The sequence below is a fragment of the Ceratotherium simum genome, chromosome 27 (assembly GCF_057802395.1).
Source record: "Ceratotherium simum simum isolate JZ-2026a chromosome 27, ASM5780239v1, whole genome shotgun sequence".
Taxonomy (NCBI): domain Eukaryota; kingdom Metazoa; phylum Chordata; class Mammalia; order Perissodactyla; family Rhinocerotidae; genus Ceratotherium; species Ceratotherium simum.
The window spans coordinates 42,369,438-42,513,616 of record NC_141926.1 but is presented as its reverse complement, the minus strand read 5'-3'; the positions used below and the strand labels follow the sequence as shown (position 1 = coordinate 42,513,616).

At 36.5% G+C, this 144,179-nt stretch overlaps 1 protein-coding gene across 6 annotated transcripts; it reads right to left on the bottom strand.

The window, feature by feature from the left end:
- Window positions 1-33,060: 33,060 nt before the first annotated feature.
- On the bottom strand, window positions 33,061-96,839 carry LOC147913490 (uncharacterized). 6 transcript variants are annotated; one of them, XM_087418218.1, is made up of 4 exons: window positions 96,666-96,839; window positions 36,815-36,973; window positions 34,105-34,166; window positions 33,061-33,191 (listed from the first exon to the last, which is right to left on the bottom strand). In XM_087418218.1, exons 1-4 carry the CDS (start codon window positions 96,773-96,775, stop codon window positions 33,124-33,126), a joined length of 399 nt encoding a protein of 132 aa, XP_087274344.1. In that variant the 5' UTR covers window positions 96,776-96,839; the 3' UTR covers window positions 33,061-33,123. The 6 variants fall into 6 exon arrangements, 1 of the variants encoding a protein (XP_087274344.1); XR_015548762.1 differs by lacking the exons at window positions 33,061-33,191; window positions 34,105-34,166; window positions 36,815-36,973 and adding exons at window positions 66,143-66,886; window positions 86,662-86,711; window positions 86,853-87,088; XR_015548763.1 differs by lacking the exons at window positions 33,061-33,191; window positions 34,105-34,166; window positions 36,815-36,973 and adding exons at window positions 66,141-66,886; window positions 86,853-87,088.
- Window positions 96,840-144,179: the final 47,340 nt, after the last annotated feature.

The window sequence follows — 144,179 nt, the reverse complement described above, 5'->3', positions numbered from 1 at the left end:
TCTCTCTATTTCCAATGTTTTGTTTTATTTTTTTAGATTTATCCATGTTGTTGGGTGTATCAATAATCCATTCCTTTTTATTGCTGAGTAGTACTCCATTGTTTAGATATATCATAACTTGTTTATTTATTCTCCTGGTGGTGAGCATTTGAGTTATTTCTAAATTCAGCTATTACAAATTGAGTTGCTATAAACATTTCTGTATAAGTCTTTGTATGGGCATATGCCTTCATGTATCTTGTGTAAATGAGTGAAATGGCCGGTGAATATGGTTGGTACATATCTAGCTTTTTAAGAAAACACCAAATGGTTTTCCAAAGTGGTTGTACCATTTTACATACCCACCAGCAGTTTTTGAGATTTCCAGTTGCTACTCATCCTCGTAAAGACTTGATTTGTTGAGTCTTTATAATTTTAGATATTCTAAATAGGTGTAGAGTGGCATCTCATTGTGGCTTTAATATACATTTCCCTAATAATTAATGATCAGCATTTTTGTGTGTGCTTATTTGCCATCTATGTATCTTCTTTGGTGATACATGTTCAAATTTTTGGTCAATTTTTAAATTGGGTTATTTTCTTATTTTTGATTTCCAGGAGTTCTTTATATATTCTGGATACCAGTTCTTTACCAGATATGTTATTTAGCAAAAATATTCTCCCAGTATGTAGCCTGTCTTGTCATTCTCTTCATAGTGTCTTGGAAAGAGCAGAAGTTCTTGATTTTCATGAACACCAATTTATCAAATTTTTCATTTTATAGATCACACTTTTGGTGGTATATCTAAGAAATCCTTGCTGAACCCAAGGTCATGAATATTTTCTCCTAGAAATTTTGTAGTTTTAGATTTTATATTTGAGTCTATGATATGTTTTAAGTTAAGTTTGGTGGAGTGAGATGTAGATCTAAGTTCTCTTTTTGGATGTGTGTGTGTGCAGAACTGTTATTATTTCCTTAATTGTTTGGTAAAAATCAACAGTGAAGCCATCTGGGGCCTGGAGATGTCTTTGTAGGAAGGTTTTTAACTATAAATTCAATTTCATTATATCTATATAAGGGTATTAAGATGATATGTTTCTTTTTAAATGAGATTTGATAGTTGGCTTCCTTTAAGGAATTTGTTTATTTCATCTAAGTTGTCAAATTTATTGGCATAACGTTGTTCAAGATAACCACTTATACTTTAAATATCTGTAGAATCAGTAGTTATATCACCTCTTTCCTTCCTGATATTGAAAATTTATGTCTATTTCTTTCTGATTAGTCTGGCTATGGGTGCCTCAGTTTCATAGACTTTTACAAAGAACCATCTTTTGATTCATTTATTTTCTCTATTTTTCTTTTGATTTCTATTTCATTGATTGCCACTTTAATAGTTCTTATTTCCCTTTCTTTTCATATCTTACCCTCCCCTTCATATTTGAAGTTCATATTTACTTTGATTTGATTCATATTTACTTCGAGCTTCATTTACTCTTCTTATTCTAATTTTTTTTTTTTTTTTTTTTGGTGAAGAAGATCAACCCTGAGCTAACATCTGATGCCAATCCTCCTCTTTTTTGCTAAGGGAGATTGGCCCTGGGCTAACATCTGTGCCCATCTTCCTCTGCTTTATATTGGACGCTACCACAGCTGTCTTGATGAGCGGTGTGTCGGTGCACGCCCGGGATCCGAACCTGTGAACCCCGGGCCGCAGAAGTGGAGCGCGTGCACTTAACCACTGTGCCACCAGGCTGGCCCCATTCTTATTTGAATTTTTAGGGTGGAAGCTGAGGTCATTGATATGAGACCTTTCCTCTTTTCTAACACAGGAGTTTAAGGTTATAAATTCTCCTCTAAGTACTGTTTCTGTTGTATCTAACAAATTTTGATATGCTGTGTTTTCATTTTCATTCAGCTCAAAGTGATTTCCAATTTTATTTTTGGTTTCTTTTCAACTCATGGGTTATGTAGAGTGTGTTATTTAATTTCCAAATATTTGGAACTTTTCCAGAAAGCTTCCTATTATTCATTTCTAATTTAATTCCACAGTGAAAATACTTTATATGAAGAAATACTTTATGTGTTTGAAGCCTTTTAAATCTACTGAGATTTGTTTTATGGTGAAGAATATAGTCTCTCTTGGAATATGTTCCATGTGCACTTGAAATAATGTGTATTCTGCTGTTGTAAGGAATCCTCTATAAATGTCACTGAGGTCAAGTTGATTGATCATGTTTTTCAAGGTTTCTGTATTCTTTTTTTTGATTACTTTTTTGATGGAGGTAAGATTGGTATATAACATTATAAAAATTTCAGGTTTACACAATTTTTCAACTTCTCTGTAGAAAATATGGTGTTCACCACCAAAAGTCTAGTTAACATCTGTCACTGTACATATGTGCCCTTTAACCCCTTTCACCCACTCCCTCCCCGCTTCCCTTCTGGTAACCTCCAATCCATTCTCTGTGTTTATGTGTTTGTTTGTTATTCTTGTTGTTACTGATTTTTTATCTTCCAGATATGAGTTAAATCATATGGTATTTGCCTTTCTCTGTCTGACTTATTTCACTTAGCATAATACTCGTAAGATCCCCCATCCATGTTGTAGCAAATGCCATGTTCGTCTTTTTTTTATGGCTTAGTAGTATTCATACATATGTATCTCACATCTTCTTTATCCATTCATCCACTGATGGGCCCTTACGTTGCTTCTAAGTCTTGGCTATTGTGAATGATGCTGCAGTGAACATAAGGGTGCGTATATCTTTTTGAATTAGTGTTTTCATGTTCTTTGAATAAATACCCAGAAGTGAAATAGCTGGATCATATGATAGTTCTACCCTTAATTTTGTGACAAATCTCCATACTGTTTCCTACAGTGGCTGTACCAGTTTACATTTCCACCAGAAGTGTTTAAGGGTTCCCTTTCTCCATATCCTCTCCAATACTTGTTATTTCTTATCTTTTTAATAATAGCCATTCTGACAGGTGTGAGGTGATATCTCACTGTGGTTTTGATTTGCATTTCCCTAATAACTAGTGATGTTGAACATCTTGTCATTTGCTTGCTGGCCATCTGTATATCTTATTTGGAAAAATGTCTGTTCAGATCCTCTTCCCATTTTTTAATTGAGTCATTTTTGGGTTTTTTGTTGAGTTGTATGAGTTCTTTATAAATATTGGATATTAACCCCTTATCAGATATATGATTAGCAAATATCTTCTCCAAATTGTTAGATTGTCTTTTCGTTTTGTTGATGGTTTCCTTCACTGTGCAGAAGCTTTTTACTTGGATGTAGTCCCATTTGTTTATTCTTTCTTTTATTTCCCTTGTTGAGGAGAAAGCAACTGCCAAGACCAGTGTCAAAGAGCATATGGCCTATGTTTTCTTCTAGGAGTTTTATGGTTTCAGGTCTTACATTCCAGTCTTTAATCCAATTTGAGTTAATTTTTGTGTGTGGTATAAAATAATGGTCTACTTTCATTCTTTTGCATGTGGCTGTCCAGTTTTCCCAACACCATTTCTTTTTTTTTTTTTTTTTAAAGATTTTTTATTTATTTATTTTTCCCCCAAAGCCCCAGCAGATAGTTGTCTGTCATAGCTGCACATCCTTCTAGTTGCTGTATGTGGGACGCGGCCCCAGCATGGCCAGAGGAGCGGTGCGTCAGTGCGCACCCGGAATCCGAACCCGGGCCGCTGGCAGCACAGTGCGCGCACTTAACCGCCAAGCCACGGGGCCGGCCCCCAACACCATTTCTTGAAGAGACTTTCTTTTCTCCATTATATGTATTTGGCTCCTTTGTTGAAAATTAGCTATCCATAGATGACTGAGTTTATTTCTGGGCTTTCGATTTTGTTCCATTGATTTGTGTGTTTGTTCTTCTGCCAGTATCATGCTGTTTTGATTACTGTAGCTTTGTAGTATATTTTGTAATCAGGGAGTGTGGTACCTCCAGCTTTGCTCTTTTTTCTCAGGATTGCTTGGCCATTCAGGGTCTTTTGTTGTTCCACGTAAATTTTAGGATTCTTTGTTCTATTTCCATGAAAGATGTCATTGGGACTTTGTGATAGGGATTGCACTAATCTGTAGATTCCTTTAGGGACAATTTTAAGTATGTTAATTCTTCCGATCCATGAGCACAGAGTATTTTTCCATCTCTTTGTGTCTTCAACTTCTTTCAACAATGTTTTATAGTTTTCAGTGTATAGGTCTTTCACTTCCTTGGTTAAATTTATTCCTAGGTATTTTTTCTTTTTGTTGTGATTGCAAATGGGATTGTATTTTTGATTTCTCTTTCTGCTGTTTCATTGTCAGTGTGTAGAAATGCAAGTGATTTTTGTATGTTGATTTTGTACCCTGCAACTTTACTGTATTCATGAATTATTTCTAATAGATTTTAGGTGGATTCTTAAGAGTTTTCCATATATAAAATCATGTCATCTACAAATAGTGACAGTTTTACTTCTTCCTTTCCAATTTGGATATATTTTATTTCTTTTTCTTGCCTAATTGCTCTGGTCAGGACTTTCAATACTTTGTTGAATAACAGTAGCAAAGTGGGCATCCTTGTCTTGTTCCTGTTCATAGAAAGATAGCTTTCAGTTTTTCACTGTTGAGTATGATGTTGGCTGTGGGTTTGTCATATATGGCTTTTATTATGTTGAGGTACTTTTCTTCTTTACCCATTTTATTCAGAGTTTGTATTATAAATGGATGTTGAACATTTTCTCTGCATCTGTTGAGATGATCATGTGATTTTTATTCTTCATTTTGTCAATGTCATGTAGCATGTTAATTGATTTTCAGATGTTGAACCATCCCTGCATGCCTGGAATAAACCCACTTGACCATGGTGCATGATCCTTTTAACATATTGTTGTATTTGATTTGCTAATATTTTGTTGAGGATTTTTGCATCCATGTTCATCAGTGATCTTGACCTATAAATTTCTTTTTTTATGTTGTCCTTGCCTGATTTGGGTATCAGGGTAAGATTGGCCTCATAGAATGAGTTAGGAAGTATCCTCTCCTTTTCAATTTTTTTGAAGTGTTTGAGAAGGATGGGTATTAAGTCATCTTTGAATGTTTGGTGGAATTCACCAGGGAAGACATCTGGTCCTTGAATTTTGTTTTTGGGAGGTTTTTGATTACTCTTTCAATCTCCTTACTGGTGATACGATATTCAGGTTCTCTATCTCTTCTTGATTCAGATTTGGAAGGTGGTATAATTTTAAGAATTTATCCATTTCTTTAGATTATCCAATTTTTTGGCATTTAGCTTTTCATAACATTCTCTTATAACACTGCATTTCTGTGGTATCTGTTGTAAATTCTCCTCTTTTGCTTCTGATTATATGTATTTGAAACTCCTCTCTTTTTTTCTTAGTAAGTGTGGCTAAAGGTTTGTCAATTTAGTTTATCTTTCAAGAACCAGCTCTCAACTCCATTGATTTTTTTAATTGTCTATTTAGACTCTATTTCATTTATTTCTGCTCTGATTTGTATTATTTCCTTCCTTCTACTGATTTCGGGCTTCTTTTGTTCTTCTTTTCTCTAGTTCCTTTAGGTGTAATGTTAGATTGTTTATTTGAGATTTTTATTGTTTCTTGAGGTAGGCCTGTGTTGCTATAAACTTCCCTCTTAGAGCACTTTTGCTGTGTCTCAAAGATTTTGGTATGTTGTGTTCATTTTCATTTGTCCCCAGGTATTTTTGGATTCCTTCTTTGATATCTTTGTTGACCTAATCGTTGTTCAGTAGCATTTTGTTTAATTTCCACATATTTGTGACTTTTGCAGTTTTATTTTGTAATTTATTTCTGGTTTCATTCTGTTGTGTTCAGAAAAGATGCTTGATATTATTTCAATATTCTTAAATTTATTGAGACTTGTTTTGTGGCCTAATATGTGATCTATCCTGGAGAATGTTCCATGTGCATTCAAAAAGACTGTGTATGCTGAAGTTTTTGGATGGAATGTTCTGTATATATATATTAAGTCCATCTGGTCTAATGTGTCAGTTAAGGCCAATGTTTCTTTATCAATTTTCTGTCTGGATAATCTCTCCATTGACTTAAGTGGAGTGTTAAATTCCCCTACTTATTGTGTTACTGTCTATTTCTCCTTTTATGTCTGATAATATTTGCTTTATGTATGTAGTTGCTCCTATGTTGGGTACATAGATATTTACAAGTATTATGTTCTCGTGTTGGATTGTTTCCTTTATCATTATGTAATGCAGTTCTTTGTCTTGTTACAGTTTTTGTTTTAAAGTTTATTTTGTCTGATGTAAGTATTGCTACTTTTCATTTCCCATTTACGTGGAATATCTTTTCCCATCCACTTACTTTCAGTTTGTGAGTGCCTGAAGTGTGTCCCTTGTAAGCAGCATATATGTAGGTCTTGTTTTCTTCTTTATCTATTCAGCCACTCCATATCTTTTGATTGGCGCATTTAGTCCATTTACATGTAAAGTAACTATTGATATGTACTTTTGCCATTTTGTTACTTTTTTTCTGGATGTTTTTGTAGTTCCTCTCTGTTCCTTTCTTCTTCTCTAGCTCTCTTCCCTTGTAATTTGATGGCTTTCTTTAGTGTTACGTTGCGGTTCCTTTCTCTTTAATTTTTTGTGTATTTATTGTAGGTTTTTCGTTTGTGGTTACAATGAGGTTTATATATAACAACCCACATAAATAACAATCTATGTTAAGTTGATGTTCTCTTAAGTTCGACCTCTTACTAAAAGGCCTACACTTTTACCCTCCCCCACATTTTATGTTTTTGATATCATATTTTACTTCTTTATTTTTGTGTATCCCTTAAACTCTTATCATAGATATAGATGATTTTAATAATTTTGTCTTTTGACCTTCATGCTAGCTTTATAGGTGGTTGATTCACTACTTTTACTGTGTATTTGCCTTTACAGTGATATTTTTTCTTTGACAATTTTCTTATTCCTATTTTTGGTCTTTTTTTTTCTAGTTAAGTAAGTCCCAATAACATTTCTTGTAAGGCCAGTTTAGTGGTGATGAACTCCTTTAGTTTTGCTTGTCTGGAAACCTCTATCTCTCCTTCCATTCTGAATGATAGTACTTGTAGAGTATTCTTGTTTTTTTTTTTTTTTTGAGGAAGTTTGGCCCTAAGCTAACATCTGTTGCCAATCTTCCTCTTTTTCTTTTTTCTCCCCAAAGCCCCAGTACATAGTTGTATATCCTTCTAGTTCTTCTATGTGGGACGCCACCTCAGCATGGCTTGATGAGCGGTGAGTAGGTCCACACCCAGGATCTGAACTGGTGAACCTGGGCCTCCAAAGCAGAATGCACGAACTTAACTGCTATGCCACCAGGCCGGCCCCTAGAGTGTTCTTGGTTGTACGTTTTTTCCTTTCAGCACAATGAATATATCATGCCACTCCCTTCTAGCCTGTAAGGGTTCTGCTTAGAAGTCAGCTGGTAGCCTTATGGGGTTTCCTTTGTATGTAACTTGTTGCCTTCCTCTTACAGCTTTTAGGATTCTCTCTTTATCTTTAATTCTTGACATTTTAATTATAGTATGTCTTGGTATGGGCCTCTTTGGGTTCATCTTGTTTAGTACTCTCTCTGCTTTCTGTACATGGATGTCTCTTTCCTTCACCACATTAGGAAAGTTTTCAGCTACTATTTCTTAAAATAGATTCTCTGCCCCGTGTCTTTCTTCTCCTTCTGGGACACCTATAATGTTAATGTTAGTTTGCCTGATGTTGTCCCAGAAGTCCCTTAAACTTTCCTCAGTCTTTTTAATTCTTTTTTTTTCAGCTTGGGTGATTTCCTCTACTCTTTCATCCAGATCATTATTCATTTTTTTGTGTCATCTACTCTGCTATTGATTCTCTCTAGTGAATTTTTCTTTTCATTATTATATTCTTCAGCTCTTATTGGTTCTTTTTTATATTTTCTAATTCTTTGTTGAAGTTCTCACTGTGTTCTTCTCCCCAGTTCAGTGAGCATACTTATGACCATTAGTTTGTACTCTTTATTAGGTAGATTGTTTATCTCTGTTTTGTTTAGTTCTTTTTCTGAGGATTTGTCCTGTTCTTTTATTTGGAACATATTCCTTCATATCCTCACTTTGCCTACATCTCTGTGCTTAGAAATTTCTATGTATTAGGTAGAACAGTTATGTCTCCCAATCTTGGAAATGTGGCCTTATGTAGACAATGTCTTATAGGACCCAGCAGCATGCTCCCTTCTTGTCACCCATGCCAAATGCTCCAGGGGTGTCCTCTGTGTGGGCTGCAAGTGCCCTTATGTTGTGATAAGGTTGCTATTTCTAAAGGCACACAGGTAGGCTGAGTTGGCCCCTGGGCCTGCTGGTTGTGAGGTCTGGCCATACATGACTGCTATGGGCATCTTATTGGGTGGGATAAGCCCCCAGCATGGTTGTTTGTATGGTCTGGAAGTGCACAACTACTGTGGTTTTTCTGGTGAGCAAGTCAGGCCCCCACTGTGGCTGATTTCTAGGCCTGGGGCTGCACAACAGCTGCAGGCTCCCGGTGTCACTGGTTGCATGTCTCTGCTGCACTTGGCTGCTTTAGATACGTTAATGGGTGGGGCAGGCTTCCGGTGAACCTGGCTGCATGGCATGCAGCTATTGCCAGCTCGTTCTTGTGCAAGGCAGGCCTATGGCACAAACTGGCTACATGGCCCTGAGGTGCACAGCTGCCTCAAGAGTGCTGTTGGGTGGGGCAGGCCAGAGGTGAGGCACCTTGAAATTGTTTTAGGCATTGTTAGGCAGGGCAGATCCCTTGTGTGCCTGTTTGTAAGGTCTAGCAGTGGAAATCGGCTGCAGGCTCACTGGTGGGCAGTGCTGGTCCCTGGGGCAGGCTGCCTGCTGCCTGGCTGTGCTTGATTGCCTTGGCTGCTCTAGTGCACAGGGCAGACTGCTAACAGGCTAGAGGAAGGATTCCAATAGCACCTGCCATTGTCTATGTCAACACGAGTGAACTAGGTCATGGTAATGGCTGCTGCCAGTGTCTCACTCCCTGGGGAGTGGGTCCAGCCACCTCCTGCCTCTCTAGAATGCTCCCTGAGCTTAGTAAATGAGTCTCTTTTACCAATCGACTATGCACTTTTCTATGGTATTTTTGTGCTGGTTTTCAGGTTGAGTGAGTCTGTGTGTAGGCCTTTTAAGAGCAGGTTTTCCTTTCCCTGAAGTTCTGTAGTCTTCCTGGGCTTATTCCCCATTGGTTTTCAAAGCCAGGTATTTGGGGTCTTGTCTCTCTTTTGCTGGGTCTAAGGGCTAGGGTGCCTAAAATGGAGCTCAAATCCCCCACTCCTCCAGGAAAAGCTCCGTACCTTTGAGATGGCTCCTGACCGTGAAGATCCCTGGCTAAGGCGTGATTTTTTTCTTAGCAGGGCTGTATTTCTGCCTCTTCTGCCCCTTTCTGGCTGCCCTTTGTTTTGGAGGGATTTTAAATTCAGTTTCCAGATCTCTCTAAGAAGATTGTTCCACAGGTAGCTGTAGGTTTGTTGTGTCCGTGGGAGGTCGCGAGTTCAGAATGCTTATACGCAGCCATCTTCCAAACTTTCTCAAGGTTCCTGTATTCTTAAGGAATTTCTCTCTACTTGCTCTTTACATTACTGAGAGAGGGGTGTTGTATCTACTGTGTTTGTGGTTTTGTCTGTTTCTCCTTGCTGCTCTATCATTGTTTCCATGCTCTTGTTTTACACACAGAGACATTTAGGATTATTACGTCCTCCTGATGACCGATTCCTCTTTCATTATGTATTGACCTTCTGTATCCTTGTTCGTATTCTTTGTTTTGAACACTTATCTGTAGTTATTAGTATAGTCACTCCAGCTTTTTTTTGATTAGTGTTTACATGATATGTCTTTTAATTTATTTGTATTTTTATACTTAAAGTGAGTTGCTTGTAGTAAGAATTTAGGTAGGTCTTGCTTTTTTATCCAATCTCTGACTCTTAGTTGAGGTAGTTAGACCATTTTCATTTAATGTGAATATTGATATGGATGGATTAAATCTACCATCTTGCTATTTGTGTTCTATTTGTCCCATTTGTTCTTTGTTGTTTCCTCTGTTTCTGTTTTCTTTTTGATAAATTGATAATTTTTATGATAACATTTTCTCTCTTTTATTGGCTTATTTGTGTTAACATTTGTTGTGTTATTTTACTGATTGCTTCAGGGTTTATAGCGTACATCTTTCATTTATCACAGTCTACATTTAAGCAATATACCATTACTGCATTTATAGTATAAACTTGGCTTTTTACTGTTGAGAAATCTGCTGCTGTCTTTACATTCCTCTGAATGTAATGCCTCTTTATTCTGGCTACTTTTAAGATTTTCCCTTTGTCGCTGGTTTCAAGCAATCTGATTATGATGTGCTTTGGTGAAGTTTTCTTCATGTTTGGCATACTTGAGTTCATTGAGCTTCTTGGATCTCTGATTTATAGTATATGTATATAAAATTTGGAAAATTTTCTTCAAATAATTTTTCTGCTCCTCTTCTGTCTTCTCTCTTTTCTGGAACTCCAATTACATGTACATTAGGCCATTTGCAGTTATCCCAGAGTTCATGGGTGCTGTACTTTTTCTTTTTTTCAATTTTTTTCCCAGTGCTTCATTTTGTAAAGTTCCTGTTGTTATTTCTTCGAGTTCACTAATCTTTTTTCTTCCAGGTCTTATCTACCATGAATCCCATACAGTGTATTTTTCATCTCAGACATTGTCATTTTCATCTCCCATAAATCTTTTTTCTACCTTCTAGACATGTGAAATATTGTCATAACAACTGTGTGAATATCCTTGTCTACTAATTCTATTTCATTTCTGGATACTTTTGACATTGATTCCTCTCTTCATTGTGTTTTCCTGCTTCTTTGCCTGCCTTGTGGTTTTTGATTGGATGGCAGATATAAAATTTACCTTGTTGGGTTTTGGGTATTTTTGTATTCTTAAAAATATTCTTGAACTTCATCCTGAGACTCAGTCACATCACTTGGAACAAGTTTGATCTTCTTAGGTGATACTTTCAAGTTTTGTTAGGTGGGACCAGACAAGTGTTTGATCTAGTTCTAAATTTGCCCCATTACGTAGGAAAACCTGATGTCCCTTGAATTATGAAATCTCCCACTTTTTCTCCTGAGAATAGAAATGATTTCTTCCCTTTATTTCCTGGATGTTGTTGTCTTCAGTTCTTTTAGATTAGGGTCTTTGGCCTCGGGCAGGATACTCACATGCATGTGCTGATCAGTACCCAGCTGCGTCCTCAAAGGGGACACTGAAGATTCCAAGAATCCCCACCCTGTAAAGCTCTCTCATCTCTGGCACTCTTTCCTGTGTACTCTATTTGTCACCTTCACTTCCACAGACCTCCGATTCTTTCTCCGCAACTCAGGGAGACAGCAGACTCTGCCAGTTCCCATTCCCTGTACCACTGTGTTGTAACTTTCTTCAGGCAGTAAAAAGGAGAAACAAATCTTCTTTCTGTCTGCTAGAGATCAATGTCCTTTATTGCCTTCTGTCAAAGGTCTTGAGAGTCATTTATTCGTGTATTTTATCCAATTTTCATACTGTTTACTTTGGGAGGGTAAATCCTTTCTCTATTATTCCATCTTGACCAGAAGCAGAAGTGCTTCTCTTTGCATGTCTTTTAAACTTACTTCAATAAGGCTTTTGTCCCTACCACTTCAGTAAAGTGTACCAAAGTCACCATTGACCTCCATATTGATAAGTCTAATGGTCAGATTTTCCAGACTTGATTTCTGTCTTGAATATTTGGAAGACATTTCAAACTGAAGTTGTTCAGAAGTGATCCCTAATTTTTTTCCCTTCCACTCCTACTTTACCCCTAGTTTTCCATTGTATTTTTTTGTGTGTGTGTGAGGAAGATCAGCCCTGAGCTAACATCTGCCAATCCTCCTCTTTTTGCCGAGGAAGACTGGCCCTGGGCCATGCCCATCTTCCTCCACTTTATATGGGACGCCACCACAGCATGGCTTGACTAGTGGTGCATCGGTGCACACCCAGGATCTGAACCAGTGAACCCCAGGCCGCCGCAGCGGAGCGTGTGCACTTAACCGCTTGCACCACCAGGCCAGCCCCTCCATTGTATTTTTATGGATCTTACATTTAGTTCTTTGATCTATTTTGAGTTAATTTCATATATGGTGGAAGGGAAGAGTCCAACTTTATTCTTTTGCATTTCACGCTTTTTTTAGTCCATAGAGTTTTTTTTTACCTTCCACTGGACTATGTACATTTTACTGTCTTCCATCACTAGAAATTTAACTCTAAGAAGACGGAAGTTTTTGCTTTGTTTTGTGTGTTTACTGCTATAGTCCTCGCATGCAAAATAGTTTTGGTCACAGGGTAGGCAATGGTTAAATACATTATGTTAATACCAAGCACTTTGTGAAATAGGCAGCTATGGATCATAAAGTTAATGTATAACTCATGCTTTTAAAACTTTTTTTATATCAGGAGAGGAAAACCACAAAATAATTTGAATGGAGAATGTTTAATATAAAGAATTATTAACTATAACAGGGGATTGGATTAAACATATATTGCATAGTAAGAAGTAAAGAGAACTCTAAATAATAGATGAATATCGGATGTAAAAAGCAGTCTCTACCCCTAGTGCTGAGATAATGCACCCAAGAAAGAGACTACCAGGGATGAGATCTAGACCTTGCTGGAGAGGGTAGTGCTTTAGTTCGTTGAGCAGTAGAGAAGTCTCCATAGTACCCCACTGGCAGAACTTGCCAGAAGTTTGCTGAGGAAAGCTGTTCACAAGAGGTGCTTCACCAGGGCACTCTGCTACAAAACAATCTGAGGGAGAGGCAGGGAGGAGCTTCTGGCTGCTGAGTGCTGCTCGTCACCATGCACTGCAGGACTTGAGCACTGAAGAGGCTATGGGAGCTGTAGGACCCCGGCGTTGAAGAAGCTCTGCATGCTACAAGATTCTGCTAATTGAGCACACTGGAGACAGGAAGCAAACATCTCTTTTCCTCCTTCAATGTCTTTCTAGATTCAGCGCTAGTTAGTAAAGGGAAAAAAATATTTAAAGGGCCCATATCCATTTTTTTTCTTTTTCTTTTTCTTTTTTTTAAATTTTTTGTTTATTGCAGTAACATTGGTTTATAACATTGTATAAATTTCAGGTGTACATCATTATACTTCTATTTCTGCATAGATTACATCATGTTCACCACCCAAATACTAATTACAACCCATCACCACACACTTGTGCCGAATTATCCCTTTCACCCATTTTCACGGAAAATTCTAACAGGCTGAATTTGGAATTGAGAGGCAATAAATTGTTAAGTGTTATAGTTTTTGTGCAAATTGTATATATTTCCAGTTAGTATCTGAAATATTTTTATTTGTGGACTAACACCTGTATTGTTTGGTCCAGATTACAAGGCAGGAGATTTTGTGATTTTGCTTTTACAGGTTATGTTGTTCAAGAGTCAGCCGAGGTAACCGTCTAATAGCGGAGGGAAATCTGGGGGAGGAAACGGCTGAGTACTGTCTTTGGGTGTGCAGTTATATTGATCCAGAGAGTGAATTTGTTCAGTCATGGACCTAAAAGAGATTGGTGAGTTTCCACTTAAAAATTTGACTCTTCAAATATCTCACTTTGACCTATTTTTCCTAATTGACCAAAGGATCTTACAGATAATTAAGTTTTTACCTAAGTTTCTAAATTTTCAGGTTTTGTTCTTCAATGTATGTATGTTAATTCTTGAGATTTTTTCCTCTAGCTTTGCACTTTATATATAAAGGAACACACATTACACGTGCTTTTTTTAAAATTAATAGACTATATTTTAGAGCAGCTTTGGGTTCACAGCAAAACTGAGTGGAAAGTAGAGAGTTCTCACCTACTTCCTCCCCAGACACACACACAGCCTCCCCCACCATCAACATCCTGCACCAGTGTGGTATGTCTGTTACAATCTGATGAACCAACATTGACGCACTATTATCAACCAAAGTCCATAGTTTACATTAGGGTTCACTCTTTGCATTGTACATTCTTTGGGTTTTGACAAATGTATAATGACATGTATCCATACTATAATATCACACAGAGTAGTTTCACTGCCCTAAAAATCTCTTGTGCTTCACTTATTCATCCCTCTCTACTCCCCCACTCCCCAACCCCTGGCAACCACTGGTCTGTTTACTGTCGTCATTGTTTTGCCTCTTGCAGAATGTCATATAGTTGGAATCATGCAGCTTTGTGATTGGCTCCTTCCACTTAGTCATATGCATGTAAGATTCCTCTATGTCTTTTCCTGGCTTGATAGCTCATTCCTTTTTAGCTCTGAGTAATATATCCATTGTATGGATGTACCAGAGTTTATTTATCCATTCACCTAAGGACATATTGATTGCTTTAAAGTATTGGCAATTATGAGTAAAGCTGCTATGAACATTCCTGTGCAGGTTTTTGTGTGGGCATAAATTTTCAACTAATTTAGGTAAATACCAAGGAGCACAGTTGCTGGATTATACGTTGAGTGCATTTAGTTTTGTTAAAAAAACCGGCAAACTGTCTTCCAAAGTGGCTATATTTATTTTGCCTTCCCACTAGCAATGAATGAGAGTTCCTATTATTCAACATCCTTGTTAGCATTTAGTGTTGTCAGTTTTTTGGATTTTAGTCATTCTAACAGGTATATGTGGCCAGCCTGGTGGTCTAGTGGTTAAGATTCGGCGCTCTCACCACCAGGGCCCAGGTTTGTTTCCCAGTCAGGGAACTACACCACCCATCTGTTTGTCGTCATACTGTGGTGGCTGTGTGTTGCTGTGATGCTTAAAGCTGTGCCACTGGGATTTCAAATACCAGCAGGGTCACCCATGGTGGACAGATTTCAGCATAGCTTCCAGACACAGACAGACTGGGAAGAAGGACCTGACACCCACTTCCTAAAATATTGGCCATGAAAACTCTATGAGTAGCAGCAGAGCATTGTCTGATATAGCACTGGAAGGGGAGAGGATGGTGCAGAAAGGCTGGGCAGGGTTCTACTCTGCAGTACACAGGGTCGCTAGGAGTCAAAATCCACTGCATGGCACTAATAACAACAAAAAACAGACGTATAGTGGGTATATGTGTTTTTAATTGAGCAATTATTTTGTTTCTTTATTAGCTTATTAATTTACTACTTTTTATAGTTATAGACACAGATAAATAAGATTAAAAAGTATTTAAAAAACTTTTACGGAGAAAAATGAAAATCTTCTATTGTTTTCAAGTTTATCTGGGCAACTATTGTACAATGTTTTCATATTTAGCACTTATTTATTAGTTCCAGAGCAATACCTTCAACAAGAATGTCAAGACAGTTTGATTTTTATATGATATCAAATAAAATTTATTTTTCCAATACTTTTTACTCTGCCTTGAGATTTTCCTTGTGGTTTGTGAAATTCAGGGAATTTTTGACGGCTTTCACTTTGTTATTCTTTGGCGATCTGGGTCTTCAGATGGTCTCCCACACCAAAGGGAAGAATGAGGGATCAGGAGCCTCAGTCAGCCTTTGGACAGCTGATGTCAATTTCAAAGACATGCTCACTTCTTCCTAACTCAGATATAAGTTAGAGTCTCTTTTGCTTGAGTTACCATCTAAAAAGAGATGCATTATATGCATGCAATAATGCAATTATTATAGTACCTTTGGATACATCTGGTCTTATTTTATAACGTCATAATTTTCTTAATATTCAGGACTGAATTGAAGAATGAAATGAAGACATATTTTATAACGTCATAATTTTCTTAATATTCAGGACTGAACTGAAGATTATTGAATATCAATAATATTAGGCATCCAAACAATTCCTAGGGAGTGACCCACAGCTTCATGGAATTTTGCACCTTCTTAGTCTGAAGGTTAGAATCCTTCCATTTAGAAAAGATTTTCTATTGTGATATCAGTATGACAGTTTCATGTACTGAAAAAGATATACATTTTGTGGTCAAATACATCCAGGTTCAATTCCAGGTTGGGTCCTAACTAGTTAAGTGACTTTGGATGAGTTAGTTAAATTCTATGATCCCTAATTTCCTTATATGAAATATAGGTTTTTAATACACAATTGCTGTATAACTGAAAGCAGTGGACTCAATGTAAATACAGCCCTTTGGTTTACTTAATAATGTTAAGCATTCAACAAATATAGCTACTTTTTTTTAAAGAATGTATAAAGCTGAAATGATTAATATTAGATTGCTTGGGTTTAGTGGATGATGATTGAATAGATGCATTGATAAAATTGTTCCCTTTTTAGTGTGTCTATTACTTGACAGACATTAGTTATCTAAAATCATCAGGAAAGATAATGCCAATTCCTAAAAAGATGAAACTAAATTAACTGAATCATCAAATATAAAAATAATTAAAATATAAAAGCAACTAGAAATAAATGCATCAGCTAAATCATTTACTAGGTCACAGTAATCATAGCACAATAGAATTCTAGTGTAGAAAGGAATAAAGAATAAAATAAAATTCAAACAATTAAAAATAGAAATATAATCCTTAAGACACCAAAAAAAAAAAAACGCACTAAAATATTAACATATTGTTAACTAGCAACTAGTAATTTTTAAATAAGCATAAGAAAATGCAATTCTAATATGCTGGACTTGAGTTTGAGGTTGTAAAGTGGGGATGGCAGTATAGTAAAATGATTAAAAGCCTGGATTTGATGTCAGAAAGATCTGAGGTTGTATCTGGGTATTTTTGCTTTTGAACAGCGCACCCTTAATTAAATTATTCATACACTTTTTGACTTGGTTATGCCTGTTTCCTCCTACATAAAATGGAAATAATAACACCTATTGCACAGGTACATTATAAAAAATAAAATATATCTAGAGATCTTAGCATAGTATCTAACATATTACAATCATGCAGAATCATTTAATGGTAGTATTATTGTCTTTATTTCCTGTTTCAAATACTAAACTAATGTAGTCTACCCTACACTAGTCTGGCAGTGGTTAGTACCATTTCTCAGTGTCATATGCTACTAAAACAACTGAAAATACTAAAATTGGTGGGTATGAGGAAATTGGATTTCTAAACAAGTTTCATGAAAGGCAAAACCCTAGTCTGGAACATACAGGAACAACGCCCTTAGGCTAATTTGATTCTCTAGCATTTATTCCCGAGAGCAAATAGGGCAGGCAAGTCATGACAAAGATAACATGCCTAACAGCCGTAGGCCAAGCCCCAGTCAATCACATTCAGTAACCACTCATTCCCTTTGGTTGGATGGTAAGTAGAAGACAACAGGCACGTTGGGTGGTAATGAGAGATGAGCTTGGAAAAATACAGGAGCCAGTTGAGAGAAGGCCTTGGTCTTGATAAATGTGCATAGAAAGATTCCATTTCCTAACCAGATGTATGTTGCATATGGAAATAGTTATGTCTCTCTAAGAGAGGTTCATGTTCAACACTCCATCGTGTAACATTAGGAAAGAAATTGTTTTCAATATGAATTTAGAGGTGCAAATCGATTTCAGGGTTTGGCAGTCAATACAGAATATACCAACATTTTAGACATTCTTAATAAAGACTCTAAAGTATTGACCTTTCTTTGGTTCTACATTTATTTGAATCCTCACACAGGAAAAAATAAAGGACTGAGTAGTGGTATCAACAAACCTTTTAGCATTTGGTTACGTGAGAAATTCCAAACCATACCACCTTTCAGGCCATATTACTACCCTACTGGAATTTTTAATTCTATATCAGAAAATGGATTTGCAAATGGAAAATGAGGAATATAACAACAAACATAGGGTTTAACATCCAATAAGTGATGTTTACATAACAGGAATATTGAAGAATTAAACCTCCCCAGATCATATCTGCAATAGCAGAAATCAAGCTTTTTTCGCCTTACGTCTATAGAACTCTAAGGAGATAATACGTAGTTATATTTGAACAGTTGTCAGATGGCCATTAATTTCTCAGAATTTAGAAGACTTGAATAAGTAATATTTGTATGATAATAATTTTAATTTCCAAGTAAATGCTTAGTGAGCCGTTATTTTCAAAGGATGATGACTTCAGCAGTCAGTGAACAGGTACGTGGGATAGAAGGGCTGGCAAACAGCACATCTGGCAGTTCATATTTCCTGGAGACTTTAAACTTGTCCTTAGTCTTCATCTGTCAGATTCAGATTTATTGCAAGTAGGATTCTAGCAGAAAGCAGGTGCTGTTTATTGTATTCTTATGTAATATTTTATGTCTTTAGGGAGGAAAATAATAAAATACAGCATCTTGTTGAAATGCATACGGGACACGCTGCTGAGAGCCTTCAAGTTCCTTGTACCTGGTGTTCACAGAGCACCTCAGAGAGGTTCAAGGAACATGCTTAATCTTTGCTTCTGTTTTATTTTTCCCCTTCTTTATTGGCATATAATTGGCAAACAAAATTGTATAAATTTAAAGTGTACAACATGATGATTAGATATACTTGCTTTTATTTTTAAAAAGTGCCTTGGCAGCCAATTTAGTTTTGGCCAACTTTAGGCTAATCTAAATTATTTTCTTATCTCTGTAACTCTGAGATTTTGAAGACTACATTTTAAATAGATCTTTAGTTTAAATGATTAACTACTCAGTACAGTTATTACATTGTGCTGCTATTATCTCGTAAACTCTTTGAGGGCATAAATCTGGACCCTTAGCGCCATTTATGACACATACTATACATTTACAAATTAGTTCAATAGCTTTATTGACTTGCTCAATGAAATTGACAAGTTCTGTGTTAATTATTACTATAGAATCTATATTCAGAATATGTTAAAGTACATAATATATAACATGGATATATACCCGGAGATGTAATTGTGACATATTTTCCTGCACTTTAACTGTTTTCTGTTGAAAGCAATATTATAGAATTTTTTTAAATCCCTATAAATTTATCAGCAAATTTCTTTTTTATTTGTGATTTATAATTGTGACTCAGGCAAAGGCTGTAAAGAGTTCTGTTACAGGATTTCTTTTACATTTTACAGAAAAATGGAAAATAACTTACCTGTTATTTCTTTTATTGCAAATGTGGTACAATCAACCTATGATATATGATTATCTTTTATTGCTAAGTGTTCCAACCCTCCTTCGTTTTCCAAAGAATAGAACTCTTTCCAGAATTTTGTTCTTTTCTCATCCAAGTTACAAGTGATCACTTGTTTTATGGAATGATATCTTGTTTAGATTCTGAATTAGTATACCTGAAAAGTTTTTTCACCACCATTAGTAAATACAGAGGTATTCTTAAAAGAAATCAGCAAGTGCATTCTTTTCAACACTACTTTATATTAATTTTCCTTTATTCCTTCTACAATTAATCTTACTGCATCCATCATACTTTCTATGCAGTCTATATTTATAGCAAAATATTAAAGGAAATCACAAATTCAGTATAGCTGGCTGATCAGTTAAGTTTGTTAACATTAAAAAAATCCTGGCTAACAAACCAGAAAGTTGAACTTTTTCCATGCTATTTACATGACAGCAAATAAACATTTGGGAGGGAGATTAAATTTGATTATGTCTTGGGTCTCTGTCAGCTCTAAAATTTCCATGGTTCTCTGATTTTTGTCATTTCTCTTCAATTCGCTAAATATAAAATTTTAGAAAAAAAAATCCTATAAGCTATTTGGTTATGGGAAAAGAATTTTAGCCATTAAAGGACTGTTATGTTATGTGCTAATAAAAAAGACAAGAGACAAACAGCAATCTTTTATTGTCTTCTCATAAATTACTGTAGTAAAAAATAATGAGAACAAATTAACACAAGAAAATACTGAAGCACTGCCCCCCTTGCTGTCCCTAACAAATAGTGCTCAAAAGACTGTTATAATACACAAGAGTAAAGGAGTAATAGTTTCTGATTTTGCTTTGCTTTTCTCTTTTTCCCTTCTTATACATAAGACCTTCATCCTAGTACACTTGAGGTACCCATCTGCCAGAACAGGAACAGGGACTTGATAAAATAAATAGAGAAAAATAACTAGTAAAATAGGATTTTCATGTTCAAATTTGGATTATAAGATTGGAAAAGAGACTTTCAAGCTTGGGTATTATCTAAGGAAATTTCTCCTGCAATGTTTGTATCTCCCCGTGTGAGCTCTAAGAGACTTCAGGTATCTGACTGAAGGAGGATTTGTCGCCAGGGCACTAGGCTGCTCCGTGGGGTTGTGAAAGGAAAGGTGGGGGAGGCTGGACAACCATTTCCCACCCAAGATGGAAGAGCGGTGCCAGACAAGCGACGGCGACGCCAAAGACGCAGACAGGGCCTGTGCCCAACTCGAGTGGAAGAATTCCGAAAGGACGTGATCTCCAAGCCGGCCCCCCTATCAACTGGGATGTGAGGTTACCAACTTAATGGTGCACTGTGGATGGCAGACGGAGACCTTTGGAGTTTAGCAATCCCCTGCCTCCTTTCGTTCTTCGGTCAGACAAGATGTAGCAGACATTTGGCTAAGAAGTTTCCAAGTGAGGGGGTGAGGGTGGGGTGAGGTGGCTCTGTGCCTGGGCCGCAGGGCCAACCGTGTGAGCTGGGACGAAGGAGTCATAGCCGGATCCCAGAGGTCTAGAGCTAGCAACAGCTGGGTTCAGAGGAAGGCCACTTGGCTTTGATCGGCAAAGAACACAACCTGATCAGAGATAGAGCAGCTGCAGATTCAGGCGCGAGGAGCAGCTCAGATGGGCCAGGCCAGCAGGAGGAGGCGGGGAGGAGGAGGCCCCGTCTCTGCCACCGCAGCGAACGTTAACAAACCTCCTTTACTCTCTGCTTCCACCTCTTTTTCAGGGGACACAAGCAGGGCGTGAGGGAGGCTATGTAAGAGACTGAGCAACCGAACACTGATTTTCCGTAACACACTGAACAGTGCCTGTCAGAAAATTGTCAGTTACACGATTGGGCTAAATTTAAAACCTAAGATTAAAAGTCCTCCCCCACCTCCCGTAAATTATGGGCAGGAACTTTTGAAGATGATCAAATCAGCCACATGCAATAGGAGAAATTTATCTTTCTTTTTTTGCATCTCTGAATTGTTTGAGATTTGTACCAGTGCTTCACAGCATGAGATTAAAATGCAGGGTTTTATGCAAAGACGTGATCTTGTAGTTTAGACACATTTGCCACAAATATTATCTGCATATAGTTTCAGATACTGCTTTACTATTTTCAGGAAAAAGATTTTCTTGCTACAACTAGGTTTTAGAGTTTTAAATAGTTCTCATTCTTAGCAAGGCCTGAATACATGTTTTGAATCCACTTCTTGTCTGCTTACGTATGCAGCTTCTCTCACTGCTGTCTGCGTGAGATCCACCTGCCCGCTTACATCACGGTGACCTCAGGGCTGAGGGCAGATCTTTCTCTAGGTGGCTATTGCAATGAGGCTCCCAACTATATTTCTTTTTTGAACACTATTCAAGGACACATCTTACCCTGTATAACACACATACACACACGTGGACACACACACACATAGTCTATTTGTAAATTTGGATAAATTATTTTAAACCGTAATTATACTTTAGAGATAAACTATGTGAACATCAAAGGACAAAACATCATGCAATTTAAAAAATATTAAGATTAATCCAGAAAACATACTGGAATTATACTACAATTTATGAAAATACTTTTATTAATTCAAAAAATCCAGTTTTCTATATAATAGATAAATTTTTCAAAAAATGATTAGAGAAAAATTCAAGCTTTGGGTCTTGAATTCATTTGAAATACAATTTTGATAGCTTCCTTCTTTTCTGCTCTGACAATACATTGCAGGCTCATCTTGGGCGTTTCTTGACTCCAACCTGGCATCACACGGTTCTCCAAGGATCCTAATTCTTGTTATTGGGAAATGGTATCTAGACAGTATTTTCAGTAGTCTGAGCTACAAAATATGTATATTTTTACAGAAAATATATCATGAGTTCTTACTATTACTTCTTCCAATTCAAATTAAAGACTAGAGAGATATTATTAAACTCATCCATCTTACCTTTATATCTCCTTTCTTCCTGTTCTCAATGACATTAGCGCCATTTCTCATTTGGTTTATCCCACAGCACACACACGTGCACACCAAGCTCAGAATAAAACCAACATCACTATCATAAATAACAAACTACAGAGAAGAGTTTAATATTGTTTGAAGTTCTTTTTCTTCCTAGGGTATATCTAGTCAAATCTCTGTATTTTAGAGCCATTGTGTGATCATGCCACTAACTTGATGTGCATTTTGGTTCATTTATTTCATTTTGGTTTTAATGTTTATGGATAACCTATAAAAATGTAACTTTGTTTCGTATATGTTTAAGAATCCAGATCAAATCTGCGTGCGTAGTATATGCAGAGAATTCCAGCTTCTGCTCAGTCCTTTTTCCATTTCTCCACATACGCTCCCTCTCTCCCCCTATAACCATAGGTAACACTTTTTATTTTTGTGGTTTTTATGTCCATTTCTTAGAAATGTATAATTTGGAGCAATTTCAATTTACAAAATGTTTGCAGGAGTACCACAAAGAACTGCATTCCGCTCATTCAGAGAGCCCGGATTACGTTTTGTCAGTTGCCCTGTGAATGGATCCTGGATCATGCAATGCACACGAGTGTTATGTCTCTCTAGACTCCTGTTCTTCGTCATTCCTTGACTTTCATGACCTTGATATTTTTGAAGATATGAGCAATCATTTTGCTGACTATCCTCCAATTTATATTTGTCTGGTGTTTCCTCGTGCGTAGCTTCAGGTCATCCATTTTGGGCAAGAATAGCATAGAATTTGATGCTGTTTCTCTCATTACATCCTATCAGGTGGTGTAGAACGTAGATTTGATTAAAAAGTGATTGCCAAGTTTCTGCACTATAATGTAACTTTGTTTACATATTTGTTGTTTTTCTTCATTGTTATTAATAAATAATTTGTGGGTAATAGCTTGAGATTATGTAAATATTTCATTGAATTACTTTTTTGAATTTTTTGAATAAATTTTATTAAATTCACTTATTTCTTAATTTTATTGAAGATTCTGAAATAATTATCAATGTGGTAGTTGCCAAATGGTGATTATCTGATTTCACCCTTCCTTCTACACATATTTTATGGTATTCCACTATATGGAGGAGCTTTTCCTTCTCCCTTTCTTCTCTCTTTCTTGTTTCCTAGTTGTTTTATCTGTGTAAACACATGAAATCATTAAATTATAATACCTCACTGTCTATGTATATATCTACCGTCTGTCTATCTACCTACCTATTTTAAGTGTGTGGTTAGATGAAGTTTTGTAAATTTGTTGTGTTTTTTGATGGTCAGCTTTTTCCAGACTTGCCTGAGGAGTCCCTTCAAGCTGGCTTCTGTATTGTTTTGAAATGTTCCACTACCCTTTGAGCATTTCTTTAATTTTGAGGTTTATTATCAGGCGTTGGCTCACTGACTTGGAGACTGAGACGTCTCAAGTTCTACAGTTTCCATGCTAGAGACCCAGGAAGCCGGTTGCAGTTTGAAGGTGTGAGATCCAGAGAGCTGAGGGTGTAGATTCCAGTCCATGTTTGAAAGCTTGAGAACTGGGAGCTCTGAGGGCAGGAGACGGTGGATGTCCCAACTCAACATTCAGGCCGAGAGAATTCAACCTTCCTCCTCCTGCTGGGCTATGCAGGCCTTCAGTGGGTTGGATGTGCCCATCCGCACTGCAGAGAGGGCCATCTGCTTTACTCAGTTCACCAATTCAAATGCTAATATCTTCTGGAAATAATATCCCCACAGACACATCCAGAAATAATGTTTAACCAAATATCTGGGCATCGAGTGGCCTGGTCATGTTGACAGATAAAATTAACCCTCACAGGGCACCTGTTCAAAATTGCCCTACAGGATGTCATAAAATTTCATCAGTTGTTTGAAAAAATAAATATAGTACAAAGAGGTTATTATTTTTCAAAGCTGGAAATTTATATTTTGCATAGACTGGCTGCTGAATAAATACTAACTTAATCAATAAGGTCTTATTATCTTTATTATTTCATGTTTTAGAGAAAAGGAAATGTATCATCATCTTAGAAAGCAGGCAAAAATGATTGAGTTTATGATATTTTCTATTTGTAGAAAATTTTTACAAGTATAATTTACAGTATTTTTACAAGTATAAAGGCTTCAAACTTTCTCTAACAAAATGAAGTAGAAGTCAAATATATACACCAGTGAGAAATTGATGTTTCAGATTGCAATTAGATATCACTGATACCTCTTCTTTGATAAAAAAAAATTCATATGATGAGTAACAGACTTGATACTGCAAATTTAAAGAATTTTTATAATTCAGTGAAGATACTAATGTTTACTAAAGGTAAAGTATTCTCCACCTTTAAAATATATTTAATTCTTTATTTCTGACAACAGCCTTATGAGATAAGTATTATTATTTTTTCTGTTTAAACATAAGCAAACTGAAGCTGAGACAAGTGGAATAACATGCCCAGGGTGACACTGCTCCTAAGGGGCAGAGCCAGGATTTCCGTCGACAGTCCAGCCAGTCTGGCTGTGCTCTTACACACTCTGCGACAGAGCTCTACAAATTGTAGCTCAAGAAGTTATTGTCCACCAAATACCATTATAGAACAACATGACATTTTCTTTGAAAAATTCTTCCATGCAATGACCCAGAAAATACATTTTTAAAAAGTAAGAACCCTTCAGTGAAATATCAGAATTTTTTTTGTGGCTGAAGATCAGATATTATTTTAAAAATTTATCTAATGTTTCATAAACTTAATATGCTAAGTCACAAGAAATTCTGATTCACTTTTATATTATCTTTGTAAATATCCTGCTATTTTTTGCTATTTTAATAAGAAAGAAACCTGTTGCAAGTCAAAGGCGGGCAGCAACTCTGGATGTGCAAACAGCAGATGGGGAGGGGCTGCTGTGGTGGCTCAGGGTGACCCCTTCTGTCATTGTTCCAAGCATTAATACTCCCCGCACTGACGATGTGGTGGCTAAACACTTTGACCAAAGTGTGTTCTTTACAAAAAGTGATAATCTGAACGGTCAAATCTGTCTATACTGTCAAAGCTTTTGAATAGCCGCTTAGCTATTTCTTTTGTCTGAAGAGAAACAAATGAAGATGTGGCTAAAATCCTCCAAAATTAGTTTTAAAATTACCACCTATACTAGAGGCTGTGGTATTTAAAGATGAATGTTTTAAAGCAAAAAAATTGAAAATATGTGGCACAGGGTGTTATATATTTCTATTCTAAATGAGGGTGTGTTTTGAGGCTGACAAGGTATTAGTACAAGTAACACTAAAACATCGTGTCGCTGTTAACTTTGCTTGGGGCCGTGGCTCGCTGAGAGCTGAGGAAGGAAGGGTGCAGGACGTTTATAGATACACGCCATACAGGTAGAATAGAAGTCAACTAAGCACGTCCAGTTCAAATAACATTGTAATTCTTAAGGTTGTAAACCTCACTCCCACTGCAATTTTTTTTTAATATTAAAAAAGAAGATATAGCCATATTATAAAACAATCTAAACATTTCTGTGGACAAGCAACAAAAGAAAGCCTGCAGCAGGAATTGAAAAGTGCCTGGCTCTGGGCATAAATGGGTGGTTGTTGTCGAGATGCTCTCCTATGTGGTAACAGGGACTAGAGCTCATCCAATATGACGGGAGGCAAAAGCCAGACTCAGCACCTGAAACCAGGGTGTGAGGTCCCCTACACGGGCTGGGAGGCTAAAATCAACTACAGCCCCTACTGAGTGCTGGGACCCCCGTGCTCTGCCTCTAGGAATGGCATGAGGGAACAGAGAGATACATGGCCATATAATAGGAACTGGGCAAGGCCGCACGCCGGCCCTTGAGAGGACCTGCCCTGTTTCTGTGAATGAACATCCTCGGGCACAAGTGTTAGATCTGGATCTGAGCAGGGGATCCTGTTAGACCAGATGAAGGACAGTCAACCATCAAACTGGAAAGTGGGTGCACAGAGAGGGAAAAAGGAAACACACACGTGTGTACACCTGCCCACAGTTAAATAGAAGCACACTGCGGGAGGGGGAGCCTTGCAAACCAAAGTTCCAGAGCAGGTGGAAGAACATGATTTCATGAAGGATAGGCAACAACCGGAAGGACGTGCTTCTAAAGAAAATCCAAATGTTGCCAAAATATTCTGAAAAGTATATAGCAAAGTGTGTTTAAATCCTCTAAGAAAACAAAGAAATTAATAAGTAAAAGTAGGGGGATATAAATTAAAAGCAGTGGAAAAAATAATAACAATACAAATTTTAAATAAAAAAATTTAATGGATAATTGCTTTACAGGACTTAGTTGAAGAGATATGTAGCTAATAGATAATATTGAAGCATTGACATGGAAATCTGTACAGAAAATGCCAAAATAAACTCCTAAAAAAAATTGTCAATATCTGATAGAATAAACTTGAAAATGAAAATCATTTAAAAGATATTATGTAATGAAAAAAGTAACAAAAACCCCAAATGTCATACTTTTGGCTAAAAATCATGTATTTGTCAAATATAAGGAAAAATAGAAAAAATGTTACAAAGAAAATCAACCAAATCCAACATCATGTTGGGACATTTAGTATACTTACTTCAGAAATTGACCAGTTTGAGCTAATAAATATATAGAGACTTGCCTTGTCCACCAAAATACAGACTATACATATATACATAGAATTTTTATAAAAATTGATTCCATACTAATCTACAGGGAAATTTTAAGATTTGAAAGAATCAATGTAATACGGATTTTATTTTCTGAACAATAAGCAATTAGATTAGAAATCTATTGTAAAATGATGGTTAAAAATTCACACCAAGTACATTTGGAAACTAAAAAGCAAACTCACAAATAACAGAAGATGGCTTTTCCCTCTTAGAGACCTAAGTCTGCAGTCTTTAAGGACTTTCCAAACCCAAGGTAAGATTAAGGAATAAATCCATAGTCATTCCTAAATCCTGAGTATAAAGAGAATTTTTTTTTTTAATCTCCAACATTCTTCAAAGCCCCAATTTATTGGCTCACACAATGGTCATGTCAAGCCTTTGTGTGTGTGTGTGTGTGTGTGTGTGTGTGTGTGTGTGAGGAAGATCAGCCCTGAGCTAACATCCATGCCAATCCTCCTCTTTTTGCTGAGGAAGACTGACCCTGAGCTAACATCCGTGCTCATCTTCCTCCACTTTATGTGAGACGCCGCCATAGCATGGCCTGACAAGCAGTGCATCAGTGCATGCCCGGGATCCGAACCCGGCCGCCAGCAGTGGAGCGCGCACTTAACCGCTATGCCATGGGGCCGGCCCCTAAAGAGAATATTTTAAACAACACAGTGCAAAAAAGAATCAGTTTATAATCAGATTTAATTTATAAATGACTATCCTCCTACGAGCAAATGAAGACAGACCCTATTATACTGCATCTAATAACAAATTATGTATATATTGAAATAACTGAAATATTTCAATAAGTCTGAGACTAAAAAATATTACAGGAGAGAATTCTAAAAGAAGACCAGAAACTTAGAAGCCAGAAAAAAGATAAGATTATTTAACTATAGAAAGCATTTTTAAAATGTCATAAGTAGGGTCAACAGAAAAACAAGCTACATAGACATATTTTTGTAGCACAGAGGATTATTATCTTTAATATTGAACTGACAAATTACCAAAATCCAAGAGCAAAAAATCAGAGAAATGATACAAGTAGAGAAATCACAGAAAAGCAAACCTAAACAGTAAATATTAGTAGTCAAAATAATACAAATCAAAGTAAAATGAGACGGCAATTTTCTGTTAGACTGGTAAATTTGTAAAAAGCAATGACACTTATTTGGTAGGGCTGGATCAAAGGTGCTGACATAAATTTGACAGCCCATTGCTGGAAAATTAGCCTGTAATATTTTTATTATGGAATGTTAAGTATAATGTTACTCATAGTAATTATTTTTGCAAAAATGTGGAAACAACACGAATGTCCATGAATGGGTAGATGCTGAATACGTTACTGTGCATTCATAACGTGAAATATTTTGCATCATTTCAATTAATGAATTACAGTTGTTACAGAAGTTATGGAACAACTTCCATAAGGTAATATTAAAAGAGAAAAGCAAGATGCAGAAAAGTATGCATGATATAATTCCATTTTTGTAAAAGTAACAATAATAGAAAGTCCATTTCAAGTATATGCATATACATATATGATAAATAGCAGTTTTGAATATGGAGAAAAATGTGGATAATGCACACTGGTTTTAGCAACCTTGGGGAAGCCGAGTTCTGAGGTAGATACTAATTGGGAGATCAGCAAGTGCAGAGCCAAATACAAAAGAAAACGAAAAAATGTTGCAGCTAGGTTTGGAATACTGAGGGTTAGAACAGAACAGCCAATTTGTCACTACATGGAACCTAAGAGTTATTTTGTATATATACCAGTAGAGGGAAGAGGAAGCCACCCAGCTCGTGTCTTGTGTGACCCCTCGGGTAGCCTCTGTGGGTCCCAGGCCCTCACTAACTCCCCATAGTAGGAGTGCTCAATCCACCTGCAGCTGCTGAAGCTCAGACAGCTTTTGCTGTCTCCTGGGGCTGCTTTATCTGGTCCCACGCTGGCTTCAGGTGCTCCTGGGCTGCACAGTTGGTGATTCTCCCCTGCAGTGCGTGCATCTGTCTCCTCTGATGGGCCTGGTCTTTCAGAAAGTGGCTGAGGAGCTGCTTGTAACAACATCCTCACAGAGGGGAGGCTGCCCTCAGAACATGCTCACCTCTCCCTCCAGGTAGCTTCTAGCTCATCATGGGCATGGATACTTGGAACAGTCTAGATAGACTCCGAGGGACGGCAGCCTAGTAAGGGGAAAAGGGAAGCAGGAGACACGTACCCAGGCTGAGGCATTCTCTAAGACAGGATGTCCTCTAATTGCCAGAAGGTGAGGTAAAGCAGGAGTGTGTGATTTTGGATGGAACCACGAAAAGCAGAAGATATGAAAAAGTACAGTAATATGTAGAAGCCACTCTTCCTGGCATATACCTGGAACTTCTAGGTGTCTCAACCTGGATTGATGCCACAGCATGAAGCATAAAAATACATTCAGAGGGAAGGGGTCAAGGGGCCAGTAGGCCAGAGGGTCACTTTCACCATTGACCACAGTAAACACCATCTGTGGCCTAAATTGAGAGCATGTCTTAGGTTAAGTTCTTTATCTAGTCACCTGAGATATGCCAATGATGTATTATTAAGAGAGAAAAGCAAGTTGGAAAGTAATATCTATAGCATTCATACATTTTCTTAAAAAGACACATTAACAATAAAACCCTATAGGGCCTGCCTCATGATGTAGTGGCGAAGTCTAGTGCACTCCACTTCAGTGGCCCAGATTCACAGGTTCAGATCTCAGGCACGGACGTATATCACTTGTCAAGCCATGCTGTGGCAGTGACCCACATATAAAATAGGGGAAGATTGGCAGAGATGTTAGCTCAAGGCTAATCTTCCTCAAGCAAAAAGAGAAGAAGATTAACAACAGATGTTAGCTCAGAGTGAATCTTCCTCACCAAAAACAAAACAAAACAAAACACAATAAAATCCTATACATTGTGTGTAAATGTTTGCATATTTTTATAGTAGGGCAAGGACAACATTGTTTATCTGTCGGAGACAGGGATTTAAACGGAAAAGGTTTGGGGAGATCATATAGTAGCTTTCTTCACACACCACTGTAATTTTTTACCAGTTCTTGGGTGCAAGTTTTATTCTGATAATTTTGGAAAAGGAATTTAATAAAGAAAATTATAAAAAATTGGGGCATTTTATGCCTTTTCACACATAGAAGGCATAGCATTTTGACCAATGGTTGAAACAATGTTGAAAGGAGTCCCTTTCCTTTATCAAGAATATATGCTGGCAGGAACACGTAATAAACTAATAAAAACAAAATCAAACCCAACCTACTCATCAGTTTAGACTTCACCTTATGATTGCAGTTAAACTACCTGGATCTTGTTTCCCTTACCTGTCACAGGGAAACTTACCTCAATGACTCTAGGCTGAGGAACGAACAACATTCCATATCATTCTGAAAGTATTTTGTAAATGAAATATTACTACTATATTGATTTAAAGATGGTAAGAATCATTTCATTATTCTATCTTCAGCGTGGGTATGCAAAAAGACAGCAATAGTACGAGAGAAGGGGTTCGTTTCCAACACTAGAACCTAAAGGATGGATAAGCACCTTCTTAATAATCATATATTATCTAGCGCACGTATTTACCTAACAATGTAGACATGTAACTATAAAATTAAATCAAAATACTGTCATTGCAGAAAGCTTTTAGAGAAAAAATATTGATTAGTCTAAAAATGAAATATGTTAAAAATATGAAAAAAATTCTTAAAGATGATAAGTAGGTTTGTATATTTATTTCTATGGTACATGTGCATCTCGGGAGAAAGTTCTGCCTTTTAAGATCCTTGGAAATTACAGGAAACCGAAAAGAAGACGAAGGTGTTAGGCGCAATGTGGTGGTTCATTCCACCACCTCAGGCGCTGCTGCGGCGACTTGAATTAAACAAGCAGGCGCGTTTTACTCACTTTCCAAGAGCCACAGGTGCAAAGAAGCTGGAGGAAAAAGCATTCATTACGCGCAAGGTTAAAATTAGGTACTTAGAAGTCGTCATCTAATTTAGGTCATTTATCATTCTCCTCAAAGCCCCTTTTGTACAATTGAATGCTGAAGTGCTTAGCTTACTATTAGATCATCACAGCTGCGACAGTATCACTCAAAGCAGATGTTTCATAGACAGAAAGCCAGCTAATTTTAACAGAAACATGGTGACTGCAAGTCACTTTCTGGCAGCTCCAGCAGTGAATGTGAATGTACCACGCAGGTGCGACCGTTCGCGGTGAATTGTAGGAGACGTGCTTTGAGAATGGGAAAAGTGACATTGCTGAGAGATCCCGAAAGGGTTTACTCCTGCCGGGCTAGGAATCAGAGCCTGTGCATTGCGGTCTGCTGTGATGAGACTCAAGCTATTCCTTCCCGTTTGAAAGAAGAGAACAAAACATAAAATGGTTGGGTTAATCATAGTGCATTCTCGCAATCATTTTCCAAATCTATTTGCACTTGGAAATAGAATACTGAGGGGAATTTCTTACACTTAAATCATGAACCCACATAGGAATGTCTTCTCAACTTTCGCCCCTAGTGATATCAGTGTGTTTGTATTTCTGTATATTTAGGTAAATTTATATATGTATGCAGAAATCAGAACAAATCTGTGAAATTCACAGATGATGAACACATCCCATAAATTCCTGTCCAATTTGTTGTTATTACAATTCATGGCATGGCATTTCTGTGGAAGAGAAAAAGTCCCTTCCACTTACAAAAAATATGGTAGAGGTATTTGTGACAAGTGGCTAATTTAATTCTTAGTGTTTAGCAGACAATTAAATGTACTTGAACTAAATGAGAGAGTCCTTTGCTTGATTAATTATAAGAACTTTAAAAATTAAGAATTGCAACCCCATTAAATGTTAATTTCTTGTGAAATCACTGTCCTTGACAAATATATATATTTATATATGTATATATATATTTATGTTATATTCTCAAAAATATATTCTTAAAGAATGTATGTGATAACAGTTTTAGAAGTGTTAACTTCTAAATAACTTCTCAATAAAAAGCTACGGTATTGTGCTAGTTTCCTAGGCCTAGCGTAAAAAACTACCACAAATTGGGTGGCTTAAAACAATAGAAATTTTTTTTTTTTTTTTTTTTTTTTTTTTTGTGAGGAGATCAGCCCTGTGCTAACATCCGCCAATCCTCCTCTTTTTTTGCTGAGGAAGACGGCCCTGGGCTAACATCTGTGCCCATCTTCCTCCACTTTATATGGGACGCCGCCACAGCATGGCTTGCCAAGCAGTGCGTCGGTGCACGCCCGGGATCCGAACCAGCGAACCCCGGGCCGCCGCAGCGGAGCGCGCGCACCCAACCGCTTGCGTAGAAATTTATTTTTTCATAGTTCTGGAGGGCACACTCCCACTCAAGGCTCTAGGGGAGAATCCTTCCTTGCTTCTTCCAGCTTCTGATGGCTCCAGGTGTTCCTTGGCTTGTGACTGCATAACTCCAGTCTCTGCCTCTGTCTGTCTTCAGATGGTCTTCTCCAATTTCTCCCTGTGTCTTCTCCCTTGTAAGGACACTTGACATTGAACTTAGGGCTCACCTAGATGATCCAGCATGATCTCATCTCAAGATACTTAGTAACACCTGCAAAGATCCTTTTTCCAAATAAGGTCATGTTCACAGGTTCTGGGGGTTAGGATAGGGACATAATCTTGGGGGGCTACCATCCAACTCACAACAGGCATTACAGAGGTAAGTGAATATTTTAAGCAGTTTTACTCAAAATCTAGTCCTCAGATGGCTGCCAAGTTTGTGAAGTACTTGCTACTGGTCTGCACCAAGATAAGGAGCTTGCACCAGGATGTAAATCAATTTTAATACAAAGCACACTGTTAGATTCAGCTGACATTTTTTTGGAAAGATTTTCTTGAGGAAGGAAATGGTACATTGATTTATTTTCTAGAGCAATCTCCTGATCACATCATGGACGAGCACTTTTTGAGTTGTATTGTTTTAAAACATAATGGCCTGTTGACTCTACCTTGGTGTGTCAAATGTAGTCTTCTTGGATTGTAAGTCTAAAATGGTCACTATAGAAAGATTCTGGGGATGGAGTAGTTACATAAGATACCTGGTCGTCACAGAAATCACTGATTTATTAGTCCTAAGTAAGTAGGTACCAGGTGCTTGGTGGCATGGAGCAACAGGATATAACTGAAATGAAGGAAAAAGGACTTCAAAGTGTGTGGAAACACACCATTGCCTAACCATACATGGATCTGTTTTGCCTTTGTTTACTATATTGCATTTTTCTTGCAGAATAGTAAGTACAATGTGCAAAACAGTATATATAAGTTACTTTTTATTGTCATTAAATGGAACACGTGCTGGAAAAATCCCAACCACTGGATTTTTACCTTGTCTGTAAAGCTGATGCCATCATCTCCAAGGTGTCATTTGTGAACACCATCTGCAGGCCTTTTCAAATCCATGGATGTCTCTGTTGGCTGAGAAAATTTGATTAGTCCTCTGTTGTGTGCAAGGCAGTGATAACTCCTCCCCTGGATTATCTTGAAGGGTGACATGTTTCTTAAGGCTTTTAAGCTAAGATAACTATCAGAAACTGTGGTCATATTTCTCTATGTAATGCCATATTTACTTTTCTCTATCACTTATCAGCCTTTCTCTCCAAATATCTATTACTTCTGCTAACCAGAGTGACTTGGGGACATGTCTCTAGCCCACCGGTTCTTAAGAACCATATATTTTTGTTGTGCATATCTGTGTTCATCTTATTACATATTGTTTTCATTTTCAAAGTTAAGAGCATAAAATCATATTTCCCCAGGATAAAAAGGGCCTAAATCAATTTCCCTAAAGTACATTCCGAAAGCAGCATTAACTGTGGCATCTAGCTTCATTATGCTGTTGAACTTGAATTTGTTGAACTGGGAAGTCAAGATGTTAATGTCAGACTAAATCACAAAATTAAAGTCTTGGGTCATCACGGTCCATTCAGAATTGTCACTTGAGTATACAGTATGTAGCAGGTCCCTGTAAAAATCCCAACATATTTTAAAAATAATTTCCTCTTTTTTTCCTCTGTCCCTAGGCAACAGTTTTAAGCAAAGCATTTCCATATGGAAAAAGTGAGGAGATTTAATGGGCTGTAGAGCATCACTCATAAACAGTATTTAAGTCTCATGAGCATAACTGCGGCTTGAAGATTAGCGTGCACGAAAGCATTTCGTTCCCTAGTATGTTCATATGCTGTCAGGGCAGGACACTCCACCAACACAATTATAAACCACCCCAGAAGCCATGTAATCAAGCCCATCGTTACATGATCTTGCTGGACTACGGATGCTCCTGTTGTAACGGTGAAGAGGAAATCAGTACAGTAGTTGCCGGGACACTTACTCTTGTGAAAGTGAGGCTGGGACATGCATTTCAACGTGATTTTCACAGGTCGAAAAGAATACCTGGCAAAGATGATCATTTTTATAGTTAGTGACATAGTTATCATTCTTAAATTATAGAAATCAGAAAAGGTGGACTCTCCGTGGTTTTCTGTGAACTTGAAGGCAGGCAGTGGTTCTCAGGCCTGAGTGCACAGGTGATGTCAGGCAGCTGGCTTTAACAGTATCAGATGCTCAGGCCCCATAACCACCCAAGATTCTGATTTATTTGGTTTACTTTTTTCCCAGGTGAAATGAATGTGTCAGCAGGTTGGAGAACCAAGGCTTGTTCAAGAGCAATGATTATCAAATTCTAATATATAAGAATCACATGGGAGTGTAATAAATGCATGTTTTTATTGTGCCAAACTTCCAGAAATTTTGATAGAGTAGCTCTAAGTAAAGGTCTCATAATTACATTTTTGCATTCGTCCCAGGGGATCCTATACCCACGGTCCATGTACTTTACCAGTTGAGAAAAAATTAAGCTGACTCCTTAGGGAGATGCCCTACCAATTCGAGTACTACTTTATACAACACTGATCTCTCAGAAGTTTAACTATCTTGGTTTATATAATCACATTCATGCTCGGTTTCCATTTATGATTGGGAAACAAATGATACAAATATCCCAACTTTGTAAATGAAAAAACCAAGCCACGGAATGTTAAAATGTCTTCCCTGATTCTATAAAAGAGACATATCACACCAACGATTAATCTGGTTTATTGTTTTGTCAGTCTACCTAAATAATCTCAGATTATGTAATTACTGTCCAAATAAAGTTACAATGGCCTGGTTCTGGGATCAAAATGAATGAGGATAAAACTAAAAACCTAGTACTGGAAGAGATGTCAGCATAGAAACCTGACACCTCTCTGAGAGGCAGCATAGCCTAGTAGATGAGATTATGGGCTTGGGAGCCAGACCGAGGGTGTTTGTTGAGTCCTGGCTCTCTCACCAACCTGCTAGGCAAGTTACTTAATCTCTCTGTGCCTCAGTTTTCTCATTGTCACATAGCAATAATTCCTATCTCATAGGGGTTTTGCAAAGGTAAACAGATTATTATGTATAAATAGTATACACTGACTGGCATAACATAAGTGCTATGAAGTTATAAATTTTGCATAGTTGGTTTTTACTATTAGACAAATAGAAATGGATATTTCTAGGGACTATATTTGAATGAGGTACTATGATTCAAGTCACATAGAGAAGATTGTATTTTTGTTTTCAGTAAATTTTATTAAACCTTCAGTTGTATTTGATCACAAGCTACATTTAAAATATCTTTCCATTTAATCAAATAAGTTGAAAATTGCATAATGTGGATTTATTTCTCAAAATGTAGAGGCTTTGCTTCTACTTGTTTAACCATCTGCCCTATCCCTCCTCCAAAAAAAGAAAAAAACCTAACTTGCTTTGTAGTAATATTTAAGAACAAATCCTAACTGAGATATAACAACAAAGAGCCCACCCCCCCGCCAGAGGAAAAACGGAGGCTTTCAGGTCCAGCTGTAAAAGCTTGTTCTGCTGATCCCACTAACTTCAGACGCCCGAAGAGCGGGTTCTAGGAGAGCAGCCTGTGATAGGAGAGATTCTCTACGTAGTTTCAAAGGGGAAAATGAGTCCATCATTTCAGGGCGCTCTCCCACACCCAGTCCTAAAAGCTATGCTGACTTTCTCATCAGCAAGGGTACCCAAGAGCGACATCCAGTCATCCTGACAGACTGCAGCGCAAGACTCTAAAGACCTTGGATGGCAGCCATGGAGAGTGGAGACACAGTCAACAGAATGAGCGGTTTTGAAATGACAATAATTATGGTCCAGCTAGTCTGAGAAATAAGGTTTTAGAGACTATTTTTAGGTTCATCTAATGATTGTCTCTTGCTTTTAGCAACTTCACTGGACCGCCTACTATGGCTTTTGAGGCTTGGTTTTATATTTTTCCCTCTCTTATTTTCTCTTCACTCTAAGTCTCTTAGCTACACACTAAATCCTTTTGGGGTGTGCATGTATGTGTGACTCTGGAACAAATCAGGATATAAAAATATGTAAATGAATAAAAATACTGTTGAGGTGTGTGGGAGTAAAATTTTGGCAATAGTATTGGGACATAACATATCTTGTTGCCACATTTTATGCTACCTATGGTTTGATGGTTTCCCCTATGATAATGAAACTAATTTAGAAAAGATTTACTTAGAATTGCAAGCTCCAGAGGGGATATTATTTTTTATCCATAAACAATGCTGTCCTTATTGAGATAAGGAACGACGACTGTTACCTGCTGTTCTCATAGAGTAAATATGTTCTTTTTTCCACAGAAAGTTTTGTTTTGGTTCAGAGTTGGATCAAGTATTTTATGTAGTTTTATTTTTGTTATTGTAGTTGTTTTATGAGACCAATAAGGATTTGTAGCATCAGCCCAATAGAATTATTTCCTGAAACTGAGTTGGCATCAGAAGCCAGAACCCTGTGTATATTTAGGAACAAGCAGCACAAACGTCGTTATTTGTGATCATGCAACTCATTTCAGATTCTGCCTATGTCTTGCCAAGTGTTTTAAACATCCAAGTGTTTACTGCTCGGGTCGATAAGAACACTAGCCGACCTGACATTACTTGTGACACTAATGAATCTGTTATAGTAAAGTTCTGCTCATTTCTTACCTAAAAATAAAATGCAAAGGCAAACAGCAGGGGCGCACTCTGCATTTCCAGGGTGTTGTCTGTTCCTTTTCCTGCGTTCTTGCTTTCCTTTTGCTGTACTTCTGCTCATGTTCGCTAATTCCAGGCTCCTTTTTCTTTCTCTGTCTTCGGTCCAGAACACTATGTATGGAACGAAATGTTTTAAAATGAATATTTTTAGGGTTAGAAAGTAACTTTCAAATCTAATCCTCAAACTCTATTTGAAAAAGAGATGAGTCTTCTTTAAGAACTGGGGGCATTAAACGTCAGTATTGTACATGTTTTAAGTTAAACACAGCACTTTTTATTGATTCTATTTAAAGTTGAGCTCTCTGTAGTTCTGTTTGTGGGGTGAAGTCAGGCCAGCTCCTCCCTCGGGGTTTCTCTGACCACTTGGTGGCGATATTGTAGAGCGGATTCAACAGTGGGTGGGCAGAAAAACCTGAGGCCCTTTTCAACCCAGGGTTTGAATCACAGCCCTATGTCTTAATTATTCAGAAGGCTTTTTAGCATGGGGACTGCATCAAATTTCCAATGGCAGAGTGATAAAACATGTTACACATACTTATTTTTAACATGAATAGCCACCATACAAAATTACCCCAAACTAGCAAAATTAAAGCAAAGCGTTTTATCTTTTTCTTCAAAACAACTGTAAAAATACCTGAAATGTAAAATATATACATAAGTAAATAGAGACAAATCAAAAAACATTAAAACAGAAAAAAAAAAAAAAAAACTTTGCATTCATCTTGTTCAATATGAAAATGTAATGACAGACCAAATCCTACTCAGTCTGGATCTGATTCACCACGACAGCTTCATGGTGTTCAATTTTCCCCATGAGCGAGACACTGAGGCCACAGTGAGCTCATTTCTCTTTATAGATTCCATGCCTTTTGCCATCTCCACGTCTGTTTATGCTACTTCCCTTGCACAGAATACTCTCCACCCACGACCTCCCCTAACCTCTGCAAATCTCCCCTTCTTCAGATAGCCACCTTGATTCCTCACCCTTTCCTTATTCCTCAACAAAATATTCCAACTGTATTTAAATTAAATGCATGCATGTCTGTCTTCCTGATAAAATGTGAGCTTTTCAAGGGAAGGGACCGTTTTCATTCACTGTTTTTGCAATTCTCTTGTTTTCCTCCTTCTTTCTTCCCTTCTCTTCCCCCCACCCCCTGCCCACCCTTTCTTAAGTAAGTATAACATGACTGTAATAGATCTGACATGTGCAGGTGTTGCAGATATGATAAATCCAAGTGGTACCTACTCTTGTAAGAAATAGCATCCAGTAAATAAATATGTGTCCTGACAGTGACAAGCACTTGGTACCTGGAAATAACAGTGGAAGCTAAAACATACAGAGTGGTTACTATGTCACAGACACTTTTGCAAGAATTTTACATATATTAACTTTTAAAGCTTTATCCCCATCCATGAATTCGATACAATTATTATGCCCTTTTTGTGGATGAGGGATAGACGCCCGGGGAGGTCAACATAACCTGTCCTAAGAGCTGGATTTCAACTAAGGTGTTGACGCGGGGTGTAGACCTTTAATGACCGTGTATACTGCCTCTCATTACAGGTAAAGTGGAAACATAAATGTTGAAATGTTGAAACAGCTTATTTTGCACGTATGATAACCATTTCCTAACTAATGAACCATAATCTGATATATTATTGTAAGAAGTATTATTTTGAAACTTTTCTATGTACGTATCTACTATACTTTTAGTCTGTATTCTAAGTACTTATTTTTTTTTTCTGATTTATGTTTACATTTTTATATTCCCAGTCAAAATGTAAATTCTTAGAAAACACAGATTTCACCTAAGATTTCTTTTGTCCCTTCTACTTCTGGCATGGTGCTGGACACATTCAAAATTTACATGCAATAGAGACTTGACCAGTAATTGCTACATTTCCAATGCTATCCAAGCTTATCTGTTGTTTTTTAAATTTACTCTTTATTGAATTGTTTTTAACAAAGACTGTAAATCAAAATTATCTGTGGAGCTTTTCTCGCAGTACACATAATTGGACTTAGTGCCCAGGTCTTCTTCTGCAGGTATCATCTTGGATCCAAGCACTCAGTTAAGAGACTTGATCTTCCTGCAGGAGTGAGGGCTCGAGGAACCAGCACGAGGAAACGTGGGCAGTCCTGCTACCGCTTTACTGTGAAGCGTAATGCCCCTTGTCTCTTGCCCAGAAGTTTTGTGTTTTCTACCAGAATCTATGAAACTGTGGCAGGCTAACTTGTTAACTTGCAAGTAGGGTAAATCTCAGCCCCTTCACAGTTATTGACACACTTTCTTCTGAGAGAGGCTCATCAGCAAGCAATAAACATTTGCATTTGAGAATTTTAACAAGACCAGAACAACATATTGAGATTTCACTTGAACTATCAAGACTGGCTTATCCATAATTAGGCCACTTTCTAAGTTAACATTTTTCTCCAGAACATCTCCCTTCCTACTAACTGTATCATTCGGTCTCTGACATCCACAGTCACTTTCCTTGGAAAAAGCCTCCTTGACCTGCAAACCTCTCCATGATGCTGCCTTCCAGCTCCAGCTCCTTCTCCATCCTGTAGCTTTTCCCCTGGACACTGTTTCCAAGCTGCTTCCCCCAAGCTCTCCCTTCTAAGAACTAAAATTCCACCAGGAAATTCCTAAGTAATTTTGTTTGCTCCTCATCTATTTTGGTTCTTTTTTAGGGAGGGGCAAGGGAATTTCATAGCATTTATTTCATACTACTTTGCAGAACAGTGACTATTAAGCTTTCTGCCTTTCTATATTGTAAACTCTTTAAGAATAATAATGCAGCGTTATTAATTTTGATGCCCTCTATTCCCCACAGCCTGGCAGAATTACTTGAATTTAATGGTTAGCAAAACTCTTTTGAATGAATGAATTTTAAGTATGTCATTAACATATAATTATTGCACATTCAACAAGTGCATAATATGATTTCAATATAGGCTTTTCATTACCTTTTGTAAGCCAAAAATACATTAGATAAACATGGTTTATACTTATAGAGAGAAATTGGTACATAACTAGACTGTTGTCCAAGGGTTTTATTTGCCTAGTTAGAACAGTTAGAATAAAATATCAATAGGTCTTTAATATTAAGCTAAGTGTATATATTCAGTTTCTTGATTTGAAATTTCTATGAGTAGTAAAATGAGTATTCGGTATATACAGACAACACAAATAATCAAGCTAAATTATGCCCTATTAAAGACATGGCTTTAGGCTAAAGCTTTAAATCAAAGATCCATAAATATTTGTGTTTCATGAATCACAGGGAGTATAGGAAGTTTGTAGGAAAAAGTGTTTTTTTGGTGAGGTGTATGTATCTTATTATATGTCTCTACATTCACGTGAGATCTCTGTTTTTCTGAAGTCACTTAAGGTCTTAGATCCAGGACCCAAAGCATCTGAATTCATGTGTCCATCCCAAATGTGCTATACTATGGATTTAGGCAAATCTGTAGATCAGTGGCTAAAAAATAATACTTGATCTTTTAGGGCTATGCTTGCTAATTTTATCATTAAATATGTATTACGCAACTAAAATCAAAACATATTACTTTATTAAAGCTCATAAAGCTTATTTTTGTTTTTTCATGGCAACATTTTCTTCTTATATAATATATAATTATATAATTTTATGTAATATGAAAGATGTTTCACTTTCTTTGAACATAGGTAAATTGGTAGCAAAAGAAGGTGATTCAAAAATGTCCTGGGCATTAAGACATCTTAGACTTAGGGAGGGAAATATTTGTACTAGAAAAAGGATTTAATTTTTAGTCTGAAGATTTGAATTTGAATCTTGGCTCTGGAGGTGATGTGGAATCAATGAAAGGTATTATAGTGTATATTTAAATAAAAAAATAACTTTCTATGTTCTGTGGATGATGGTTTGGACAGAGAAATGATTGTTGGCAGGGTGATAATTTGATGGCTGTTAGATGTGCACAGGAAAAAAAACACCATTGCATAAGTTGTAGAGAGAAAAGATTCATGAAATCTAAGAGAAGAAACAAATTAAACAGCAGACAAATGATTCTCTGGTTTCTGGTTTTGACAACTGGATGAGTAGAGTTACTGCAATACTATATTTCTGCAAATTCATAAATGGCAACGTTTAAGTATGAAGAAAAACATTAATAAATCATTATCTTTGTAGAAGGAGAGCATAAGGGAGAGGACAGGATGGGAATAATATTTCTTTGAATATTATTTGTTATTCAATATTGAGTTTGAAATAAAATATTTTAAATATTCAAAAAATAAAATGGAATTGAAAAGGAAAATCCGATGGAAAAAGATTTCCTAAACCTGAGAAGCCAACTGAAAAAATGTGTGTTTTTCAAGCTGCTGACAGACTGCATGAAGACAATAACTCCTTCAAATGCTTTTTAGAACATAGATTTGGACTTGCATACTTAACAGAGTGCATTCTGAAAACAAAAACAACTTTCAAATGTATACATAAGACATTGTTAGTTGCAATATTGATATTTTCATTTTGAACGTTTTTATGTCTGTTGAGAATAAAACAAATAAATTATGCCAAGGTTATTAGGCATAGATCTTCAGTATATAAAAGAAGAGATATAATTTTAAAATCAAAATGATCGACTCTATGATATTTAATACAAAATGGAAATATCAGGATGATCTTATAATTTTTTTAAAAATTAAATATCCTAATTCTGTTTACTGAAAAAGCCCAGGTTATGTTCTATAAAAACTATTCCCCAGGGCTTCTGAGAATAACTGATTCTAGGTCCAGGGCTAGAAATGTGCAAAATAGGAGGTCAAGAGAGCTTGGGGAGGAGGGAAGAAAAGAGTCTTGAGTCTGTTGTTCTGAGTTCCTCCAGAGCAAGAAATTAGGAGGCGGTGTTAGAAGTTCTGATTTTGGGCTCTGGCCCTGCAGTTTAATATATACTCATTTAATTCCTATAAAATTTAGGGAATCAAATCTAATGATCTTTAGGATACTGGCAGTTCTCAAAAGTATATGATTCTATGACTTTAAGTAAAGTGACTATATTAAGAAGACTCAGAGATGGAATACTAATGCCTGAGTAGAGGCACTGCAATAATCACTCAAAATGAGAAGGGCAGGGTCCCTCCCAGAGTCACTTGTCGAATTAGTGATTTACATGCAGTAGGTCAAAGAGTTTATTTAGTAAAACTAGTACCACGACTGTTTTTCTTTTTTCATAATTTATAGTTAGTTTGATTTGCATGACTTTATTTTGGGTCTGTTAAATTGAACTTAAAAATAAACATGTCAAACTATAAAAATAATTATGTATTCTCTTATGTTCCACATTTAAAATGTATACTAAAATTTCTTCAATCCCTATAGCCAATGATTTCACTTCAACCTTAGTTTTTCTATTTAGACTTCTTTCCCAAGTATTTGTGATCCATTTTATGAAAAAGTACTTCCTGACATCTGCCTTGAATTTCCTTTTTCCCTTAGTCCCATTCCTGAACCCTCATCTTGTTATCTTCCTTAAGTGGAAAATAGTCTGCTTGACATTATTTCTATCATGTTCAGTTCTGTGTATTTCAGTGAAATTTTTCTTAATTATATTCTTCCCAAGAGAGCATTTAACGTTTTTTAGCCTGTCTTTATAGATTTTTACCTGTTGGCCCTAAGATAAACCCCACTGCTTTTTCAATCAACTTCAATAGTTTGAAAGTCTTAGGTACTTTATTAAAAGAATCCCCATTAAAACAATATTCACAAAATATGAAAACTGAATTTTCATGCTTTGTAAGAATTTGTTTTCTCTGAAAATAAGCAGAACCTCAAAAGAAGAAAGTGACATCAAATATACCAGTACTTGTACATTTTGATTCCATTTCTTTTCCCTTTTGTGTATTACCTTTAGTACCTCGAAGGTTCAAACAGAGTGATGAAATAGCATTTTAAGTGCTCATTTTCCTTTAATGTTGACTTCCTACCCAACAAAGCAGAAAGATCTAATACCTAGAAGATATTAACATTAAGTTAATCTTTATGTTTAGATTGTTTCTTATATTTATTAACCTAAGGTCAAAAGATAAAAGGGCCAAGTGAAAAAAAGAGAGTCCTCTTTTTTAATAATAAAATGGGAAGCCAATTGTGACTTTCATTTAAATGGACAGTGTAATAGCTCAAGATTCACAATGGAGGGAAATACAGGAGAGAATGTACATTTTGTCAACCAATATGATTCTACCAACTGATAATGTGAATTAATGGCTCTCTATATAAACAGTAACGAAAAAAGCTCATTTTCACTTTGCATAGTACTAGGTATTGTGTACATTAAGACATTCCCACTTAAATGGATATTTTAAGTGAACATATTGAAGTAATTTATAGAGTACATAATAGTTGACAATATATCAAAGATTATCAGAGACTATGGTTTACTGTGTATATAGCAGGACAAGTATACTAAAAATATTAAAATCTTTGAAATTGGGGCCTTCTAGATACTTTAATAAATGCTTTCTCTGAGTAGCTATTATAAAATGTATGTAAATGGGTAACTTTCAAAAGTATCTCTATGTCAACAATATCATTAGACGTTTAATAAAATTTAGAACACTGGACATATAGTCAAGCAAAGCAATTCTAGAAATCATCTTGGAGCTTTTTTTTCTTTTCCCAAGAGAATTACTGCAGCTCAGAACTCAGAACAACTGCAAAGGAGATTTTTGTAGTTATCTATAAGTTGTGCAGGGAAAAAGTAAAACTAGCTTTCAGACAACAACAAAAACAAACCAGTAAATGCTTCTCTGTGCAAAGCAATTATGTTGCATCTTCTGAAACAGTCTCTGAAAATGTATGCCTATGTGAACTTCTTTGCTATCTCTTGTGTAGAAAAGAAATGAAACAGATAAAAGCCTTATGGCATGAAGATAGTTTTCTGCATGTTTCCTAAACAATGGTCACAAAGTCTAATTCGATATTATTGGAGAGTACAATGCAAAGTAAAGTTGTGGATCCTTGGTAGGTCATACAAGAAAAAAACCACTGTTCCAACTTTGAATGTGTAGTGGCTTAATTGGCTTAAAAAGAATTGACTACTCGTTTGCATTAAATAATATATTTGGGAATTCATTAGTAGGTCATTTGGTAAAACAAACTAATAATTCTGAGCTATTTACAGCTTCTCAGTACAGAATATTACACTTTACTAATTTTTCACGTACAGGTTTGCAGTAACAAAAATGCAAAACACGCCAATAGACCTTTGTTAAAGAATTTACCTGGGTAGTAAGGCATTAAGGGGTACAAAGCTACTCTTTTGTATTATAAATCTTAAGTGATAAAACAAAATTGTCATGCAAAATAGACCTTTAGGAAGTGTAATTGCTGTGTGAAGAAAATAAACCAGAAAAATCAGTATACAGTCAAATATTAGGAATGAAAAATAAATATAAATGAACTGTGGTCTTTCTGTGTTTACTGGAAGTTGATTACAGTGATAACATTTCCGTGAATGAGACTCGACGCTTTGCAAGGCATCTTCTCCAGCATCGCCATGTTCTCATTCGCTAGTAGTCGCACATTGCTTCTTCCATAATCCAAGACCGCTAAAGAATTTATTGTCAATAATTTATTCTCATCTGATACTTTTTAGATGTAAGTCTTTTAAAATACATATTTCCCTTAAAATCAAGATAGACACAAAATATTATTTAAAATAAGCTTTCTATACATCTTTTAATTATTTTTAGTTTAAATTGAGCTAAACTAGGGAAGATAGCTATATATTTATTATTTTGTAATAATCAGCAACATAAATCATTTCTTTTTCCTACTTGCGTTGCTTTTTAAAAATCTGAAAAGAAACCTCTCAGCCTTCAAACTTGTTTAGAAAGACAATTAAAAAAAAGGAAAACTGGTTTTACTGTAAAGATTCATAGTTGCCATGCCCTATCCTCAGAGTAAATTATTTCTCTTCTAGGGAAATAACTTGTCACTTGGGAATTATTTAGCTCTGTTCCAGCTCAATCCATTAGAAAGATGAAATGACCAGTCAAAAATGGGAAACTCCAGTTATTAGTGTTTGAGTTGCTCTTCCCGTGCTGACTGCCGACAGTCAGGAGGTGCCTTCTGGATATATCAAATACGTCAGCCCACGTGCAAGAGGCGTCAGCGTGCACACGCCCTTCATTTTACACAAAGATAAAAGCTGACAAAGCTAGCCTTTGGTTTCCCTGTGATGTTATTTTTTCTTTTTCCCTATTATTTCTCTAAACAATTTCTTTATCCCCCTAAATCCTAAATCCTAAATCCTAAATCCCCCTGTTATCTTTGCATATCTTTCAAGCTGAACCACTGTTTTCTCAGGCATACATTTCTTCAAGCCTTTCTCATTGCTGACAAACCTTCTTGTGTAATGTTTTCTTTTTGTTCTTTTTGTAATCTCTGATTTCCTTGCTTATCTATAACATTTAACCTCTTATTTTCAAGTACAATATGAATATTTTAAATAAATGGCTTTGAAACACCCCAGGGTGAGATGTATAAAAATTCTGTTCTTGTGATGTGAGAAGGCATAGCGTCAGAGGAGCTTTTTAATGGCTATTAAGGTTTTGAACAAATAATTTAACTCCTTTAACCCTCCTTACCCTCACGTGTAAAGTATAGGAGATAATAATGCCTCCATTAGAGAGTATAAGAATACACTGTTCCAACTATTATTACTACGCAATTATTACTTATTCTTATCTTTTTTTTATATGCTAATTCTCTAGATCAACCAAAAAATTGGCATTGGCTATAGGAAATATTCTAACTAAAAATAAACAAAATTAATAAGTTTTGTTCTTTATTTTCCCCCAAAACTAAGTTAAGAATTCTTTTTTGTATAGTGACATTGTTTTGCTATCTTTCTTCACTGCTAAAATTATCAGAAGGCAGCTTGACCAGCTGAAGCTTACACTTAAAGTTGCTTGACAGATAGACACTGTTGTGGGAAAAGGGGCATGAGGTTACCAGAGCGCAGTGACACACTTCGTGAGAAAATACAGCTCCCTTTATTCCAACCTTGGTTCATCTTGCACTTTCCAACATTAATCAGTCTCTCAAGTGACTTTTCAGTTGTAAAAAGAATGGTAACTGGCAATTCCTCATTTCCTCTATACTCTTGATTCCCCTTGCTCAGTACCGAATGATTATAAGATAGATTTTGGGTCAATGAAACGCTAAGTAGATTCTTTTTTGAATACAACAACGAAAAATTTGTTTTTGATTCAATTTTATCATTAAGCCACTAGTAATAAATAATTCAAGACAAGAGCAATCCTTCAAAAACTTTACTATATTTTTGATCATTTTATTTTGGATTTGCTATTAAAATCTGGCTAAAAAATTGATTACCTCATGTTGGATCTATAAAGGCTAAATTCAACTGAACATAAGGTCCAGCTCTATTTTGCTTGTAACTGTGTTGCCATGCAAATGAATAAACTCTGCTTCACTCTCTTGGCTGGGACTCAACCATAAATATATTTAATCAGGTAAAATTATTAAATGGTTTATGAATGTGCTAAGTAGACTAGACTGTGTTCCTGGGGCTAAAGAGTATAAATTGGGGATAATTTTAATATCCACTTAGAATGGCCATTTTGGACAAATGCCCCCAAAATTTCATGGCGCTTTTTACCTCCACAGCACCCTGAGGTCTGTGAAGGACTTGTAGCCTTGTCTTCATCAACCTACTTCTGAATGTGCCTTCCTTTTCTTCTTCTTCTGAAAATTTAGGTGTTCCCTGAGGACACTTCCCCTAAGGCTCTCTCAAATGGAGACTTTTTACTCTGTCTTTCACATGTGATCTCAGGTCCGGGTGTGTGTTGTATCTTTTGTGCTTCCATTTGCTGTTTTTCGAAAAAATTCTCCTCTCTCTCCCACATAGTCTCGATTTCTCTAAAGTGCATGCTATCAGACTAAACCTCCAGACTAAACTCTTCTCATTGATGTCATTTACTTTTTTCCAAGTGAGTTCCCACCTCCACACCACATTTATGCCAGGCTTTACTGTCCAGACCACTGCCTTCCTTTCCGTCACTACTCTCACCTTGGTTTTTAGTGTCTTCTATAACCCTGTTAATTATCAATAACTGAGGGGTCAATATCCTGACCCCTCAGTTGCTTTTCTTCCACTCTGATTTTTCACCACTCCCATAGACAAACTCAAGATATTTCTCCTAACAATAATTATATCGCAGCTCACATCTCAATTTTAGTTGTTCTACTCTCTGACCACCAATTTCCAGCTCATCTGCATTTTTACAGCACCCAGCATTTCTTTGACCTCCATCAAGAGTGCAGATCCATTGATTTCATCACATTTTCACAGGACAATCTGCTCCTTTGTGTTTCCCTTCTTACCCAACTTACATTCTGTGCTATGCTATTAAAATGTCTCTATTGAAAACACCCTTTACAGCTGTGCGCTTCCCCTCTTTCACCCTATTCTCTATATCTCTCTACTGGAAAACTTCCAATCTTACTTTAACACATGTCCATATAGCTGTAGAAATTGTCTAGTAAACATGGAAAATCATGATGCAGGAGGGAAAGTGAACATTTCAAGAACAAATTCTTAGATTAGGTGAGAGGTGATGAATAACAGGACCTAGTGCACAAGTAGAGCAGTTGGCCTGAGATAGTTTATGAACAGTCCATCCATCGAAACAGGCGTCTGTAGCTGGTGGTAGGGGTCATCAAACAAATATAAATTAAATGAAAACTGAGCAAAAGAATTGTGGGTATATGCACAGAAATGGTTATAATGATGGGCCACGGAATTTAAACTGATTAAGGAGGTGAATGAGAATATGAGGTGAGAGATGGAAAGTGAAAATGTGGATTGGAGATCCAGATGAATTGAAGAATTTTTAGAGTGTGAGCATTACAGTTGGTGTGCTCGGAGGATAAGAGTCAAAGAATTGGATGATAGAGTCAAAGCACTGGATGCTCGAAATCAAGATTTTGGAGATAGCACAGTTATTATTAATAAAGTCTAGTGTGTAATCTTATGAGAAGGTTGGTGAATGCACACATTCCTATTGATTAAATAACTTGATTTATGAGAAAGTTTTCTTCTGTAAGAAATGATATAATAAGTTACATGCTGTTTTATAACAAGAATGGAAATTATTCCTTAAAATTCTAGAATGCCCTTAAATTTAGTCGTCTAATAATCTAATTTCTAGAACAACCAGCCTGTGTTTATAATCTCCACAATGCCTTTCTTAGGCCATGGAATTATGATCAAATCTGTATAAACTTTCCCTAGAAAATACAGTCATGCACCTCATAATGACGTTTCAGTCAACAACGGACCACATAGATAATTCGTGGTCCCATAAGATAGTATTATGTAGCCTAGGTATGTAGTTGGCTATGCCATCTAAGTTTGTGTAAGTACACTCTATGATGTTCACACAATGATCAAATAGACTAATGACACATTTCTCAGAATGTATCCCTGTCGTTAAGCGATTCATGACTGTATGCTCATATACAAAACAAGCATGTACACAAAATTTCAGGGGATTCAAATGCCTCATGAAATTCATCATTGGATCCTTTAGGATAAAGATATTATTTAGGGTAGAGGTGTTCAGGGTCACATTTTTCTAGTGCCGTCTAGCTGCTGATGAACCTGCCATTTTGAATTTTAAGCATCAGATGTAAGATAACAAAGGCACTTTAGTGTTGGAAACTTTTAAATATTTAAATTGCTATACTCAAGCCATCTTTTATCTGATGAAAATTCTCCTTTGAGACAGGTGTATACTGAAACAAACTTTTCTTCTTAGCTCTACCTCATGGGATTCCAAACTAAACTGAACTCTTGAAAACACCAAGGCCACTATCACATCCAAGAGGGTTTATTTTGCCCGACTGAAGAGACTTGGAATCTTTATATTTTGATCCCGAAGTATATATTATTCTTACTTCCCAGTTAAGATTTCCATGGGTCCTCCTCTACTTCCTGTGGCTTATAAAGCAGGCAAATTACCTAACAATGTTCTGGGCTATGACCTGAGACCTACTTTTATTGCCAGGTCTTCCTTTGACATGTATGTGATGCAGGCAACTCATATATTTCAATTTCCTCATTAATGGCATATTACCTATCCTACTGTAGAGGAGGAAGAACTATTCCTCTACCTTCTAGATTCTTCTGGCTGGTCTAAGAATTAAATTGACATGAGACAGAATAACAGGAGAAAAATCAAACAAAGTTTAATAATATCTATACATGGGAGAAACCCAGGAAAACTGAGTAATTAACCAAAATGGCAGAGGCCACCACCTTGAATACCATTTACAGCTAAGGACAAAGTAGGATGTTAAGGGTAGTGGTTTGGAACTTCAAAGAAGAGGAAGGTAATTCACATGGAGACAGAAAAGCAAATGTTTGGTAAACAAATATTTGCTGGGCCATCTATAGACAATGTGACCCAAAAGAGAGAGAGAACTTTTTGATAAAAACAAGCTTAACAAGGATCCTTACCCAGAGTTATCTATGGTGATAGCCTGTCCTGAGACAGTCCTTCTATCTTAAATTCTCTTAGGCAATTAGGAGGCAAGTCAAAGTTTCTTTCAGAGTCTTTTGTCCTTAAAAGTAATCAAGCAAAAGAGACACATTTTGGAGAGGCTAATTCTGATCCCCTACACTACCAAGTGAGTATGAAAGAGATAATTAATGTCAATCCTCATTCCACACATATAAAATATTAGACAGGAGCAGAAAAATACTGTTATACAATCTACTCTAACACAATAACATTATCAAATTAGCCTTCTTGAGAATACAGCATCCTGGGCCTGTATGCCATAGGTAAAGTGTGAGAATATTGTAAATGAAATTCATATTGATAATCCAAATACTTCTAAGGAAATCATCTATTTACTACCAAAAGACTTCATATTAAAAAGGTTGAACATTGTTCAAATAGCTAGTGATTGTGTCTTATCCACTATTTATTATTTAAAGTCCAAATAGTTGGCAGATCAGTTGCAAATGAGGTGGAACCATCTACTGCTTCTGAAACTGTGTGTGATTAATTAAAAATCAAATTTAATAAATCAATGGATGCAATTATTAGGTACTTACAATTTAGTAAATACTATACTGTGTAGACACAATCAGAGATATAAAGACTGGAAAAAAAATCAATGTCCTCAACAAACATATCATCTATTTGGGAATAAAAAATTAAATATAAAATTTGTATATTTAAAATTTGTTAATAAAGACTTTATAGGAAATTGTATTTTAACTTAATTACACAGATTGTAAAAAGACATATTTTGTGAGGAGAAATTCCTTTAGGTTTTAGTAGTTATATTGGAGTCACTAGTTAATTAGTTACTTTAAAAACTTCAGTTGAGCACCTACGATGTGTTAGGCATGATGCTAGGCCTTATTTTAGATGTTGGGAATACAAAGGTGAATAAGACAGACTTTGCTAAGTACTGAAGATTCTGAGATTTCACCCTATGTACAAACCAACAAGTCAGCCTGCCACAGTTTCGTGGATAATGGCAGAGGGTACAAAACTCCTGTTCTGAGTCAAAGTCTTCGTACTTATGGTGCAGGAAAAAGAAGGAGCTTCATGTTTGAATCAATTCCCCTAGTACTCCAAGTCCCATGGGGGTGACATGAAGGGGCCCAGGTGTATGCTGCACAGGTAGTGGGTTTGCATCACAACTGAGGAACCCTGGGCTTAGAGACCCTGACTCTTGTATCATAGACAGTAAGCAAGCCTGCCTGCCTTTCACTCTGGAAGGAGACATTGGTTATACTTGTCAGTAAGAAGCCTTGCCCTCAAGTTTCCAGGGAGAATCTAATATTCCAGGCTCTTTGCCAAACAGTCAATCTGGAAAAGATAGTCCAGAACAAAAGCCATCAAGGCCTGTATTAGTTTTCTCTTGCTGTGCAACAAATTACCACACACTTAGTGGCTTAAAACATATTTATAATCTCATAGGCCCCATGAATCTGGAGCCTGGGCATGGTTATAGTGTCCTCTGCTCAAACTCTTATAGGTCGAATTTAACGTGTCAGCTAGGTTGAGTTCTTTTCTGGAGCTCAGACTCTTCTTCCAGGCTCACTTGGTTGTTAGCAGAATTCAGATTCTTGTGGCTATATGACTAAGGTCTCCGTTTTCTCACCGTCTGTCATCTAGCTTCTAGAGGTCAGCTTCTGCAGGTCACTCACAGTTCCTTGCGATATTGCCCTCTCAAAGGCTTTTTCATACCACGGCAGCTTACTTTTTTAAGGCCAGCAGGAAACTCTCTCACTCTAGTCTGCTAAGACGGAGTTTTATACATAATTATGGGAGTGACCATTCCATCATCTTTGGCCATCTAACATAACCTAATCAAGGGGGTGACTATTCCATTACTTTTGCCATATTCAGTTGGCTAGAAGCCAGTCAAAGATTTCTCTCACCCTCAAGGGAAGAGGATTATACAAGAGTGTGACTCAGTGAGGGGTCACTTTAGGGTACTTCCTATTATACGACATGCATAAAAATGATAGGCCAAGGAGGAATTATCTTCCAACAGGCATGCAACTTGATAAAGGGAAGCTCACATTCTACTGGTCTTTCTGGTCTTCCTATACGTAGATTATACATATTTATAAATAAACATATGTATATATTTGGTAATTAAGGATTGTGATAAGCAATACTAAAGAAATAAACAGAGAGTTTAATAGAATAATAGAGGCACCATTTTGGAGATTTAAGATGTTCTTTGAGAATGGATAGGCTTTAGACAGATCACGAATTGGGAGAAGATTGTGAGTAACTGGAATGGTATACAGAAAAGAGAAAGAAAATCACAAGGTTTCTTGGGGGCACTCAGTGAGTGCCCAAATTAAGTTGAAGCATAACTGTTGAAAAAACGAGTAGATGTAATAAGGATGAAAGGTTACTTGAAAATGATAGGCTAAAGAGGTTTCACTTTATTGCATAGGCAGTAAGAGTTAAGGAAGCTGGAATGGAGGGAGGAAGTAGGATTAAGGTAATGCTATTTAAATATTTAAACATAAGCTCTGTTTTCTAGGGTAGTAAGATATCCAAGCAGAAATATTCAGGAAGCAAGTAATTAGAAACGGGTGACAGGAACTCTGAAAGAAATTAAAATGTAGATTTGAACACTACATGTAGAGACGGGAATTCTGATGACATGGGATTGAGGGACCTACAAAAAGAAGTGTATAAAAGGAGAAAAATAGAAGGATCAAGTCTAAATTGTTGAGCACAAGAGGAAGTTGAGAAAGCAAAACTGATGGTGAAGGTACCAGCAGGACCAGGCTAACATAGCATTATATAAAACAAAGAAATAAATGAAAAAATTGATGTGGAACATCATTTGGAGAATCTCTCTGATTATTTCTCAAAGCATTTTGTGAGTTGAGTAGGGTAGAATTTTGACTAGAGACAATTCAAAAAAGAGTAGGCTGAGGAAGTAGAAATAGTAGTAATGGACCACTTTTTCTAGAAATTAGTCAGAGAAGTGAAGAAATTGTTTGGCAAGTAAATAGGACTGCTAAGGTCACTGTGACTGTGGCCGGGGGTGCAATATGCAAAGCTTTTGAAAGTGCTTTGTAGAGATACACTTATTTATAATATTTAAGAAACATAGAATATTGTACATAACTTGTTACTGATTAGGTGGATGGAAGTAGAAAACTTCTGGTGTTACCAGTTCTAAGGTAATTAATTTTCTGGGAACTGCCCTGCCTGAGCATATCACAGACACTTAAGGGAAAATTACCATTTCCACTTAGGTCCAACCAGAAGAACAATTCTGGTCTCCATCTGGATTTCAGCAAAACTACATTCCATGTTAGAGGATGTGATTGGTGCATATCCTTCTCTCCCCAACATATTTTAAAGTACATTTTCTGTGGCAATCTTATAGTTACCACAGAATGCAAATATGGCTAAAGAAGTAGCCTATTTTAATCTATGCAAAGTTTTGGATATTTGCTTTAAAAGTTTACCGAAGCTCCAATTTGCTAAATTATCTGTTTTCTGTGCATATAATAACTTCAGAAATAAGTCAAAAATTGCAAAGTTATTAAGGACTATCTAAAAGTGAAAATGGAATTACAATATATATGTTAATACCAAATAAAATGTTGTCTTTTATCAATTGATTCTTAGGAATCATATAGTAAAGTGTAAAAATGGCCCTTCAGAAATTGTCCACTCAAAACTTTTGTATAAAGTTTTGATTGTTGTTGTTACTTTTTTTTATTTTCTGACATTTAAATTAATTTTTGAAAAGTTGGACAAATACAACTCGATAGAAGACTGAGGCACTGAATACAAGGATTTATCCAGAGGCCCTAATAAAATGAGCCCAATATGAACAACACACACATGTGCACACACACACACCCCCCATGCACGCATATACATGATATTAGAGGAAGAAAACAGTAAGTATGAATTCATTTCTGTTAAAATTGAATGCACATACCTACATATTTGTGCTTATACTGAAAATGTTTGTAAGGTTATAAAACTGGTTACATCTTCTGAAAAATAAAATGAGGAGGTTTTCCTTTTTTCTTTTAGACCTTATATTTAATAATAAGCATAATGAGCCCGAATAAATGTATTGGTAAAAATAACTTTCAAAATGCAGTTATTATAAGTAAAAAATGATGAGGACCTGAATTAGAATAGTGTGTTATGTAGGTTGGTGGGTGGTTGAGAAAAAGGAACAAATATCGTTGACACTGATATTTAGGCAGGAGAGTTGGTGGGATGTAGCCACAATTTGGACAAAGAGGGCAAAGAAGATTTGCAGTTTATGACATGACTCAGTTTCCTGGCTAGAGTATCTTTCACCTGAACGATCAGTCTTCAGATAAAGATTAGTCAATAATCAAACACTTGTAATTCCTTCTTGTTTAATCTGAGAAAATGTACAGTGACCTAAACATTTCTACACTGCTATTATAGAGGTAGACATTTTTTCTTTGACAACAGAAACTAGCATTAGCTCAAATTATTCAGAAATAATTTTGATGAGTCTATTATTTTTAATCTAAATCTTTAAGCTCCACTAGGAAGCTGGGGTAGAAAGAATTTCTGATTGTCTAATATTGGATTTATTTTTTCTTTTTTAATCTGCCCTACATTCCAGGATCAGGGTCAGAAGTTCCTTGGGGATGAGACTAATGGCATTTAGTCAGAGTTAAATGCAGTAAAGGTGAGAGGTCGCTGCTCATGGAGGCGCGTGTGTGACCTCGCAGTCTCTACTCTGATCTCCGCAAGAATCAGCAGACACAGTTATTCCAGGTAGTAAGAAAGTGACTTCAGCAAGCAAATGTGCACTTTTACCAACCACCCTAAAGTGTTAAGCTTATCAATGCTCAGAAACTCATTTTAATTTTCTAACTGAATCTAATCCTTGATCTACAGTTTTTGCCAAGTCCTATGGATAGATAAATGCTAAATCTAAGAAACAAAGATCTTTATTTATTTATTTATTTATTTATTTTTTTGTGAGGAAGATCAGCCCTGAGCTAACATCCATGCCAATCCTCCTCTTTTTTTGCTGAGGAAGACTGGCCCTGGGCTAACATCTGTGCCCATCTTCCTCCACTCCATATGGGACCCCGCCACAGCATGGCCTGACAAGCAGTGCATCGGTGCGTGCCCAGGATCCAAACCCGGGGCCGCCAGCAGCGGAGTGCGGGCACCTAACCGCTCTACCAGGGGCCGGCCCCTAGCTCTTTATTTTTAAAGCATATTTACTATGTATTCAATTGCAGTTTATCAGAGATACCTTAAGAAATAAAGTATATGATTTGCTTATAAAAGCCTAGTTGGAATTCATTGGTAGGCACAATTTGTCTTGGTATTTTTGAGAATTAGCTAATATGTAGCTTATGGAATATAAATATTTGAAAGAGTCTTGAGTTTCTGCAGTGGAAAATATAAAAAAATGTTGATGGTTTGACTTCATCTGTAGCAGGAAAAAAATCATGAATAATTGATACCTTATTGATATCACATCACAAAATATTGATACCACACAATAAGTGTGTCATATATTTCCACTTTAACATTAGTTTATATGTAACCCTGAATGTTTTAAAGTAAAATTTATCTTGGATTAAATATGTGGTAGCATTGTTCCAAATTAGAACAAAGGAAGAGTTCTAATATTACTTTATATCTCTTTCTGAAGAACATTTCCTTTTGTTCATTTTCTATAACACACAATTATAGCACACATCCCAGAGTTACTTCCAGAATTGCAGGAGTGCATTGAAAGGTTTGTCTTGAGAAAACTCACTGTTCTAGTTTCAAATATCTACTGTTATTATGCAGCCTTATCTTCAGTTGTACTCTCTCATAATAATAACCATTGTTTGTGAAGAGAAAATTATTATATTCAAAATTTCCAGGTGATCTATAGTTCTTTAAAAAGTAATTCTAAAGCAGTAACTGGAAAATCTGCATACAGCTCAGTACAAAATTTAAAACTATTGTTTTAGTCTTTTAAAACATATGAAGCATTGGAACTTACAAAAATTATAGAAATTAAGTCTACATAAATAGATAATATTTTCATATTTACTGTTTAAGATATGTTTTCTTTAACAAATATACACTTGGAGTAACTAAAGTCTTTCCTCTTTTTGAAGAAGAAAATCAATTTTATGATTACATTATTTGCTAATTCTCTTACAGATTTTATTTCATGGATGTTTTCAGATAACATTTAAAGAAGTTATTTAGCCCTTCAATTGTGACAGAATCAACTGATTTTCATTCTATGAATGTTTGGAGCCTATTTACTCTTAGTGCCTGCAATAAGCATCGCCTGGTGGCCACAGTTCGGGCTCTGGGTTCAGAGTACCCATGTGGTATCCCGCTCTGTGGCTCTGTGACCTTGGGTAAGTCACTTAACTTCTCTGTGTCTCACAGTGTTTTCATGTTTACAACATAATTAATAACAATAATACCAAGATTGAAGTTTTGTTGTAAGAATTAAATACATGTAAAGAGAGAAAAGTGTTCCTTGGAATGTTTCAAGTGTTCAATACGTACTTGACATTATTTTTGAAATATCTGAAATACAAAAAATGATCAAATATCTATGAGTAAAGTATGACAAATTGTCTTCAATTATCATGTATTTATATATGTAATAACACAATTCAAATCCATTTACTCAAGTTCTAGTCTCTTTACCAGTTGCCCAATAAACATATCTTCTTGGATGGATTCCATCACAATAAACTTTGATACCAAAGTAAACTTATCCTTCTCATCCTAAATTAGTGTTTCTTATCGGATCTCCTCTTCCTATTAAGTTCCCAGTCACTTAAGGGTTAAATCCTGGAGTCTTCTTTGACTTCTTCATTTCCTTTATTTAAATTTTTGAGCTTGGAGATCAGACGCGAAGTCCATTTACTTTTCCTTTCAAAATGTTTCCATCTCTCTCTCTTCTTTTTTCTTGTCCTACAACCCTAGTCAAATTCATTACCACTCATTCCTGGTTTACAAGAGTAGTTCCCTAGTTTGCTTTTTTAATTTAGCTAGATCCATTCATTACTTCTGGCAAATCCATGATTGGATGTCAATTTTATACATTGCTTTCCTACACAAAAACCTGCATTATCTTTTCTCCCTATTATGCTAAATATAAACTTCCTCTGCCCAGTCACAGGATTCCTTCTACTCTAGCCCATACCTATCCAATTCTTTCACACAGTGAAAACCTGTAATATTCCCTGTATTTCAAGAACCATGCTCACCACCACTTTTGTTCTTTGTCAGATATTGTTTATCTCATCAAATACGCCCTCTTCTTTATTTTTCTACCTGGCTATTCTACCCGACTTTTAAAGTTCAAGCCATGTTCCAGGTTTCCATAAAGCCATTGTTGACTATATTAGCCTGCCATGCTTTCCTTCTCTTGCGAATTCCGATTTTATTGATTGGCTGTATCACGCTATTTCATGCTTAATGATTTATGGTCAATCTCTCCCAACTGGCCCACTTGCCACACCTAGCATATTTACCTCTTTTGCTTTAGTGACAAACTTTTTCTCTGACCTGTATTTTTATGTATTATCTTCCTTGGCCTGCCTCTAAAATTCTGCTGTTTTACATGACTCTACCTTTGGCACACTCTTTTATTAGCTGCCATCAGTGTTTTACTTTCTCACAGAAGCACATTTAACCCTGACACTTCAGATCCCACTAAAGTTTGTATCTGTAGCTCCAACTTCTGTTCTGCATTTGGCTCCATATATCTAATTGCCTATTAGACATGTTGATTTGGATAATACCCTGAAATATTAACTTTGAATGTATCCAAAAACAAATTTATAATTTTTCTTACCCCCAAAACATATTCTTCCTTTGGTTTGTTGTAGATTTTCTTTTCACCTAGCTTCTTAAGTTAGAAAACTTTGGGTCATCTTTGACAGCTTTCTCTTCTCCTATACTTGACATATGACTACGTCCCATATTTTGTTGATCCTACTTCGTACATCTCTCTAGTCCTTGCACTCACTGCCATTATGAAGGTTCAGAGTCCCATCAACTCAGTCTTCCAATTGTGTGATATTTGTTCTTCTCTCATGCCTTTCTTATCCCTCTCTAATTCCTGATTAATACGCTGAGCAGACTTATTAAGAATACATGTCATATTAGGTCACTTCCTTTCTGGAGTTCTAATTTTGAGGCATGGATGATGATTCTCCTATATCAATACAACTAACCACAGAGTTGGTGCTTAACATCGTTATATAGTTAACATTAACTTTTATCTAATTAAGAGTTATTAATTCACTACTAATTAACACCATATACTTTACACGATCATACTTCTATACAAATATATGGAAGAAAATTGTGGACAAGAACACCATAAATAAATAGTGGCTCGATGAGGGGAAGCAATATTTTCAGTATCATAAACCTAATAGATCTGAGTTTTATTGCCAAAGGGAATGAATTAGCAGATAAGAGGCTACAGTTATAGTCACCATCAATTGAAAGTATGTAAACTGTTGGTAGATATTTCCTAACAAATCTGAAATGTTTACACTTCGATACAATCCCAAAATCTCTTTTGAAAGACACATATAAAATGGCTAATTTTTAACTTTGAAGTTTTTTCTATATCTTGTACCTTAAGCGATTTTATTAAAGAAAAATTTGACTATGTCAGTTTAAGACAAATATGAATTCTCTAATATATGTTTACAATTGTAAGGAGACATAGATCCTCATGAGCATCATCTATATAGTCGGAGTCATCACTGTAAAACTTAACATCTGAAACCCGTTGAGTGGAAAAATCACATTCCTTCCCCATGAATTGTTCGATATTTATAGACTTGTTTATAGAGTTAGTTTTTTTTTATTTATTTATTTTTTCCCCCCAAAGCCCCAGTAGATAGTTGTATGTCATAGCTGCACATCCTTCTAGTTGCTGTATGTGGGACGCGGCCTCAGCATGGCCAGAGAAGCAGCACGTCGGTGCGAGCCCGGGATCCGAACCCGGGTCGCCAGCAGTGGAGCGCGCTCACTTAACCACCAAGCCACGGGGCCGGCCCTATAGAGTTAGTTTTTACCTATGCTTTCCAAAACATCTGGAGCATAGTAACATTTTGAGGATGATTTAAGAACTTATAGTTTTTCTTAATTCTTAACTAACTATTGACACCTTTGCCTTCTTCATTCTATTCACGTCCTTTGGTTTCTGTCCTTTTAGAGTAGGTAGATTTTTTTGTCTTAATGTAAATTATAATAGTGTGATTTTTATTTTATTTCAGTTCTAGAATTTCTATTTCAGTGATTCTATGATCTTTTCAAATATAGCTTAGAGTAGTTAAAATTTTATAGTTGATCATATCTTAGGATAGAATTTTCTCATCAGTGGTCCAATATTTTTAAAATATTTATTTTTAGTTTATTATATGTATGTCTGTGCAACTACAGTATTGAAAATTACCTTTAAGTTAAAATACGATTTTACATCTTTTTTGAGTAATAAAAAATCAGGAATAAAATTACCAATAGAAATCTTACTTCTAGTATTTAGTCAGTGGGATAAAACTCTGACCAAAGGAATATTAATTTTTGTTTACAAAACAGTAGTAATCCAAATTTCTAACTAATAGGAAACCAGTTTATTAGAAACTAGTTTACTTAAAATTTTAGTCTAATTGACCATTAATATATGAAACGTATAACGTATTAAATGTACATATTTTTAAAAATGACAATTTGGAATGAGTTAGCTATTAAAAGGTGAAGATAATTTAATGACTCTATTTTAACACTGACAGAGAATGGAGGGCATAGGTTTGGGAGGAGTAAAGTATATTTGTGTGACATAACTATGTCACAGGAATGTCTCTGATAGGGAGGCTGGAGATCTAAGACGTATGAGTCTTTAGAGGGAAACCCAATTTTCACATGAGAACACATTTGCACGAAAAATAGTGGTCTGTGCCAGCCAACATGATCTCTCTAGCCTCCTCACATCTGCATTATATTCATTCTCTGTATGGCAGATTTTTTAAAAATATGAATTTAAAAAATTCATTAACATTTAGTAAGCACTATATACTAGTACTGTAATAACTGCTTAACACTACATCATTTAGTCCTCTTATCCATATGAAGTAGGTATTGTTATTGTTTCCTTTATGATAAAGGAAATTGAGGCACAAAGAATTTAAGTAAATTGTCCAAACTTACAGAGCCACAAAGATTTATAGCAGGGTTTTGATCATTGGCTGACTCCAGAGTTCTCAATCTTAAAAGAAAAAAAATCTATCTACTATCTACCTATACCTAAAAATCTATCTACCTATCTATATCTATCTATCTATCTATCTATCTATCTATCTATCTATCTATCTATCTATCATCTATTTATCTATCTAATCTATCTACATATCATCTACCTATCTATTGTTGATCTATAGATCAATAGATAGATAGAAACATAGATTGTTAAATTTGTAAAAATGACAAAGTTGAGATATAAAGAATAACAATAAAACAAACATCTGTATATTCATCATCCACTTTTAGAATAGCCATACTTTGAACCTCCTGGTTCCCCCTACTCAATCTCATTACCTTTCTTTCTATATTTCTTTAAAAAAGTTATCACTGTGCTAAATGTTGTGTATAATGTATTTTTATTTTTTTAATGCTTATAACATGTTTGCATAGTCTTGAATGTTATATAAATGAAACTATATGGTATATATTTTTATGCAACTTATGTTTTTCATTGATAATAATACATGTTGATGATTATGGCAATCACTAATTCATTGTCTGCATAGTATTTCATTTTATGAATATTATATATTCATATATTCATACAACATATTGTATGATTATATAAATTATATTGTATAATCATATTTCTGTTTTTATAAACAATGAAGCCATAGATTTTACATACATTTCTCGTGGTGTGCATGGATAAAAGCATCTTTATGGTATATACCTATTAGTGATATTGTCAGGTCATAAGACATACGAATCTTTGACTTTATTCAATATTGTCAACGTTTATTTTTTTCGCTGAGAGAGAGTCACCTTGAGCTAACATCTATTGCCAATCCTCCTCTTTTTGCTTTAGGAAGATTAGCCCTGAGCCAACCTCCACGCCAGTCTTCCTCTACTTTGTATGTCGGTCACTTCCACAGCATGGCTGATGGGTGGTGTAGGTCCATGCCCAGGATCTGACCTGGCGAACCCAGGAGCCAAAGCAGAGTGCACTGAACTCAATCGCTATGCCACTGGGCTGCCCTGAGAGATTTTAATTTTTGCTAGTCTGGTGGAAGTGAAATTGATCTCAGTCATTTTTCTTTCCCCTTATTTCTATTGAATTTGAGTACCTATTAGTCTGTTTATTGCACATTATACTTTCCTTTTTCATGAAGTGCCTATTAAATTCATTTGTCCACTCTCCTTTTGATTTTTTTAAGTCTCTTTCCTGTAGACATTTAGGACTATTTTTGAAAAATATATTCTGGATACTTATTCCTTTCTTAAGTTTTATGTATTGCAAATATTTTCTCATTTTGCAGATTATCTTTTCATGTTCTTTATGAGTTTTTTTGATTAACAGAAATCGTAATTTTAATATATTCAAATTTATAAGTCTTTCCTCTATATTTTATACTTTTTGTGTAGAAAAATCTTCCTTTACCCATAAGTTCACAGCTATATTCTCAGTTTAATGGTTTTGCTTTTTGTACTTAAGTCCTTAATCCATGAAGAATTTTTATGGTGTGGGGTAGGAATCAATTTTATTTGCCCTTTATCATCTGATAATAAGTCATTATGTAATGACTTTACCTCTAGCAAAAACAACTTGGTATGATATTAAGATAACTACACCAGCATTCTTTTGGTTAGAATTTATTGTGCATGTTTTTCCACATCTTAAAAAGTCTTTGTGTATCCTTATATTGTAGGCATGTTTCAAGTAATGAACATATTTCTGATTTACCAACTACAGTCTTAAATCCTGTATTTTAACTGAGGATGTAACTCATTTATATTTATCATAATTACTGAAATATTTGATTCATGCCTACTATTTTATGATTTCCTTTTGTATTACATTTTGTATATTTTTTCCCTTCTTTGCCTTATTTTGGATTAATTGTATTATTTCCTTTTTTCTCATTTCAATATTTTTCCTCTACTAGCTTGGACATTGTAAATGGTATTTATAATATTTTAAGAAATAGAAATTTTAATGTGAATACTAATTTTAACAAAGTTTAAATATGTCTTAAAATTAATATTTTCTTTCTCTTTGGAAGAACATAGCCATGATGACTTTCCTCTCAATGTGTATACTATTCTATAATTTAGGTATTATCAGATATATCTAATATTTGCTTGGATTTGCCCACACATTTACCAGTTTCTTTGCTTATCGTTTCTTCTAGCATCTCAGAACTTCCCTCTAGGTCATTTTCCTTCTGCTTTAAGGACATCCGTTAAAATTTCACTTAGTGAGGGGTTATTGCCAGTAACTCTCTTGTTTTTTGTCTGAAAATATGTCTATTTCATCCTTGTTCCTGAAAGGCAGTTTCCTTCAGCACGCATTCTAGGTGTAGAGTTATTTTTCCTCAGCACACTCAAGACGTAGTTTTGCCATCTTCTGTCTTTCATTGTTGTTGACGAATCCGTCTTGTTGCTTCTTTACAAATCATTTTTTTTTCTCTCTGGCTACTTTCAAGATCTTCCTTTTGTTTTTGGTAATGAGCTACTTCATTCTCATGTATTTAAATGTAAATTTCTTTTTATTTATTCGAATTGAGATTCTTTGGACTCCCTGAATCTGAAGGTTCATGCTTTTTATCAGTTCTGAAACTTACCAACCATTATATTTTCATCTACCTGTTGCTACATTGTTGCTACAAATACTATATTATATATAGTATAAAAATCAACCAGAAAGAAGAAAATTTTACAAACTGTGATGGCAGAAACGATGTAGAATACAAAAGATAGGATAAAGCATAACAATTTTTGAAAGAGCTGGAGTTATGTTAATAAAATAGGAAAATCAAATAGAGAGATATTAGTCTCTAGTTTCCATAGATGTTCACGTAGGACATGATGGAAGATGTTTTTTCTGTACCTGAGCTTCATGGCTCTAATTAGTTCAATTTTTATTTGATGAAACTATATCCAAGCTTTAGCCTCCTCAAAAGATTGTTTCCTGAAAGCACCACTCAAGCCAAACACATCCTTGTCTGTGTTTTATACTTTTGAACATTTCCTTGTGTTCATAAATTGTAATATAAACTTTCCCAATATCACGGCACAGCTGTATCTGTGATTCCAGGATAGCTCAGTCTGGTCTAAAGTTGGATTTAAAATGCTATACAGACATTCAGATAAAGAATGGACTATATTTTCATTTTTATACATCATTATTGCATAGAAAACATCCACACACACAAACCTGTTTTTTTCCTAAATGGGTCTTTAGTATAGTATGTATTTACTTACATCTGCAAATCTGTGAGTACACATGTATTTAGTTACACTCTTTGAAGACTCAAGATTTATACATTTATATTAACTTAAAAGCACAGTTCACACATTATTAATATTGTGATAGCAGCTGAGTAGAAATAAAACATTTAAAAATGTATGTACCAAAGTGTGTTGTCAAAGGTGTTATCTCTTTCAGATCCCCCTTCAGGAAAAGAAAAGACAAGGGGATTCAGACAAAAGCACAACACTGCTTTTTACTACATAGATTTTAAGGTTTTTCTTCTTTTTCTTTTACATTCATTGTTATACTTAAGGCTTGATGTTTTATTGGCTAGATATCAAATAATAAATTATTATTAATATGGGAAATATGCAGACTCATTACAAATCTTTGGAAATGTTTATAGATAATCCCTTTCTTGATATGTCATTATGCACAAAGGTGGTTTATTGGCATTATAAGTGAATTAGCTCAGAGTACACATCTGCAATTCAGACAAATTAAAACATTTCAAACAGAAATATAGATTAGTTAGTTCCATTTTAAGGAAAATGATGTTTGAGTTCTTTTTTGAATTCTTGTGCCTTATCTTAGAGGCACAGATTTGTTTTCTGATTTAATTCTTTTGGGATAGAATATCTCATCATCTTATTACATATTTATACTGTAAATTTCCACTCATAATTATCTGCTGAGTTAACATTTTAAAAGAAATCTTTTTTAAGGATACACATGTAAAATATGAGAAAAATTTTTTATAAAACATATATTTGAAAATTTTTTAAAAGAACGTGCCTTTAACAACTTGTATTTCAAACTTGCCATTGCTACTGGCTTCAAATCTGCTCTTGCTTCAATTATTTGTAGAACCCAAAGGTACATCCAAGAGAATCAGCTTAGTTTTTGGAAACTGAGAAGACAAAGGCAGAGCAAATATAGAAGAAAAAAAAGAAGTGCATAGAAAAATATTGCCTTCATGAATTCTTTCTTTTTTTTTCCAGGAGGGGGCACTTTATATATTTTGAACACTTGATTCCTTCATTCATTTATTCACTCCATAATTCAGAAATATTTATTTTTATTTTCTATATATCATACCCTATTAAAAGTGTAGGTAGATATTGGTTCTTACCATAAGGAAGAGTAGTGGCAGATAAGTTACCACTGCTGAACTCAATGCTTTACATTTAGTGACTGCCCATTTTATTTCTGTGTGGTCTGACATCTAGACCAAATCACTCGTTTCTAATTAAGAAAAGCTACCAGCATCTATTTTACCCTCTCTTAGTCCAAGTATTTCTTTCATTTGTTTGAGAATCCTGCATTGTGTCAAAGAAAAATTGCACCCGCTGGAGTTAAACAGGCACAGAAGACTTTATTCAAGACTATTGCAATAGGGGAGAGAAACTGAACTCAACTCCATGGCAATGACAGGCAGGACCATTCTAACCCCTGGAGAGTTTTAAGCACTGGGGTGAGCTAGTGGAAAAGTACTGGAGGACAGTAGGGTGAGGTTGGTCAACGTGATTGGGCTATCAGTGTTTGCTAACTCGCATGTATTGAAGAAGTTAAGCTTCTGTCCTCCCACAGAGACTGGGAGATAAGGACCCTATCTTTCTTGCTGCTTTCCTTTTCATTTTATTTCATAATTACATTTCAAAGGGATGTTTCCCAGGTCCTTGAGAAAGGTATTCCTGGGTTGTAAAACTGGCAGGGATCTGGGAGAATATTTATTCGGAAAGGGGCAAAGAAAGAATTAACAATTACAAATTTTCTAAAGTCAATGGTCTAATAAAAGGGAGGTCAGGAAGCCATAGTCAGGAAGAAATCTGTCTTAAGTTTAGTCAAGCTGAGGAGAACATTAAGGCCATCTTGTCAATTGTACCGAATTAAACCATGAACACAATTAATAGTATTATTCACAATGCAGCTAAAAACGAAGGCCTGAATTCAAGTTGGCCAAGAACTGAGTTCAAAAATCAATGAATTAGCTTTAATCTGGAAAACTAAGTTGCCCTACGAATAAGATACTTGCTTAATATGTACATATTGATCGGAAAATAAAGCAAAAAGGACGTTTTAGAGAATCTTTCAAAGATTCGAATTTCATTAGGAAAGGTGAAACTAACCCCCAACCCTCATCAAGTCCCTCCATTTCTAGTTCTGCTGATGCACACCAAAGGGGTCTGTGCTTTTCCAGTGTTTTACTTTCTTTGCTTGTAATAAAGGAGATTTCCCATTGCCTTCTATTCAGCAACTTTATTGCCTAGAATCCAGTCTTTACGTGCTGTGCTGGCAGTTAAATTTAATTAATCCCTGGAGGAATTCTGTGTTTCATTGTGTATCAGCTACCACGTAGAACCACGTTGTCTGGTTAAAGTAACACTGAGATGTGTGAGTTAAAGTTAGTATGATTGGTGGATTTGCACATTCTTTGTTTTGAGATTGTCAACTCTCTCCCTGTTGGTGTGCAGTAGATATATTTTGTTTTAGCATTTCCTTGAAATGCTAATTCCAATCATTAGAGATAAATGTTTCTGCCTATGTTGGAAAAAATGTTTAAAATAAGCCTTTCCTAAATCATTTTATAAGAGAAGAATTGATCAAGTAGTAAACCATCAAGTTCTTGTTATTAAATTGCTTTTACTTCAACTATCTTTGTGTGTCTGTGTGTATTTCTGGCAAAATAGAAAATTACCTCAAAGAAGATAAGTATGGACACCTAAAATTAGCTGTGCTCTGATATCCAGATCAAATAGATTTCACATTTTCTTAAGATAAACTGAAAATCCCTTGATGTTTGCTCACCTCCAGTTATAACTCTGACAGTATTCTATAGCACTTAACATTCTTACAAGTTTTATATTTAGTATATGAGTTAAGTGATTGGAATTGCAAAAAGTTTTCTTCTCCTCTAATTTTTTATGACACATTTAATTTTAAAAGTCCTCTTTGTTTTGAAAATGAGAATTCATTTAGAATTATTCCTGCTATTTTAGAAATCAGTTCAAATAAGCATGGCATTATTTTTATTATGCTTGGAAAAAAGAGAATCTATACTTCCTTTTAGATTTACTTCCCGTGGTAGAAATGGACTGGGTTGGTACGTTGCATTTTGATTCAATTTTAAAAATCCTTGATATATATTACTGCTGTAGGCAAAGGTATATGAAACATCAAGTGGCCAAAGAAACTGATAAAGCAATTATTTTTATTTTCTTAAAAATAATATTTCTTCCAAACAAATAGCATTTTTTTTCTAATAACATCACTGGAATGAAAGATTCTTAATAGATATATAGTCTCCCTTGCTGTCACTAAAATTGTCTCCCAAGGAAATATATTTTATGATTTTAGTCTTATATTAAATACTTAAGGTTTTTTTCTTTAATAACCCCACTAAACTCTCAAGGAAATTGACATAAATGCAGAGCTAATGTTTTAAAGGACAAAATGTGAAAAGACTACAAGGACTTGGTGTTCTCATGGAGCCTCAGAGAGTCATCACTCTTGTGTGTCATGCATTTTATCGTCTGCAGGAAAGCAGGGACCTTGATTTGAAGGACATTCTCTGACTCTTTAATAGATGTTGACCATTCGGGGCCGTGAAAGAATTGAACAAATTTTCGATACTATTTTTTCCCTTTATTTGTCTCAATTATGATGCAACATTTCCTGTCTCTAGTGAGTCAAATTTCCCCAATGACATAGTTTCAGAGATTTTTCTAGATTATTATAATTTGATGATTTGTTTCCTTCTGCTACTATTGGTCCGCTGAAGTGCAGGTGCTCACGGAGTGAGACACTCTAGCCAGCGTTCTGCTGAAAATTCGTCCGCATAACGTAGGGATGCAAATGTCGCAGAGGACTGTCTTCATGGCAGGTGCTATTTCCAGGTTGAAAAGTAGATCAGTGTCATCTGCCTCAACATCCTGGAGAAGTGGAGCAACTTTGCTGAAATTAAGAAAAAGCAACTTTGTTGAGTGATTAAGAAATAAGGAAAATCAGTGTTTATAATAGCTTCTTCAATCCGAGGAATTGCTCACTACACTAACATTTAATTTCTATGATACGTTTTATCCACCAATGTTGATGTGCTTTTTGGAACTTCAGTCACATGCAGAATATGCACTTTCTAAAAAAAGTTAATCATATTTTTATCTCAACTTCTGCTTATAGACTAAGCTTCAGGTTGACTTTTTGAACAAATATGTAATTAATAAAATTGGCATAAAAAAATGAACCACATTAACATTTCTTATAGCTATGAAATTGTTAATTTTGATAATCATTATTAAATAACATTCAAATAGCTAAAAAAATAAAACCTCTCACATTTTAATTTATGTTAGTTTTGATCCATTTTCCTATACGTGTTATATTTTACACAATACTTTAAAACTTCTTGGCTTTCTTCTTGTCTTATAATTTATGGTGTATAATACATCCTATGCTTCATTTGCATATCACATCTTCACATTATTGAACATATTTGAATCTGCAGGTTTCAAAATTAGCATCTGTTTCCCATTAACCACTTTCATTTGCTCAGGTGTTGGTGATGTAATTATAGTCAGGTGCACAAGTCTGGCTTCCTGTATTCTTATCAGTACAGCATCACATTATTATCGCTTTTACAATTTGGCTCTAATTGCATTTTCTATGTAAAATTTCTATAGGACTACTTATTGCATTAGTATTATTATATACACTACAATTTGCAAAAATATGTTGGTGTTTTAAAAGAAAAAGTGATGATAACAATTCCTTCTCAAGAAAAAAAACATAATTTTCTTTCTATTTCTGAATCTGTAACCTTCATCCTTGGTATACTTTACTGAAAGAAAAAAATGTTATTTATTTATAGCTTTCTATGTGATTTAATGAAAGTACTCTTGTGGTTCTTAAGATGATTGTTATAAGTTGTTTTCTCGAGAGAAACCCTTGCTCATTTTCATGTTGATGAATAAATTTTCTTTTTATCTCGATTAGTTATATCTCCATCTCTCCGTCCCTCCATCCATCTATCCACCCATGTGCAACATGTTTGAGAACTGAGGATCACTTGCTTATACTTCCTCATTTGTACACATATCGATTCCTTGGCTTGAGTATCTGACATTATAAATGATTCTTAGAAAATACATTTCCTTATTAACTGATTCCCACTACACACTTGTCCTGAAAAGTTTTCAGGTGCATCCTCACTCAAGAGTAATGTCTTCTGAGTCTCATTTTCTATCAGGGTGCTGGAATAATGCCAGTCTGGGTTACTTCTTTGTCAGTCGTTGGTATCTACTTCATCATTCTTTTCCTTTCTTTGGAGCAGGACTTGGAGAATGGAAATAGATTCACCATTTTGTGTTTCTGAAACATTTGTAGTTTTTTTTTATTTAGAATCTGACTTCATATTTTTATGTTTTATATGAGGAAAAACAAGCCAAAGCAATTCTCCCAATTAGAAGAATATCTCTTTTCTTTGATTTGCTCAATTTGGCTTTTTCTTTTCTTTAAATTTCCTTTTCTTTTTCGAGAATTCACTTAAATAATTTCTACACTATTATATGCTATATTCATAAATATATACTATCATATCATATTGATAATTTTAAAGATTGCTTATCTTACATAAATGCAATAAATTCTCAGTTTTTTCAGAGAAGCAGAAAGATTTTTTAAATCTCCAGCAGGCAATTCCAGCAGAAAAATAATTATTAAATTTTTGGTATTGCCTTTCTTTTTCAGATGCATGGGGTTAATAGACCCTTATGAACATATGCCACAAGTACAATTTTCAGTTTAGCTCTATTTTTTGATACTAGGAAGCATTTTCTCATTATTATATATTTATTAAAAATATTTATACTATTACATATTAGTAAAATTTTATCAAGAGAATGTATCATAAAGCTTTTTCTGCTTTACTAAGGATTTTTTTCTTAATTCAAATACTAATATTTTAAAATTGACTCTGAGTCAAAAGTTATAAAAATTTTAAGACTTCAGTGTATTTCAAAATATTATTTTGATAAATAGTTAAATCAATTTATACTGCTGCTTGCAGTCATTAGTTAATATGTATGGTTTTTCTTAAGTCTTTAGGACTCTGATATCATGCAAGAACTTTTTTATATTTCACATATTGTTTTCATTTGTTTTATAATTACTCCTATTTTTCACATTTATCTTTTTTATCTCTAAGTCTATATGAATTTAAGGATACTTTTCCCTAATTGCATTGTTCTTAGAACACAATATCTTTTTTCATAATACTATTTCAATAGTTATTGTTATATAAAAAATTTTTTATATAATTAATTTAATCTCACTTTTATTGATACTAATGTTTTTTCAATGGATTCTTTCAGGTTTTTGTGTTAGAGAGTAACTCAGAACTGAGGGATTCCTCTAGATTGAATGTCCAATGAAGGCAAATGAGATGAGAGCATAGAATGCACTTAGGTTTTCAGAAGCACTTACAAATAGAGTGGGAAGTATTAACGAGTGACTCAGAACTGATTTAAAAATCACTAGAACTTCGAGGTCAGAGAAGAACTGCAGGGCAGAAGTGTGTAGACTGATTTGGGAGATTGTTGCAATAACCAGGTGAGAGATAACAGCCTCGTGTGCTGCCAGGTAGGCCTGCCAGCACATGCTCAGGTATTGAATGAGTATAATTGCGATATAGGAAAATCAAAGGAATCTAAAACATCTCCTTGGTTTTGGGCTTGAACCACTGGCTGGATGTGGTATCATTTTCTGAAATGTGGGAGACTGGTAGAGAAATACTGTTTGGTATGTGTTCTGGGAGAGAATTCAATATTGGAGATATTAAGTTTGAGATAACTATTAAACACCCTCCTGGGGATTGTCAAAATGTATTCCATTTGCAAACCACAGTAACTTTTCCCATACTCATACTCTTTATATCTATTTGGAGTCGTAATTCATTGATCAAAATTAATAGAATAATGTTTAATAATGTTAACTGCAGTCATCTTGGGTTATTATGGAGATAAATACTAAAAATGACATTGGTTATTGATTACAGAGAGTTCCATGTTAACAGAATAAGTATTCTTCTACTTTAATAATTAAAATAAAAAAAATACTTTAAGTAAATCTTGTGGGTTATATTTATGATAACTTTTCAACATCCAATGAGACAATCATATGATTTTTATTTAGAATGATCAGTTAATTGTTCTTTTTCACTTAAAGTTTAATATAATCTATTAATTTCCTAAAAAATTTTGGGTATATAATCATATATTGCTGCATGTAATTTCCCCTTTGGATTTTACCATAAATACTTACAATAGATATTGAAGTATAATACTGTTTTTGCATGTAATAACACCACGTTTAAATAGATTTCATGAGATAATTTAAGAAACTTTCCATCTTTTTTATTATAGGAATTAATTTTTTTCTTGAACACTTGTAAGAATTCAAATGTAAAATAACTTGCATCCAGATTATCTTTTCTTAGTATTTTGATAATTTTTTATCTCTTCCTATTGCTCATATTTTCTAGTTTATTGATAGTGAGTGTTGGTAATTTTTATTTTTTCATATAATTGTGCTTTTTATTGAGGGCTTTTTAAAGCGTAAAGGTATATAAATTATGCTCTTACAATTTAAAAATGTTGAATGCATGTTTTTAAAAAATATTTGTTTTCTTAAGTTTGGCATAATGATGTCTATTTTAGTCATGTTTAAAAGAACCAGAAAGTGGATTTTGTTATTAATTTAAAATTTTCTTTAAAATATTTTATTTCCTTTCGTTTTTATAGTTTCTTACTCACTTTGCTGGTTATTTGTTTCAGTGCATTTATTTTTTCCCAAATTCTGAAACTAAAAAGTTAATTAAATTAATTTTAATTTTAGTAATTTTGGCATATTAATGCTATCACTTAACCTCTAAATATGACTTTGGCCCAATTTGATTGTGTAAGTTTCCACAGCTTGCTATTTTCAAAGTATACTGATTTAAGCTTTTAAAATTTTCATCATTATTCAAAAGCTCTTTAAGAAATTATTCTAAAATGTTGAAATGATTGTGAGTTTCTTGTTTATATTTGTGTTGTTAATTTTTATTGTGCTGTGAGCATTGAATGTAGGCTTTAGAATTTCCTGTTTTTGATTTTGTCTTTTTATGACTGAGAACATGACCAATTTTTATGAATATTAGTCAATATTTCAAAGATATTTTTCTATTTTTGTATGTAACATTTTATTAATTATTGCTTTTCCATTTAACTCTTCCTTGTTCTTAATGTTTGTTCTACATATTGTACTACAACTTGATAATCAATTTTAATATTTTTCTTTATTATTTTGTCTAACAATTTATCCTTAGATTTCTAATCATTTTTGCCTAAAGGATGTCATTCTGTTTTTCTGTATTTAAGTTTACAGATTTTCCTTTTATTGCTTCACAATTGATAGAATATGATTTACTCTGCTTTGAGTGTCTTTTGTATTCTTTCCTTCCTTCCGTCTCTTTTATCTTCCTTTTCTCTCTCTCTGAATATTACTACTGATTTGAAGATTTACTCAATATTTTCAAACCATTAATTTTTTCGAGCCATCAATTATATTTTTAACTATCAAAATTTTTCCAAATGTGTCCAGTGAAAGGCACTTCAACCTAGCTCCAAGGTCCTTTCTTTATAATGCCCTCAATAGAATTCTTTATAAATTTATGGACTTTTCATAACTGTATTAGTATCAGAGGGGTTTTGACTTGTAATGTTCACAAAGACATGAACTAGGACAACTGAAATGTCTCCAAACTTTTACTCACAGACATAGATAATTAAATTTTTTGGATCTTCTCAATTTTGGATTGATCTCATGATGTTTTTTCATTCATTGTTCAGTCTTTCTTTAGTAATTGAACATTGATTTCCTCCCCTGTTCTAAGTACTTCAATCAGTGTCTAGCCTTTTGATTTTTTAATCAACTTAGATTTTTAGAATATTTTTAAATTTACAGAAAAACTGTGAAGATAGTACAGAGTTCCCATAATCCCTACACCCAGTTTCCCCTATTAGTAACAACTCACATTAATACAGTGTATTAGTTACAATTAACAAACCAATATTGATGCTATAATTAAGTGCATATTTTATTCAGATTTCCTTAGTTTTTATGCAATGTTCCTTTTCTGGGTCAGGATCTCATCCAGGATACTGCATTACCTGTAGTCATTATGTCTTCTTAGATTCCTCTTGGCTGTGTCAATTCCTCAGACTTTCCTTGATTCTCACATTGACAGTTTTGAGGAGTCTTGGTCAGGTATTTTGTAAAATGTCCCTCTTGAGATTTGTCTGATGTTTTCCTCATGTTTGGATTGAAGTTATGGGTTTTGGGGGGCAAGACCATAAAGACAAAATGTCATTTTTATCACATTTTATCAAGGGTACATATTATCAGCATGACTTATCAGTTATCCTTGTTAATGCTGACCTTCGTCACTTGGCTGAGGTAGCATTTGTCAGGTTCCTCCACTGTAAAGGTATTCACTACCCCCCACCCCAGCTCCATGTCACTGAGGCACAGCCGCCATTTAAGAAGTGAGGAATTATGCTCAACCTCCTTGAGGGTGAACTATCTACATGAATTATTTGGAATTCTCTGCATGGGTGATTTGTCTCTTCTCCATTTATGTATTTATTCATCATTTGTTTATATCAGTATGAGCTTATATTGAATTTGTTAATTTTATTGTTCACATTGTTCCAGCTTTGGCCATTGAGGGCACTTTCAGTGGACCCCTGTGTCTGTGTGACTAACCCTCATCAATGTGTTTGTGTGTGTTTGCATATATGTGTTTTGAAAACTTCCTTATTTTATGGCATGACAAGATGCTCCAGGCTCATCCTGTATATTTCTTGCCCTAGTCCTAGAATCAACTATTTCTCCAAGGAATCCTAGTGCCTTTTATTGGTTTAGGCTTATTGTTAATGAGCAAATGGATTCATCCCTTAATTTTATGCATTTTCTGTGTAACGTTTGCAGTATATGACCTGATCTGCTCTCCCTGATATTCTTTTCAGTGGGGGCTTTTGTTGTCAATTCCAGGACACACCAATGTCTCCCAGGAACATACAAGAAACCTCATAACCACAAAAGGTTCTTCTCCTGAAAAGCAGAGGGCCTGAAAATTCACGGGGAGACAAAAATATCCAGCCCCAGGAGAAGATGGATTCAGATTTGGCACAAAATGTATTGAGAAATGGGGTAAATGTATTCCTTTTAAGATGAGTATAAAGAAAATGAGATTTTGGTTTAAGAGCACTGTAAAAGAGAGAGCCCTTGGATAAAGAAAGGATGGTGACTAAGGGAGTTCAACATTCTAGAGGTGTGGGCCTTTCCTTGTGTTCATAAAATTAGGGCAGCGGTGCAGATGATAACTTAACAGTAATATTTTAATGAATACTGCATAATGATAGATGTGGAAGAAGATACTTTGGATAAAATATATCAGGGAAAAGCAAAATGAATTATGCAGAAGCATACTCTAAAGGAACACATTAATTATTCTTATCAAGGTGTCCAGAAGGAAACATGTTTCAGAAATATCCCGTGCTAACATTGTTTGTAAAAGAAAAGTTTACAAAGTCTATTAGGCTGATAAATACAAACGCTGTCAAAGACAATGGAGGGATACTATACTTAGTACATATAGGTACACTATAAAATGTATTTGCAGACTATTGATATGTTTTGAGAATTTATATATAGTGTTAATAATATTATAAATAATGACTGTTGTTTATATCATAATATTTTTGTGAGAAATATATGATATAATGGATTTAAATGCTGGGCCTATGGTAAACACTCAATAAATTTTAGCCATTATGATTTTTATTTTTAGTATCAATAGCAGTAAAATTAGTATTTGTAAAACAAACAGGTAATTCTGACCCTTCCCATCTAATAGAAAATGAAAAGTTTAGTTTTAAACCAAAAATTTGTTGTTAGATTATAAGTGGTTCACTAGGGACTAACTTTCATATGTGTGTTTTGTAAATGAAGGGATTATATTTTTTCATTTTTTTAAAGTGAGTTGTAATGGATTGTCTAAAATGATGGTGGCGTTGGTTACTCAGGGCTAGATAATTGGAGGAACTCACAGGACTCCACTGAATACACTAAGGTAAGACTTTCATAAAAATGAATGATATGGCAAAGGAGAAAGAAATCACAGGCAAGCATCAAGCACCCTAGAAACTTCCAAGTGTATCTCTCCAGTTCCTTCCTTGGTCACACAGGATGCACTTTGTCTCTGGATTGTGAGCCATGGAGATATATGTGAGGAATCTTGGTTTCAGGATAGCTTGGGCAAAAGTTTCCAGCAGGGTCTTTTATATCCCATGGGTCATGCAGTCACACCAGCTTGTGCAGCAGGTTTAACTGAGTGTAGACTATCTGTAGATTCCTAAACAATGTAGACCAGTTAGACCACAAACTTCCAGAGGAGTTTCAAACTTTAGCAGCACCCTATAAATTACTAGTTAGCACATTTCATCCTTATTTTACCTAAGATCAGGGGTCCTTGGAATAAAGCAAAGACAGTCCAAAATCCAACTGTCTGAGAATTCTACCATATGCAATGGTTGTTAGCAATTCCTTCTCTCCCTGCATGTGTGTGCCTCTTTCCCGTCAAGAGGACTGCCTTCCCTCCACTCTATTCTGAGCTGGGCTTTTGACTTGCTTTGGCAAATAAAATCTGGTGGAAGTGACACTGTGTATTTCAGTTAAGAGACCTAGTGGTTTCTGCTTTTGCTTACTTGCTTCTTTGAGCTTCCATGTAGAGAAGTCTAGGCAAACCTCTTAGAGAAAGAGGCGCTGCAGAATGAGAGAGAACATAGTGGGACAACATGGAGAAAAACCCAAGAACCCATGCTGATGACCAACATCAAGGCCTAGGCATATGAATCAGGCCTTGAACCCTCAGTCTCTGAGTGGACCATGCAAGCCACTACAGGCAGAGTGGGGAGAAGCTGTCCATTCTGAGGCCTGCCCTAGCTCTTTACCCACAAACCTGGGAGCAAGAAGATTGTGGTTGTTAAAGTAAGCAAGTATTGAAGCGATTTGTTAGGCAGCAAAACCTAAGGGAAATCTAGTGCATTAAGACGTAATTGTGTCAATTTATAATTTTGAATATTAATTGTGCCAAAACTTAACTAGACAATAACTACACTTTTTAGAAAGAGACTTTATAGATCATCTAGTGCCTGTATTAGTATTTAAATATTAAATTAAGTATTTACAAATGAAATTTTAGTATTTAAATGAGAATTCTAGATTTTCAAATTAAGGAGAATCTTGCCTTTACCTTTAGAAATATCTTTAGAAAACAATCATTGGTGATCATTACTTTTTTAAATAGACTTTATTTTTATAAATCAATTTTATTGATTTCATCTCTTATTTTTACTATTTCTTTTCTTCTACTTATTTTGGATTTAAGTTGCTCTTCTTTTTCCAGTTTCCTAAGGTGGAAACAGAGTATTGATTTCACATCTTTCTTCTTTTTTAATATATGCAGTCAATGCTATAAATTTCTCTCTAAATGTTGCTTTCACTGGATCCCACAAATTTTGATGTTGTGTTTTTTATTTTCATTTAATTCAAAATATTTTTAAATTTCTCTTGAAATCTTTGACTCGTGTTATTTAGAAGTATGTTGTTTATAATCTCTGTGTATTTTGTAATTTTCCATCTATCCTTCTGTAATTGATTTCTAGTTTAATTTCATTGTGGTCTGACCACAGACATTGTATGACTTTTATCTTTCTAAATTTGTTGAAGTATGTTTTACAGCCCAGAATGTGATCTATCTTGGTGACTCCTCCATAAGCTTGAGAAGAATGTATGTTCTGCTGTTGTTGCACGAAGCAGTCTAGGGATAACAATTATATCAAGTTGATTCCTGGTGTGGCTGAGTTCAACTACGCCCTTACTGTTTTATCTCCTGGATTTGTCCATTTCTGATAGAGGAGTGTTGAAGTTCCAAATAATGGTAGTGGATTTATCTATTTCTCCTTGCAGTTCTGTCAGTTTTTGCCTCATAAAGTTTGACGCTCTGTTGTTAAATCCATACGCTTTAAGGATTGTTATGTTCTCTTGGAGAATGACCTCTTTATCATTATGTTTTGCTGTTCTTTATACCTGACGAAATCTTCTCTGTCTGAATTTAATACAGCTACTCCTTCTCTCTTTTGATTAGTGTTACATTGGTATATTTTTCTCCAACCATTTGCTTTTAATTTACATAGTCATGAGCCTTATAATGACGTTTTGGTCAAGGACAAACTGTGTATACAATGGTGGTCCCATAAGATTAGTATCATATAGCTTGGGTGTGTAGTAGGCTGTACCATCTAGGTTTGCATAAGTGCACTCTATGATGTGTGCACAATGATGAAATCACCTAATGACACGTTTCTCAGAATGTCATTAAGTGACATCTGACTATATATGTCTTTGTATTTAAAGTGGCTTTCTCATAGACAACATATGGTTGGTTCATGTTTTTTGCTCCACTCTGAAAATTTCTGTCTTTTAATTGGTTTGTTTAGACCGTTGATGTTCAAAGTGATTATTGATATAGTCAGATTAATATCTGCCATGTTTGTTACTGTTTTCTGTCTGTTGCCCTGGTTTTTTGTTCCGTTTCTCAGAATGTCATTAAGTGACACCTGACTATATATGTCTTTGTATTTAAAGTGGCTTTCTCACAGACAACATATGGTTGGTTCGTGTTTTTTGATCCACTCTGAAAATTTCTGACGTTTAATTGGTTTGTTTAGACCACTGATGTTCAAAGTGTTTATTGATATAGTCGGATTAATATCTGCCATGTTTGTTACTGTTTTCTGTCTGTTGCCCTGGTTTTTTGTTCCTACTGTTGTCTTCCATTCTTTTATCTTCCTTTTGTGGTTTTATTAAGCATTTTATGATTCCATTTTCTCTCCGTTCTTAGCATATTAGTTACACTCTTTAAAAAAATTTTTTCAGTGGTTGCCTCAGAGTTTGCAATATACATTTACAGCTAATCCAAATCCATTTTCAAATGACACTATACCACATCACAGGTAGTGTGTGTACCTTATAATAACAAAATATTCCTAATTCCTGGCTCCCATTCCTTGTGTTACTGCTATCACTTATTTCACTTATATATAAGCATACATAAATGTATATGTAATATATACATAATCAAATACATTGTTGGTATTATTATTTTAAGCAAACTGTTATCTGTTAGATCAATTAAGAATAAGAAAAATAAAAGTTTGTATTTTACCTCCACTTATTTCTTCTTCAGTGCTCTTCCTTTCTTTATGTACATCTGAGTTTCTGACCTATATCATTCTCCTTCTCTCTAACAACTTCTTTTAAACGTTTCTTGCAAGGCAGGTCTACTGGCAACAAATTCTCTCAACGTTTGTTTGTCTGAGAAAGTCTTTATTTCTCCTTCACTTTTCAAAGATAATTTCCCAGGATACAGAATTCTAGGTAGGTTTTTTTTTTTTTCTCTCAACATTAAATATTTCACTCCACTCTTTTCTTGCTTGCATCATTTCAGAGGAGAAGTAGGATGTAATCCTTATCTTTGATCCTCTATAGGTAAGGTCTTGCTTCTTTCAAGATTTCTAATCTTTGATTATCTTCGGTTTGCATGTGATATACACAGATGTAGCTCTTTTTTGGTGTTTACCTTGCTTAGTGCTTTCTGAGCTTCCTGGAACTGTGGTTTGGTGGCTGACATTAGTTGGGGGAAATTCTTCATTATTGTTGTCTCAAATATTTCTTCTATTGCTTTATCCCTTTCATCTCCTTCTGGTATTTCCATATCGTGTATGTTACACCTTTTGTCGTTGTCCCACTGTCTTCAGATATTTTCTTCTGTTTCTTTCAGTCTGTGTTCTCTTTGCCTTTTCAGTTTGGAAGTTTCTATTGACATATCCTCAAGCTCAGAGATTCTTTTCTCAGCCATGTCCAGTCTACTAATGAACATAACAAAGGCATTTTTTAGTTTTGTTACAGTGTTTTTGATCTCTAGTATTTCTTTTTGGTTCTTTCTTAGAATTTCCATCTCTGCTTACATTGCCTATCTGTTCTTACATGCTGTCTACTTTATCCTTTAAAGCTCTTACCATCTTCATCATAGTTGTTTTAAGTTCCTAGTCTGATAATATCGACATCTCCACCATGTCTGGTTCTGATGTTTGCTCTTCTCTTTAAATTGTCTTTTTTTTGTTGTTTGTTTTTCTGAGGAAGATTCGCCCTGAGCTAACATCTGTAAAGTCTTCCTTTATTTTGTATGTGGAACACCACCACAGCATGGCTGACAAGCGGTGTAGCTCAGAGTCCAGGATCTGAACCTGCAAACCCAGGCCACCGAAGCGAAGTACAGTGAACTTAACCAGTATGCCATGGGGCCAGGCCCTGTTTAACTTGTTTTTTTGCCTTTTAGTATGCCTTGTAATTTTTTCTTATAGTCAGGCATGATGTACCGGGTAAAAGATACTGTTGTAAATAGTCCTTTAGTAATGTGGTGGGGAGGTGTGGAGGGAGGGGAAGCATCGTCCAGTCCTTTGATAGGGACTCTGATTAGTGTTTTAGTCAGTCCAAGCCTCTGGACTGTGAAGTCCTCAAGTGCTTCTCGATTTTTTCCCCTCTTTAGGTGGGAAAGGGAGGTTAGAGGGAGCTGGGGCTGGTTATTTTCCTGCCTTAGGTCAGTTAGTCTGTGATAAATCCCAATAGCTTAGTCTCTGGTAAACTAGTTTCCATGAGGGTAAGCCTTGTTAAGAAGAACAGAATGCTTTGCAGCACTTCAAAATGATTCTTTTTCCCCTCTCCCTAGCAGAAACATAAGGGGACTTTTCTCTGATAGTCACTGTAAGTATCTGTTCCAACTCCTGGAGGTAAAATTCACAACAGTGTGAGGGCCTCCTGTGACTCGGTCTCTTTGGAGTTTTTCTCTCTCCAACTTGTCCACACTAAACCTCCAGCAATTCGTCAGTTATAGTTCAGGTTTTGCTACCTGAATGCTGGTTCCAGTGGCGATTTCTGCTTGGGGGTTTCTGCTCTGGTTCTCATTCTCTAAATCTGCCTTTCTGTCTCTCCAATTTTGGGGGCAGCATTTTGCCCTGTGACCTCACTTCTTTGGCAGATCTAAGAAGAGTTGTTGATTTTTCAGTTTGTTCAGCTTTTTATTTGTTATTAGGTTGGAGTTGCCTCACATACCGGATTGGAAACTGTTGATTGTTGCATTTTTTAAAAAAATGCTTAGATAGAAAATGTTTAGATATCTTGGAATTTTACAAATATTAGTTTGAAATTGGAGTTTAATTCTTGTAATGGTGTTTTAATTTAAATCTTATCATTTCACACATTTATTATCACTGATTTATGTATTACTTATAAACTTTTCTGCTCTTCTTAAAATTTCTAATGCATACTTCTCTGCCTTTCACGTACCTTGTTCCAATATGGTATATGTAAGTCAGCACTGTATTCTTAGCACATTTTTGTATAGATAAGTATAGATGAGTTTTTAAATAATTGACTAGTGAGTTTCTCAAATAAGAATGATTTATCCTCTTCCATGTATTTATTTATAAATACAGAATTATTTTTCTCATGAAATTGTAGCAAAAGTAGAGTTAATTTAATGAAGGTTGTCATCATTCACAGACCCTTCCTGAGGGACAGTTTCACCTTCCCGCCCTGATGGCCCAGACCCGACAGGGGCGTGGCAGGAGTAGAGCCCCAGCTGCCCTCTGATGGACACACACAAATAAGTCTCTCTGTTACTGTAGCCACTGTAAACGGTAGTTTCTGTTCCCACAGCGCAACTCAGCCTCTGCTGACTAAGATGTGTGGATATGTATGGAAGATTGTTCTCACAAACTCAATTTAGACTATGTAGGTTTGTTTCAAAGGTGAAACTTATCAGATTCAGATCACTGCATTTGTTTGTTTTCATGAAACTACTGAAATTTCCATGGAAGCATGTGAATACCAAGTTATGAAGAACTTGCTACGTTAGTTATTTCACAGTTAAAAGAAAATGACCAGATAGGTTAATATAAAGTGGATTAAAGAATAATTCTGTTTTTCCTTATGGGAAAAGTAAAACAGCTCTAGAAGGAAAAAATGTAGAAGTATTAAAAGTTTCCAAGTAACACGGGCAATAAAGCTGGATGAAATGTCTTTCAAACACACATGTGCACACACACAGACACACAAATTATCTTATCTCATGATTTTGGAATTTTAATTTAATGATGAGAGTATTGTCTATGAATGGAAACAGATTTCAGAAAGAGAACTTAATCTTACATTATCTTAGATGCTTTAAAAAAGACATCACTTGGTTTATATCTATTTTGTTTGCCACTGAGACACTCACTAAGTGTATATTAAATTTTCACAAAATATTAGCATGCACAATGGACTTTGAAGTCTAGTTTTGGTTTGAAACGATTTCTGTGTCTGCTGTTCCTAGTGCTTCCTTGTTTATTGTTGCTGGATTCTTACACTCCTTCCATAAGAACAAAATATTATAGATATAACAATACAAAATATTTCCGCTTCTACAGTGCTAGTTTATGGTGAGAGTATTTTGAGGCAAATAAAGCCTGATTACAATTCAATAAATGAAACTACCAAGTCAATATAAAAGCTCCATGACAACTGGAATTTTTGTGCTATAATGGTTTTTTTCCACGTTGTTCAAAGCAGAAACAACCTAATAGCTCCTCTCCTATAGCTGAATAAGCAGTTATGTGCTTATTCTAATGTTTTAAATGTCTCTGAAGGCTCCATCTTTAGACAAAGTTTAAATAGTGTATAAGAAACACTAACCAAGATAAAATATATAATATGGTTTACTCTCCTGAGGCATAAACTGGGCAAACACACACTGTGCAAAAATAATACATACATTTCTTTTAAAAACAATACGATAGTCCATATACCCAGAGTCTTTGAATCGGAAGAGGCATATGCCCACTGGGATGTTTAATTTGCGTACCACTGGCCAAGGGCAGCACAGGTGCTGAGGGTGATTTCTGGATGAAGGTGCCACGCGTGAAATGACAAAAGTCGACTCTTTGCATGTCTACCTCCCTGCTGCTGGTAACTAAGCAATACTGCTCCTTGGCTGATTTCCTAATAAACCACAGGTGGGGGGGTGTCGAGGGCGTGCCATTACAAATCGTCTGTTAGATCAAAGTGCAGAGGGGAAGCGGCAGGTGTGCAGGATTAATAGCTACATTTATCTCCCAGGCACTTAATAATTGCTTCTGGGGTGGCTTCCTTGTAGCAGAGCATTTCATGGACTCCAAAAGCGTTTTGATGAAGCTTAACGTGCTCCATGCTGGCAGAGTTCTCCTGTGCTAAATTAGGGTGTGTGTTTCTTATGCTAATGAGGCACTGGTGTAGCAAACAGATACAGGGAACCACTTGTAAGTGAGTTATCATTCACGTTGCTCTTCTGCAAACAAATATTAGAGTTTGCCTTTACATTTTTAATATGTATTTGAAAATAAAACTAATATATTCATCATATTTTAATAAATATTTTCCCATATTTAATACCTACTGACACTTATCAAGTGCCTTCTGTATGCCAGCTAGATACTGATCTAGGCTTTTATATACACATAGTTCTAAGAACAATCCTTTTGTGTAGATTATTTTATAATTACAATCAATATTATCATTGGTTATGATTATAATCAAATAATGAAGAATAATAGGCTAAAATTGGTTGCCTTTTCCTTCCTGAGAGACTTAAAAGTTCAGTTAGATTGTCCTGCTAGATGAGGAAAGCCTTTTATAGTTCTAGGCAGATAGAAGATACAGAGCACAGGATGCAATTTTGGAAATTTGGGGTAGTTTTATAGTTCTATGTGCAATGACATAGTAGCAGCTGAGTTTCCCGGTGTATATTCTGATTTTGATGTAAAATTTGGACTGCCTTTGACTGTAGGTGTGTGTTTGCATGGGTTTTTGTATTTTACAAAACTAATAGAAGGCCTGGGAGAGGGAAACAGGACGGGGAAACATTGTGAGATTTTTGTGTGGTACCTGATGCTCTGGACATGCTCACAGCCCACTGCTGTGGAGACCTTGATGACCTCGAATAAATAATATGCTGTTCCTATGTTCCTTTCCAGCCTTTCCTACGAATATAGTCAGGTGATCCCCGTATTTATAATTATTTCTGGACTTCCATGTGGTTGTGTGTTTCTCAGATAATGGCTTTCTTGGCTTTGAAAATGTCACTGCATCTGTCCCATTCTAACGTCCTGAGATCAAATATTAGAACATACGGAATTGAAAATGGAAAATAATCAACATTCTATGTGTTTAGAGTTTAACATAAATATAAAACAATGTTTTCCTTTGGATCTACTCCTGTGGTTTGCAGTGATGAAATGTCACTTAATTTGTTAAAATGTATAAAAATACAAAATCTATTACAAGTTATTCAAAACATTACTTTTTCCAGTGTTTTCAAATATCTAAATAGTGTAACGCAAAGTTGGCAGTTTAATTTCTGGAAAATAAATAACTGTTGCTCCCGTGTATTCAAAAGTGTAACATTTTGATCCTCCAGCACTGTGATATATTTACTTGTATGAAAGAGTTTAATTCGTCCATATCTTTTTGCATATCTCCAAATATGTCCCCATGCTTGCTTCCCAACTGTCCAAACCCTTAAACCACAACTGTACTCCAATGAGACACGCAAGAAGATGGAGATGTGCTGGTGTCTCCGTGAATCAGTGCTTGGAGTCCAGCCATCACAGTCAGAGGACAGCGTCACCTGTTGGCGAGACAGCCAGCCCTCCATCCAATCCACCCTCCTCTTCTACAGCGGTAGGACTGTGGCTAGAGTCATGGCTAAAACTCATTTTCCAGGCTCTCTTGTAGCTAAGTGAGTCCACATGTCTAGATCTCGTCCGTAAAATGTGAGAGGAATTGATAGGAGTCATGTCTAAGACAAAGATTTTAAGATGGATATTTGCCTCCTCCATGTCCTCTCTCCTCTTTTGCTGGCTGGGTGAAGATGACAATGAGACATAGCAATTAGAGGGGAGCCACAAGGTGCAAGGAGCCTGGGTCATTGAATAGTAATATTAATGCACCTCTTGTCAGCCAGAAATAAACACCTTGGACTGTTACCTTAAAAAGGAAAGAAACATCTATTACACCTCCAGCAATATATAACTCTGAGTGTGCTTATTATATTATACAATATATAATGTTATATATTCTATTCGTTATAGTATTTTAATTTAACCTAAGTAATACAATGCCAATGTAAAATGAGGAAGCCTTCCTCAAGGCAAACACAGAGATCCAGCAGGGAAAATTAAGAACTGCAGGCCACAAATGGTGTGTGCTCAGAGCATCCTGCTGAGAAGACTGGGAGTTCCCTAGGATTCCACACTGCAGACCGCTGTGATCATCCGCTCGGTTGTCCACAGCAAGTGAATAAAGGATGGTTGCAAGTGTTTCCCATCTTTGCCAAACCTGAAGTAAATAAATTAGTGACTGTCTTGTCTGTAAAATTAAGACACCATTAAATATTAACACACAACATGCAATACGGGACAGCTTCGTCTGTAGAGATTTGGAGGCATCAGGGTTTCTTAATATGTGATGTTCCCTATGATAATGATAAGGCTACTACCTTCCCTCCCTATAATATCAGGCTTTCTTTCTTCCCTCCTTTCTGTCCCCTGAACCAAAAGTTTGAAAATGTAACATGAATCTTCTTTTCTTCTGTATAGTTTTGGAAGTTTAAAATGTAGAACTTTTTTTTAAACAAATTATCTATGGAATCTCTCAGGGACTAATACAATTTAACATACTTAATGTTTGTATGAATGTAATTCAGCCTTTGAAGATGCATGGATTACAGGTACGCTATGAGGGAAGAACTGGACTGAGTTTAGCCCATCATTCCCCATGATACCCTGGGGCTGAGAGAAGAGCTTTCTGTTTTGGTTTACTGAGAGGAAAGCTCTCAGTGGACCTTGAAGATGGGAGATGCACTGTGAAGCAGTGAGGATGAATGGGGATAATTGGAGAAGCAGAGGTGAGAGTGGCTGGCCCTGAGGGAAGGGGCGATTCCCCCATGTGTAAGGACACGGAGTTTGGTAAGCCCACATCCAGATTAGCCTGCAGTACCTGGTGGCCCGCAGGAGAGAGGTGGGAGGACTTTGGGGAGCAGCTAGCAGAGGCATGGAGGGGTCGGGACGTGAGGTTGATGCTCCCGGCCTCCACAAAGTCTACTGTGCCCCGCTCTGCACACACAGAGCAGAGCTGCCTGTCCTCAGTGGGCCCCTCGGGCGCAGGGGTGGGCATGGTAGGGGGTCTCATCCTGCACTGAATGATGAAGCTCCTTCCCTCATTTCTTTTAATACCACAAATGTTTATTTAAATTTCTAGGCCACTCTAATAGGAAGGAAAAGGGGAATAGGCTTAAAACATGCCTGACATAATAACTCACCTACCTTGAAGAGTGAGAGTTGGGAGTTATCTTTATATTGGTTTAGAAAAATTAGTGTGGAGTGAAATTTACTTCTGGCACATTTAAAAAAAGGTAGGATCTCTGAATTGATCATTCGGTTTCACCCAAAGTGACTTCTGCAGCATCAAAAGAGATCAGTGTATGCTATAAAAGTTCCACGTTGACCCTTCTTTGTTTTTACATTCTATATAGTCAATATATTTAATGATTTGGTCATATAAGATATTAACATTAGGGGAAGTAGGGTGAGGAACATAAGGAGACTTTAAACTTTTTTGCAACTTTTTTCTAGGTTTAAATTTAGCTCAAAATAAAATGTTAAAAATTAAAAGATGCAAGCGCTCATTTATCAGTCTTGGCCTGGAGCCAGTTAGTATAGCAACTTAGAAATCTCAGTGGTCCTGTATGGCATTCATCACCAAGAGTCTAGTTTTTACCTGTCACCACACACGTGTGCCCATTTACCCTTTTTGCCCTCCCCCTACCCCCTTGCCCTCTGGGAACCACCAGTCTGTTCTCTTTATCTATGTGTTTGTTTGTTTATCTTCCACATATGAGTGAAATCATATGGTATTTGTCTTTCTGTCTAACTTGCGATTCACTTAGCCTAATAACCCTCAAGGTCCATCCGTGTTGTCACAAATGGCACAATTTTGTCTTTTTTATGGCCAAATAGTATTCCATTGTGTGTGTGTGTGTGTGTGTGTGTGTGTGTGTGTTCTTTATCAGTTCTTATCACACCTTCTTTATCAGTTCATCCATTGATGGGCACTTGGGTTGCTTCAAAGTCTTGGCTATTATGAATAATGCTGCAATGAACATAGAGGTGCATGTATCTTTTTTAGTGTTTTCATATTCTTTGGATAATTATTCAGAAATGGGATAGCTGGGTCATATGGTAGTTATATTCTTAATTTTTCAAGGAATCTCCATACTGTTTTCCATACTGGCTACACCAGTTTACATTCCCACCAGAAGTTTATGAGAGTTCCCTTTTCTTCGCATCCTCTCCAACACTTGTTATTTCTTGTCTTTTTACTAATAGTCCTTCTGATGAGTGTAAGGTGATATTTCATTGTAGTTTTGATTTGCATTTCCCTAATAATTAGTAATGTTGAACATCTTTTCATGTGCCTGTTGGCCACCTGTATATCTTCTTTGGAAAAATGTCTGTTCAGATCCTCTGTTCACTTTTTGATCAGGATTATTCATTTTTTTTGTGGTTGAGTCCTTTATATATTTTGGAAGCTGAAATATAATAAGGTACACCTGAAATTTATGCAATGTTACAAACCAAAATGATCTTAATAAAATAACTAAAAAAAAAATCTCAATGGTCCTTTGTTGTTAGTGCTGTCAAGTCAATTCCAGCTCCTAGCAACCCTGTGTACAGCAGAGCAAAACCCTGCCCAGTCTTTTTGCTCCATCCTCTGCTGCTATTCATAGTGTTTTGATGGCCATTTTTTTAGGAAGTGAGTGGCCAGCTCCTTCTTCCTAGTCCATCTTAGTCTGGAAGCTCCGCTGAAACCTGTCCACCATGGGGGACCCTGTTAGTACTTGAAATCCCAGTGGCACAGCTTTCAGTATCCCAGCCACACACAGCCGCCATACTGTGACAACTGAGAAAAGATGGCGCGGTTCCCTGACCGGGAAATAAACCCGGGCCGTGGCAGTGAGAGCGCCAAATCTTAACCACTAGACCACCAGGCTGGCTGCAGTGGTCCTTATAATAAGCCATACAAATATACTAAAATATAGCTTTGTTAGGATGAACCTGAGTTATCAAGAAATGCTTTTAGTCTATGTTTATATTAGCACAAAAGTTATTATAAAAATTATTTTCAAAGGTAGGTGGGAAATACACCAAAGCAAGATCAACAAAGACTCCAGGCAAAGCAGGTGTTCGTGCATTCATCTGGCGAGCAGAGCTGTTGGTGGAGGTTTATTAAAGAAGTAGAAACATGGGCGTTAGTAAGGAAAAGTTTCAAAGGCAGGTGAGTATTGGCAGAGAACAGGGCAGAGCACACTCCTCCAGGGTGTGAATGTCAGTTGAAAGTTGTGAGGGAGATGAGACGTGCTCTAGGAGTATACAAGTGGGGAGCAGATATCAGTGTGTGATGGAAAGTGAACTAATTTGCAAGGAGAGACTTACCTGTGGTTTTTATGTCTCTGTTTATTGGGATGGTCCTGGGGTAGAATCAACTTTAGTATGAAAAGAATTAAAAATCACTAAGTCATCAGAGCAATCAATTGTCAAAAAAAAGCTACAATTCTAGAAAATTATATGTACAGCAATATAGACACATAAGTGTGAAAAGGAAAACGCTTGGGTCAAATAGTCACCTTAGTCTGTCCTCGAATGAAAACACGGCCCTTGCTTGCTGGACCACAGGTGAAGACACACTTGGCACCCAGGGTTAGAAGACAGTGAGATGTGATTCACTGAAAACTGGCGGGTAGTCCATGAGTCTGGCATCTGAGGAGCCTCCCTCCCACACTCTGAGATTTGACCAGGCTCCTCCTTTCCACTCTCTCTTAGAGCAATGGTTGGCAAAGCTCGATGAGTGGCACCTGGGAGCCTGCAAGAAAAACAGCACCCAGACCTACAGGGTCAGACACTCCAGAGTGAGGCCCAGTAGGACATTTAACAAGCCTCCAGGGTTCTGATGCAGTCAAGTCTGAGAACTCCCGTCTCAGGGAGTAAGTCACCTCCACTTACACCGGTGAACTTGATTCTATAGACACTCTCTCCCAGCTCACCAGTTTTTAACCTTTCCTTATGTACCTACTAGGTCTACATTGAAATTCTAATCTAAATCTTTATATCAGGCGTTTTAAAATCTAATCTGTTCATATTTTTTCCCTCCAAATCCTATCAGAAAGACCAAGAGCGTTTTGACCCTGTCAGTTGTTAACATTGGAAAAACTGATGGTAGAAAAACAGTAAAATTGTCAGAGTTGCTGGAGGATGCAAAGAACTAGGGTTATTTCCATCTGTTACGTAACTGAATTGACAGCACACCAAAAATGTTGCAACAAGTTATATTGTACACCAGGTGGAGTGAATTAATTTAGGAAAGAGTTCAGAGCATTATCATACACAAGCATTCCTAGCAGGACTTGACTTGCACCTGTTAAACTATTTCAAAGAACAGAAATGCCTGTGTGCTCAAGCCAGAAAATGCTACTCACTGCCAGCTCCACTGTGACGTAATTTGCAATTGGCCACTTACAGACAGGTCAGAACCAATCCTTTCCCCAGAGTGTCACTTAAAATAACCAACAATCTGTCACTCTCCTTATTTGTGTTTGCCAAGCAGCTGTACCTACGGAAAGCAATGGCCTGATTTTTTCAATCTTGATTTCTAATTGAGCAGTTTGGTGGTCTAATGATTTTAGTTTGCAAAACTCATAAAATGCACGAGCCAAAGTAGCGTGAACCTTTTCCCTCTTCCTTCTCTTCCATGTTCTCATTATTTATAATGAGTCTTCCCAGAAACCTTTCCGTGCGTTCCTCACTGAGCGCACGCACGCTGGTGAGGGGATAATCAGCTCCAGGCCGGGACTGTGCAGCAGCGCCAACAAGCTACTCATGACTCTAGCAGATGTTTCTGCTTTGGGGGCCAACAGAAATTTTATAGGGTTTTTCCTCCCTTTTGGGGAAAATTGCCAGAACAGTCAAGAAATGGGTAATATATAGGCCTGCTTGCATTTCCAAGTTGGGAGGGATATATATTATGTCCAATAAAAGGAATCTCGAAGAGAGGAATTTCTGAAGACACCGTCTCACAATAGCTATGTAAAATGTTCACCAGGAAAAAGAGGAACCAAGGAAAGCTCACTTAGTTTCAGATTTCTCTGTATATTGAAAACTGTGTGAATGTTAGAGGAGTTAGAATTGATACCCATTTATGGTAAGAACACACCTGGGAGTCAATGAGGACCTCCTCTCCCTGGCCCTCCAAAAGACACAGATGCAGCACTCAGAGTTTCTGCACTGCCTTTTTTATTTTCTCTGTCTCTCTTAAAATAATTTACATTGTGAGTCCACTGCCAGAGAGGATGTCTGCAGAAGAACTGCGAGTCTTTTTTCTTTTAAATTGACTGTATACCAAATAGTATAATTTTATTCCTGAAAAGAGCAAAAAATAACAAAAATTTTCTTTGACTGGGGAGATCTGAGACTTTAGCTATCACAGATTAGTTCACTGGATTTTGATGGTAATTTGGGTCTTGAGAAAGTCAATGTGCAAAATCATGTGATCAAGATCAGAGACAACTGGCCACGTGAAACCACGTGCAGTGGAACCGTGGAACTGTGCGGCGCTCTAGTTCTGGGGGTCAAAAGTTTCTCTTTTGGAATCAAGTCCAAAAAGTGAGAAAGAGAGAAGCCTCCTAAGCCACCTGCTAGACTTCTTTACGTAACTGGAGGTGAAGAGCACCAGCCTGGAGAACAAGGCTGGCGAGATTCTCCATGGTTCTTCTCTGTAACTAAGCTGTCTGCTAAGAACCAGAGACAGTGAGCTATTACAGAACAATTCGGATAACCCTTCATGGATTGGTCTTCTCCAATACTGTATGCTCAAAGCCATATATAAACAGTTAGCCCATGGAGTATGATTAACTAGAAGTTGTAGTATAGTCCATCTGTTTAGTCACTCAGATTTTCTTATAATTTGTCCCAGCTTATGTTTCATACACTTCACAGAACAAAAGTGGTTTGAGATGATTCTACTGAGGAATTGTACTACAAAGGAAATGTATCATCCACCTATTAAAGTTCTGATAGGACAGTGAGGACTTTAAAATCCATTAACTACTTTATCGTTAAAAATGAGAGTGTTAATTGAGGTCCCAGTAAACCTTTAGGAGCCTTCTCCTTCATCTCTGAGGGGAGGCAACCTCCACCTGTTCCGCGCTCCATAACAATTTACGCTTTTTAGTGGAATTTAAATTATCTATATTTCAACTTCATTTAAGTTAAGACTTGAAGGATGAATAATACTTTGGCTAAATTGAGAAGGAATAGCCCACCAACTGGGCAAAACATGTAGAAAGACTCAGAGTTGAAAAAAAGTATAAAACATTTGAAAACTGAAATCCATACACATAAATATCAAGTAAATTGTAAGGGAATGGACGGAGATGAAACTAGTGAATTATGTGGGACAAGATGAAAAATTGACTTCCAAACCATTGCAAATGGATTAGAGGAAAACAAAACCAGTTTCAAGGTGGCCAGTTGCAAGGCTGTACCTAGGACATGACATTACTCTGAATGGGGAAGTGACAGTGAGAATCAGAGGTAAGCTGATGGAGATAAAGGATATTTAAGAGTTTTAATTGATTAGACTTGATCATTGACTGTATGTGGGAAAGAAGAAGAAGGAAAGTCAAAGGTCGTTCCTACTTCCTGACTTGAGCAATTGGTTGGATAGACACACCATTCACTAAAACATTTGTAGGTGTGAAGGGAAAGATGGATTCACTCAGCACTTGACCATAGGGCAACTATTTCTAGACATCCGCAGTGTGCATATGTGTTCTCAAACCAGGCCAAGCATTTTCTTCTGTTCTAGTAACATCCCATAAGTGCAATAATTAGATGCAATCTGAGGGAGGCTAACTCAGGGCCCTGCTGCCTCACCGTGCTGACGGCCTGCTAGTAGTCTCCTGGGCGCAGCATGTGCTTCTCCTGCTCCACAGCGCCCACTGACGCTGCTGCTGGCTCTGACGGAAGCCACTGGGGAGGGTGCTTCTGCTCTGCTTGAGTGCCAGAGGCCACATCATCGTAGATTATAATCATGGCATTCAACTTCTGGTTGCAAGCCCTCTTCACCAGAATTTTAAAACCAATTTATAAAGATAGACTAAGAACAAAGGTCATCTCATTCCCTCCATTGTCCTGGCCATCTTCATCTCTTCCCTGGTCATTTTGACTTTCCTTTTTCTCAGACTAAAACACGAAAACATTATGCACATATGTTAATGTGAAAAAACAAATGTCCACAGTGGTTACCTGCTCCCAGTTCTGCAAACAGCAAGAACACGAAACTTCCTTTGAGCTAAATTGAGACACCTGGCTGAAGTATCAACAACTTGTGGGGTTTTTACTCCATGCAATGATGGATTATTGAAGAAGAAGGGGTCCTTGAAGTTAATCTACATAGTGCTTCTCCAACTCTAACATGTGTATGAATTGCAGGGAGACCTGTTAAAATGTAGATTCTGAATCAGTTGTTCTGGGGACAAGGCTCTGCGTCGACCTTTCTAACAAGCTCTGAGTGGTCTGGAGGCTGCTGGACCGCAGCCCATGCTTTGAGAAGGAAAGTTCTAGTCTAGGCATTTCCCTCACAGTACAGTAGGAGAAAAGAGGTCAGAGACATTTATTTAGTGCAAGGCAATCGGTTTGGTGCTGCTTTCATGTTAAGTTAGTGACCGGATCTGGATTAGAATAACCAAGTTCCCTGACTCACTCCACTGTCCTTTCCGCCACAATCAGTGCCATTTGCCTCCAGCAGACATTCAAACCTCAGTAATGTTTACTTCTCATTTTGCAATCTAGAGAAACTTTCTGCTATGCACCAAAGGAAAAATCTCCCAAAAGAAGGTGATGAGATCCATATTTGCTAATATTTTGGGGTTTTGTTGCTAATTAAAAATAAATTACCTAATATTTTACCAGTCATCCATGATACTGTGTGTGTGGTGATTTATTAAACCTTTGGAAATGTATGTGAAACAAATTTCCATAGATAAAATTAGTGCTTCACAGGATATGGTTTCATACCATCTATTAGAAAGATAATTATAAAATAAAATCCTGTGTTTTTTTTCCTTTTAGGGATAATTGAATTCAAATGTTTAGTTTAAAATCTGTTTTAATACAGAGATGGAATTTTCCTGAAAGAAAACTGCTCTGGTCAGGCAGGAAACCTTGTTCATACACCTGTTGTCTTGCAAGTGTGCTTCTAAAGCAGGGAGGTTAATGAATCCTGAATCTGAGAGAGGAGAAAACATTGGGGTGCTGAAAACTGGTATAGTTTAGCAACACAAAAGTAGGACTTTCCAACAATAGATTGGGAGATACTCCCTCCAACTGAAACATCTGGTAAAATTCATACCTGGATTTCTTGATGTTTCATCCCCCTCCCAACCCCCACTGCTGCACACTGCTGTTCAGGTTTAAGCAAGTCCATCAGGGAAGCAGATGGACTCCACTCACCGCTGGGGAAGAGCCAGCAAGACTAATGCAAGTGCTCCCTTCTGACCCTGAGGTGACTGCAAACTTGATCAAAAGGGATCTTTCTCTCCAGGGAGAAGAGATAAAGCAGTCTTATTGCTGGCTCGAAACATCTCTTTACCAAAGGCGGCCAGTTCAGCTGTGGTTTGCATGGAGAGTCCTCCGGAGAATGTGCTGAAGCCATCAAACCACATCCCCTGGAATATCTTCTGGGATTCAAGCACTGGCCAGAGAACAAAAATGAAGTAGCTGTTTCCAGCGATTTACAGTTCTCCTAAATATGAGAAGAAAAACGTGTGGAGATGTTTAAGCTCAGCAGGGTCCTCAGCTGAATGTTTTAGAGAAGTTTCCATTGCTTCTGGCTGCATCTTCTAATTTTGCATCTCAGTGAATGCTCTACCATCTGAGACCTTTCAGGAACACCAAATTCATTCAGAAAGGGAAAATCCCTCTTGTGTTAAACAGCAACATGTAATATTTATTGAAAATCTTAAAATGTCTCCCCAAATTAATATCTGATTCGAAAAGAAGCCAACTGTAGAGCCAGCAAGTCAGGCTATGTACACATATATTCTATTCATAAATCTATCAAAGAGGAGGGATTAAAGAGCCCTTTACCTCTATCTGAAAAGTTTGAGAGAGCTATAATGTATTAATGGTGTCTATGAAAATTCATACGTACATATAGCCTTAGGTTAAATCAAGCACTGGGCCTGATGTAGAATATAAAATACTCATCATTTACTTTCTCTTTTTGAGAGAATACGTTTTGGTAGAGGAATTTATTCAACATTCGATAAATATACTCCTTTAGTTAAGATAAAAATAGCACAACAAGGAGGGAATTGGTAGTGGCTACAAAAAAACAAAGACGTAATCTTAGTTCATGTGAATGGATCCAAAGTGATCTTTTTTTAACCACATAGAATATCTGTAAATAATCTATAAGCCTCTGCAGAACAACAAAAACACATTTAAAAAATTACCTGGGTAAAATCCAAATAAAATTAGTCTATCATTTAGATTCAAGGACACATAAATTATTATAATTGGGAAAATTAGGTTTACTATTATTACTTAATATAGTCTATAAATTGGTAAAGATTTCTACATGGAATTCCTTACATATTTTAAACCAGTGAAGACATTTAGAGATTGCCTGGGTCATATTGCTGTCTGGCAATGGTTTGATGTACAAAATTAAACTCTCAGGCCTGCAGTGCTCTCCTAGATCCAAGAGTGCCAACGATGTATATTGCAGAATCTGTGCTATTCATTGGCTGTTTGATTTTTTTTTTTAATTTTTTTTTTAACTTTACTTATTTATTTTTTTCCCCCGAGGCCCCAGTAGATAGTTGTATGTCATAGCTGCACATCCTTCTAGTTGCTGTATGTGGGACGCGGCCTCAGCATGGCCGGAGAAGCGGTGCGTTGGTGTGTGCCGGGGATCCGAACCCAGGCCGCCAGCAGCAGAGCGCGTGCACTTAACCGCTAAGCCACGGGGCCGGCCCTGGCTGTTTGATTTTAATTCTCTCTTTATAAGTCTATAAAATAATGCGACTGCATATCCTAAACCAGAGTCAAAAACTGATACCCTGTGGACCTAAATAAACCCTCAGACATATTTTTTGGTAGCACAGTATTTTTGTAGTTGTTTTGAGAAAGTATAATTGGATTAGGTTTAGCATTGATTTTTCTCGTTTATTTTTCTTGTTATTGCTTATTTTCTTATAGCTCCTTCATGCATTTAAATTATTTGCTTAACCCTTGAGGGCATTTGAGTTTGCAGACTTCAAATGCTATAATCCTTCCTTTGATATTGCACTCTTCGAAAGCAACACAGTACTTCCTTGATTTTCCCCAGTACCAATTATTATTACAAAATTATTAGTTTTGTAAGTAAATGGATATTTCCTTCATTTATTGATATAATCCACAAATCCTTACTACATACTTATTCTCTTTTAGATAACATTCTAGTCAATGAGAAGGATGAACAAGACAGACCCAGTAGCCACTTTCATGAATCTTAATGATTAAGTGAGGAAAGATTTGGTTATTGGTTGATAAAGTGTGCCTATCTTAAATCCTTTGCCATCATACCTTAGAAAAATAAAAGGATTACTATTCTCTTCCCAGAGGAAAAGATATAAGAATATATAAATGTTATGGGCCAAATTGTATCCCCTCGCAATTCATATGTTGAAGTTCTAACCCTCGCTACCTCAGAATGTCACTATATTTGGAGATAGAGGAGTCTTTGGAGAGGTAAAGTTAAATGAGATCCTTAGGGTGGACCCTAATCTGATGTGACTGGTGACCTTATAAGAAAAGGAAATTTGGAAATAGACAGACACAGAAGGAAGACCATATGAAGACACTGGAAGAAGCAAGATCTCTGCAAGGCAAGGAGAGAGATTTCCAGAAGAAAATGACCCTGCTGACACCTTCATCTTGGACTTATAGCCTCCACAGTTGTGAGGAAATAAATTTTTGCTATCTAGCCACCCAGTCTATGGTACTTTGTTGGTACTAAGAAACTAATACAATAAGTTTTTTTGTTTGGTTTAGTTTTAAATCATTAGAAGCTTAACTTTAATGGTTGAGTCCAAATTCTGGTAGAAAAGAAAGAAAGACCACACTGGCAATTACTTAAGCGTTGGCTTTCAGCCTCAGAGTTATGTGGCCTGATGGCGTAATTTGTGGAGACCTCTTTTTGATGGTCTTCTTTGCCTTAACCAGTATGGCACCAAAAGCTTCCATTGCTGTCATGATCCAAACATGGAGACTGAGGAAAAAAGTTGAACCTTAGTTAGACACAACTCAGTCTTCAAGCATGAGAACATAGACGGGTAGGGGCACTTGAACCAACATGTCATTTTTAAGATCTTATCCTAAGGAAATACAGTCATGCGTCGCTAAAGGACAGGCATACACTCTGAGAAATGCATCCTAGGTGATTGCATCATCATGCGAACATCATCAGTGCACTTACACAGACCTGATTAGCATAGCCTACTAGACATTGAGGCTATATGGTACTGATCTCATGGAACCACGATTGTGTATGTGGTCCGTCACTGACTGAAATGTAATTATGCAGCTTAATTTGTAATTTGATTACAAGACTGTAATCAAACACTTATAACAAAGATTTAATTCAAAGAATTAATTTTCTAAAAAACGAAAATATAGGGGCCGGCCCGGTGGCACAAGCGGTTAAGTGTGCGCGTTCCACTGCAGCGCCCGGGGTTCGCTGGTTCGGATCCCGGGCATACACCGACGCACCGCTTGTCAGGCCATGCTGTGGCAGCATCCTATATAAAGTGGAGGAGGATGGCCACAGATGTTAGCCCAGGGCTGGTCTTCCTCAGCAAAAAAAAAAAAAAAAAAAAAAAGAGGATTGGCAGATGTTAGCTCAGGGCCAATCTTCCTCACAAAAAAAATAATAAATAAATAAAATAAAGAAGTAAAATACCAAAATAAACCAAACACATTCTTTCATTAAATAACATATTGTAGAAGTATATTTATTTGTATTGAAAGATATTTCCAATACAAATTTTAGTGAAAAACTTTAAGTTCCTGATTTTGTGAAAAAAAATGATAAGAAAAATGCATAAAATGGCCAGAAATATATGTACCAAAATATGTAATGGGAATTATTTCTGGGAGATGGTGTTATAGCATTTTTACTTAATCTTCAATCTGTATTTTATAATATTTCTCCAATAAACGTGTATTATTTTGGAATAAAAATAGCTCCAAAACTTTGTCTTTTAAATAATCAAATTTTTAAAGTTTAAACTAAACCTCAAGTTTGAAATGTCATGAATTAAGGCTGTGATCACATGCTTTGAGTAGGGCAACCACTGGAACATTTTTGTAAAGTAAGGCCCCTTGTAAATATAGCCGACTGACCTTTGGCAAAAGAGCAAAAGCAAGACCATGGAGCAGAGAGAGTCCTTTTAACAAATGGTTCTGGAACAACTGGACAAGCATATGCAAAAAAAATGAAGCTAGACACAGACCTTACACCATTCACAAAAATTAACTCAAAATGAGCTTAGACCTAAATGTAAAATGCAAAACAATAAAACTCCTGTAACATTACAAAGGGGACAATTTTGATGACCTTGTATATGGGAATGACTTTTTTGGATACAACACTTTTTGGATACCATGATCCATGAAAGGAAGAGTTGATCAGCTGGACTTGATTAAAATAAAAAATCTCTGCTTTGTGAAAGACAATGTCAAGAGAATAAAAAGACAAACCACAGACTGGGAGAAAATATTTGCAAAAGATATATCTGATAAAAGAATTGTTATCCAAAATATACAAAGAACTCTTAAAACTCAACAATAAGAACACAAACAACCTCATTAAGAAAAGAACAAGAGGGGCGGAGTCAAGATGGCGGCGTAGGCAGACTCTGAACTCACCTCCTCCCGTGGACACAGCCAATTTACAACTACTCGTGGAAAAATTACCCCTGAGACAGAACTGAAAACTGGATAAGAGGAACTCCTGCAACAACGGACAATCCTAACTGGGGTAGAAGAGGCAGAGACTCCCTTCCGGAGAGGAAAAACGCCGCCTTCACAAGCCGCCAGCTTCATGGCGGCCGGGAGCAGCTCACAGGTCCGCAGCCTCCCTGGAGGCGCGGGGCCGTGAGCCGGGGAGCGCCGCCGCTGTGGGCATTTTGTGGACCCAGCACAATCGACACCAGTGGCATAATATCTGACTGTGCCTGCTACTAAAGCATTGGGTAGCACCCCCAGAAAACCCGGTTCACAAAGAAACTAAAACTGGCTCTTAAAGGGCCCACGCACAAACTCACCCGTTCCAGAAAGCATCCTAAAATCACCAGAAAGAAAGGTGCACAGTGCTTCGGTGACAAGAGACTCACCTAATAGGCCCTGAGTGCATCTCGGTGAGGGGTGAGACCTCTCCAGGGACTGGGACATTGGCTGCGGCCATTGTTGTGGCCTGGTGTGAGTGTGCTGACACAGACGCCATTCGAGTTCTCCCTGAGACCTGCTAGCCCAGGGTCTGCTCCACCCGCTAGAGCACCGATTTAATCCAGCTCAGCCAGGGCAGGCAGCCCACCCTAAAGACTGGCCCCACCCAACAACAAGCCCTCAGGCAACGTGTGGGCCTGCATAGATTGGTGACTGGATTCTCTGCAGCCTGGCAACTGAGCCGACTTGAGCGGGGCAGGGTGTGCACAAGGAGCGGGTGGAGAGTGTGGGGCGGTGGCAGAGTGTGTGGGGCTCCCGCCGTGGAGAGACTGGGTCTGCTTGGGGAGGTCGGGGCGCTCACACGGGGCAGGACTGTGTTGACTGTGTGTGTGGACCTGTGGGCAGCAGGGCTTGTCAGCTGCAGAAGACTTGTGCTTCTCAAAGACCCACATAGGAGGTTTGCCCCACCTTCCAAAGCCTGAAACAATTGGGTGCTCCTGTGCCTGAGGCCAGCCCCACCCAGCTGCAATCCTCAGAGAGCTGACAAGAGACCTAATAGGCTAGAGGTTTACAGCAATTGTAAGGCCCTGAGCCTAACAACCTGCCACACTGGGGGCCTACTCACTTAAAAGAAATACTGCAACACAAATGTGGTATTAGAACTTACAGCCAACTGTGCTGGGGCTCCCCACACCTGATAAAGAGACTGAAGGGCCCACAACAACTACAAGCAGCTGAGCATTACAACAGCTGGCCAGGAGCATAACTCAGCCTCCCTGGGTGCCTATAGGGAGAGCTAACAGGCCACAATAGAAGGACACACGTAGCCCACATAGGGGCCACCCCTGGAACATTGAGAACTGAGGGAAGCACACTGGAAGCCTCCTAAGGCATCACTTACATAAGGTCACCTATCCAAGAGCAGGAGACGTAGCTGACCTACCTAATACGTAGACACAAGCACAGGGAAAGAGGCAAAATGAGGAGGCAAAAGAATACATTCCAAGTAAGGGAACAGGACAAAACCCCAGAAAAGGAACTAAGTGAAACAGAAATGAGCAATCTACCCGACAGAGAGTTCAAACTAAGAGTGTTAAGGATGCTCACTGATCTGGGGAGAAGAATAGATGAACTCAGTGAGAATGTCAACAAAGAAATGGAAGATATAAAAAGAACCAATCAGAAATGAAGAATACAATACTGGAAATGAAAAATTCATTAGAGGGACTCAAAAGCAGAGTAGAGGATACAGAAGAACGGATCTGTGAGCTGGAAGAAAGACTAGAAGAAATTACCCAAGGTGAACAGGTAAAAGAGAAAAGAATTAAAAAGAGTGAGGACAGTCTAAGGGACCTCTGGGACAACATCAAGCGCACTAACATCCGTGTTATAGGTGTCCCGGAAGGAGAAGAGCGAGACAAGGGGGCAGAGAATCTATTTCAAGAAATAATAGATGAAAACTTCCCTAACCTAAGGAAGGAAACAGACATCCAGGTACAGGAGGCACAGAGAGCCCCAAACAAGATAAACCCAAAGAGGCCCACACCAAGACACATCATAATCAAAATGTCCAGAATTAAAGATAAAGAGAGAATCCTAAAAGCCGCAAGAGAATGTCAAGTTACATACAAAGGAAACCCCATAAGGCTATCAGCTGACTTCTCAGCAGAAACCTTACAGGCTAGAAGAGAATGGCACGATACATTTAACGTGCTAAAAGGAAAAAACTTACAGCCAAGAATACTCTACCCAGCAAGGTTATCGTTTAAAATGGAAGGAGAGATCAAAATTTTCCCAGATAAGCAAAAATTAAAGGAGTTTGTCACCAAGAAACCAGTGTTACAAGAAATGTTAAAGGGACTGATTTAAGGGGAAAAGAGAAGACCACAAATAGGAAAAATTATCTATTTCCACAATTAGAACGTAATGGATACAAATGCACAAAAAAGAGGTTAGATATGATATCAAAAACATAAAAGGAGGGAGGAGGGGAGTTAAAGAGTACAGCTTTCAGACAGAGGTCAAACTAAAGTGACCATCAATTCTGTATAGAAGAAGTAAGAAACACAGAAGGACTACTAAAACACTGAGGAAAAAAAGAAAAAAGTTAAAAAATGGCAGTAAGTACATACTTATCAATAGCTACTTTAAATGTCAATGGACTAAATGCTCCAATTAAAAGGCATAGGGTGGCTGAATGGATTAAAAAACAAGACCCATATATATGCTGCATACAAGAGACACACTTCAGACCTAAAGACACTCACAAACTGAAAGTGAAGGGATGGAAAAAGATACTCCACGCAAATGGCAATGAAAAGAAAGCTGGGGTAGCAGTACTCATATCAGACAAAATAGACTTTCAAACAAAAACTGTAAAAAGAGACAAAGAAGGGCATTATATAATGATCAAGGGAACAATCCAACAAGAGGATATAACACTTGTAAATATCTACGCACCCAATGTAGGTGCACCTAAATATATAAAGCAATTATTAACAGACATAAAAACAGAAATAGATAGTAACACAATAATAGTAGGGGACTTTAACACTCCACTTACACCAACGGATAGATCATCCAAACAGAAGATCAATAAGGAAACATTGGCCTTAAACGACACACTAGAACAGATGGACCTAGTAGATATATACAGAGCATTCCATCCAAAAACCGAAGAATACACATTCTTTTCAAATGCACATGGAACATTCTCCAGGATTGACCACATATTAGGCCACAAAACAAGTCTCCATAAATTTAAGAAGATTGAAATAATACCAAGCATCTTTTCTGACCACAACGGTATGAAACTAGAAATCAACTATAGGAAGAAAATCAGAAAAGCCACAAATACATGGAGATTAAACAAAATGCTACTGAACAACGACTGGGTTAACGAAGAAATCAAAAAATACCTGGAGACAAATGAAAATGAAAATACGACATGCCAGAATTTATGGGATACAGGAAAATCGGTTCTAAGAGGGAAGTTTATAGCGATACAGGCATATCTCAACAAACAAGAAAAATCTCAAATAAACAATCTAACAATGCACCTAAAGGAACTGGAAAAAGAAGAACAAACAAAGCCCAAAATCAGTAGAAGAAGGGAAATAATAAAAATCAGAGCAGAAATTAATGAAATAGAGACCAAAAAAACAATAGAAAAAATTAATAAAACCAAGAGCTGGTTCTTTGAAAAGATCAACAAAATAGACAAACCTTTAGCTAGACTCACCAAGAAAAAAAGAGAGAAGGCACAAATAAGTAAAATCAGAAATGAAAGAGGAGTGGTTACAACAGACACCTCAGAAATACAAAAGATTATAACAGAATACTATGAAAAGCTATATGCCAACCAATTCGACAATCTGGAAGAAATGGATAAATTCTTAGAATCATACAACCTTCCAAAACTGGATCAAGAAGAAGTAGAGAATTTGAAAAGACCAATCACCAGTAAGGAGATCGAAACAGTAATCAAAAACCTCCCCAAAAATAAAAGTCCAGGACCAGACGGCTTCCCTGGTGAATTCTACCAAACATTCAAAGAAGACTTAATACCTATCCTTCTCAAACTCTTCCAAAAAATTGAGGAGGGGGGGAAGCTCCCTAACTCATTCTACGAAACCGACATTACCCTGATACCAAAACCAGACAAGGACAACACAAAAAAAGAAAATTACAGGCCAATATCACTGATGAACATCGATGCGAAAATCCTCAACAAAATACTAGCAAATCGCATACAACAATATGTTAAAAAGATTATACACCATGATCAAGCGGGATTTATTCCAGGGATGCAGGGATGGTTTAACATTCGCAAATCAATCAACGTAATACACCACATTAATACAATGAAGAACAAAAATCACATGATCATCTCAATAGATGCAGAGAAAGCATTTGACAAGATCCAGCATCCATTTATGATAAAAACTCTGAATAAAATGGGTATAGAAGGAAAGTACCTCAACATAATAAAGACCATATATGACAAACCCACAGCTAATATCATCCTCAATGGTGAAAAACTGAAAGCTATCCCTCTAAGAACAGGAACCAGACAAGGATGCCCACTCTCACCACTCCTATTTAACATAGTACTGGAAGTCCTAGCCAGAGCAATCAGGCAAGAGAAAGAAATAAAAGGGATCCAAATTGGAAAGGACAAAGTGAAACTCTCACTATTTGCAGATAACATGATTTTATATAGAGAAAACCCTAAAGAATCCACCAGAAAATTTATAGAAGTAATAAACGAATATGGTCAAGTTGCAGGATACAAAATCAACATACAAAAATCAGTTGCATTTCTGTACACTAACAACGAAGTAGCAGAAAGAGAAATTAAGAATACCATCCCATTTACAATTGCAACAAAAAGAATAAAATACCTAGGAATAAACTTAACCAAAGAGGTGAAAGATCTGTACACCAAAACTATAAAACATTGCTGAAAGAAATTGAAGAAGACACAAAGAAATGGAAAGATATTCCGTGCTCTTGGATTGGAAGAATTAACATAGTTAAGATGTCCATACTTCCTAAAGCCATCTATAGATTCAATGCAATCCCTATCAAAGTTCCAACAACATTTTTCACAGAAATAGAACAAAGAATCCTAAAATTTATATGGAACAACAAAAGACCCCGAATAGCTAAAGGAATCCTGAGAAAAAAGAACAAAGCTGGAGGTATCACACTCCCTGATTTCAAAATATACTACAAAGCTATAGTAACCAAAACAGCATGGTACTGGCACAAAAACAGACACACAGATCAATGGAATAGAATCAAAAGCCCAGAAATAAACCCACACATCTAGGGACAGCTAATCTTTGACAAAGGAGCCAAGAACATACAATGGAGAAAAGAAAGTCTCTTCAACAAATGGTGTTGGGAAAACTGGATAGCCGTATGCAAAAAAATGAAAGTAGATCCTTACCTTACACTATACACAAAAATTAACTCCAAATGGATTAAAGACTTGAATGTAAGACCTGAAACTGTGAAACTTCTAGAAGAAAACATAGGCAGTACGCTCTTCGACATCGGTCTTAGCAACATCTTTTCAAACACCACATCTGACCGGGCAAGAGAAACAATAGAAAAAATAAACAAATGGGACTACATCAAACTAAAAAGCTTCTGCACAGCAAAGGAAACCATCAACAAAACGAAAAGACAACCTAACAATTGGGAGAAGATATTTGCAAAGCATACTTCTGATAAGGGCTTAATCTCCAAAATATATAAAGACCTCATGCATCTCAACAACAAAAAAACTACCAACCCAATTAAAAAATGGGCAAAAGACCTGAACAGACATTTCTCCAAAGAAGATATACAGATCGCCAACAGACACATGAAAAGATGTTCAAAATCACTAACTATCAGGGAAATGCAAATCAAAACTACAATGAGATATCACCTCACGCCCGTCAGAATGGCTATAATTAACAAGACAGGAAACAACATGTGTTGGAGAGGATGTGGAGAGAAGGGAACTCTCATACACTGCTGGTGGGAGTGCAAACTGGTGCAGCCGCTATGGAAAACAGTATGGAGATTCCTCAAAAAATCAACGATAGAACTACCATATGATCCAGCTATTCCACTGTTGGGTGTTTATCCAAAGAACTTGAAAACACCAATTTGTAAAGGTACATGCACCCCTGTGTTCATTGCAGCCTTATTCACGATAGCCAAGACTTGGAAGCAACCTAAGTGCCCATCAAGGGACGAATGGATAAAGAAGCTGTGGTATATATACACAATGGAATACTACTCAGCCATAAGAAACGACGAAATCCAGCCATTTGTGACAACATGGATGGACATTGAGGGTATTATGCAAAGTGAAATAAGTCAGAGGGAGAAGGTCAAATACCGTATGATTTCCTTCATTAAGTAGTAGATAATAACAACAATAAACAAACATAGGGACAGAGATTGGATTGGTGGTTACCAGAGGGGAAGGGGGGAGGGAGGAGGGTGAAAGGGATAATTCTGTACATGTGTGTGGTGATGGGTTGTAATTAGTATTTTGGTGGTGAACATGATGTAGTCCATGCAGAATAGAAGTACAATGATGTACACCTGAAATTTTTACAATGTTATAAACCAATGTTACTGCAATAAACAAAAAATTAAAAAAAAAAAAAAAAAAAAAGGGCCGGCCCGGTGGCATAGCAGTTAAGTTCGAGCGTACCACTTCAGCGGCACGGGGTTTGCCGGTTCGGATTCTGGGCGCGGACCTACTTACCACTCATCAAGCCATGCTGAGGCAGCATCCCACATAGAAGAGCTACAACTCTACAACTATGATATACAACTATGTACTGGGGCTTTGGGGAGAAAAAAGAAAAAGAGGAAGATTGGCAACAGATGTTAGCACAGGGCCAATCTTCCTCAAAAAACAAAAACATCAAAAAATAGCTTTAAAAATAATGGACAAAAGACCTGAACAGATACCTCACCAAAGAAGATAAATATGTGGCAAATAATTACATGAAAGGATGTTCAACATCATATGTCACTAGGGAATTGCAAATTAAAACAACATGATACCCACTTCCCATCTATTAGAATGGCCAAAATCCAAAACAGTGGCAACACCAAATAGTGACAAGGATGTGGAGCAACAGAAACTCTCATTCATTATTGGTGGGAATGAAAAATGGTACAGCCACTTTGGAAGATAGTTTGGCAGTTTCTTATAAAACTAAACATACTCTTACCATACGACCCAGCAATCATGTTCCTTCGTATCTATCCAAAGGAGTTGAAAAGTTATGTCCACACAAAAACCTGCTCAGGGATGTTTATAGCAGCTTTATTCATAAGTGCCAAAACTTGGAAGCAACCAAGAAACCACAACGTCCTTCAGTAGATGAGTGGATAAACTGTAGTACATTCAGACAATGGATAATTATTAACAATGGATTATTATTAAACACTAGAAAGAAATGAACTATCAAGCCTTGGAAAAACATTGAGAAATCTTAAATGCGTACTACCAATGTAAGAAGCCAGTCTGAAAGGCTAAATACTGTATGATTTCAACTATACAACATTCTGGAAAAGGCAAAACTATGGAGATGTAAAAAGATCTGTGGTTGTCAGGGATGGGGGTAGGGAGAGGAATGAATAGGTGAAACACAGGATTTTTAAGGCAGTGAAACTACTCTGTATGATAGTATATTGGTATACACATGTCCAAAGGCACAGAGTGTACAACACCAATAGTGAACCATAATATAAGCTATGGGTTTTGGGTGATTATGATATGTCAATATAGGTTCATTGACCGTAACAAATGTACCATTCTGGTGGGGATGTTGATAATAGGGTAGCCTACGTATGTGTGGAGTCAGAGGGTATATGGGAAATCTCTATACCTTCCACTCAATTTTGCCGTGAACCTAAAACTGCTCTAAAAAGAAAGTCTTAAAATACAAAAAAAAAGGTAAGGTGATTTAGTTCTCAAAGTACTACAGATTATATGGCTTTGAACATTTAAAATCATAACTTCTAAATTTTGATTAAAAGTGAATGAATTCTGGGCCGGCCCTGTGGCTTAGCGGTTAAGTGCACGCTCTCTGCTGCTGGCTGCCCGGGTTCGGATCCCGGGCGCGCACCGACGCACCGCTTCTCCGGCCATGCTGAGGCCACGTCCCACATACGGCAACTAGAAGGATGTGCAGCTATGACATACAACTATCTACTGGGGCTTTGGGGGAAAAAATAAATAAAATTTAAAAATAAAATAAAAGTGAATGGATTCTTGGTTAGTACCTGCCTGAATGTTCTGGGGAAGCTCAAGATGAATCCACCAATGAGTGTAAATAATAGTGATTTGCTAATGAGACACTTAGCATGAATTTTGATCTTGGGTGAAGAAGTACATGTAGGAATTAACACTTCCATGTTAGCTTATTATTGTGTTAAATTCCAAGTTCAAAATCTTGACTCTCATCTCCACCAAAGAGATCATCCTGAAGCAGGATGTTACATGCATTCATTAAACATATTACAATGTTAGACATTGATTCATTAAACATATATTTATTGAGGACTTTCCATATGCTAGAAAATGAGTCAAAGATGGATGAAACATAATCCTTGCCCAACAGCACTTATACTTTTGAGGTAAAAAGCTAAGGATGTATCCAAAATTGGATGTGATTTTCCTTGCTTCCTTAATGGCCACATCCTCTGTAGCCCAGTTGTATGTTCCTCTCCATTTCATTCAGAAATATTTATGCTGTACCTATTTATATCTGTCATTCCTTTCCTTACACATCCATTTAATCCTTCCACAAATGTATCCTTGCCCCTCAAATCAACAGATATTTATTGAGCAAAGTACTCCTCTAGTTCTGAAGATTATGGAAAAATGAGAAGCCTAATACAAACATCTGTATAACCAAAGAAAATTGTAGAAAGTACAGATGACATAAGAGAGTAATCAAGAGAATTCATAGTGAGAAAAATCAAATCAAGTTTACAAGTATGCGGAAATACTTTTGAGCTTTTGAAAGATGGAGAATATGCCCACAGCAGAAGTGGGGAAATTATGATATAAGAGTAAATGGAACCTCATAGGTGAAACAATAAAGGCAGGAGAATTTTGGACATGTTCTAGGTAAATGTGGGAGGAAAAAACGAAAATAAAGAAGCCTTGGAAAGAAGATTGGAAATGTTAAGTAGGAGATGTATGGTTGAACATGATGAATTCCCCAGGAGTGTTCTTGGTGCAGAATGCAAAAGTAATGGGAAACCAGTAAAGGAACTTGAGGCATAAAGTGATTATTTAGAGCTATGCTTTAAATTTGGTCACATTTAAAGAAGGATGAGTTTGTAACAGAGACAGTTGAGTAGTGCAATATATATATACTCGATTTGACACACAACTGAGAAAATTTACAGAAATATTTCTGCAAATGGAATCATATTTAATTTTCATATTTGTAACTATGCTAAGGTAGTTGATATTTAATCAATTTTATTGAGAATTCTTTTGTCAAGAGAAATTCCCTTAGAGAGCTGTATTCTCTTTTTTATAGCATGAATTTTTATATATAAATTTAAAGCAAATTAAATATACAATGAAGTAAAATCAACTCCACAGATGTTTAACACCTTATAAAACATGCAACATTTTGAGAGATACAAAAATGATGAAGACATAATCCCTGTTGTTCAGTTCATCTTGCTCTGTTTTAGATTTTAAACTCCTAGACAGCTTGTAATTTCTTTGCGGAATTAAAAAAAATGTTTATACAAATATGTAGGTTGATCAAATGTAAGTTCAATGAAATCTATGGACTAACGGTATCAGATAGTATAAAATCTAAAAATTGTTGTGTTTTACCTCTTTGAATGGTTACTCAAATTATACGTAAGGGACTATGGGAAAATTCAAGTCAAGAATAAAGTATCAAGCGAGCAGTGGCTCTCATTCTTTTTCAACAGGAAAGCAAGGAACATGACGATGCTCAGAGGGAGGATAACGCAAACTTCACCTTTCTGTTTGGAAGGTGATTGTACATAAGAATCCCCTAAGCTTGTCCTAAGTGTCCTGTTCTGTGTATTGTCCAACCGTCTTGTGGTTGATCTCAAGACAATAACAGTCACACACAGCACGATGATTTAATAGGAAAAAAATGTTTTATTTATTGACCAAAATCTCGTTCACACCCTTTATCCAATATTTGAGAACTTTGGGTGTTCATATCCAACATGACTAGTTAAGAAAAAGCAGAATTGGTGATTACAAATAGAGTTATAAAGTAGATTGTAAATAAATTCTATACTATTTCTCAGATTTTCTATGTAGAAAATAAAACAGCATTACTTATTCCTGACTAGTGTTTTAAGGATCTTGTGATTTTTCAGAGTAATCGTTTTGGTAAAAAATTGTCACACATTGAGTCAGCAATAATGGCTTATATCAACAGCTGATCCCATCTGACTTTTTTTCCTGTTGGTGACAATGGGAAATGTTTGTTAGGACAACATGGTGTTCATTTTTTTCTCTGTTCTTTTAGGCTTAATTTCTTTCAAACCTTTATTATATAAAATATTTTTTTGCTATAACAGAATAAGTTCATTATAGAGAGATGGAAAATTGGGAGAAGTATGAAAAAACACAACATTTTTACCGCCTAAAAGTTTAACCACTATTTACAATTTGGTTTATTTTTGTGTTGTGTTTTGTGTGTGTATACATTATTTTTCAAAAAATTTAATATACTTATATAGTTTTATGACTTTGCCTTTCTCTATAATATGTCCTGTGTAATTTAAAAATTATTATTAGCTATTAGTATGATACATTGTTACTAGCTATTATTCAAAGGCATGCTATTTAATGACTATACAGAATGCCATCATCAGAAAAAATTTATCCTATTTAAAATTTCCAAAATTCTCAGATTTCCCTCTTATAAAGTTTTTCTTATTGCAAATAACAGTGCTCTATAAATACATATCTTAAGGCTGTCTCTTCTATTTTCTAGGTTAAATTATTATAAGCACAATTGCTGAGTCAAATATTATAAACATAATAAATCTCTTGATAATTTTGTCAAGGGAAATTATAGAAAGTTTTATCAATTTACACCATAGGGGCAGAAAGTGAAAATTATCCCTAACTCTAGCCACCTTAGGACACTATTAGTTTTAGATGCAAAAAAAATGCTTTCACATTATTTTATTTTACATTTTTTGATTACTGAGGCTAAAAACCTTTCATATGTTTATGGGTCATTTACATTTATTCTTTTAATGTCTTTTGCGCAGTTTTCCGTAGGGGCATATGTTTTCATCTTAAAAGATTTGTGTGCTCTCATAAAAGATTGATAGTGCTATTTGTCTGCCATATGAATTGAATTCTTTTCCCATTTATCACTGATTTTTAAAGGAATTTGAGATTATTTTTGACAGGTGAAGTTTCATCTGTAAGTAGTCAAATATATCTTTCTTTTTACATTTTTGATTAATATCTTTCCTTACGTGCTTAAAAAAGCTTTGAGATAAACGTTAAGCTAGATCTAGTATCTTCAATTCCACACATATTTGTAGTATGACTTCTAGGTGCCTAGCAGCAATATAATCAAAACAGAGGTCCTAGGAAAATTAAACATACTGCCTCTGGCCTTAATTCTCACGTATTTATTATTCCTATTGTGTACTCATCACATTATATTAGGCATTAAAAGTTATATTCCCCTCCCCCAAAATGTAAATCTAGCTCAGAGAAGTAAGAGATTGACAGTGCGTCCAGGACTGCTCCAGCCCTGCTTTACAGACACTAATCTCACAGGCTCAGAAGATTCTGCCCAACACTGGCAGTGTATATTCAAACACTCTGCTCTGTGGGGCTTGAAATCAGTCATACAATTGTCAAACATCCTGTATGCCAGGGCTGAACCCTGAACTCCTGGGCTTATTCAGATCCACAGCCTTCACCTAATTCCCACAAAGCTTTTACAGTCTATGTGTCTTGGTTGCATCCTGACTAGCATTTTAGTTCCTCCATGAGGGTGGGAGTGCTGAATTGAATGATAAGCCCCATCGCTAGGCTCCTTAGCTAGGATACAGCAGTGTTGTGTTTTGGGAGGTCCAGCTAATGCAGCACCAGTGTCCTTGGACCCTGGCCACTGACTGGAACTTCCATACTGCTAAGATCACCCAGAACTACCACTGGCTACCTGCCTACCTCCGGGTTTTTACCACTGACCATTGTCAGGCTCAAGTTCCTGAATCAGAGACCTACCTTGAACAACAATCTGTGTCTAAGTCAAGGCCAAGGTTAGGTAACCCCCTTGGACCAGAGTTCTAGCTATCTCCTCTCTCAGGAATGAGCCAAGGGCACAACCCTTGATGAGAAAATTTGAATACAGTGCATTAAATAAATTTCAAGAGAACAAGAGTATCAGAGTAGAGGTTGCTAATGGGTTTTCAGGGACAGCTTTTCCAGAAAAAGTGACATTTAAGCAGAGACCTGAAGGAAGTCAGGAGTTAACTAGGTCAATATGGGGAAAAGCATTGTAGGCAAAAGGAATGGCAAGTGTAGAGGTCTTGAGGTAGAATTCTACCGGGGGCATTTGAGAAACAAGAAGGCCAATATGGTTGGTCCTGAGTGAGTGAGGAGAGTAGTAGATGAGATGATGAGATCATGGGGATGGCAGGCCCAAGCCATGCAGAGCCTTTTAGGCCCTGGTAAGGACTTCCGTTCTCCCTGTGAGTGAGAAGGGAAGCTAGCAGAAGCTTTTTTACAAAGTGGTGATACAATCTGTTTTATGTTTTCAAAGGATCACGTTGACTATCATGATAACAGACTCTGGAGGAGTAAGGGCAAAAGCAGGAGGGACATTCAGAAGGCCACAGCAATCATCTAGGTGAGGGATTACTGTGGGCTGGGCACATTTTCTGTCTTGGTCCATTCAGCCACCATAACAAAAGACCACTGACTGGGAAGCTTATAAAAAACAGAAATTTATTCCTCACAGTTCTGTGCGCTGGAAGTCCAACATCAGCGTGCCAGCATGGTTGGGCCAGGGATCTCTCTCAGGTTGCGGATTTCTTATCTCTTCGCATGGCAGAAGGGCAGGGAGCTCTGTGGGGCCTCTTTGATAAGATCACTAATCCCGTTCGTGAGGCTCCACCCTCATGACCTAATAAGCTCCCAAAGGCCCCACCTGCCCGTACATCACCCTTGGGAGTTAGGGTTTCAACACATGAATCTGGAGGGGACACAAACAGGTGGTGATGCTGGATTGGGATGAAGTGATTGGATTATGATTATATTTTAGTGGTGGAACTAACAGAAGATCCTGATCAATTAGAAAGACTCCATGGACATCTCCCAGATATTTAAAGTGAATATGTGGAAGAACAGAGCTGTCATTAATAAAGATCAGGGAGAGTAGCATGAGCAATTCTGAAAGGGAAAATCAGAAATTGGATCTGGACACGTTAAGTTTAAATAATTTATTGGATGTCTAAATGGAGATTTTGAATAAGGTGTTAGATCTATGAATCTGGAGTTGACAAGAAAAGATCTGGGGCAGAGAAGCAAATTTGGGACTCATCATCATATAAATTGTATTTAAAACCATACAATTGGACGAATCTCCCATAGAGTGAGTATAAATAAAGAGAGTAAGTCCTCAGTAAACCCTCAGGCAGAGGAGCTGTACCCTGTGAGAAAACGTCGGCCTGCAGGGTAAGAGAAGGATGGAGAAGCTAGAGGAAGGGCGCGTTTCAAGAACAATGAGTGAGCAATGTATTAAACGCTTAGGATGATTCAACATATTTGCCTGAGAACTGGCTACTGTATTTAGCAATGTGGAAATCTCTTTGGACCTTGACAAAGCTCATTCTAGTTTAAATTACAAAACTGAAGATTTTTGTATTAGAGGGATAAACTATTTTTGTTTATGTTTACCTGAAGATGTATGTTTTAAGAAATTATCTTTTTCCTATGCTGTTGGTAGAAACAAAGCAACAAACAAAATCTTAACATAAAGAAATCAAACACAGCTGTTATTCCACTAGTGAAAGATATAACCAAAGCAAGGAACATTCAGAGAAAGACAGCTAAAAAAGACAGTTTATCGTATGTTAAAATTAGAATACTTTAGTCTAAAAAGATGAAGACAAAAACGTCTAACGTATTTGAAGATATGCAATAGAAAGAATAGAATTTATTGGGTTTTTCTGAATTCATGGATTATGTAATTTAGCAGGTACCCTCTGATATTTGGAAAATGATGCATTTAGTTATAATGAAAACCCACACACAAACACAATGTGATCATTTAAAAGCATTTAAAAGGTGTAACTATGCATTGATTCAAACATCATCTCACTTTCTCTCACTCGCATAATATCCTTACTTCCCTTTTATCCAATTTAGGACATGGTCTGTCATTGTTGTCAGTTCTGTGCCTCAGTTTCTTAACTCTCTGGGCTCTTCACCCTTTCTTATGCCCACCTGGAAAGTATCAATGTTAGTTGCGTAAAACTTTCTGCATCTATTGCCCTGTCATCTGCCCAGTTGAGCAAACATTGTTGGAGGGAAAGATACAACCATACTGATTTGTTCCCTTTAAATTCATGAATCCTTATACAAAACGAGTCCTTAGTGTAACCTGAACAATTCTGAGAAATTTCTGTTGCGTTTACTCCCCGATACAAGAAGACCCTTCATCTCTTTTTTTTTTGTTCTCAAATGCCAAGTAATTCCTGCTCCATCTCATTTTCAGCTGATGGCAATATTTCTGATTTCACTATTAAAAGTCATTATTAAAAATCAAGAAAAACACAAACTACCACATGCTTTTTCTGAAAAATCTACCAACTTAATTCCATCTATACCCATTTACTCTGTGTTACGTCTTGCCACATGAAGCTGATGTTTGTACTCCTACCTAAGCGAGTCTATCCACATGTGTACTAGATTCCACCTCTCTTATCTTCTAAAATACACCCTTTTTTCAATTACTCCCACTGTATTCTGCATCAACATTTCCCTCTTTAATGATCATTGTCAGCTATACACATAGTTATTTCATCCATCTTAAGACGAGTTGTCTTGAATATCCACTCTTCTCCCTTAACTACCCAACTGAAAGCATAATGTCATTAATGAAATAGTTGTGTAAACTTACTGTCTCAAATAACATTTCTTCCATTCTCTCCCAAACTCACTTCAATCAAATTCTGGAAAGCAGATGTTTACTAAAAAAAAGAACTTGAAGATTTCTGGGGGAATAGAAAGGCTCTCTATCTTGTTTTGTGTTATATGTATGTATATGACTGTCAAAACTCATTGGACTGAATGCTTAAGATCTGCGCTTTTTACTACTATGTGTAAATTATATCCCAAAAAAGAAAAAACATAAACTAGCCCTATTCCCCACTCTTTGCCAAAAAAAAAAAAAAAAAACCCTAAACAAACAACAAACAAAAGCGCATATGGACAGGTAAGTTTTAAAAAGAAGAAACTCTGGAAGGAAGTATGAGAGAGGGCCCATTCAAAATAAAAAGAATTGACAAACTGCACAATAGATACAGCTGAGATTAGAAATCTATAACTTGTGATTTCAATGTTCAAGTTGTATAATCTTGTCCTTCATGGGTTGCTCATCTAGATAGAATGATAGAGAGAGTAGATCACAATCATTTATCCAAATTAGAGAATTTGAGAGAAATTAGGCAGGGGATTTGGCCAGTGGAATAGTTGAAACAATGATCAAACAAAAGGTGGTGTTTACATGTCCCTGGAAAGCAAGTGTAATTGAAGAAAGAGAGTAAGAGAGTTAGAGGGCATTTTGGTCAGATAACAGCGTATTAGAATGTAAGATGGTCGTGGGTTGACAGCCATCCCTACAAAAATGAAAAGAGCACTAGCAATGGAGAGCAAATCCTCAGCCTTTCACTAGTGTATAGTTATCTTGAAAAAGTCACAATATTCTTCTAATTCAGTTTCATCTGCTGTAAAAAAGAAGATCCACTGACTTTATTAGTGGCAGTGTTGAGGCAAGTTACTCAGAAGCATTTGGTAATCTGTTAAACCTCATATGGATATAAGGGGTTATGGGAAGGCATTTTTTACCATCAAAAGTTTAGCATTGACTTTAATAATTATTTCTGAAATGAATCAAGTCATTTATTGTAACCATTTCTTAAAAACTAGTTTTTATGTGCACTTAAACGTCTATCACAATGTATATGAATCAAAGCTTTAGTCATTCATTTTATTGAGCTAATTACAGAAAGGTTTTAGGTTTTAGTGAATATACCTTTTCCTTTAAGAAATTTGCATGAAATTAGCAAATCTAGTAGCTTTAATTAATTAATTAATTTTTTTTTTTTTTTTTTTTACTGAGGAAGATTGGCCCTGAGCTAACATCTGTGCCCATCTTCCTCCACTTTACATACGGGATGCCACCACAGCACGGCTTGATGAGCAGTGTGCAGGTCCACACCTGGGATCTGAACTCACGAACCCCAGGAGGCCGAAGAGGAATGCATGAACTTAACCACTACACCACCAGGCCGGCCCCCAGTAGCTTTAATTTTAATCAGCAATTATTTGAAAAGTTCTTCAACAAAAGCCTCATAGTTCATTAGCTAAACATTAACACAATACAATAATTAACTTGACATTTTCTTTGATTAACAAACATATTCCCGTAACATAACAAATTGCTCTGATTTTATTGTGACAGAAGCATATAACTTTTTTGTGGGAGGAGAAAATATTCAATTAAAGGTCTGGACTGAAAACTAGTATCTCATAACCTGAACAAATGATTTCAGGTTTTTGAAAATTATTTGTCCTATAATGTGCATTATAGGCAAAATGTGAACCCAGCTAAAAAGGTATCACGAAAGACATAGTATTATGAAGGATATAGCATCTATTTTGCACTTTTTCCCTACATGTAAAAGGCACATGTTAATCATGCTTAAAATTCTTTTTATAACCATATTTAAAAGGATTTGCTTTACTAAAAGTCTTCAGAATCAACTAGTTTTATCCCTTTTTTATTTTCTCTATAATGAATATTCTTTCTATACACAGTAACATGGTACTTTGGGGAAAGTTTATGGACCTCTTGGATGTATTAGCTTCCTAGGACTGCTGGAACAAACTACCACAAAGTGGGTGGCTTAAAACAACAGAAATTTATTGAGTCACAGTTCTGGAGGCTAGAAGTTCACAGTTAAGGTTTGCTCATGGTCATGCTTCTCAGTTAGCTCTAGGGAGTGATCCTTCTTTACTTCTTCCTAGCTTCGGGTGGTAGCCATAGGTGGTAGCCTGGTGTTCCTTGGCTTGAAGATGCATCACTCTAATGTCTGTTTCTATTGTCACCTGGTGTTCTCCCTCTATGTCTTTTTCCCTTCTCATAAGGACCAATCATACTGAGTTAGGGCCCATCTTGATTGAATATTACCTCATCTTAATTTGATAACATCTGCAAAGACCCAATTTCCAAATTAGGTCACATACAGAGGTACAAGGAGTTAGAGTATCAACATACATTTGGGGACATAACTCAATCCATAACAATATATGTCACATTGAATATACGGAAGGCCAGTTGTAGGCCTTAGCCTACTTTTGACTCCCTAATCTGTCAAAATCAGAATGCAAAAGGCTTCCAGTTTGATTTGAAGGGGAGCAGAATTTGCCACCACAAAATATGCCTCTTTCACATAAGGATTATCTTGAGCTGGTTATTTTTAAGAAACAGCAGACACAGGAAAAGCTCTGAAAACCTAGTAGAAGTTATCATTTTGTAAGAGAAATTTACACATATAAGGGAAATTTCCATTTGTAAGAGTGTTTCCCTCTCAGTAGCTGGAAAAGGATGACTAAATCTCTACAAACTCTTATCAATAGAGAAGGCAATGACTTAAATCTGCATAACAACCTTACTCTTGTTTACTGTGCTTTTCCTGGTAACCTCCATAACCGGCTCCCCCCATCGCCTCATCATCTTTCTTGTGTCGCGAGCTGGAGATGGTATTTAAGGTGGTGGCTTGGGCCATTTCAGGGAGTTGCTCAGTTTTCCTGGGTATCTCCCACGTATACAGGAAGTGTACATACTATTAACTTCTGTTTGTATTTCTCCTATTAACATGTCTTTCTATTACAGGGAAATCCCAGCCAAGAGCCTAGAGGGGAGAGGAAACATTATGTTTCCTTCACTGCAGATTCAACTTCTCGTAGACACTGAAAGTTCCCTAGGAACGCCTGCAAAACAAGGGTCGGAATGAACTGTGTCTGATATGATTCTTGAAAAGTCAGCTGTCACTTCAATTGTTAGAACTGTAAGATGTAGAGGATAACTTTTTAAACATTTTATTTGTAAACAATTATAACTTCACAGGAAGTTATTAAAATAGTACAGAGAGTTCTACTGTACCTGTCATCCATTTCCCCAATGGTTATATAGAGGAGTAAGAAATATTCCTCTACCCTTCTAGGTTCTTCTGGCTGGTCTAAGAATTAAATTGACATGACACAGAAGAACAGGAGAAAATCAAACAAAGTTTAATAACATGTATACATGGGAGAAACCCAGGAAAACTGAGTAACTTGTCAAAAGGGCTGAAGCTACCACCTTAAATACCATCTTCAGCTAAAGACAAAGGAGGATGTTGGGGGTAGCAGTTTGGGACTTCAAAGGGGAGGCAGGCAATTCACACGGAGACGAAAAAGCAAATGTTTGGTAAACAAATGTTTGCCATGCCTTGCAGAGACAGTGGGACATGGGGAGGACTTTGATCAAATGGGCCTTGCTATGTTCCTTCCTGTCTACCACACCTACTTCATATTATACTGTAGTTATCTATGGTGATAGCTCCTTCTAACAGGACTTCTATCTTAAATTCTTTTAGGCAGTTAAGGGGAAGGTCAGTTTCTTTCTGAGTCTTTTGTTCTTAAAAATAATCAAGCCAAAAAGACACATTTTAGGGTGGCAAGTTTTGTTCCCCTTCCGTTACACTGTACTTTATAATAGTACTATGTTAAAGCTAGGAAATTGATATAGGTAAAATGCGTGTAAAGTTCTATGCCTTTTATCTCATGTGTAGAATTCTATAACCACCAATGCAATCAAGATACAGAACTATACCATCACCAAGAAGATCTCCCTCATGCTGCCCCTCCATGGTGCACTGGCCACCTTCCCCCTGCTAGCTAGGGATTCAGCTATTTATAGGATTCTAAATCCTGCAAGAATTTAAAACAAATCAGACTTCCCTGAAGCTCACAAATGAAAAAAAAAATCGTATGAATTTGGTTAGGGAGCATTGCGGTTAAATAGTTTGGCTTCCTGTACTGGAAGACCAGGAATCAAGTCTTACACTGCCAATTCCTGGCTGTGTAATCACTGAAATTTACTTAAATACTTTGAGCCATGGTTTGTTCGTTTTTAATCTAGCTTACAGAGTGTGCACACGTGAAGATGAATGTACGGCTTGACCTAAAATCTAAAACGCAGCTCCTCACCTTATCATTTGCTGGCAGTTGGTGAATTGTAGCGGGCCCAGGTTCTGTGTGACCGTCTCCCACCTGAACCAGTCCAGTCCAAACCTGGAGCCTGAGCGAATCCTTCTTACGTTGCATGTTCCCAACACTCTCCCTTTCTCACCTTTGCTACAATTTCCAAAAGTGCCTGAACCATCCTGTGGAGACAAAACAAAGCTCATGATGCTAAATTTTACCAAAAATGTCAACGGAAAAGAGTAATGACACATGGGACGTTACTGGTTTGCTATTTTGTCTTGTCATCATTTTGTATCTTTGTAAATAATCAAATAACTAAGACAAATTTATGTTATGATGAAGTACCTACATGGGTTGGGACAGGGCATATGACTAGAAATCACTGTGTTGGGAGTGCCTCAATCCACTAATTAATTTATTTCACCTTCTCTATGAAGCACCAGTAAAGCCCCCCAAACAAAAAGTATAAATTCTTAGGCATAATCTTCCCTGCTTAAAAACTTCAAGAATTGAAGGTTATCCTACAGATTGTTGATTTAAAACCTATTACATGACTCTATCTAGCCATGTATTATGGTGGTGAGAGTACTTAATTTTAAATTGAAAGGCTGTGATTTTTTTTATAATGCCACATCATTGTCTTATAATTCTTTTTCTGCAGATACTTATTTTAACAGAAAATTACTGTGCTGACATCTTCTTCTTCCAGAATTCTTGAGAGATATCTGGAAAATGGTATAAAGATACTCTTACTCCACAGTTAAATTAAGAATTTTTTTTAAGTTTCTAGAAATAGTCAGATAATTCCTGAATTACTTCAGCCTTTAAAAATTCTTTCACACCCAGCCAATCCTGATGACATAGCCTTTTCCAGAGAGGTGGTGGAGACTTTGGTGTCGGCTCGTGTGCTTAAGTCCAATCACATCCCCTTCTGGAAATGCCCTGAAAGTAGGGTTGTCAGACTTACCAAACGAAAATATAGGAAACCCACTTACATTCTGGTTTCAGATAAAAAACACAAATAATTCTTCTAATATAAGTATGTTCCAAATATTGCATGAGACATACTTCTACTAAAAAAGAAATGGTTGTTTATCTGAAATGAAAATGTAACTGTGTCTTGTACTTTACCTGGCAACCCTACCTGGATGGGCTGATATTAGGCTCCCTGCAAACTCTTGCCATGAACCCATCCTCTTGCAGATGTACAGCACGCTGCTGCCTCTCCTGAGCTAGCCTTCTCACGCAGGTTGGCCAAGGTCCCTGGATAGGCAGATTCTCTAAAAGCTGCTCCAAGGAAACTTCATTTCCTCCTGGGTTGATCCCATTATTGTCTCTTTTCGTTCCTGCACTCGAAGTAGACAGAGCTATCTCAGAACCAACGTAATGCAGTCATTCTCACCACTGACCTTATGACACTAGACACAGACAACCAGCCGCATCTTCTCCTGGTGTAACGTGAACACAGTTGGAGGTGAGGTTTCATAATCTCTGAGGTTCCTCCTGCTCAAGCATTCTGAGGGTCTAAGTCACTCCCTCAGCATGGCATAGTGTGCAAATTAAACAATTTCTTCAAACAAATGTGTGTGAGAAATAGCCTAAGTATTCATGTTGTTGTTGTTTTTTAGCCCCTATGTTTTAAAAAAATCTTAATTTAATATTTGTTCAGTTTTTATAATTTGTATGTATGTATGCATGCATGTGTATATGTATGTAGGCATTTATTTATTTTTAGACAGCTGTTGTGTTCAGTTTTGTTGCAACAGGCCAGAATTGAATTGAAAAAGTATCTATAACTTAAAAGAAAAACTGTTACTGTGATATTCCCACCACAGAGGAACTCGGATGAATCTATTCTTATTTGAAGAAATAAAATCATCTAAGTATTTGAAATGCACACTTAGTTGTCACAAGCTCCTCCTGTTGTGTTAGAATATTTTTTTCCAGCTAATATTCAAAACCAAGCATCCATTATTTCTTCCCTTTTGGGTTTTTCTAAGCATAGAACTAAATAAATAAAATTAAGGTTTCACCAGCCCCTGTACCTCTGTCTTCCACAAGGTTGATCGTTGTGGATGATTTCCTGAGCTACTGTCAGCTGATACAGACCCCACTGCCTTCCGTTGGTTTGGGTGACAGCGTTAGAATTCCAAAGCATTCTGAGAAAAATAATTTCCTTTGACTAAAGTGATTCTTCAGCATGATTTCTTGTCTCTCTGAAGATTGCAGAATTCATTTGCTTTATCATCTTACCAATTTACTATTTTTCTTTTTATTCACTGTTTATTAGTAAATTCACTGTTTTATTAGTAAAGCACTAATTATATTTTTCCCTTTTTTTCCTCTCCCTCCATACCCTCTCCTCCATTTGCTCTTTGATTTTATAACGTAATTACACTGAGGTAAATAAAATACCAGTTTTCAGGTATCTCACTGAACGAAGTAGATCCATTATTTAAAAAGGCACATATAAATAAAATATATAAATACAAATATGCATAGACACATACATTCTTTGAATCCTCTTTCCCTGACTTGTAGAATGAGAACATGAAGCTCCTTTAGATTTTTCCAGCAGGAAAAACACCAGTGCAACATGCTCCCAGCTGCAGGGCCCCACATCCAGCTCCCCAGAAGGTCCTGTTGACACCGCCCTCAGGAGGGGAGGGGAGAACGAGGCACCATTACTCAGCCGGTGGAAGAAGAGGTCAAGCTCTGGGAGCGCAGCGAGCGCCTCTGCAAGTCCTCCCCTAAATCTGCAGGCTGTATATCTTAGCTGTGGGGCAGGGGATGAAATGTCGCCAGCCTGGTTTTGGGTATTTAATTTTTGATAATTTTATGTGTTAGTCAGTAATTGGAATGTTGTAATTATCACTGTAGAGTCTCAGTTTAAATTTCTAATTTAACATGCCATTAAAATCTTATTCACAGCATAACGTAGTTGGAACTCAGGAAATATGTATTGATTGATTCACTTTCTTTTTTAATTCAAAGTAAATCTGATAGTCACCATCATAAACCTAAGAAAATAACTATCAAATAACCATTGAGGAATTTTAAGATGGCTTTATGCAAATGAAACAATATCCTCAAATAATTTTAAGCCAATATTTTAATAAGAACACAATGTGAAAATTTCAACACATACACAATTTTCTACTTTTTAATTTTTTATACTTATACTAGGTTTGTTTTCTTTAGCTGTGAGTAAACATTTTATTATTTTATTTGTATGCAGAAGCTTTGAGAAAACAGTCATTTTTTGAATACATAAGAATTATTATATTATACAGAATTTTTAATGTAATTTGGGGTTAGATTTATTCTCTTGGTTTGTTTATAGCTCTATACAGAAATTTAGAACACAATACATTTGAATATTTGAAGCTTTCTTAGAGAACGCAGAATATTAAAGCAAATTAATAATTCACTTTTCCTAATTAGATATTAGCTTGTTATTATATATTAAACTATTTTATAATCATTATGTTTAGCATTTTTTTTTTTTTTTTTTTTTTTGTGAGGAGTACTAGCCCTGAGCTAACATCTGATGCCAATCATCCCCTTTTTTCTTGAGGGAGGTTGGCCCTGAGCTAACATCCATGGCCATATTCCTCTACTTTATACGAGACGCCACCACAGCATGGCTTAACAAGCGGTGCGTCAGTGCGCACCCAGGATCCGAACCTGCGAACCGCAGGCCACCGCAGTGGAGCGCGAGCACTTAACTGCTTGCGCCACCCGGCCAGCCCATATGTTTAGCATTTTTAAAGTGTTTCATATACACTATCTTAATAGAGCCTCACAATAATTTTGCAAGGACAATGTTAGCATCTGTATTTTATAGATGAGGACAAGACTTCACAACTAGAAGTGTTGTACTTCAAATTTGATCTGATTTCTTTTCATATGAACTTCTTACTGAAGTATACTTACAGAAAGGCAGTAACATCATAAATGTACAGTTTGATGAATTTTTTAAAGTGAACCCAGCGAGGTATCCATGACCTCAGAAGCCCCCCGTGTTCTATTCCAGTCACAACTCTTTCCCACCTGTTGCCCAGGACAGCTACCATCCTGACTTCTAACACCATTGCTTAATTTAGCTTGCTCTTTAACTTAATGAAAATAAAAACCTACAGTAGATTCTTTTGTGTGCGGCCTCTCATGATCAATGTTATGTTTGTGAGACTCATTCATGTTGTTGAGAGGACCTATAATTTATTCATTCTCATCGTTACGTTATATTCCATCATATAACTATACCAAGAAAGAATAGAGTATCAAAAAGGATAAATATGTTGGTAAGTATTTAAGTGAAAATTGACTGAATACTGACCAAATAGTGAATAGTAATATTTTGTGTGATGTAAAATATAGTTGAGCTAAAACACACCACAAAACAATTAAAAAAAAGCAAGAAAAATATAAATGAAGTTCCTGAGTTCTAGCATTACTGAGGAAATTGTTACAATTTGTATTAGACTAATAAGTCAACACTGCAAAATATAAGCATTGGTATTTAACTAAACAAGGTTATTTGAGGAAGATACAGTATTGGGCTGAGTAAACAAGGTTATTTGAGGAAGATACAGTGTTGGGCTAAGAAAATTATCTCTGACAAAGACTCCTTAAAAGTTTCATTTTAACAATAACAAGCTACCATATATAACCATATATTATTTGTATAATGAATAATCATTAATTATTCCATATTTAATAAGCTATTGTGTACTAGGCAATGTTCATGTGTGCATACTTTAGTCAACAAAATAGATGAAATTCCTATGCAGAGAACCTCTATTCTTGGAGGAAAGAGACAGATAATAAACAAAAGATGTAAAAAGCAACAAATTATTCTATATGCAATATGTATGAAAGTGATTAGGGCTATGAAAAAAATTTCAAAATCAAGCAGATTAAAGAAAATGAAGAGTATCCTGTTGATGAGTAGTTACTGGAGGTAGGGCAGATTTCAGCATTAAACATGGCGGTCAGGTCAATCTTGTGAGAAGATGGAGTTGGAACAAAGTCTTGAAGAGAGTTAGCCAAGCATATAATTGGGTATTCTCATGGATAATGAAGATCATTCCAGGCAGGGGTTATGGTGACTGCAAAGACCTTAAGATAGAGTAGGTTCGGTAAGTTCTGGAAAGAGTAACATCAGTAAAGAGGGAGTATTAAAAGTGAGAGTAAAGAAGGGAAGATCCAGAGAGGTAACAGGGCCCCAGATTGTGTAGGGACTGGGAGACTGTTCCAGGGATTTTGTCCTGTACTCTGAATGAAATGAGAAGCCAGTGCAGAGTTTTGAGGAGTGGCATGATCTGACTCCAGTGTTAAAATACTCTCTTTGGCTACTGTAGTTAAGCTACTCTAGAATCAGGAAGACAAGCTAGAAGGCTACTGCAGTAATCCAAACAAGACATAATAGTCCTTCAGTGCTCTCAGCACCCCTGGAGAGGTGAAACTTTTGGAGAGTTTTCAGTGTTTTGAAAGTGGATCCAACAGAATTAAGTAAAGGGCTGGATATTGGCTATGAGAGAGGAAAAAAAGAGAATAACTTCAAGATTTTTGGTTTGAGTGTTGAACTGAGATGGGGAAGGATATGAGGGAAGTTGTTTGTGTCTTTTGGTCATTGGGGGGGTGGGGGGGTGAGGGCGGTTGGTCCGGACTTTATCCTTGGATATATTGAGAGTGAAATATTTATTATAAATTCAAGTGAAAATCTCAAGTAGGCAGGTGGCGGATATATCAGCGGAGAGTTTGTATGAGAGTTCTGAACTGGGGATATATATTTGATAGTTATTGGTATAGAGATGGCATTTAAAATCATGGGTCTAAATGAGATCACCTAGGGAATGAGTATAGATTGTGAAGAGTGCAGGATCAAAAACCAAGCCCTGGGTATTTCAACTTTCAGAATACAGTACAAAAAAGGAGGAATCATCAAAACATGCTGAAGAGTAACCAGGGAAGTAGGGGAAAAATCAATGGAGTGTGTGTTAATTTGGGTCAGCGGAGAAGCTGACACCAAGAAAAGATTAGATGCATGAGAGACATTTTGGAGGAAAAAAATTTTTTTAAGGAAAAAGGGGAAGGATCCAAAGGAAGTGAAAAGAACTTTATGACCTTGATGGAGGTCCATGCACTGTGAAAAAAGAAGGGGAGGAAAGGGGATGAGGAGAGGAGTCAGACGGAGGTGCAGTTCTAAGAACGTTTCAACCCGGCAGTGGCAAGTCCTACAGCCATGCCCCTATTTGAGGAGTTCCATTCTCTCTCAGGATGATATGTTAGTGATGATGCTGTGCTCAGCCATTGATGGGAACAGCCAGTTGGAAGCACGGACTCAACACAGAAACACAGGGGTGGATCCAAGGTGCTGGGGCCGGCGGTTCTTCAATTATCCTCCCAGTAGCAGGATATCAGAATGGTGCGTTTTCATGGGCACCGGTGTGGTATCCTAGAAAGCAAATGGAGAACAAGCAGGAGGGAGTGTTGAATTACGGGAAATGCTGACTGTGGGTTGAAGAAGAGGAGGGCTAAGAACTGATGATTGGATTTAACGATGTGGAGTGTGGATGAGTTTGACAAGGATAGTGCGGGTGGAACGGTGAGGACTCGAGCCTGACTGGATGGGGTTTAACCGTGAACAGGAGGAAAGACTGGGACAACAGACTGCTCTTTGAAGACGGTTTGTTACGAAAGAAAACAAAAGAAATGATGAGCTATTTGAGTGGGAAGTGGAGTTCAAAAAAAGTTTTTTCTTTTGAAAGATGGAAGAATTTAGGAGCATGTTTGTATGCTGATGGGAAAATCCAGTGATGAACCAAAGTACTTGCCGGCTCTGGAGTGGATTGTTGTAATAACGGCCCTCCATGCACCACGCATCTCTTGCTTCCAGGCCTCTTGGCAATACGACTTTTTGCGCCCATCAGGAAGTGGAGTCTGTTTCCTCAACTCTCGCATTTGGATTGACCTTGTGATTTATTTTGACATACAGAATGCTGTGAAGTGACCTTGTATGCCTTCTAAGGCTAGGCTTTAAGAAGGCTTGCAGCTTCTGCTCTCACCCTCTTGGAACACTCTCCATCATTTAAAGAAGTCCATTCTAGCCTAGTGGTAGAGGAGAACACAGATGGAGGAGAGCTAGGACAGCCCAGCCAAGAGCGGGCATCAGCGGCAGACCTGTGCGGGAGGCTATCTCAGACAATGAGCCCTAGTCAATCTCCAGATGACTGCAGCTGGATGAGCACCCCCGACCACGTGCAGCAGCAGAACTGCCCAGCTAAGCCCAAATTGCCAACCCACGATTCATTAGACATAAGAAATGACTGCTCGTATGTCAGTACCTTTTGAGTTAACAGTAATTGATAACTAGTAAAGACCCCAAAGACCTTTTTGAAAATCTTACTTTGTACTTTTCCTCTGGATGTTTTAGTTTTTACATTAAATAACCTGAGGAATGTTCTATGCACTAAATGCAGTTTGCACTTGACCATGTCTGCCTTAACTGGCTCAATGTATTTGTCTTTTAAGGCCGTTTTCCCCCTGCACTGGTGTCTGTGTGTACCTTTATGCCTTTGAATTCTCACTTTATTCATATTCTTCTTGTGGTGATTGTTATGTACTGCAACACAGACATTTGTGTTGCTTTAATTTCCTGAGTGGGGATGGCATTGCAAGAGACGTGTCTATGATGAAACAACTCGCACTATTTATTCACTGGGTCTTCCTTCCTTCCGTCCTTTCTTCCTTCCTTCCTCTCTTTTTTTTTCTTCCTGAATTCCTACAGTATCTGCAAAAGTGCATTTTATTGAAGAGACCCAAATAATTTTTTATTTGAAATTATAGAGGTTCTCTTAAAAGTAAAAGCATAGAAAATTATCTCTACAATATAGCTTTTGGAATTAGAAGTTCCTAGACATAAAGTAACAAAGTAAAATCCTAAATTCCACAAAAAGCTTCTAAACTGCCTCATGGATGCTTTGATGTAGCCTCTAAGTTTTAACAATTAATTACACAGAATATTTCCTTTACTCACATTAATGGATACATATACTCGACCACTTAGCTGTGCAAACTTGAGCCACTTAGCTGTGTGACCTGGAACAAGATGCTTATCCTTTTTCTGCCTCATTGTCTTCATTTTAAGACTGTCATAAATCTGGGGCCTATCTTATAGATTTTTGTTAAAATTAAATAATATCATATTTCCATATAGTCATAGAACAGGATCCAGAATATTATAAGCACTGAATAACTATTAACAAGTATTATTATCATATGATATACTATATGGGCTTTCTTATTATCACTTTAAAATATTAGGTTTGGCAAATAATTTTAGAGGAGGGTTGGCTGATTATTAACCAATTTGGTTAAACATTCTGTCTGATGACATCCTTTATCCATTTCATACCTATGTTATCCGGAATAGACTACCTGCTAAATCTGTGACAATAGTAACTATTGGATTTATTCTCTGCAGTAAAGTCACTACTTGCACTGAAGTCAAATGGATTTAATTAATTTCAACTATAAAAATGTAAATGGATCTTGGGAGAATATTATAAAATGAAAGATAAGGTCATTAGTAATAGTCTCAGAGTTTATTATCTTCAGAAATAATGTTTCCTCCAGATTGTCCAAGAAAGAAATGAAGTTACCATCTATTGCCCTAAAAAGTCCTGACTACAGCCTTTGGGGAAAGGCTATGAATAAAGGGTTAATCATGACTAACCAGGTCCATAAGAGCTCATGACTTCATGTTGTTCATATGCTAAGGTTGTACCACATGTGTTATTACAAGGCATCTTGTGGCTGGTGTACAAGATTGCAATACATACTAACAGATGTTCGGGAAGGAAATTATTTGTTTAATTTGTTTATGAGTCAGAGGATTTTTGTGTGAATGTAATTATAGGAGGAAACACAATTTATGAATGGATTGTATTCCAAAAGTGCATTTGTGAGTCAGTTGTTTGGGACTAAGAGCATATTTTTATGTATAAACTGGGTTACATGTTAGTTTCCCAAGCAAGCCCACAAATAGCCGCCTTGCCCCATTGTTTGGCTGACAGTATGTGCCTATTACTCCCAAGTCTCTGGAGAAAGGATTTGAGGAGAAAACGGCCTCTTCCTTTTCTGGCCGGCCTGGGAGATTTCACTGGCGATAGCCTTGTCCCCTTTCCAGCATGGCTTTTCCTCTGCTTTCTCATGAGACCCCATAAGCCCCAAACCACCCTGAAGGACTTCAACTCTGGTCTGACCCATTCTTGGCAAGATTCACACTATTCCAAAATTATGTACCTCCCTTTTCCCCCCAAAAACATATTTCATCTTCTGATGTTGCTGATCTCAGGTTATAGTAAGAAAGCAATGTAGCTTAATTCTTATTTATCCTAATAAGATTAATAATTATCCCAGGAGTATTTCTAATTTAAAAATAGATATGTGCTCATCCAACTTACTGTATTTGGTGGACTTTGTGACTAACAAAATAAAGGAAAAAAACCCCAGACATTTTGGAGCAATGACATACTGGAGATGGGGCCAAAATGTAGGCCTTTTTTCTGCGAAGAAGTCTGTCCTAGGAGTCATCTCCTTTAATTAAATTTGTTTTGTACAACTTTTTCCCCTTTCCTCTTCGTAAACTAATATGTTCTCTAAAACTTTCATCCAGTAGTTGCCATTTTACAAATGCTGATAAATAGCTAAAAAAAAAGAGCAAGAAAGATTTTATATGTATATACATTGCAGTTTTCCTGAATGTACTTTTTTCTTTTCACAAATCAATAGATGCCTAATTATTAATTAATCAGTGTTGTTTGTTTCCCAAAGGATGTAGCGTATTCCTTCAATGAGTAAAAGAGATGTTTATTATTTGGGACTCGATTGTCTGTCTAGTGCCTGATACTTTAAAAAAAAAACCAATAAATACTTAATGAATAAAGTAAAAATTTTTAAATCATTTCATACTTGAAACATGCCACAATCGACACAGAGAAGTACTTGAGTAGAAATAAAAGGTATGCTCTACAGACCAACAGATATCTGTTTGGGAAATGGATAATGTGATAATTTGACCTTTTAACTTTAGATATTTCTTCTATTTTTCTGGTGAGGAGAGGGTTAACTTCTGTTTTTATTATACACAAAAAGTGCTCACTGTTTCCACTTAGAAAATCATTTTGATTTACTAATAAAAAAAAGGAATGAAAAGTTGAGAAAAAAATATTTTTGTAGTTGTTCTCAGGGAAACTCCATAGATATCCGGGAGTCAACTGGTATTTTTGTGAAGAGGGATTTAAATAATGAGGTATACACAAAGTAGAGTTTTTAAGTTGCTTAACACATGTGTAAATGAAATTGAAATACTTGAAATGTGGGAAGAAAAAACCCTGAATTTAAATATGCAAGCTGAAATTAGAACAATGCCAAGTTTTATCTAGTGAGGTAAGGTCACACGATGCAATAAACTTAAAAGCAATCCACACAACACTGTCTCGTTGGATACATTTTATTTAGTTTAAACAGCTCTTCAGTTTCCACAGTATCTGGGTGGCCCTTTCTGATCTGGACTTGAACCCTGGCTGGTAAAGTAGGAGTCTGTGAGGCCTGGAGGGAACACGCCACCACACAACGGGCGGAGCCGCTTGTTTCTTAACAGGTATGAGTCAACCTGCAGCTGTGCGAAGGCTCGCTCCGGATTCAGCTATTTCCACGACCGACCAGGCAGCACTGTTAGGTTCAGACTTCAAGTCTTATGGCACACAGCGATATCTCAGTGGATTCTTTGCAAATGAGTCATCTGCTCTTTATTTTCAATCATTCTTAAATTAATTCTTTAAATGCAGTTTTAACAAAGAACCCATCAGGATTAAATTCATTACAATAATAAATAGCTTATTAGCACAAACCACTTGCATACAATTGTAATTTTACAAAATATTATTTTTGTATGAATACTACAAACTAAAAAAATGGTGTTAGTCCACATATTTTCATAACACATACATTAGTATTTGATATGAACTCTAAAATTATCCAGAGTGGTCACTACAAATCACACTAACACAAAGAGGAATTTCTTGTTGGAAAGTTTTCTGCTCATTAATTTTCAATTTGAGACAGTCAATTTCTTTGAGTCTCAATATTGTTAATACATTGTTAACTCCATGTGCCAAGAGATATTTAAAATGTTGACCTACAGCTATTGGTAAGATCATATATCTGTATCTATCTATACAAAGTTGCATGTCACAGGAAATAATTGGTCATATTATTACTGATACATACTAGTATGTATTAATCATCTATTAATAGCTGAATATTTATGCAAGATGCTCTAACATGTTTTTGCTCATTACATTATCATAATTCTGGGCAGTAGTTGTGAATATGATTCCCACTTTACAGGTGATGACAGGGGAATTAAGCAGCTTACCCTAAATCAGTGTGAGTAAATAAAATGGTGAATCTGTCATTGGAACAAAATTGAGAGCTCTCTTTTGTTCCCCGCAGTGGCCTCTCTGTAGGAACGTGTTGTTTGATTTGCAGAAACAGCAATATGAAAGCGTGAGCTGTAAAAAACTGATCTTGAACTGAGACTTGTCCCCCAGGATTTACATGCCCCTAGTTCTCCGCTATCCTCAAACGAGATCCCATCCACTTAGCTCACCCCACTTCCATATATCTGTTCATTGTTTCCACCACTGCGGAAACTTCACTTCTGTAGTTCGTCTATTTGAAATCTACCTAAACTTTACTACTGGGCTCAAAGTCTAGATCTATGAAGCCTTCCACTGTAGTTTGGGCCCTCATTAATCTCTCTTTTGTGGTGTGGTAGTGCCAGTGAGTCAATTCTGACTTCTAGCAACCCAGTGCACAGCAGAGAGGAACCTGCCTGGTCTTTTTGTGCCATCCTCTCACCTTCTAGTGCTATATCAGACAATGCTCCACTGCTAGTCATAGGGTTTTCATGGCCAATTTATTGGAACTGGTGGCCAGGTCCTTCTTCCTAGTCTTTTTTAGTCTGTAAGCTGTGCTTAAACCTGTCCACCATGGGTGACCCTGCTGGTACTAGTGGCATAGCTTTCAGCATCACAGCAACATGCAGCTGCCACAGTATGACAACCAACAGATGGGTGGTGTGGTTCCCTGATTGGGAAGTGAATGCGGGCCGTGGCAACAAGAGCACTGAATGTTAACCACTAGACCACAGGGGTGGCTGGTAGTGCCATCGCTACATTATTTTCCCTTGTTTTATACTGCCTGTGTTTTATTCACCTAAAAAATAAAACCCATAATTTAACACTCCATTCTCTACCTCATTGTCATGTTTCTAATTATTTTCTCTCTATATATAACTCCCCATGATCTTCCTATGATATCACATGACAGAATAACACCCAAAGGGGGCAAATTAATTGTCCTTGTGAAATTAGCAGAATGAATAAATTTCTTTTTGTATTTTGATAATACATATTACACAAAAACATAGGAAAATGTTTGAGATTTTATCATTACAAAAGGTATTAGTGGTCATTATATTTGCCTGTCCAAAGCCATTTCTACATCCACCTCCATTATTTTTTTGACAACAGAAACCAGATTTTATTCACACATTGGCCTTGATTTGATCAGTGAGTAATTACAGTCTAAGCCACTCATAGAAGACTCATGCCCCTTGACACTGAGTGCTTCACGTGGGAGCATGTGATGCAGATCTGGTGAGTACGAAGTAAGGAGACATTTGCTGAGGCATTGCCCAGAAAGCTTTCTCAGCCTTAAAAAGGAACAGAAATTAGGGATTCTCCCAATTTTTGTGCCATTGTATGTTGCTGAGTAAAATGATGATGCCTAGAATTTCTGCAGCCGTCTTATGACTTTGAAGGGAAACACAATGAGTTGATATATTAGCCAATCTGAAGCCACCGTTTCCCTAGAATCTTATAATGGAACTAATTAATTTTGTTGTATGAAAGAATAAATCTTATTGTTTAAGCTACATTTGGTTGGGTCTTTTGTTACTTGTGGCAGAATGCAGCCTAACTGCTGCAGATAGCTTAACAGATAATCTTAGTAGATACTCTAAGTGATCAGAAAATATTTTCATGTTATTCCTTTTGGAAGTCTAATAAATTATTGCCATTTTAGGAATTTGTATGTGCCATTCTTTCATTAGTTGAAAAAAGTTATTAATCTTTGAAGAAGTAAAATAAATTGTTAGTGTGAAAGGAATTACCTTGAAAAAGTTTAACTATAGACAGAAGAAATGTCAAATGAACATGACTATTTTTTCCTAACTAAAGAGAAGTTTACATCCGTTGCTTATTATAGAATGCTGTGAGCCACAATAGGATTTACATTATAAAAGATGTATGTTTTTCCCTATTTTGGTTAAAATTGTAGCATATGTTTCCACACAGAATTCTAAAAATTTCTGATTGAACAAAGCATTTACTGTGATCACCAAACACTTTTTAACCAATAGAAAAAAAACATAAAGAATATAAAAGCAAGATGATCTTGATCTCCTCTTTGCCTTTACTTCCTTCCAAATGCCAACTTGAGTTCACTTGTCCTATTAAAATGTGTAGGTTTGAGGGGGAAGATGAGCAAAGCATCACAGATTTGTTAATATAGCGCATTTTGACAGGTTGCTGTGCATAACATAATTGATCATCAGGATGAGAATAGAAATAAAAAACAGAGACAAAATCAGGCCAGCCTGAGGGAAATGAATGTTCTGTTAATCTTTTAATTATGTTTGAATAAATTGAGCTGATTTTTGCTTTCTGGAGTTTGTTTCACCACTTTGATATGTTTTACCTATTCAGAATAGCAAAAAAAAATTTTAAATTTTTAGTATATTATCGTCAAGGCCACGTGGTATAGGAATAGAGTGAACACTTTATTTGGGATATTTTAACAACGTATGTACATTTATTCCTTCGTTATAAGAAAAGAAGTTTTGATTTTCTTGTCCTCCTGGTTTTTTCCACTTATAAAGAGGTGCTTTTAGACAAATGAGTTAACTTCTCTGAAAGTCACTTTTTTCCTCTTGTGTAAAATTGGATAATATCTACTTCACATAATCATTGTAAAACTCATCTTAAATAACATATACAAAAGCACTTATATTATACTCAGCTTAATATAGGATTAGAAAAATTTTAGAGTTACTAATCTTTTTTTCAATGAAAATGTTAAATTTGCAAATTAATCAACACATTATTTAAAAATATTATTTTGGAGGAGTGACATCAGCAAGATGGCCAAATAAGACATCTCTCACACGTATCCCCCACCTCAACAACCACAATTTGGCATCGCACCCATCCTCACACAAAGGTGCCTTTCTGGGAGCTGTGGGATCCAGCATTAAATGCCAAGGGATCTGGGAGGAGTCCTGCCCCACCTGGGCATCAGGTAATAGGCATACAGTCCTTAGTCGTGGCTGCGGACCCTGCAGTGCCCTGTGAACCAGCTCCAGCCCCTCTCAGCCACAGTCTGGGAACCCCGGGAGAACGCTGTCTCAGACAGTCTTCTGCAGAGGAGAGAGACTTTGTGGGAGTCCGGGGGCCAACAGAAAAGTTTCAGTCATAAGAAACCACTGTGAACAATTCTATGTGAACAAATTGGATAACCTAGAAGACATGGATAAATTCCTAGAAATATACAACTTACCAAGACTGAATCATGAAAAAATAGAAAATCTGAACAGACCAGTAATGAGTAGGGAGATTGAATCAGTAATCAAAAATCTCCCAAAAAAGAAAAACTCAGGACCAAACGGTTTCCCTGCTGACTTCTACCAAACATTTAAAGAAGAATTAGTGCCAATCTTTCTCAAAATTTTCCAAAAACCTGAAGAGAAGGGGACACTCCCAAACTCATTTATGAGGCCAACATTAGGCAGATACAAAAGCCAGATAAGGACAATACGAGAAAAGAAAACTACAGACCAATATCCCTGATGAACATAGATGCAAAAATTCTCAAGAAAATATTAGGAAGACAAATTCAACAGCATATTGAAAAGATCATACAGCATGATCAAGTGAGATTTATCCCTGGGATGCGTGGATGCTTCAACATACACAAAAAAATAAGTGTGGTACACCACATTAATAGAATAAAAGATAAAAATCATATAATGATCTCAACGATTAGAGAAAAAACATTTGACAAAATACAACATCCTCTCACGATAAAAACTCTCAATAAGTTGGGTATAGAAGGAACATACCTCAACATAATAAAGGTCATAAATGACAAGCCCACAGCTAAGATCATACTTAACAATGAAAGGTACAAAACTTTCCTTCTAAAATCAGGAATATACCATGTATACACACACAATTGAATATTATTCTACTGTGAGAATGAAGGAAATCTGCCATTTGTAACAACATGTATGGACCTTGAGGGCATTATGCTAAATGAATAAAGTTAGACAGAGAAAGGCAAATACTATATGATATCACTTATCATTGGAATCTAAAACAGCTAACTCATAGAAACAGAGAGTAGAATGGTGATTGTCAGGTGCTGGGGGTGGGGGAAATGGGGACATGTTGGTCAAAGGGTACAAACTTCCAGTTATAAGATGAATAAGTTCTGAGGATCTAACATACACCATGGTGACTATAGTTAACAATACTGTATTACATACAGTATTATATATATTATTTATATTATTATATACTTGAAAGTTGCTAAGAGAGTAGATCTTAGCTGTTCTTACTACAAAAAAGAAATGGTAATTATGTGAAGTGACTGAGGTGTTAACTAACCCTACTGTGGTAATCATTTTGCAATATATAAGTGTATGGAATCATCATATTTTACAACATAAACACACCATATTATATGTCAATTATATCTCAATAAAGCTGGAAAAAATTTAAAATACTATGTTGTCTTGAGTAAATATTTGAATACATCTGAAAGTAGGTTTACACTTAAATTTTTTTTTTTTGAATCTAATACTTTTAGGGAATTGACTATGTGATCCATCACACAGATGTTGCTTCGTGGAGTCCATAAGGAGTATACTTGAAAAGAGTGGGGGCTGGCCCGGTGGTGTAGCGGTTAAGTTCGTGCACTCTGCTTTGGTGGCCCAGAGTTCACAGGTTAGGATCCTGGGCGCGGATCTACGTGCTGCTCATCAAACCATGCCGAGGCTGCGTCCCACATAGAGCAGCCAGAAGGATGTACAACTGTGACATACAACTATCTACTGGGGCTTTGGGGAAAAAAAAGGAAAAAAGGAAGAAGATTGGCAACAGATGTTAGCTCAAGACTAATCTTCCTCAAAAAAAAAAAGCTATTAAAAAAAATCTTAAAAGATCGAATTGGTAAGAAGAAGCCTTCCATGAGTAAAATATTATCAGGCATATGAATCAAATATTAAAAATGGAAAGCATATTAAGTAAAATAGAAAATAATATAAAAATTATACAAATAGATGCAGTCATATTTAAATTTGGGGGACAAAGTACCAAGTTATTTATGTAACTCAGAATATAACCTATTCTGCTCTTTATAAAAATAATAATTAACATGTTTTAATTCCTATTGGTTTAAAAAGTTTAGAGAAATTAAAATATTAACTTAGGGATATTATGATTAATGAAAAATAAAAGAATGCCACTGGAACAGACATCCATCTTAGCCCAATAATGAATAAAATCTGCTAAATTACAATAGAAATACAATTTCATCAGGCAAAGGTAGTCAAACGAGCTCAGAAAGTGTGAACATCATCTATTTATTTATTTATTTGAAAAATAATTAGTAGTTCCTTTCTAGTTGTCAGATACATTGTCAATTTCCATGGCAAATTACAGAATTAAATAAAGCAAAACCTCTACTCTCAGGAATGTACTGTCCAATAAATGTGAGAGCTATATAGAAGGAATTGAATTGAAGAAAATTACACTTCAAATGATGTCAGTTGCTACAATAAGTGCAAATACTGGTTTAAAGCAAATTTGGGGCTGAAAGCCTAACAGGGAATCAGGAAGTGATAGAGACACGCTATCAGGATAAGCTGGCATTCAGATGGCATTGATGACAATGTTATGACTTCCTAAACTACAGATGACCAGGATAGATTATCAGGAGAAACAGCAGGGAGAAGCAAGAAGACGGCAGCATTACAGGTATCATGTCAGTGAGCCATGAATGTCTGTTATCTACATATTTTTGAAAGTGACTTCACTCTTAGCGCTTCTATGCTCTTATATATCCTATAATGAGATGGGGTTTGATATATTTTTAGATCTTCTTGAGTGTTTATATTATAGAGGAAAAAGCACAGGATTTTGGTTTATATGTATCTAGGTTTGAATCTTGACTCTCCTGTGTACCAACTAGATGAAACTAGATAAGTGATTTGATCTCCATATGCTTCTTTGCCTATAATACAAAATAATGCCCATCCCCAAGGTTATTGTGAGGTTTGTATGTAAAGCTGTAAGCATAGAGTAGGCACTCAAAATTAATGCATCCTCCTCTTGTTCTGGGGGATAGGACCTCTTTTAGCCTATGGATCTTTTATTACCAAGATGTATTGCGCAGAAGATTGTATATGGAAGTTTTTGAGAGAAGAAAATAAGCTCTGGTATAAATTTTGATGCAATTTAGCCATTGACAGATATGAGCTCCAAAGTCCTCTAGGTTTTTCCTATTGTTTCTTTATGTCTAGATGCCTGCACCACTGAAAATATGCTTGGGCTTTGAAATAAAAATCTCTAAGTTGAAAATAATTATTTCATATAGTTTTTTAAACCTTTTAACACAAGGGGATTTAAAATTTTGGCAAGGAAGATAGATGTGGAAATTTCAACACTTGTTTAAGTAAGACATAAATATTTTTGCAAATACCCTTTTCAGATTTGATTCAAAATATAAGGAACTAGATACTATCCAATGTTATAGATATCACATAGTTCAGCCCCAATTAAAGTGACACAGTACCTTATGTCAGTAATCCCCAAGGGATTCCTTTGTCATTTGTCTTCCTAAGAATTTTTTGCGCTTCTTAAACAAATAATTATTCATTTTACCATTTTAAGAAATTATATTTGCAAACCAAAGCTTCTGATTGAGAACATCAGTTGTTGATTTAAATGAAAATAATTCTAGTCAAATATATGGAAATATGATTTAGACAATGTGCAGCTTTAATCTAAATAAACGCTAGCTTTAGAAATGTTTGTTAAATATTAAAAACACTTTTTAATGACCCTGTTTTAACTTTTGGACACAGTGATAACAACAAATGAGTTTTTTTTAAATCTTATATTTAACAAAAATTTTGCAAAAGGAAAAAAATAACCTAAACGTCTTTAATCCCACAGTCAAGCCAATAGCTATTTTGTGAAAATGACTTTATGGTTAAAATTTATTTACAGTTCATTCGGTTTAATTACATAACAGACTAGGTTTTGAATATTATATCTAATCTCTTCCATTTTACATAGTTTATCAAGTGGTAGTGATAGACTAAGAGGGAAAACAGGAACAGCATTGAAGACTCAGTGGAACGAGAGAAGGATCCAGAGACCCTTTACTTCTTACTCTGTGCCTCCCCAGCAGTTCTTTGTGTGTATCATGTGTGATAAATCATAGCTTCCTTTCACTATATCATCATCACTGTCATCCATAGGCATTCAGAACCTACCAAAGCATAAATTACTGCTCCAGAGAAAGTCAGCCACACTGGAGGACACATTCACATTTTTGAACTTCTGAAATGCCCTCTGATAAAATAATTATCAGGATAGTACCTGGTTTGAATATTTATTAGGCACCAGGGTGAGTAAATATCAACCTTCTATTTCTCATTTCTAAAATGAAAATAAATAATATCTTGGCAAGTGTTTCAGACATTTAGAGAGAAAAGTACACTATCTTTTAGAATATTATTGAAAAAAGCATGTGACTTATTTTTTGCCCTCAATATGTACTTTGGGAATGACAGGTATGAAAAATAGACTTTTCGGGAGACCAGAAAAAACCCAAAACCTCACACAAACTGTTCGCCTTCACCCAAAAGAATTAAATCTAGTAATTTATCAGGAAAAATTCTATTTAATCTCCAAAATTTAGCACTAGTATTTTTTCTCTGAGAAGCTTTCCTGATTCAATGCAAAAATTACATGCTCATGGTACTCACCACAGAGTTTTGAGACTGTATATACATTTCCTTAACATCTTGAAAACTCTGAGGACAGAGACAAACTCTCCTTGGAGTTCCATCTTCAAACACTATTCAGTGAATGTCTGGATTTCAATAAGCACTTGAGGAATAAATGTAAGAGAGCATTGATAGACAATGTTTTCATTTTGATTCAGGCAAGACAAGTTTGTGAATAATAATAAGGTAAATTTTTTAAATCCTTGTTTTGAAACTCTTGAATATCTTACCTACTCTTTTAACTTAATTTTCATTTCAAAATATACTGATATTATGTATATGCCTGGGACTTTTAGTAAATATATTTCATTGCTTTATTTTTAGCAGATGATATGTCACAGGAAATAAGTCCTATCACATTGCTTTAAAATAAAATACTGTGTCTTCTTGTTAGTATCTGTACCATCCTCCAAATTTCACACATGCAAGTGCTCTAAGCTCACCTGGTTGAAAGAGATGGTAATCAAGACTTAAGGACATATAATTCCATGAAACAGAAAAAGTCATCAGTAATAGAACAAAACATTTATTTTATAAAGGCTCTAAGATAATTCAGTGGTGAAAAAGCTAGTCTTTTCAACAAATGGCACTGAAAAAATTAGGTATTCATATATAAAATTAACTTGATATTTACTTGGGGACCTAAATGAAAATGTTATACCTATAAAAACTTCTAAAGGAAAAAAAATAGACGAAAATCTTTGTGAGATTGCAATAGGCAAAAATTTCTTAGATAGGACAAAAAATAAATAAACCATAGAAGAAAATATATATAAATTGGCTTCCATCAGTGCTAAAAACTTCTCTTCATTGAAAGACACTGTTAGGTAAAGGAAAAAAACAAGTTGCTGGAAAAAATATTTGCAAAACACGTATGTGATGCCAGATTTGCACCTGAAATGTATTAAAAAAAAGAAAAAAACCTTCTACAACGCAATAATAAAGACATAGAAAAGCAATAATAAAATGGGCAAAATATTTGAATTTTTTTTTTTTTTTTGTGAAGAAGATCAGCCCTGAGCTAACATCCATGCTAATCCTCCTCTTTTTGCTGAGGAAGACTGGCCCTGGGCTAACATCTGTGCCCATCTTCCTCCACTTTATATGGGACGCTGCCACAGCATGGCCTGACAAGCAGTGCATCTGTGCACACCTGGGATCCGAACCTCGGCCGCCAGCAGAGGAGCACGCGTGCTTAACCACTATGCCATGGGGCCTGCCCCTGAACAAATATTTTACCAAGGAAGATATTCACATGGCTAAAAAGTATATAAGAATATGCTCAACCTCTTTAGTCATCAGAAAAATGCAAATAAAATCCATAACTGAGATATCGCTGTTAGCAATTACTAGAATAGCTAAAATTTTAACAGATTGACAATACCTAACAATGCTCAGTGTTTGGAGCAACTAGAAATCTAAACTAGAACGGTAAACACTTATCTTATGATCCTTCCATTCCATCCCTAGATATTTTACCCAAGAGAAATAAAAACGTGTGCACACAAAGGCCTGAACCCACGCAAATATTAATATCAGCTTTATTCTTTATAGCAAAAAAAAAGGAAAAAGAAAAAACGGGATACAACCTAAATATCCATCAACTGGTGAATGGATAAACAAAATGTGGTATGTCCATTTAATAGGCTAGTATTCAGATATAGAATAAAATGGATTGTTAATACATGCAACAGCATGGATGAATCCCAAAAGCATATATTAAGTGGAAGGAGACATAATATAAATACTACATGATTTCCTTAGCGTGACATTCTGGAAAAGACAAAACTATAGGGATAAATAACAAAACAGTGTTTGCCAAGGGCTTAGGATGGAAGAAGAGGATTGACAAACAGACATAAGGGAATTTTGAGGGGGGTAATGGATGTGTTCTATATGTTAATTGTGATGATATTTATACAGCTGCAAACATTTGTCAAAATGCATCAAACTATGGATGTGAAATGTTGGTTTTATTGTATCTCCATAAAAAGACATACTTAAACATCCTAATGAGGTTTACCCAACTACTTTAAGTGAAACGTGTCTCCCATGTCTGATCCTCCTTATTTTATGGTACTGTTTATTTTTTCCCAAAGCACTTATAACTTTATAATGTGCTATTTATTTATTTACTTACTTATTGTGTTTCTGGTTTACTGTCTGTATCTTCTGCCAGAATATAGCTTCCACTAATAGTATATGTGGTGGTGTGCCACCCACAATCCCCACTTAGGGTTGAGTCACTCATTACCCTTAGTTTCTTGCAAGTGATGGAGTTTGACCACACAAAGATGAGTTTTCTCTAGGAATTTCGCCAGGGCCAAGAGAACTACCTAGTCCAAGGTCACATTCACTTCAAGAAGGAGGCGCACACTTGTTGACTCTTCACAGGTCAGCGAAGTGTGGCCTGCAGACCAAATCTGGCTTGCAGTCCATTTTTATAGGGCACAGAAGATAAAAATTGTTTTTATATTTTTAAAAGGTTGTAATAAAGGAAGCAAGATGAAGAACAAGAGAAGGGGAGGGAAGAGGAGGAGGTGAAATAGAATATGTGACAGAGAATGAATGTGACCCACAAAGCCTAGAATATTTACTACTTGGTCCTTGAAGAAAAGGTTTGCTGGAAGCCAGTTCCTTCCTTCACGCCTTCAGAACTGTTGATAGCAACGACACTCCCAATAAAGGCCCTGCATACAAATTTCTGTTTCAGAATCAATTTTCCTGGAAACCTGACCCAAGACAAGTGGGGCTAGATTGATCCAAGGAATCCGACTCTAGGATGAGACTCTGGATTTGGACCACTCTCTGGTAGCCAGTAATGAGGACCTCTTCACTGGTAGTGGATGGAGCACTAATAGCCTTGGTAGGTGGTAGCAGTGTGATTGTTAAAATGTTACTGATAGTCAATTAAGATGGGCTACCACAATAAAAGAATTCAATGGCAGATGCCATATCTCAGGAAAGTGAGGGTTTGGGGGAAAGTATTAATTATAACAATAATGGAATCAGATGGGCTTTGTTGAAAACATTGCTCTATTGGAGAAATACAGTGAATGGAAAGCTGACAGTGCAGGATCGCCAAATGAAGGTGAAGTGTGGCTGTCAGGGGGTCTCCCTAGCAGCATTTTAATAAGTCCTGCAGCTTACGCATGTACCTAGAGGGCAGAAAAAACCAAGATCCGGGCTTAGGTATTAATAATAAAAGTAACAGAGATGCACACAACGAGATTTGAATTCTCAGTTTGTCCAGTCTGCTCTGCCAAGGTTAGGGCTTTGTTTGGGAAGGGTTGAGATCCTGAGAATACCCAGAGAACATCAAAGCCAAAGCAAGCAAAAAGCAAAAACAAAAACATTGTCTTTTAAAATCCATATCCCTCTAAACTCTACAGATATGGCCCAGTCCTCCTTGTTAAGACTAATGTGCCTCTTTCTTAAAGAAAATTTGCAACATGTATCCCCGTCAAGATCTACACTCACCTTACCTTCCTGCTACAAGATCAATAAGTAGATAAAGTCACAGCATACACAGGCCAAGGAAGTGCTGAACCTCCTAAGAGAGAAGGTGACTGTACTTCAAGGAAGTATGGGGCCTAGCCAACGTGCTGGGCCAAACCAGGGAAGTACGCACGGGGCTGGATTCTAAGGTTGCAGGATTGATGGGGCAGAACAGAAGATTTGGTAATGGAACATTTATCTTAGGGTATTTTCTCCTAGAATGTAGTATTTAGCTCCCTGGCCACAACTGTGGAAGACAGTGCTAACATGCTGCTAAGATGGCTTTTGGAAACTTAGAGAAAGTAAATAACTAAATAACTAAATAAACTAAATAACTAAATAAAGTAGAAATGTCAAAACTTCTAAGTCAGATAGTGTAGGGAGGATTAAAAGACCTCATAGAACTGGGCATGCTAGAGTAGATGTATTACCTGTATTAGGGGTCCCCAGAGAAACAAAACCAATATAATATTATATATCTTATAAGAAATTGGTTCATGCAATTATGGAGGCTGAGAAGTCCCGAGATCTGCAGTCAGCAGGCTAGAGATCAGGATAGCCAATGGTATAGTTTTAGTCTGAGTCCAAAGGCCTGAGAACAAGAAGAGTTAATGGTGTAAATTCCATTCCAAGTCCGAGTCCAAAGGTAGGAGAGGGTGGATGCCCCAGCTCAAAGACAGTCAGGCAGAGATCGAATTCTCCCTTAGTTAGTCTTTTTGTTCTATTCAGGCTTTCAAAGGACTGGATCAAGCCCACCCACCTGGGTGCCTTACTCAGTCTACTGATTCAAATGTTAATCTCATCCAGAAACACTCTCACAGACACACCCAGAATGCTGTTTGACCAAACATCCAGACATCACGTGGCCCAATCAAGTTGACACATAAAATTAATTATGACAAGTAATCAGCTTTCTTCACTCGGTCCCACCAGTTAGGTTCTTTGGAAAGATCAAGAAAATTTCTCAAAATTCTGCCATATGCTACAATATGGATGAAACTGGAAGACATTCTGCTGTGTGAAATAACCCAGTCACGAAAAGATAAACTGTATGGTTCCACTTATGTGAGGTACCTAGAGTAATCAAAATCATTGTGACAGAAACTAGAATGATGGTTGCCGGGGCGGGGCGGGGGGGGGGGAGTATGGGAAATTATTTTTTAATATGAGTATAGAGTTTCAGTTTCTCAAGATGAAAAGTGTTGTGAAAAAGGATAGTGGTGATGGTTGCACAACAATATGAATATACTTAACATCACTGATATATATACTTCAAAAGGATTAAGATGATAAATTTTATGTTATGTGTATTTTACCTCAATGAAAAAGTTAGAAAAAAATGTTCAACATAGAATGATTATTATGATAACAAAGAAAATAGAAAAAAACTCATGACATCTTAAATGTCCACATGTGTTAAATCCTTATGAAGAAACATCCAGTAGCATGGTGTCTGATAACGACCTTGAGGGGAAATTGCTTATTAGCGACTGAAAGGGAACCATGTCATCTATTGAGTTGCTAACATTATATCCTCTCACACCTGGACTTTCCTGGGAGGTCACCCTTGCAAACATTAGCCAGATTTGACCCCGCTGAGCTTGAGAGCTCTGATGAACTCATAGCCCAAGGTGCTGTAGTTCTAAGACTGCATTCCAATAAGAGTATATCTGTCAGAGAAAAAAATGCAGGAGCATATTTATGTCTTCATGTAATCCATTCATGGCTTTTTATAAGCCTAAGGTTCTCCAGGGAGTGACACAAATTCACATGATGTCCCTGTGTGTTACAATTTGTATTTCGATCTCTACTTTAGCTGACAGATTTTTTCATAATAACCAGAATACTCCCTAGTGAATGTACACATGTAGACACTAAAAAGTAAAAATTGTTAGTGATTCAAGTTAAAGTCAGCATTCAGTTATTCTGAAATATTTTTCATTTCATCTGCTCCGATTTTTAGTTGAATAATATAATTTCAGGTTTGAATTTGTATCAGCTCTCTCCCCAATGTCTTAGTGGGATGTTTCTCAGTGTGTCTCCAGGTATCTCTAAGTGGGAAGCCACTTTGGGCACCCTTGGCTGTTTTGCACAAGTGTGAACAGAGCAAAATTTAAAAAAATAGTAATTCAGAGACTATACTGTAAGCACCTACTATTTTCAGAGACTGAAGTTATAAAAATGAATAAGGCATAATAAATAAGAATAACTTATTACTATTTGAATAGAATAAGATAAGTCATGACCTTATTGTAGTGCTAACAAGTGGATAACATAAGGCAGATAGGATTGATAAGAGTGTCTGCAATCAAATAGATATGACCCCACACCATAGAGTCGTGCCGCATGACGATGTTTCGATCAAGGACAGACCGCATAAGAGACAGTGGTCCTGTAAGATCAGTATCATAGAGCCTAGGGGTGTAGGAGGCTGTACCATCTAGGTTTGTGTAAGTCACTCTATGATGGTCCCACAACGATGAAATCGCCTAACAGCACATTTCTCAGAACGTATCCCTGTTGTTAAGAAACACATAACTGTAATTACTTCTGACAGATATGATAAAATTTTATTTTTAAAAAATGTTTTCAGATAGTAACTTAAATACCCACTTTAACTCCCATGAAAAGTATGGACCTGGGAAAATAGCTTTAACACTTGAGCTGGTCCTGAGCTGCATAGATGAGTAGAACCCAGAACCCACTTGCCAAGTGGCAGGGCCCCAACAGAGTTCCTCAGATGAGACATGCTCTGTGGGGCATATTTCACACAACCCTGTTTGCTGCCACGGCTCTGAGACACTTCTCAGGGCTCCTGAGGCCGTTGCCGTCCTGCTGCAGTAGCTCTTAGGGTGCCTGATCAGCTGTCCTGGCCACATTTGGACTTTGGTGACCTGGGGAGTCATCTTGCTCTCTGTTGCGCTCACTGGTTTTCCTCAAAGCCTGCGTTGTTTTGATATTGCCATTTTCTAGTATCCAGCCTTTCAGAGGAAGATCCTAGAGCAGGTATTTGGGGGCCCCAGTTTTCTGACTTTACCATTAGGCTTCTCCTGCTCCTGACTCATAGGCTGGAGGGACTGAGAGACACTGTGAATGGTCGTGGGGAAGACAGAGTTGCGTCAGAAGTTTCATGCACAGCCTTATCATGTGCTCTAAACCATTACTCAACAATGAGGCCTTTCAGACTAATTATGGGTATATTCTGCCATATGCCCATTTTTCTGAAATCTAGTAGGAATCGTATCTTATTCCTGCTTGATTATTCAGTATTTTAGCACAATGCTTGGCATTTTTTTAGTAACAATAAATGAAGTCTGACTCATGGTTTCTATAGTACCTCTCTGGGGTTTTTTTTAATTCTTTTCTACTCATTTTTACCTCTAATTGCCACTTAAGTTTTGGTGTTCTGCAGAATTCCATACTTAACTTTCTTGTCACCTTTTATCACCATCTTCCTAAGTGATCTAACTCACTTCTGGGATTCGAACTGCTACCTATAAACAACAGTTATTAAGTCTCCAACTAAAGCCTGTCTCTTTCCCAAAATCCAGACCTGTATATCTAATGTCCTATTGGACTTCTCAATTTATAGTTTTCACGGTCATTTATGCTCAGCATGGTTAAAGTGGAACTTGTAATACACATCTCCACGATTGTTCTTCCTCTCCTCTAGTGAATGTCTCCCTGATCATCTAAGCCTGGAAACCCAGAGACCTCCTGGCTTTCTTACCCACTATATATCCAATCATTCAGAAATCCATGTATTAGAGGTTCCATTTAAGTTCATTCATTCCTTCATTCAATTATCCCACATGCATCAAATTATTATTGAATGCCACTATGTATCATGTAATGTCTAGGAGCTTGAGACACTAGAACAAAACCAACAAAGTCCTCAAGAAGCTTATGTTTTATATCCAGAGACGGATAAGAACTAGATAAACAAGCAAAAAAGAGGTATAATTTCAGGTTGTGTTTAATTCTAGGGAGAAATATAAAGCAAGGATACAGACAGATAACCATCAATGGTTAGGGAGGAACTGGCTCCTGAAGCCTTTCTGAGAAATAAACCTTTCAGAAAATATGCAAAAGGGTGAAATTCACAGATCTATGGGGAAAATGTTCAACGAGCAAAGAAAATTCTAAGTTGGAACAAGCTTGAACATTGAAGGAAGAGCAGAGTAATCTAATATCAGAATGTAAATGATTTTGGAGAGGTAAACTAAAGCCAGAATATGTAAGGTATTATAGGATTTTAGATTTCATTTGGATGGAAAGCTATTAGATGTTTTAGAAAATGATAACAAACTGATCTGATTCCTGAAGTTTGTTTTGTTTTTTTTTTGAGGAAGATTGGCCCTGAGCTAACATATGTTGCCAATCTTCCTCTTTTTTTTCTTTTTTCTCCCCAAAGCCCCAGTACATACTTGTTTATCCTAGTTGTAGGTCCTTCTAGTTCTTCTATATGGGACGATGCCTCAGCATGTCTTGATGAATGGTGAGTAGGTCTGCGCCTGGGATCTGAACCTGAGAACCCTGGGCTGCCGAAGCGGAAGGCGTGGACTTAACCACTATGCCACCAGGCCAGCCCCTCTAAAGTATTTTAACTCTAATGATGTGCTGGTAAATATTTAACAACCGGGTCTTGGCGAGGAGGGGGAGCATTTGCTACTGTCTCTGGTATAAATACCCCAGCTTGGCCCAATTCATCCTACCCATGTGACGTCACTAAACACAGAGCTGGGAAGAGATGCACACAATTGCCTCTCTTGAGCTGTAAGAATAAATGAATACTGTCTTCTGGTTTTTTCCATACTTCTTTGGGTATTTTTTGACTTATCTCTACACTTTTACTTATTTATTTATTTATTTTATTTATTTATTTATTTATTTATTTATATTGTGGTAACATTGGTTTATAACATTATATAAATTTCAGGTGTACATCATTATACTTCTATTTCTGCACAGATTACATCATGTTCACCACTTTACACTTCTTTACCTTAATGTAGCAACATGCCACAACAGAACACTGCTTGTTCTCTTTTGTTCTCCAATCTAGACCTGCGCTCTCCAAAGTAGTAACACTTGAAATGTAGCTAGTACAACTGATGAACTGAATATTTAACTTTGTTAATCTTAGTTTAAATTATAAAAATAAAATCTGACTCATATTGCAAAAATTTTGAGTATGTTTTGAACAACTTGGGCATGTAAATCTTTTTCAGCTGTTAAGTTTTATGAAATCTAAATGCAGATCAAGTATTCCCAATGAAAATTTAGAGTCTGAATTAAAATGTGTTGTAAGTGTAAAAGATAAGCTGGATATCTAACACTGAGTATGAACAAAAGAATGCAAAATATCTGATTACATATCTTTTTTTAATTGATAACATGTTGAAATGATAATATTTTGGATCTGTTGGGTTACATAAAGTCTACTTTAATATTAATTTCAATGGTTTCTTTTTGCTTTTTTTTAATGTGGCTACTTTTTTTTAGTAAAATTACATGTATTGAGTTGCATTATATTTCTATTAGATAGTGCTGATCTTAATTCTTGACACTCAGTTTGTAATCCACAGGCCAGTGGCATTGACATCACTGGGAGACTTTTAGTGATGCAAAATCTGAGGCTCCATCCCAGATCTACTAAATACAAACCTGAATTTTGACAAGTTCCCCAGGTGATTTGTATGCACATTACAT

Excerpts from the sequence above, each read along its gene's own strand:
- LOC147913490 (XM_087418218.1), bottom strand. The coding sequence starts at position 96,775 with ATGGCGTCTGTGTCAGCACACTCACACCAGGCCACAACAATGGCCGCA. Across the intron at positions 34,167-36,814 it reads CCTTTGCATTTTATTTTTAG|GTATTCTTTTCGACCTGTGA; the intron begins GTAAGAAATGAG and ends CATCTTTGCCAG. Across the intron at positions 33,192-34,104 it reads CCAGCCTCACTTTCACAAGA|CCAACAGAGACATCCATGGA; the intron begins GTAAGTGTCCCG and ends AAATTTTCTCAG.